Source organism: Amblyomma maculatum, chromosome 4 (genome assembly GCF_055883805.1).
Source record: "Amblyomma maculatum isolate TAMU_Amacu chromosome 4, ASM5588380v1, whole genome shotgun sequence".
In the NCBI taxonomy this organism is placed as follows: Eukaryota; Metazoa; Arthropoda; class Arachnida; order Ixodida; family Ixodidae; genus Amblyomma; species Amblyomma maculatum.
This window is the reverse complement of record NC_139347.1, coordinates 55,176,758-55,319,962: the sequence shown is the minus strand read 5'-3', so window position 1 is coordinate 55,319,962 and position 143,205 is coordinate 55,176,758. Positions and strand designations below refer to the sequence as shown.

At 46.4% G+C, this 143,205-nt stretch overlaps 5 protein-coding genes and 2 pseudogenes across 12 annotated transcripts in view; 6 read left to right on the top strand and 1 right to left on the bottom strand.

Moving 5' to 3' along the window:
* The window catches only part of LOC146191085 (mitochondrial 2-oxodicarboxylate carrier-like), a 5,405-nt gene extending 1,590 nt beyond the window's left edge, over positions 1 to 3,815 (top strand). The window contains exons 2-3 of the mRNA XM_084601562.1: positions 105 to 332; positions 3,426 to 3,815. Of these exons, the coding sequence (XP_084457688.1) occupies positions 105 to 332; positions 3,426 to 3,704 (507 nt within the window). The 3' untranslated portion in view covers positions 3,705 to 3,815. The remainder of the gene's footprint in view (positions 1 to 104; positions 333 to 3,425) is intronic.
* Positions 3,816 to 16,513: 12,698 nt separating this feature from the next.
* Positions 16,514 to 21,661, top strand: LOC146191083 (uncharacterized). 2 transcript variants are annotated; one of them, XR_014706601.1, is made up of 5 exons: positions 16,514 to 16,836; positions 17,222 to 17,329; positions 18,110 to 18,140; positions 18,246 to 18,332; positions 18,484 to 21,661. XR_014706601.1 is itself a non-coding variant. In XM_084601557.1 (5 exons), exons 1-5 carry the CDS (start codon positions 16,777 to 16,779, stop codon positions 18,490 to 18,492), a joined length of 300 nt encoding a protein of 99 aa, XP_084457683.1. In that variant the 5' UTR covers positions 16,519 to 16,776; the 3' UTR covers positions 18,493 to 21,661. The 2 variants fall into 2 exon arrangements, 1 of the variants encoding a protein (XP_084457683.1); XM_084601557.1 differs by having other exon boundaries at positions 16,519 to 16,836; positions 18,105 to 18,140.
* Positions 17,699 to 17,854, top strand: LOC146191084 (U2 spliceosomal RNA; annotated as a pseudogene).
* LOC146191082 (uncharacterized) lies at positions 20,018 to 22,742 on the bottom strand (annotated as a pseudogene).
* Positions 22,743 to 24,952: 2,210 nt separating this feature from the next.
* On the top strand, positions 24,953 to 32,447 carry LOC146191081 (mitochondrial 2-oxodicarboxylate carrier). 3 transcript variants are annotated; one of them, XM_084601561.1, is made up of 3 exons: positions 24,953 to 25,057; positions 26,214 to 26,291; positions 30,147 to 32,447. In XM_084601561.1, the coding sequence occupies exon 3, from the start codon at positions 30,168 to 30,170 to the stop codon at positions 31,089 to 31,091; it is 924 nt and encodes a 307-aa protein (XP_084457687.1). In that variant the 5' UTR covers positions 24,953 to 25,057; positions 26,214 to 26,291; positions 30,147 to 30,167; the 3' UTR covers positions 31,092 to 32,447. The 3 variants fall into 3 exon arrangements, with proteins under 3 accessions (XP_084457687.1, XP_084457686.1, XP_084457684.1); XM_084601560.1 differs by having other exon boundaries at positions 30,138 to 32,447; XM_084601558.1 differs by lacking the exon at positions 26,214 to 26,291 and having other exon boundaries at positions 30,138 to 32,447.
* Positions 32,448 to 46,403: 13,956 nt separating this feature from the next.
* Positions 46,404 to 70,704, top strand: LOC146191080 (uncharacterized). 5 transcript variants are annotated; one of them, XM_084601552.1, is made up of 9 exons: positions 46,408 to 46,527; positions 51,969 to 52,080; positions 53,550 to 53,872; positions 54,955 to 55,183; positions 56,888 to 56,984; positions 58,613 to 58,735; positions 60,872 to 61,055; positions 69,012 to 69,183; positions 70,141 to 70,702. In XM_084601552.1, the coding sequence occupies exons 2-9, from the start codon at positions 52,053 to 52,055 to the stop codon at positions 70,257 to 70,259; spliced, it is 1,275 nt and encodes a 424-aa protein (XP_084457678.1). In that variant the 5' UTR covers positions 46,408 to 46,527; positions 51,969 to 52,052; the 3' UTR covers positions 70,260 to 70,702. The 5 variants fall into 5 exon arrangements, with proteins under 5 accessions (XP_084457680.1, XP_084457682.1, XP_084457678.1 ...); XM_084601553.1 differs by lacking the exon at positions 46,408 to 46,527 and adding an exon at positions 47,527 to 47,911; XM_084601554.1 differs by lacking the exon at positions 51,969 to 52,080 and having other exon boundaries at positions 46,404 to 46,527.
* Positions 70,705 to 75,022: 4,318 nt separating this feature from the next.
* LOC146191079 (uncharacterized) lies at positions 75,023 to 141,216 on the top strand. The gene is made up of 8 exons (XM_084601551.1): positions 75,023 to 75,624; positions 120,052 to 120,365; positions 123,533 to 123,776; positions 125,944 to 126,040; positions 126,615 to 126,737; positions 130,604 to 130,784; positions 133,695 to 133,866; positions 140,252 to 141,216. Exons 1-8 carry the CDS (start codon positions 75,579 to 75,581, stop codon positions 140,383 to 140,385), a joined length of 1,311 nt encoding a protein of 436 aa, XP_084457677.1. The 5' UTR covers positions 75,023 to 75,578; the 3' UTR covers positions 140,386 to 141,216.
* Positions 141,217 to 143,205: the final 1,989 nt, after the last annotated feature.

Sequence of the window (143,205 nt, the reverse complement as noted above, 5' to 3'; positions counted from 1 at the left end):
TTCAAGCGAACACGCCTATTATTTTTAAGAATTAATCTTCAATACGTACGGAAGCGCTTCTTTTATGCCCTTTAGCTCAACAATTATGTCTCTTATGCTCACAGGTCCGATTACAGACCGACCGCACCCTGGTGACGGCTCAGCCCAGCGCTTACTCGCTGGCTCGCCAAATCTATCGCACTCAAGGCTTCGGCCGCAACGGGCTCAGCTTGGGACTGACCTCGAATCTTTTCCGGCATGGCGTCTTCGTGATGTTCTACTTCACTATATACGGAAAGCTTAAAGAAATCTCGCCGGAGTTCAAGAATCGACGCCAGCACGACCTCTACAAGGTAGGCACAATACTTGCCAGTGTAATTTTGGAAACAGCGAGCGCAACCACCATCGACGATGCAAGCAGTGTGCCTCTAATGAATATTAAGCCTATTACAAAGGACATTATTTTGGCACCAAGAACCCACGTTTTTCTGTTAACAACAGAGGGTTATGTTGACATCTCGGCGCTAAAAAGGGTGTTTTCAAAAAGTTTTTCGACAGTAAAATCCGACTGGTGGATCCTTATAGTGACTCTGTAACAAACTGCGATTTTATTGCACAGAAACTCGAGTTGCCGCTGGAACTTTTAAAATGCATAAATTGAGATTCTAAGTCCTTTCTGAGCTGTTTACCTAGAACGTTCTCCGAGGAGAACGTAGCGCTAAGCACTGCTCGGCGATTTGCTCCTCCTTCCCTTGCGCTCCTCTTAAGCGTAGATAATAATGTTCCCCAAAAAGGGGAGAATATTTGTGATACGGGAGTAATAAGTCATTAGCATCCACCAAAGCTCAGCTACGCGACTACAGAGCAAAGCTGCACTGATTTACATGAAACTTCGTACTTGAAATTAAAATCATTTTTTTTTTTTTTTTTTTTTTTTTTTTTTTTTTTTTACGAGGGAGCGGGTAAGTCCTGTAGGGCTCTCCAGGTTACCCCCTAGGACTTGCTTCATGCCTGGTACAGGGATAATTTAAACTGAAACGCGAAGATTTTAGTACAGCTGTAGAGCTTTGCTTTGCAACCGCTTTCACTCATTCACTTCCTCATTGATTCTAGGGCTTGCCTATGGCAGATTTTCTCTCTTCGTGATAACTTTGTATCCGCACTTTCAGAATTTTCTTATGTAACACCACGCGTCGAATATTCAGTACACAAGAACAATAAAATTGCCTCTATGCATTTAAAAGTCCACACTGCGTGTACCTATATAGCAATGGGAGATAGTTGCACCAAGTTTCCGAGTGACGTTTGAAGAACAAGGAAAAGCTGAGAAGGCGAATGAACAGATAACGTTCACTATAGGAAAACCTCGATAGGGTACTTCGGCAAGGAATTAAGGATTCCTGTCGCAGTTGCATCGAGCCTTTCGCGTAGTGTGTCTGACATTATTTTCCTTTCACTCCGGTTGAAAACTCTTTTTTCATCGCTGATGATGTCGGTGAGCCTTTCTTGTTTCATTTTCCGCCTGTATTTTTATATCGTCTTTCTTGAATAATGAAAGTGCATTAGCGCATGCAAAACCAAGGCTCACATGATAATCAGGCAGATATATAGCACAGTTCGATTTCTTTCATATGCATGAAGAAGGCCTCTCTGACGTCACTGCACACTGGAGGCTAACTAAGGAAATTTATCTAACTTATGCCATCTATGTTTTCGACGAAAATGGCTTTTTTTTTTTTTTTGTCAGCGAAGCAGGAAAAAAAGGGAGAGACTGTCTTGACCACGCAATGTGAAGTGCGCTACTTAGGCACTGACGACTGTGCACCGTATTTCGAGGTTTGCCTCTTCGCCTCTGCACAAGTACAGCCTGAACAACGAGCAGATAACTTTCCATGGTACGGAGACAAAGGCCTGTCTATTTCCCTTTCCACTGCCTAACCTCTGCAGCACTGCCAGAGTTGAGAGCGAGGGTACCCATAAGGGATGTAGGGTTTTAATATGTATGTATGTATGTATGTATGTATGTATGTATGTATGTATGTATGTATGTATGTATGTATGTATGTATGTATGTATGTATGTATGTATGTATGTATGTATGTATGTATGTATGTATGTATGTATGTATGTATGTATGTATGTATGTATGTATGTATGTATGTATGTATGTATGTATGTATGTATGTATGTATGTATGTATGTATGTATGTATGTATGTATGTATGTATGTATGTATGTGTTGAGGCATCCTCTTTGAAACGAGGTGCTGACAGGTGTCACCAGCACCTGTTTTGCTGGTTATGCATTATAGCGGGTGCAAATAATATATGCCCCCCCCCCCCTAGTGCTTGCCCATAATTTGATTTTTTTTTTTTTTTTTGCTGTAATGCAATATTATAAGGTAGTGGACAGAGACCAGGTTAAAAGAGCAATGTTGCCATATCGAAGGAGTATCGCATGAAAAAATATTGACTTTTATAACTGCTATCCTACTTGAAAAGGCCAACCCCAATTTGTCCTTAATTTCCCTCTCGGGAAACGAAGGACAAATTAGAGTTAGCTTGCATTTATACAAAACAAGGCCTCCGGCTACCAAAGAGATAGTAGTACCGGAAATGGAGCTTCTGTACGCCAAAGCAAAGACAAGAAGCGACATTAAGGGGTCACAAATCGATTTTGCAAGAGACGTGCGTGAAAAGTGTCTACCTGCAAGGCCCAGTCTTTTCAGACTGAGCCTTGCAGGTACACATTTTTCAAACCAACTTAAAAATCAGTGCTAATCAAACTGATTATTAGTTGGTCACTTGCAGACTTCCTTTAGTCAAATAAATGCCATCAGTGTTCACCGGCGACTGGTACCGCACTGTTCGAATCTCTACGATCGCTACTGCTCGGAGCCCTGCAATGCACACAAATTCAACACAAATGTCTGCTGGAGACGGGCGAAAGGTAACCCGGGATTTTCTCATAGTACGTGGCGCCTAAAGTTTCTTTTAAAACCGCCTCTTCTTTACAGCTGCTATAGAGCTCGGTTGTTCTTCATGTGGTCGCCTCCGAACGTTCGACTCAATTTGGCGAACTGACCTCTGCCAATGTGTAGCGACGTAGGTGGACATAATGACGGTTTCTTAGTCGCACCACCGTAGTGACAGGGCGGTCTGCATTACCTAACATCGGAAAGTCATCGTATTTAGGCGAAGAGTCCTGATACCACCCCGTTTGTATACTAGGGCGGATATTTTGTATCTTATTTGCCGCTGATCGCTCATCTTTGCACTTAGCTTTTCAAGTTCGATTGGTAGCAACTGTAATATCCCCCCCCCCCCCCACCTTCCACCCTACCTACTCTTCGACAATAAACTTACTGGACAGCTCTCTGTTTCGACACTTATTACCGAGCTTCAAGTGCCCACACCTTTTCTCATAAGGACAACGTTAACGCGCAGGTTGGCACTGGTCTCTTCAGCGGCTGCGTAGCCACGTGCTTCAACATCCCCTGGGACGTGGTCAAGAGCCGTATCCAGGGTCTGCAGCCCGTGCCGGGTGAGGCCAAGTACAAGACGTGCTGGCAGAGCTTCAAGTTGGTCGTGCGCGAAGAAGGCTTCTTTGCGCTTTACAAGGGTCTCGCACCAAAAATGCTGCGTCTCGGTACGGGGCATGGGCTCATCATCTTCCTCTACGAGCACATCGTCGAAATACTCGAAGCCATGGCGACCAGACTGTGAACAGCGACCAACAAATTCATCCCTTATTCGTTTACGACAATGGTCCTTTGCGCCCAGTAGCCGCAAGGGCACAGGCGCTCTTTAGATAAATAAACGTTTTTGAAAAACGTATGAGACATAACCGATTACCCTAACCAGCACTAGTTGTTCCGCAAGTCACTCGCGGGCTACACACATGCCCTCGGGGCACACGTTAGACCAGATAATTGCTCCCTTCATATCGTTAGGTTACATGTCGAAGAGCTCATACAAATGGGGCCGGAGAGACCACACACTGTTAGCAGAAAGAAGCCCTGGGTCCGTATACTCCGAGTGTGCGTCGTTATCGAAAGGGTCGCTATGTCACGTGACCTCGAGTCATCTGACTGATGGAAGCACCGGAAGCAGAAGTAGTATCCACTTCCGGTTCCGGCGTTTCCACTAATCAGATGACAAACACGGAATGTGATGGACCCTGGTTGAAGTAAATAACGTGTCCTCTAGCGCACTACCACGTGAGTGCCGTACATCTTTATAAACAGGGAGTTAAAAAATCTTTACTCGCCGAAATAGAGCGCAAGCATGGTCCCATGTTTGTGCGTGTTTGTTCTATATGCCCATCTCCAGATCCCTGCCAACGACGGAAACAAAGAGAAAGCTGTGCGGGAAGCCGGCGAACCTGCTCGGAGGAGTACGATACCACGTGACCAAACGACATTGCTTTTTTTTAAACGCAATAAAAGAGTTAAAGGTTTCATTTTCGAGAAAATCCGGCATTTGCGTCGTGAGGGGCAAATTACCAGCTTACCTGTGGCAGACGGTGGTTGGCAAGTGACATAGCCGGACATTAATTGGCCGGTGAGTTGTTTGATGTCACGAAACCGCATGACGAGATTGAGTTAGCAGAAGTTTCCAACTCGAACATCTCCTTTAAATTAGAAGTGTGAGATGGGAGTCGAATCCACCGAGACCCTCGAAGAACGAGCCAGACATGCTACTCCTACAGTGACTTGTTCGCACGGCTTGGCATAAGTGGGGCTTCATATCTGCTTCGGCTGTGGTTTCACATGACGTGTAATCTTACGAGTGTGTGATCCAGATTGTGAGGTACTAAGTTCTTCTCAATTTCTCGTTTTTACCGCATGCAGGTGTGGCGGCGGCCGCTGCAGGAATCGTTTGCTTGTCGTATGCTTTTTGCGAGCACGTTTTGTTGCCTATTACTACGCATGAAACAACGCGGCCTTACAACGTCTGTAAAGAGGTTGGAACAAAAACTGGATTTCACAGTGGTTTTCGTGATCATAGTAATAGTATAATGTTTCAGTTGTATGAAAAACAGCGCGGAATAATTTCAATATTAGGGTACCACGAAAATAATTCTGGCACAACGGTGTCTTTTTTGACCTTAGTGGCTTTAAAGTTTGAATTCCTATTTTGATCGAAGAAAAATGTAACCTCACAAGCTTTATCAAGAGCTCACGACGTTAGAATTTTGCTCCGTTGCCGCTCCGAATATATATAATGCACCACGCTGTAGTCGGCTGCAAAATACCACGCTAGCCGCGCAGCGAAAATATATAACGAAATTAGGGCTAAGAGGGAGGAATTGCGGAATGGTGTAGCGTACAAACGAAGGTAAAGAATCGTGGAACTGCGCTGACCGCTTCAGAGGAGCAGCTCAGCACTGCTTAAAGTTGTGCAAAACTGCGACACACCTCTGACTGCAAGAGCCTTGAAGCAGCAGCAGCGCTGGCGCAGTCAGCGAGTAGACGACAGTGATGTTACAGTGTACTAGAAGAAGCATGGAGCCCGCGATTGGGACTGCGTTTTGAGGCACTGAGCCCGCCTCTGGCGAACGATGTGGCTAGAATCGCCAATTCATGAAAGCGTTTTCATAGCGCTGCTGAGTCAGTCTGCAAGGAAAAGGGTAACTTGCGTTGCGCCATGTGTTTGGGAAGAACAGTTCTTTATTTTTGAAGCGAAAAGCTTCACTGAGGGTCAGAGCAGAGCTTTGCGTATGCCGTATGCGATATGCTGCGACCGGGTGACGTCACAGCCAAGGCCAGCTGCGCAGCCCCCTCGCCAAGCTCATGCCGGCGTTGCAGATGCCCATATAGGAACCCATGCATTTGGAGGTCATCGTAACTCTCAGTAACCATCACTTACTAGTTCCGGGGTGTTTCTAACACTAATCAGACATCAACTAGTACTCAGAAAGTGCAGGTAATGGTTAACTATTACTAACCAATAGTAATGGTTAGAGGTTTCGAGACAGGACGTCATCGGCCGTGACGTCATGATCGGGTGTGACGTCATCATGAAGTCACGTCCGGACATGCGCATTAACCGGAAGTGGTAATGACGTCACATCATGTCAAGACGTCATGACTGATGGTGACGTCACCATGAGATTCCCGCATATACGAAGCGGACCCCGCCGGGCGTTCCATCCGTGTCCGGGCGGCGCCTTTCATTTGGCGCTTCCTCGAACGCTGCACCACAGAGCATATATAGAAATAGACTGAAAAATATTTAAGTCATTCAATTAGGGTGACACACAAAAAAAAAATCGTAGAGTGGCCTGAGCTGTCACCCTAATTGAATGACTTAAATATTTTTCAGTCTATTTCTATATATGCTCTGTGGTGCAGCGTTCGAGGAAGCGCCAAATGAAAGGCGCCGCACGGACACGGATGGAACGCCCGGCGGGGTCCCCGGGACTCTCATGATGACGTCACCATCAGTCATGACGTTCTGACAGGATGTGACGTCATTACCACTTCCGGTTAATGCGCATGTCCGGGCGTGACGTCATGATGTCACACCCGATCATGACGTCACGGCCGATGACGTCCTGTCTCGAAACGTCTAACCATTACTATTGGTTAGTGATAGTTAACCATTACCTCACTTTCTTAGTACTGTTGATGTCTGATTAGTGTTAGAAACACCACGTAACATTATTATTATTATTAATTAGGGTGACGTCAAGGATGTGACGTCACCAATCTGCCGTCAGCTATGAGGACCAAGTGGTAACTAGTGCACTCCATGAGTGACTGCGCCTTTCTATAGAACGCCGGTGAGCTTAGACGCGCTCGACATGGAAGCCAAGGAGGAGGAGGAGGAGGAGGAAGAACATTTCCGCCGAATATGGCGCGGCAGCCACCTCCGGGTCCGCACGCAGGCGTCCGGGGAGGCAGTCTGTCGCACCGCGGCCGGAGGACACCCGGCCTCGTCTAGGAGAAGAGGTCTTCAGCCTCGGCCGCCAGGCAGACGGCGAATCGCTGCGTTTTTTCGTCGGAGCTTCTTAGCGTGGTCTCCCATTCATCGCTAGTTTTAATCGCGTTGCGCCTTGGGGCACGAACGCATCTCCATATTATGTGATCTAATGTTGCCACGTGGGCGCAAAATTTACAAATTTCGGTTTCTGCACCGTCCCACTTCCGCTCTTTGGCGCCCGTCCAACTCCTCCACAGGGGCGAAAAAAAATGTCGAGCTTGGAGTCTTCTCCAGTCGTAAGCTTCCTTTTTACTCAGAGATCTATCCGGTGGTGGATACATCCTCCGGTCTTTCTTCAGGTTGTCGGTTACATCCCTAAACGTACCAACGCATTATTTGCTTTTAGATGTTGTGGAGGCGTCCGCAGCACCCCGAGGTAGCGAGGAGCGGGCGAGCATGTGGGCAGCCTCGTTGCCGGCAAGACCGGCGTATACTGGTCCAGATTATGGTCACGCTTTCGGCGAGAGACGACTCGTTCAGAATTTTTGCAGCACAATTGCTGACTGTATACCCTTGCTAAAATTCCTAACCGCCGCTTTGCTATCGCTGATGACGCGTTTCACGCCTGGTCGTGCAATGGCAATTGCAATCTCCTCCGCCTCTACCGGCGGTAGATCTCGGTTTCTTTCGATTCCTATGGCGATCCCGGTGTCTAATAGGGCGGCCGAGGTTACGTCGCCTTCTTTCCCGATCGCTGCATCGGTGTAGACGAACGATCCCGGCGGGAGCTTGTCCAATTTGTTAGCGAGGTGCTTAGCAAACACACTCTCAATACTGGCATTGAGAGGGTGTTGGCTTAGCTCTGCTTTTCCTCCTCCCCTCGTCGTGTACGGGGTGCATGTTCTTCGGTATGGGCGAGACGTATAGATGCTTTCTGATTTCTAGATCTATGCTTTCTCTGACACTTTCACCTTCCCTGGGCGCTTGTAGGTTTACCCAGTCAAGGATTTCTCTACCCGCCGCCGTTCCTGCGAGTCGCTCTCTCTGGGACAGCCTGATCGCCGCAGCTAGCTCTTTCCACTCATTATGCAACCCCATTTTCTCTAGAATGCCGTTAGAAGTAGTTATGGGGAGTCCTAGAGCGCACTTCGTGCATCGTTTTGTTACTACCGCTGCGATTGATAATCATACCTAATATTCTAATTTCATCTACTTTCGGGACTTCGTTCCCGTTGACTTTAATTTTGATATCTGGAGTTATCTTCCCACTACTGCTGGTCATTACCAGGAGCTCCGATTTTTCTGGCGAACAGCATAGACCTACGTCCTCTGCGTGTTTGCAGATTATATCTGCTGCCTCTTGGAACCTGGATGTGATGTACGAGTCGTTCCCTTCGCACATCCAGACGGTCACATCGTCCGCTTAGATTCTTATTTTTAAGTCATCGATGGCCAAGCTTACGGGGTAGTTTCCTCATTACGATGTTAAAAAGGAAAAGTGAGAGCACAGCCCCCTGCGGAGTGCCTCTGTTACCCAGCGGGAACACCTCCGAATTTAAGGCTTGAAAGCTGATGATCGCCGTCCTGTCTCGCAGGAATGATCTAATGTAGTTGTAGGTTCTTTCGCCTGCTCTTAGCTCAGCGAGCCCGTCGAGAATGGCGTCGTAGCTGACGTTGTCGAAAGCTTTCTTAAGCTCTAAGCCAAGAATAGCTTTCGTATTTTTTTTTCCTGAAGTCTCTGACTACATCATTATGTAGTCTGAGCGTGGTATCTTGCGTACAGAGACCGGGCCTGAATCCGACCAATTCAGTCGGCCACGCATCATTCTCTACGGTGTATTTGGTTAGCCTCCTCTGAATGACTTTCTCAAGTAGTTGGCCTACGCAGGATGTTAGTGATATTGGGCGGAGGTTCTCCAAGCCCGGTGGTTTTCCCTGTTTGTGGATTAGGGTGATCTTAGCCCTCTTCCACTCTTGGGGTACTTGACCACTCTCCCACACCTGATTTAAATATCTGGTTAGGGCATTGATCGATTCGTCGTCCAGAATCGCGAGCATCTTGTTATTAACGAGGTCCGGCCCAAAGGCCGGGAAGCCAAGGGGAGTTTAGCTGCTGGCGAACGGCGCAGGACTGGAGAAATTAACTTCTTCTGATCCTGAGGTAGTCACTGCTTTCCGCTACGTATATCCAGGCATAGCAGAGCTAAGCCATCTTTCATTTTTTTGTTAGCCTCTACGTTTGAATGCCGGTAAAATACAGCTGCTATAAACTCTCCACTCAGGGATGCTGGTAAGCTGCTAGTCATAATCTGCGAGTACTTGCCAAAGTAGTACTTCTATTCCGATCGAATTCTCCCAGTTATTTCCCTTTCGCGGTAAGGATCTGCGGCTACCACCTGTCCTAAGAGACGCATTCCCTTATCCCTTAAAACGCCTTGCTACCTATTGTAAACTGCTGTTCTTTTCCGAGGCTGTTGAACATTACTTTTATTCCTCTGCATATTAATTTTGGGGCTACCATATTGGTTTGTCTGTCTGAAACATTAATCATTCTTTCCAATTCGTGATCTGATTTACGCAGCAATCCGCCTTTATCACAAGGCCTCTCTACGCATGCGCGCCTCTCCCCTGGTTGAAAACAAACCACCATCCCCAACTGCGCATGCACAGTTCTTGGCCTCCGCGATCGGCGCAGCCGTCTCAGAGGCCAAGTGTCTGCGATAGATGGCGTTAGCTGTCGAGGACACACACCGTCATTTAGCTGGCGCCAAGGACGTTTTCAACCAGTAGCAGACGAATTTTCAACCACTCCTAGAGGGCGCCACATTTTGTGAAAAAGGCGGATTAAGGCAATGTCATGAGCGAATCGCAGATTACTGAAGTATTCTGCATCAACTCTTACCCCTAACTGTCCCCATTCCAGGCCAAAAGTTTGTTTTTAAAGTTTTTTCTTCGCTGGCGTAAAGTAGTTAAAATTGCCTTAGATAACCAATGGGACGCATTTTAAAAATTAATAGCAAAAGACTGGACGCCTACCCAAAGGAGATCTGCAAAAATGTTGACTGTTATCGTGTTGTTATACATTATGGAAAAGAAATTCCATTCATTACTCTTTCCCAAACGATGTCGATAATTTTCGGGTTTGTCTGTTTGGTGTGTTTTGTTCTATAACATGCAGGATTATCTGGTTCCATGTATCCGTAGAGATTTTCTTTATAATCTCCACTGAACCATTGAACGCACGAGAAAAGATTACAGGACTTTATAATAAATTTTCTGCTCCGCACAATGTTAGCCCGGCCCCGATACTAAGTTTCGATCCTGAGTTTAGCGTAAGAGTTAAAAATAAGCCTTAGAGTCTTGCTTCGTACCCGTTCACACTTTGAAATGTGCCTTTGGATAATAATAATAATAATAATTGGTTCACAGGAAAGGAAAGGCGCAGTAACTGTCACACTTGCTCTGTGGACACCCGAACCGCGCCGTAAGGGAAGGGAGGAAGGTGGGAATTAAAGTGGAAAGAGAGAAAGGGGATCCGTAGTGGAGGGCTACGGAGGAATTTCGACCACCTGGGGATCTTTAACGTGCGCTGACATCGCACAGCACACGGACGCCACTTGGACGCCACTTCGTTTTGCCTTTGGATGCCCCATTCCAAAACATGACTAGTGCAAGAAGTGGAAGTGCAGCTATTTTCCAAGCGATTAGTTTCACTTTGCTGGCAAAAGGAGTTTTTATCGCAATAACCAAAGTTTCAGCATGGCCTCATGCAAACAATGTCAGCACAAGTTCTTCATTTTCTTTAGGTGTCTAATATCGTTTACTAGAGTTAATTGTAGATTATTTAAATACAGCAGGGGAATATAAAGAAAACTTTTTCTGCACTTCATGGACATCAAAAATATATTATACCATATTTTCTATGTGATACTAGCCACACCAGAGCCTAATTTCATTCAAGTAGTATACTTTTTTTGCGCAAACAATGGTGTCTCTACAGGGCTTGATGATTCATCTGTTGTTGATGTGAACGATTCTCCTGCTCAAAATATTCGACTATTCGTATTCAAACGCCGTACACTAAGTAATTTGTTATTGTCTACGTTTTTCGATGCCGTAATTTAACTTCTGAACTTGCCTGCATTTTCCGAAATTGGCGAAAAACTGCAGTCGTCTACGAGGCAACCAATATCTTGCACAGAGCGCGGCGGGCCTCGCAGTTCGCCAGATGGCGCTGTCAAGAATGTCAAGTTCACGCGACGGCCACCAGGGACACCTCTCTGGACTGTAACAGAGATGGGCAGCTAAAGTATTTAAATAAGTATACCTAAAAAGCGTTGACATCACAATGGAGAAATCAGTAAATTAACTAGGAAATTAACCAGTAAGTATGCTGGTCGCAAGGACGAAGAAATAAAGAGCGTTAAGCAACAGGTGAAAAACACAGAAGGTAAAATGGTAAAATTTGGATAAATGCTATGGAAAAGAAACAGTGTGGAGCTATGCCGAAAGTGGGAAATGCAGTTCAGGAAGGAAGTTTTCTTTGATAACTCAAGAGGCAGTGCCCTACTTTTTGAAGCCAGATTAGGGTACCTTAGAACTCGCAGCTACAAAAAGAAATTTAACCATGAAAATTACGCATGCGCAGTATGTGGTAAATCCACAGAAACAATGAACCATATTATACTCGAATGTAATGGTATCCATCCGGAAGTCGATGCAGGCGCAATCACTCTTCCTGAACCTCTGGGGTTTAGAGATATCAGTGGCCGGGTGAATGAACCTGCGGTGGATGCTAGCAAAAAACTATTGGAAGATTGGTGGCTTAAAGCAGAAAGGTGGCATAATATTGGTAATGTAGAAATAAAAAATTTAATATATAGGGGAACAAAAATGAGCATGATAGCAACTGCTACCACCCTCTTTCAAAGGGGACGTTCCTATATTCCATCCATCCAGGATTGTGAGCACGACTGGTCTCGAGGGAGAGCACGCGCTCTCTCTCTCGAATCCGGCCGTGGTTCTAGTTCTAGTAACGCTATAGTGTTCTAGAATCTTCTAGGGCACTATACCATGGATGACACTCATGTGACACTCCACTAGGTCTGTTCGATTCAGCTGCACTCTTTGCACCAGTTCCGTAAAGTTCTGCGGCGATGCCGCAAGCGTTCAGCACCAGTTCCAGCAGTTCAGGTGCAGCATCGTCACCAGCTACTTACAAACGAATGGTAGAGTGCAGGCCGGACCGTCTGCTCTTGGCGTCGCCAACAAGCTGCGACCGGCTGTGTGCAACATCGCGTCAGCGGACGCCAACGTTCCGGTTAACTTAATGAATTTTCAAATAGCACATGACAACGAAGTTTTGACATTATTCAGCCGCGACGCTTTTGGCCTGTGCTTTGTCATAAACGGCACTTGTCAACGAGAACACGATCGAGTTCGCCAAGGTATCGGCTACGCATACTCAAGAATTAGACACACGTATGCGGTGTGATGCATGCTGATATATTTCAATCATGACCATATGCGCTTCAATCGCCGGCTGCCGCAAAAGGCGCATATATATGCATTTGCACAAGACGTACTTAATGCGATGTGGTATACTTGAAAATCTTCATGTTTCTTTATTCATTCATGAATATGCGATGCATATATTTACAAAAGCCGACCGCATATGTGGTCGGCTATCTGGGAATTATATTGCCACTAACATCAACCGGCGCCAAAATGCTAAATAAGATCAATTTTCAAACAGCACATCGAAATGAAGCGAACCAGCCTCGATCGATGTATGTGTATGCGCACCATGCGGTAGCTGGCACGAAGCGCAAATAACAAACTTCGATCATGAAGTCAGCATGAACCATAACGCATGCACGTGCTTGCTTGCTTGGTAGACATGGTTTGAAGTACGCGTCGTCGTTTCTTTGGCAAACACGGGTACCGTTCTCGTTGACGAGTGGAATAAGGGTCGCTTCGCTATTTATCACAACACGCAAGCCATCGTCGCGCAAGCTGTCGTCTGCTTTCATGCGGCGGCTGCAGCTGCACCATTTCGGCACTGACCGCTGAGGAGGTGCACAGTTTTGCTGAACTTTTCGTGAACTCGACTTGCGCGACGTCTGCATTTTTTGAAACGAACGGCGTGGTGCAGAGGGCGCCATCTTGCATCGCTGAAATAGCTGAAACGAATTATAGTGCCTAGAATATACTGGCTAGTGTGCCGTGCGGAGGGCTCTCTCAATGGGAGGAGGTGGCCGCGCCGGCGATGCCATCCAACTTTGGCCGCCAGGGGCGCTGCTCATCGTAAAGGTGCCATCGACGCCGTCGGCCCCCGGCGCGCCCTTGAATTGCCGCAGCTGCGCTGGCCGAGCCATCAGTGGGTTCGAGCGTTTTGGACGCGTCTACGCTGTTCTTTTGTTTTAGTCGTTCTGTTTCTTGCATTCATATGAGATAATTAAATTTGCAACGACTAATGATGCTAAAAATAAAGCATCAGGGCAGGGAAAAGACATGTTTCGTGTCGCTCTGTCGGAGTGCTACCGTGCTACCGCTCGAATCAGGACTAGGTTTCTATGTTCGGTGTGCCATCGGACCCTGCGCAGCGTGCGTGGTGGAAGCGGCTGATTAAAATACAGGACCGCAAGTTGACTTCAACGTGTGTTGTCTGCCAGAAATATTTTGAGGAGAGCTACATCGAGAGAACGTTCAAAGTGACAGTAAACGGCATCGTCAACGAGGTCGCTAGAGATAGACCACGAATTAAGCCCGAAACCGTGCCAACGCTATTCGACCATTATCCGAACCATCTTCTGCCTAAGAAGACATCGAAAAGAAAGTTGAGGAACCTCTGTGACCAACCGGCCGCTAAACGACAAAAACGCAGTGCCGTAATGCCAGTGGTGCAGACGACAGCCATGCACGCACCGTCAAGGATGTTTGACAATGCTTCCAAGGAGCTGGCAGCAGAAGAGCCGAGCGAGAACTCATGCCCGCAGCAGCAGACGTGCAGCTTTGAGCCTCGGGATCCGTTTGACTCAATTTACATACCTGCAACTATTGGACCAAATTAACCGAAGCACCTGCTGGATCTGTAGCCTACGCGCGTTATCGAGCCTAAAAAAAAAAAAAAAAAAAAAAAAAAGAAAGATCTTTGTCACTTTTTACACAGAAAAAGTGATAACTTTTAGAAGCCTGAACGCAGTTCTGTGGACACTACAGTGTATATTCTCGGAAAAGAAAAAAACAAGCGCGTACAATACAACAATATCTAAAGCTGAAGATAGAGCTATATAGGTAGAGTGCACTGGAGGGCCTTTGTTCCGAATGTGGCCTGCAACCAGCTGATTCAGGAAGCACATATCATTCATGGGAATATATTTTGCAGAAAAAGTGTCGCTTGACCGTCAACTCTGAAGGGGTTAGCTGTGCTTAATGCAAATACCAGCGGAGGCTTACACAAGATGCGCAGAAAGAAGGAAAAAGCATGCAACTAGCCAAATAAATGCTGCAACATTTCTCGCGCTCTGAGAAGAGCTAAGAGAAAACTGGCATGGAGCGCAGAACAAGTGGCTCTATTGAAAGCGCAAAATGAGGAGCTAATAAGTGAGTCAGTGGTTAAAGCTTTTTTTTTTTTTTTTTTTTTTTTTTTAATCCCGCGCGTGACCTAGACAATCGTGACCGTACAACAACCGCTCAGCTGCTGAAACCGCGAAGCCGAAACTGGTGAAGAAAGTAAAATTAATTATAAATTACTTAGCGGTGGTAAGCGAGAAACCACGTGGAGAATTATACAGGAATATCTAGCGCATCATTAGCAAGTGACAAAAAAAAAATACCACCAAAAATTGGTATCAGACTACTTTAAAATTATTGCGGTGTCATATGTGCGGCCTTTCTCCAAAACCTTTAGCGGTGCATTTCTATATTTTTACTTGTTTATTGTTGCTGCGCCTTTTTGCTCAAATTTTACTATATTGTAGACTTTGTAAAAAAAAAAGAATCAGTGATACAATCACCACTTTTGTTTCTTGCCTTTCCTTCTGTTACAAAAGAAAGCACACCGCATAATAATCATTTATGTATGAAGCAACAATTAAGTGACTTCCTAATAAAACAAATGAATAAAGAGTAAGAACAAAAACTGAAGTCAGATTCAGACTGCTTGTGTTTATTGTCGCATGCGATCTTTGAAAACATGCGCGCGTGCAATATATGTTACGAAAAGGCAAGATCGCCCTTCTTTTCTGTAGCATATATGTGACGCTATAAAACGTCACTAACCTGATATATATCACCTTAGCAATAAGCATGACTGAATTGCAGAAACGTCGACGTAACCTATCCGAAAGCATGAGGCCCGTATACGTATTGACGTTCGTAGCACTTGACTGCGGCATCGCGATATACCATGGACCATAAAAGACCGAAGAGTAAATAAAATTCAAAGTTGGATTAATGAACAGTGTAAAATATTAAGGGTATTTTCTGATACCTGTGTCACACGGACAATAACAGTCGTCGTCGATCCGTTCCGGGTTAGATCGCGATTGAGAATATAGTTCCCATAATTCGGGACAACCACCTGGGCTGACTGAGCGCTCACTCAGAAGGAAGATGCATACGATACCTTACATCCGCAATCGCGATGCGTGGATCGCAATCGAGTGGCTCTAGATTAAATAAAATCGTCATCGGAATATTCCATAGCAATATATTGAATCCGGCCCGGACTCGATCGTTTAATCAAAGATTAACAAACTATGCAACCAACGTGTCAACTTTAGGTGGTTTTCTCAAATTTCTTCTCTCGCTGGATATCAGGAAGTCAATATGTGTTCTGCTTAAGACCTTATCCGGTTCAGCTGAATAAATAAAACAGATATATAGCAGACATGGACCAGACAGTATTTGTTAAACGCTTCCTCCAGCGCTATTTGAGCGTATGATTTTCTCCGCACAGTACTAGGACGGTATGAATGTCTTCCACCAAGACTGTTTTTAGACACAAAGTGCGCTTAAACCGTCAAGAGACAGGTTTCGCAGTGAAAAGCGCAGCGCGCTATCCGGACCTATATGCCGCCTATGCCGCCGAGGCCGCGAACGCGGAGCGATAACACCTTAGCTATTGGTAGCGTCGCCCCGCGGTGGCGGCGGGAAGGCATCACCGCGGCGGACACGCCAGCGCGCGCCCTCGGCACACTAGCCAGTATATTCTAGGCACTATAAACGAATGGTGAAGTGCAGCACCACGTGAACCAGTTCACGTAATGCAGGTGAAACGAACCGACCACCGTGAAGTACACTGCATAGAGTTAATACAAAGTCTTTGTAATACTATACCAATACAAAGTCTTTGTATTAACTCTATGGTACACTGCACAGAAAAATCGCTGGCGACTCTAGCGGCTTCTGTTTTTTCAGCGGCAAACACTCCGATCACTAAAATGCATTGGTACCCATCGAGAGTAGAACGCAGTATATAGTGCATTAAATTGCTATATTTTGCCAATACTAGAACTGAAACAATTATTATCGCCTTTGGCGCGAGTTTTCTGCGCACGTGCAAAGCCCTAGCGGCGACTGATAAACACACATTGAACGGCGCATGGCCTCTGAGATCTGGGAGTAATTTCGGAGGCCATGGACGGCGTCGACGGCGTTTCTTGTCGTGCATGGAGGCTGGCGACGCGGTGACCTAAACAGGCTTTGTTAAACTAGAGTTAAACGATGCCAACCACGTGTGCCGCGTACGGTTGCCACTCTCGGGGCGTGCCGGGATGTAAGACGCGGTTTTTTAGGTTTCCTTCGGCGAGCCGCGACAAGCAACGGCGTGAAGCTTGGATTAAGGCAACCAGGCGTCAAGACGTGAATGGTCGACCTTGGCAGCCGACAGCTTACTCTCGACTGTGTGAAAAACACTTCGTTACAGGTATGCATGCATCTAAAGGAAATGTGCACGATGAAAAGTATAGCTGCCGGAGTTTGCACCATAGCCGCAGTAGCATTTATTTGGTGCGAGTTTGTTGTTTGTGCGACGGGGCCTGACCACGATATTTTTGTCGTTCGTTTTCATTATATGCGAAGGGGCCGAGTAGCGCAGATATCACAGGCGACTATATGTGCTATACCGTAATATTTAGTATGTTTTATCGTGACTGGCGCCTTACTAGCAAGAAAAGAAAATACGGCGTTAGTTTTGATGCACCGCCGTTCGCGAGTCGAATGGTTGAGCCGGTCATGATTTTGCCTTGTAGTAACAGTGTTTTTGCCGCTTGGCGCTCTTTCATGACGGTCAGTATTTTTTAACCTTACAGGCTCGCCTTCGTTTTCTCCAAGGCACCCAGATTTTGTCCCTTCGGTGTTCGTTTACAACAGTGAGACAAAGAACGCCGCCAAAAAGGTGCTTGATGCCTCCACAGCAGGTAGGTCTTTTGCGGAAACGAAACGGTACTCGTGTAGTAAAAACAGGGAAGTAAGCGTTATGAGATCACCATAGTACGGCACCGCGTTCGGCGCAGATGTTTACTTTTTAAGCACACCCAGTGTATTGGAAGATTGGTTGGTTTGTGGGGTTTAACGTCCCAAAGCGACTCAGGCTATGAGAGACGCCGTAGTGGAGGACTCCGGTAATTTCGACCACCTGGGGTTCTTTAACGTGCACTGACATCGCACAGCACACGGGCGCCTTGCTTTTCGCCTCCATCGAAAAGCTGCCGCCGAGGCCGATCCCGCGTCCTTGGGAACAGTAGTCGAGCGCCGTAACCACTGCGCCACCCCGGCGGGGTCAGTGTATCGCTTCTCGGCCTTTTGGCTAAGATCAAAGTGTAGCAGTGTATTGGAAGAGTCGCGTACATTTGTATTCATTTATTTATTTTAATTTTAGATACTACAGGCTCGCATGCTACTTCTTGTACATGGAAATATATTAGGCCTGGTACATAATGCCGATATATTTCGCGCGTCGGTGAGCAGTTTGAGCATATGACACTGAGGGTTCTTGTCTTGGTTCTGAGTTATCCACTCATTTGTATATTTTTCGGTGGCACGATTGCAGATAGCACATCATCCAGACATAAACCAAAATACTTTTCATTATCAATTTTCAATTTTAGTATTTTAGCAGTGATTTTGCCAGCATGCTTTTCATTCGGGTGTTTCCTTTTATTGATTTAGTGGCTTCCACTCTATATTTTTCAGAGCAGAACGAAGAAACAAACAGCAAGTTTTCAAGAGGTGAGAGCAAGATTTTTACAAAGGCGGTGCGCAGAAATGTAGCACAGCATACTGGCTGTGGTACACTGCTAAAACAAAATGATAAGATTCTTATTATTTGTTAAGGTGGGCAAGATAGCATGGACAGCGACACGAGTACCGCCAGTTGCAGCACTAATACTGACCGGACTGGAATTGGCAGTTCAAACACAGGCAAGTACTCCGTGGTACATAGTGCATTCAAAACAAGGATGCTAAAAGAGACCTGAAATAAGGACTTTTTGGTTTGTTGAGTGAATTTATGGATGCACCATGGAACATCACTGTGCTCATGCTGTCTCTACATCTGTGTAAACTTCTGCAGATGCTGTAGGTGGGCCCGAAGAAAGTGAAGTTGCTGCTTCATTGCTGTTGCTTCACAATGCACCAGCAGCCAGCAAGGGGCAGAAAGAACCTCTCCACGCAAGTGAACTGAACACCCTACTGACCGAGATTGCCAGTTTGAAAAAAAAAAACCAGCAGTTGGAAGCCAAATGCAAAAGGCTGGAGTTTCGCAGTGTCTCAGTGGATACTGTGCACCCAGACTCTTTTAAATTTTATACAGGACTGCAGTGCAAGGCCCAGTTTGATGCATTATACAAACACATAGAGACAAATGCTAAGCAGATGGCTTTTTGGGATGAAAAGCAGCAGGCAAAAGGAAGGAAACTGTCAAAAAGAGAAGAGCTGTTTATGGTTCTTTACAGGCTTCGGACAGGTGTGTGTGCCGAAGAGATCGCAAGAATATTTGGAATATCACAATCAGCACTGAGTGACATTTTTCGCACATGGGTTAATTTTTTGGATAAAGAGTTGTATGCGCTGCTGAGATTTCCCAAATTAAATGAAGCGCAAAGGCACATGCTACGCTCATTTGCAGATTTTCCTAACACTAGGGGTTTGTTGGATTGTACTAAAGTTAAGAAGTCCTCGAGGCTGACTGCTCAGAGGCAAACTTCCGCCTTATAAGCACTATGATACTTTCAAAGTGCTTGTAGGTGCCACACCTGATGGTTATGTTTTCTTTCTTCCTGACTTGTGGAGTGGCCATGTCAGCGATACTGAAGTTCTTCAGCAAAGCCACTTGTTGGACCACCGAGACCCTGGTGATAGTGTTATGGTTGACAAGGGCTTCCGCTTGGATACCATTTTACCGTCAACAATCCCAGTGTACATACCCCCATTAAAAAAGGGAAGCTAGCTTCCAGCAACTAATGCCATTGCAACACGAAAACTTGCCGGGGCTAGAATTCTCATTGAGAGAGTAATACGGCGCATCAAAGAGTTTCACTTTTTAGACGAGCCAATTCCATTAACATGCTTGATATTGCCAGCAGCATATTTAGGACTTGTGCTCTACTGTCCAACTTTCAGATTCCTATAATTGCGCGTCAGTGAGCTCCAATTGGACATGGTTGGGAAACTTGGAAATTTTCATCAGCTGTTGCAACAGTAACCTCAGATGTTCAACCCAATTGGTCTAAATGAAACTGAACCTATGACACCTGTCATAGCCTATATGTCACTTTTGGATTTTAAACCCCACAATTTACATTTTCTTACATCAGACTTAAAAAGCTTGTCAAAGACCTGCAGCTAGTGCATGAGACCAAAACAAAAAAAGAGTAACTGGTTTGTTATGTATTAAGCTATTTAATTCAGGTGAAGAAAGAACTGTACATTAATGAACCAAAGAGAAGTTTCACCGGGTTTACACAGAACATCTGCAAATAAAATTAGAAGAAAGCTAACAGCACAAATTCGTACTTTCTTTGACATTATGCAGCTCATTTTCTTGCCCCATGTAAAGGAAGCCCCCCACTTTACTGTTCCTGTCAGGTTCTCTGGCACTATGCAGTTCATGTAAAAATTAGACCCGGCAAAATTTCCTGCTCCCACATGGCTTGTTGAAAAAAAATTTTCTTTGAGACTTGTACATCTGCGGCATTTGTCCATGCAACGAAATCACACGACTTTAGGCCTGTGACGCCCATCATGCCCTGAACCTGATAGTAATAAGCATGTTTTTTTTCCTTTTTAGCTCGACTGCACCATTAATTATTTGGTAGCAGAATTTCTTAGCAAGTGCTGCTTCTCTGACATCCTTGCCTTTGAAGGCAAATGGACATCTATCAGAAGAAGCACCAATGAGTGGTTATGGCAATGTACATGCAGCCCAGTGTACCCGACAGAAATTCTTCTGCCCCTGGAGGTCATAACCTCTTGTATGCATCCACTGCATCTTTTTCATGGTAGCTTCCATAACGCATTGCCTCTGTACACACTTGGCGAGGGTAAAGTATGTCTTTTACCACACCGTCAGGCTTATGGCACCGTAAAATCCTGTGGAACATTGATGTTGTCGGATGTCCAGTGCACTCCACATGCCACGCCTCACTTTCCGCTTGGCCTATAGTCGACTCCAGGATGGCAGCTCATGTCATCTATAGTAAGTGGTTGGATAGCTGCAAAAAAGATGTGCTAATAATGTAAAACCAACCAGCACATTCCATGCAAATGATGTTGAGGTATTACAGTTGGTCAAGGTACCATGTGAGGCTAACAGTGGCTGTTTGTAATGATTGGGTATCTATTTCTCAGCTGTGCAGTGGACCACTTGGTACCCCTTTAGCTTTTAATCTGTGTAAGGAAAAGACAACTGCTATTCTCGCCTCTCGAGACCTTTTGCTTCACTACATGGCTGGGAAGTAAACTCCATAGTTTAATTTTGGCAGTGATGCTACTTGTGGCACATGTGTGTTTGGATGTGCACATTCATTCATTTCCTTACCATCAAATGTTTTTTAAATGAGTGCTTGGCTTGAGGCGCTCAAGAGATCCTCGTTGTCTTGAATGTGCGGTGTGCTATTTATTATCTTCAAGGTTTTACGCACCTTCAGTTTGGTCTGTGACCTGAAATGAACTCCCCAGTGAGAAAACAGTGTTGAAAATGCAGTTCAAACCTGTTCACCAAAGCATATCACGAATAAAAAAAAAAAAAAAAATGCTGTGTGGGCACAGAAGATGATGGTCATTGATGTTTATATATAATCAACAGCCAAATTTTGTTTACCTTGAGCTGTCAGACATGTTACACTAAAGGCTGTGTTGTTGAATAAATTATTTTTGCTAGTGTAAATTCTCTAATTCCTGGGTTTTTTTCTTTGTGCTTGGACTGGTGATGTCCTCCACTATGTGTCACCCACATTTCTTACTTGGCAGATGCACTCAAGCACATAACTGGTGAATGCACAAAGGATTAGACGCTTCCTCACTTGAACAGGTTGGTGAATAATACAACAGTTGGTAATTCTAATGCGCTGGAGCACTGAAATTATATTTTTTTTTGTTTTCTTTATATATTTTTTTTTCCTGCATGCAACTTCGGGTAATGAATGCCCTTCTGCTTAGTTCTATACTGCCTGATTAGGTGTACATGAGCAGTTTTAAAACCTGTACCTATTTTTATACCAGATAATGTGCAAATAAAATATGTACGTTTTTTACAGTGTACTGTTGTTTTGTGTAGCACAGCGCAGGATGAGGCAGTTCGGTAAAGCTTCTTGCAGTGCATGTAAGAGGCCAGTGGGATCTGCTGGTTCTTTACCAGGGGTCGGATTGTAGCACAATTTCCTTCTCCCACTTTTACGGGAAGCAATATCTGAGAGTGACATTGATGGTTCTGTCTTTTTTGCTGAAATAAATGAATAATCATTAAAAATAATGAGTGAATAAGAAATTATTTCCATTAGTTAAAATTATTTCCATCCGCTTTCTGCAGTTTATAATCTGCATTGACAGTCCATATACGAATTTACTTTGCATTTCATAGAAACACAAGCACAGCTGATGGATTCTAGGGTATTCCCATTAAGGCTTTGTGATTTAGCCTTAGCCGTCTCTACGCGACAGCTTCTCTATTATTTAGGTAATATCTGGCGGGGAACAGTCTACGACCCAATTTATAATGGGCGATGATTTCCCCGTAATTGCAGACGCTCATCGTATGCCCAGTGTTCGAGGGGCTCGACTAGCTCGACGGCTACCCGGAAGTGGAGAGCTCGGGCTAGCTCGTGAGCCGCCTCGTGAGCGGGTGTCCAAATTAACTGAATTTTCCTATTCAGCGTTCTTTAGGTGGGAATTTTGGCTGCCTCCGGCGATATCCTCCCCTTTCCAAAATTTTGGATGGCAGTTTTGCTGTCGCCAATTATGAACTTGGCTTCCGTTCCTACGCATGCTAGCGCTATCGCAACTTCCTTGGCTGCCGCGGATACCGGTGCCCCTCGGCCGTCGACTACCGACTACCGAGGCTACCGCCGCACCTGTTCTGCCACTTGCCGTATCAACATAGACTACTTCTTTCGCTCCCTTGTTCTTGAACCGTCGCTCTAGAGCTTCGGCTCGTTTAACCCTTCTAGAGCCAGGGACAGCCACCCTTCCGTCACGAATGCCATGGGGAAAGACAAATGCTCTCCTCCGTCTTCTCTTTTCTCTCGCTTATGTATCCTCTCCGTTGTCATTTCGTCCGCTTGTCGGTAGATGCCGCTAGTCTCTCAGCTTCTTACATGCCCCATCTTTTCTCATCCTCCATCCACGTTGCTGAGTCTCACACTGGGAGTCTCTAATGACCAGTGCTACAAACCGAGGCCCCAGTGCTATGAAGAGGATTACGTTTCAAGGACTTTTTTTGCCTTATAAATGTATCTCCCGTGTTGTAAGGGGGCACCCAAGTGACACGCAGGCCCCACTATTTGTACATATGGCAATAAATGTTTCTACCACCACCACATTTTGCTACGTTTTGGGCATAAAATATGCAATTTTTGAGCGTACGTTTGGGATATATGCTGTCCTAGCCTCCTAGGAGAAAAATGCTTTTAGATCAGTCACCGCGATGCACCTCACTAGATCAACGATAGAAGTTCAGGGTGGCCTCAGAGGATAGTCCGCGATATGGATTTGAACCAGCGACGTATGAACCTTCGATTGCATGCCGTTAATTGTAGAGTATACATGTCCACCAGGGAGTGAGGCAGATGCTGCGCTTTCATTTCTTCAAATACCAGCTTAAACAAAAACTACAAATCGCGAAAGGAACAGGTGGTGCAAGGCGGCGCTATCGTGTCTACTCTTAAAACGAAGCTTCAGAGTCCACTTTTTTCTTTTTTTGCATTAACATTGTAGTGCCGGTTTTCAGTGAGCACAAATACATGTCATAAATCACTTATTTTCACAATTTATATGCAGCTCTGCGAAAGGTGTGGGAGATCTAGGCCAATCATAATGATGCGCACAATTATTGCGCAAGAATTGTGATGCGAGGTGGAAAATTGTATATCATTGATCTAAGAGCCGTTTAAGGTATTGAAGCACCCTAAGAGCCACCTGTGGGCGAGGCGAGGATACACTCTAGGAAAAGCGTATCTATATCTACATCTGGGCATGTTGCTACGCGACCACGTAAAGACGTCGACGTCCTTTTTGATTGATTGATAAACAATTATTAGGGAAAATTGGGGTTAGGGGTAGTGGGTTAGGAAAGAGCAGTAGTCGGCAGTCCTCTGTCCATGAGTGGCCTCAGCAACGGTATGGTGGCTAGCAGCGGCTCTGGCCCGCTGCACCAGCATGAGCTGATGCTGTGCGGCCGACGTCCTAGCCCTCAAAGGAAAGTTTCACAACTCAAAGCCAGTGCATGAATGCGCTGCATGAGGAGCCCAATGCGTGATGGCAGGTGAGGACACCGTGGCCCTCTCTCATGTACGATAGCACGATAGCGCACACACAACTGTGGACACCACAAGGCCACCACCACGGTGTAAGAAATATTACACCGTGGCCACTCGCTTTTCGATGGAGGCGAAAAGCAAAAGCGCCCGTGTGCTGTGCGATGTCAGTGCACGTTAAAGAACCCCAGGTGGTCGAAATTTCCGGAGTCCTCCACTACGGCGTCTCTCATAGCCTGAGTTGCTTTGGGACGTTAAACCCCACAAAACCAACCAACCAACCACCTAACATACAAAAACGAATCTAACGCACGAAGACGGATCGCGCCATCTGTGCGTCACATTAAGACTCGGTGGAGTTAATGACTTTATACAACACCAGATGGTGCTATATAAGCTGAAAGTTCTGGGTGAATGCGATTTCTAGCAAAGGTGCCGTTTTCCTGATGCCATTCAGTGATAAATGTTATCTGGGCAAGGCATAGACCTGCGTATAACTATTTGACCAGTGAAGTAGATAATGCATATGAACCGAGCCACGTACAATCCTTTGCTCACAGTTCCCGACGGTAATTGCGTAATCAAGCTTAAATGTCCGGAACGGTGACATAGAATGCCTGTAAATGGGCCTAAGCTCCGCTGCTGTGGCTCACATTCCTCGAAACGAACGAAGGTGCAAGACATGAATCAACAGACAAAAAAAAGAACAAATCGTCCATACGGCCGCCATGATCGTTTTTTTTTTTTTTTTCAATTTTTTTTTTTCATTTTTTCTCTCCTCGGCACGAAAGAAAACCAAAATAATATTTTGTTAAACTTCAGTACTAACATAAATTTCAGTCCAAAACAACGAGAACAAGTGGAAACATCAATATAAGGTATATATTCTGTTTGCATACCTTTTGCCCTTTCTTTTGATATATAACTCTGAATTTGATCTCGTTTTAGGGCTTTTACTAGAGTTTTTAACAAGTGGTCTTCCCGTCGTCTGCTCACATTCCGCTAGCAGACGACGGAAGCGCCTTGCTTCACTGCCGCGTAGCCGCGCAGCTCCCGTCAGAAAATAGTCACGTGACATCCGGAAAGGCTGCGAAGCGCGTCTCCCTCGCTCGCTGCCGTCCGTGTCTGCGGGCGCTGCCGTAACTGTAGCGGTGGGTTTGGCCGGCTGTTCACTCGGTGAGTGTTTGCTTTCTGCAATTACGAAACCCGATGCCGGTGCTTGCGAAAGCATGGTGCCTGCACCGGGCTTTCAACTTGTGGTCTGTGTACTTCCGAGACGTTAGAGACGTGACAACATCGGCGCGTGTCGCTGGATGCAAACAACGCAAGCGCTTTCCGGTTGACGCTTGCCGCAACGTTGGGCAGCAGGAGATCGTACCGTACCACACGTGTTTGTTATGGCGTTGAAAGCAGACAGGCAAGCGTCTATTTCGGGGCATATTGGCAGCGGAGGGCATGACCTTGACGCTGCGTGTGCTGACAGTCGGACCGATTTTGCAGTAGGTTGCAGTGCATCTGCCTAGATCTGTCGCGGCATTCCCAGAGCACCTTTTTCTACCGCCCTGGAGCTTCCAGCGTGCGCCAGCGTCACTCGCGATGACGAGGGTTGGAGCGTTGGAGCGCGCTGTTTACGACGGTGAAAAGTATACCTGCTCGTCTTGACGCTTGTGCCATTCGCGCGCGTCGCCTGCTAGCGTTTTAAAGCAGACCAACGTATTCAGTGCTTCAAAGCAGAGCACACTTGATAAATTTTGGCAATGCGCTTCTTTGCTTTGCTTGTTTGAAAAACGAACAATCGTGTGCTCTCTGAAGCAGTTACAAATCTACAAATTGGTAGCTCGTCACCGTCATATGTAGTCATGCAATATTTTACCTTGTAATGTCTTGTGCCTGCATGCGATAGATAGTTTAATCTTATTTTACTCAAATACTGTGCTGAAGCAACGTTACAACGTCCCTGTCTCCGCGATGAAAACTAAGTGCGGCAAGCGCAGTCTACCGTGGTCTGTAAATTCCCTCCTGATAGTGCTGCACGCGCCCATATATATGATCGCATTAATAGCGCGTCTTCCAAGATTTAGAGCAGTTTTTTCTTTCTTTCTTTTTTTTTTTTTTTTTTTTTTTTTTTAAGGACGGTGACTTAACCACGGTTACTGGAAACTTGCATGTTCAGTTGTGCATTGTTTCGAGCCCTTGGCCGCTCGTAAATCGCGCCAACGTGCTCTTGGCAAGTTATAAAGGAAACCATGCACTACTCGACAGCGATCACATATACGGCAAACGAAGCTGTCTGACTATAGCTCGTAAAGCATACCGAATTTTGAAAGCGCAGGTGATGACGAGGGAGGACTGAGCTGCACTACCGCCCTGCCCTGTCTTCTCCTGTCATCACAAGTGCTTGAAAAGTTCGGTAAGCGGTCCAATTCGTTTTGCTTCTATTGGTGTTTAATTAGAGCGCCAGTTACTTTGTTTTAGTGTCTACTCTTAAGACGAAGTTTCAGAGTCCACTTTTTCTTCTTCTTCTTTTTTTTTTTTTTCTTTTTGCATTAGCATTGTAGTGCTGGTTTTCAGTGAGCACAATACAGGTCATAAGGCCACGAGGAGTGCATTAGTCGAAGTCATCCGAACTCTAGTTGGATGACGAGGGGCTCTAGAACCGTTTTCCACGCCCCACACTGCATCATCCTTTGTGGCGTCTAGCGCATTGCTGATGATACATATACAAAAAAAAAAAAAAAAAAAAAAAAGCTTGGCGCACTCCCTCTTGTGTGTGTGTGGGGGGGGGGGGGGGAATATTTCTATTCTGATGGTACCCAGTCGCAGACTGTTGGTATATTCCAGTATATCAAAGTGCGTGCTTATTGAGTCCACTGTTGGGGAATCAGCAATAACTTCTCTGGTACACTAACGAGCGGCTCTGGCCAGAATATGCATATTACAAAGATAGCAGAAAGCCTGCGCCATGCAGCGTGTCGCGCCACTCGCCAGTAATAGTAACGGGGTCTTCGTGTTCTTGAAAGCTCTGGAGGATGGCAGAGCCGGGTTTTTTTTTTTTTTTTTTTTTTTTTTTCGCCAACGGTGCGGTTTCAGTTAGCCCCAAGAATGCGGTCGCCTTCAATGGAGGCGGTATGCTAAAAACTTCCAAGTAGTGGGGCACGGGGGGGCGGGGGCGGAAAGGGAGGGGGGGGGGGGGGGGGGGGGTTAACCATTGGCCCTACACCACGGCGCGCCTAATACAACTGCAACTTTGAAGCCGATGTCTGGTGGGTTCATGATACTCGGAATTTTCCGTCTCGCGATTCCGACGGACATTTCGACCGTGCGGATGCTCGAGGGTCACCCGTCGAGCGCGTGCCGCCTCTCGACCAGATGAGTGAATTTGCCCCGATAAGCGTTGATACGCTGAGCAGCCTGCTTGTTGAACCAGTTGACAGCGCAGTAATGACGCCTGTACGTCTTCCGATAAACGTCCCTCTGGCCGCTCTGTAGCCACTCGTGGAGATACGGCTCCGACGTCCACCACCTTCATTGTCGAGGCCGCGCCAGCGCAGAGCGAAGGGAACTTGTCTGTCGTAGCGCTGTAACGCGTATCTTGCGCTCTTGACCAGCCGTAGTGGGACAAATAAGAAGGTTTGTTAAGGACGCGCAGCGCTCTTCTCGATGCTGTCTTCGTTACCGATCGTATCTCGGGGCAGCATAGTACGCCCTCTGTCGAAACCTTTTGTGTACATACATGACTTACTGAAAAGGTGCCCAAGGTGGTCATCGATGACACGTGCACGACCGCATGTCTGTATAAATAAGATGTATTTTAGTGATGCATTTTACCTCTCGGTCGTGACACAGCACGCGATACGCACCGGCAGGCTCTCATCTCAATTTTTATTTTTTGTGTTAATTTTTACAGTTGATATACTTCTGTTGAAGTTTCTCTACGTACAAAGAGCGAATAAGAAAGAATAAGAAACTACGGGAATGCATGGGAGCGTTGCCCACGATAACTGATTTTTGTTCTTTCAATTAGCCTCATACTGCTTACTGTGCTACGTTCTAAAGCGATGTTTATTGCCTCATAAAAGGGGTGTGTATAATGATTAGTTACTGGACTCTTACTACTAGTAGTTTACAGTGCCATGTGGCAGGGCTCGTAAACACTGTCAAGGTTGCGTCAAAATTGGTGTTTAAAATCGGCTTCTGAAGCTGTAAATCTGTGCAAAGTAAAGGCGATCTCCCGTCCTCACTTCTTGACAAGTTGTGATCCTCAGGGAATCAATGATGGCTTTAGGATACAAGCTAGAAGCGAAACATGCAGCCTGGTTACTTTTTGCAAAAACGGTACTAATATGCGACCATGGATGCATAGTTCTCTGGCAGACCCCTTTCCCGTAATTGCCTGTAGAGCTCCATTGGCTCGTACGACGTCACAAACAAACCTTCACGGGGCGCCCGTTTTCCTATCTTTCGTATCAAAATTGTGACGTAACCGTTCTTTGTGCAGCGTTCAGGATGACTTCATACCATTTCGCTTCTCGCCAGTCCTTGGTCGCGGAGGTTCCAACCCCCGTTCCTCAGGCCTGCGTGTCAGGAGCGGGGAGTAGGGGGCCTCCTAACTCGGTGGAAGATAAAGTTTTAATCATCATCTTCCCGTTTAGCATCCATCTGTTAAGTCGGAGGCTAGTTTGCGATGGGGATTCCAACGACGGCATATGTACAGCCTTTGTCAAAAGTGTAGAGCCCAGGGGGTCTGCTTCTTAGCCGTGTAGTGGCGCTGATTTAGCACCAGGGGAGGTCCTACCCATTGGAGAGGGTAGGGCTATCTAGTACACTGTAGTAGGGCAAACAATATTTCTACCATCAAGAGATTCGGAACACTGGAAATGCATTACAAGCCACACGAAGTGGTTCAGAAGCAGACCCCCTAGGATGCCTGAATTATCTCACCACGTGACCTAGCGCTGCGGACGCCGTCAGAAGAGAAAGAGCGTAGAGGGCGCTACTGGTCACCTGGTAGCCTGCGCCACAGGGTGAAGCGTGGGAGTGGGCGTCGCGGCAGCGCATCGCGCGAGCTTTCACTTTCAGAAACGCAGGCGGTCACAGGTGTGCTTGCTGAATTCTTAAAGCACATGATAATTTAAATATTTTTCTGTGTATCGCTATGTGACTTCGATTAACATTCTTTAGTTGCGTTTTACTCTGTTTCATCCGCCGCGGTAGCCTAATTGTCAGGGCGCTCGGCTACATTGAGCTATAGAGTATGTGCTCAAATCCTGCCGCGGCGGCCCCAGTCGAAACGCTGACGTGTTATGCTATGCTATTTTACTTTAAAGATCCCCAAGTCGTCTAAATTAATCCGAAGCCCTCTAATGCTGCCGGTATCACAGCTTCAGTCAATTTGGGACATAAGACCCCACATACCGCGCATCACTCATGCTATCTCGCCTACCTCTTTTACCTCCGACTGGAGGTATATGTCGTCTCTTATTCAAAACGCATTTACGGGCTTGTTGGTGAAACATATTGTGAAGAACAGCGCAAACAAAGACAAACACACTAGATCTGTATTCGTCGCTCTTCTTGTCTAGTGTATGTGTGTCTGGAATCACGCTTTTCACAAGTCTCCTACCCGTTGCTCTTTCCACGTTTTTATAACCGCGGGAACAGACATTGCTCTGTCTATACGCTTCAGTTACTGCTGTTCTAGCCTATTCCTGCGTTTGCTGTGCGCGAAGTGCTGTAGTTGAAGGAATGTTTCAATCTCGAACGATAACCGCTACATTGTGCGTGTGACTGAGTGCAAACTCGTGAACACCGCGTTGTGATACCGGCTTAGCTTTGGCATAGCGGAGGTATGAGTGCGTAGGCTTGTGTCAGACTAGGTTATGTCATAACGCACGTGCAGTTGTACGGTGTTAAGCAAGAGGGGAGGGGAGCACCTTCATGGGCGCGCGTGCAGCTGGCACACGCTAGCCTGATGCGAATGTACGCCGATAGCCACCGTTATGCTTAAACTTTAACAAAGAAAGTTCGTGTAATAACGCGAACTCACTTCCAATTTCTGGAAGAGTCTCTTATAGGCCGTTTCGCGCACCTGTAAAGTGAACTACCTCGCCTTTTTGTTTCTCTTGTTAATTGACTCGCGCACGCGAGAACGCCAAGCAACGAATACGGAGTTTCTTGGCGCTTTGTTTCGGTGAGGGTTGGTATGAAATATAGCATGCATAGTTCCCGACATCTTTTTGTCCTGCCTTTCTCTCAGACTGTGCAGAAGGGTGGCCATAGCAGAACCATGTCGGAACGCTCCGGCATTCGCAAGTTGGCGCGGGAAGCAGCCATCCAGATCGCGTCTGGCGGCTCGGCGGGCTTCGTCGAGATCTGCCTGATGCACCCCCTGGACGTGGTCAAGACCCGGTTTCAGGTCCAGCACAACCAATTGCTCGCTGCCGCCGGCGAGCACCGTTACACCTCCATCGCCGACTGTTTCCGACGCATGGTACGTTCCGAGGGCTTCTTGGCCATCTACAAGGGCATCCTGCCGCCTATCCTGGCCGAAACGCCCAAGCGAGCCGTCAAGTTTTTCACCTTTGAGCAATACAAGAAACTGTTCGCTTTCGGCGGGCCGCAGACGGCGGTCACCCTCTCTTTGGCGGGGCTGTTCGCCGGCCTCACCGAAGCCGTGTTCGTGAACCCGTTCGAAGTGGTCAAGGTGCGTCTACAGACAGACAAGCAGGTCGTCACGAGGCAGCCGAGCACCTTCACCGTGGCCAGAAACATCTATCGTGAGGCAGGGTTTGGCCTTCGGGGCCTCAACTTGGGACTGACTTCGACCATGAGTCGCAACGGACTGTTCAACATGTTCTACTTTGGCTTCTACTTCTCAGTCAAAGACAAACTGCCAAAGACGGACAGCGAAGCGGCAACCTTCGCCATGCGATTGGCCACAGGGTTCGTGGCTGGCACGGGAGCGTCCATGATGAACATACCTTTCGACGTGGCCAAGAGCCGCATCCAGGGCCCGCAACCCGGACCACCGGGATCAATCAAGTACAGGACATGTCTGCAAAGCGTGCGCACCGTGTACGTCGAGGAGGGTTTTTTCGCGCTCTATAAAGGCCTCGTGCCCAAAGTTCTGCGGCTTGGCCCAGGCGGTGCCGTCATGTTAGTTGTGTACGAGCACATGCACGAGTTTCTCAGGCAGAAGTTCCCTGGCTGATCGCGCCACGGACGTAGTTCAGAGTTGCCAGAATTTAGTTTGCGGAGTGCTGTGATTTGTTTTCAGGAGCACCTGTGGTTCTTCACTGAAAGTCCTGGCTGCAGACTGTGCCCCACGTCCCTTACGCGGGCTTGTCTTGTAGTGAAGTGCCTGACCTCGAACACTGCAGATGTTTAACGGTTCGAAACGCTGACCACAGTACTCTGAGAACATTTTCTGGTGGTTCTACTTTGTCCTTATGCCCGCAACCTGTTCATGTTGTCTACGAGAATGAAGCGGACTTCTCGACGGAGGTATACATAAAGTAGCATTTCCTGTGCTACTTAGAACTCTTAAGATTCACTGTGGCTCTCATTTGTGTTGGTACTGCTGTGGGAATGTTGAGGTTGTAGAAATAGGGGTACTCACGTTGTGTTCATTTTTTTTTTTGTCTGTATGAAAGGGATACTTGCGGAAATAAGAAAACTGTTCAAGTTCATTTTACCATTGCGAATACGATATGTTGCCAAGCAAAAGCTGAAATAAAAGGCTCACAACATGATGGGCATTGTTACAGCAGCATGTAGCTATTGGCATATTTTTCTTTGAGTAACTATAGCCATACTGGACTGAAAAAAAAAAAAAAATCATTGCTGGTATTGAACCTATTTAGAACTGCAACAAACCACTCATCGAGAACGAGGTCATCAATCATGACGTGCCATCGATACTTATGCTAGTCGATTGCGGTTCTTCAAAAGGTTGTTGCTACAGTGCGAATTCTGAGGCAGTGGTTATCAGACACCATATGTGTCGGATATCAACGTATTTACACGTATGCTGAGCCATGCTAGACCACTGTTCCTTTCTCGTCTCTAGGAATTGCTTTGCTGAAGAAAATGAAAATAAGGAAAGAAGTGGCGAGGTGATACCTTGCAGCTAACAGCAGCAACATTTTCAGCTTGCCACTGTCTTTAACCGCTTGCAGGAAGTTGCTGGTAACTTAATTGTCATCCATAAAAATTTGTTGAGAAAATGTTATACGTAAAAAAACTTTCCAGTGATTTCGACTGTATCGCGAGAGGTTCAGTTGAAGCATTGCATTCGCTGCGCTTTCTCATATTCGAAACCTGTGCACGTGAATTTCCCCTGGAACCTGGTTTAAAATGTCTGCAACCATTTTTCTTTTCTTGAAGTTGATGTTATTTTGCTCGCTTTGTTGACATGGAATGCGGTTCAGTGCTTTCTTCAGTGATATCACTCGGCTGGTCGCCAAAGTCGAGGGCCCCTTCTTTTCTGCACTGTCGAGCTCCTGCGGGATACAATGCTTCCATGTTGTGTACGATATATGTCTTTAAAATTGATGTCTAACCTGTTCGTTTTCCTCGTGCCTCCACTTGACTTCGCGGCACGAGTGCCGTGGTTATACGGGGTACGCGCGTCACGGGAGCCTGAGAAAGTATTTAAGAGCAAAATGATACGGGACGGTCATGCATGGCATCAATCAGCCAGCCGTGGACCTTGCTGATTATTTGTGCCTCTGTCTCAGCCTGCAACTACACGTCGCACGTTCAAAACTAGGCTTACGGAGTTTACAATCTGCAAACAGCATGCGCAATAATCGAAGAATGTGCAGATCAGGCGGCAAGTGGAAGGATTGTCGTTTGCAAGACCCAGTAGAGATGTGCAGGCTATGATTGCAGTAATTCGCTGTGCTGCAACGGTATACTATGTAACAAGGCGCCTTGCGCGGTAGGTATCACTTTGAGTAGCCTTAACTGTTCCATGAGGAAATACATGCATATAGTGTGGCACAGTGGGAGGAAATCGGGTTCAAGTAAAGGTTGGTTTCGACACTAGTGTCCGTGGTGTCGCAGCAGCTGCCTACGCTTACGACAAACGCGCCCTGCACGTAGAAGAGTGCGCAAGCTTTGCCGCTATTCTCAACCTTTCGTTTGATGGCCTTAGATGCCTATGCGCCAACACAACACGTTTTTTTTTCCTATTGAAAGCTGCGTAACTCATGCGCTCCTCGGGAGGCAACGGTCGGGGCACGCACGGGGCGTCGAAAAAGAGCGATGATTCAATCTGGCCATAAGCCCATGGTGGGTGCGGAAGCAGTGTCGACCGCTCTGGGTTTTTATGGGCGAGTAATGGGTTAAGGAAGAAATTAATAGAGTTTCAGCAATCACGGTCGAGGTGCAGACGACTGAAGAATACCTAGCATTCGACCTACGCCTCCAACTTTTATGGGAGGCAAGACACCCGTGACCAAATTAGGAAAGAAGCAAATCCACAACTGAAAACTCTGAGCTAAAATAGAGATCCATAAAACGGCAGGATCCTGCGCCGTCTCTCTGGCCAAGCAAAACGAATTCTCTATGCGACGGACTCCTGGGAAAATTGGTTTGGCTTGTGTGGTTTAACGTCCCAAAGCCAATAGGGCTATGAGATGCCGAAGTGGAGGGCTGCAGAAACTTCGGCCACCTGGGATTCTTTAGCGTGCACTGACATCACACACCACACTGGCGCCTTCTTTTCGCCTCCATGGAAAATCGGCCGCTGCTACCGGGATTCGATCCCGCATTCTCGAATACAGTAGTCGAGCGCCCTAACAATTGCACCACCACGGCCGGTCCAGGTCAAGGCACGAACTAGGATGTGGCAGATATTCTGACAAGATACTTAAATCCGCCTGAAATGCAGATGGAATAAGTAGGATTCCCAAATTCAGAATTAGAAGCTGATGATGGGAATAAGAGGTGGGAACGAAAGTTATGGCAGTGAAGACAGCTCCTGGTTCAGATCAGATAACAGAACTCCTGTTAAGCCGAAGTGAAGCCGACATTGACTCGGTATAGCGGAACACTTCAATAAATGCCACATGGGCAACCGCTAAGCTACCAGACTTGCATAAGGCTGCAGAAGTACGGTATATCCTCAGGTCCAGCAAACCCCCAACAGCACAAAATCTGAGACTCACATCACTAACTTCGTGCTTGGACAAACTATTCGAGAAAGTAGTCAACACGAGCCTGACCGTGTACCTAGAGGACAACATCTTCCCTGAGACTTAGTTCGGCTTTAAACAGCGTCCGCAGAAGCAGGACGCCCTTCTGCAGAGTGATATTAGAAAAAGAACCAAAGCGCAAACTAGAACCATATTGGTCTATAACTAAAGGGAACTGTCGACAGCGTCCTTCCAGCCAGACAAGCCATGATCGGCATATATGGGATCAAGATGAACCCCACAACTTTAGGGCCAAGAAGGCACCTGTCTAGGAGCAGTGCTGTCCCCTCTGTAGTAGAAAAGCTATAGAAAGCTGCGGGTGCGGTGGACTGATATGAATAGGAGTTGCTCATTCCCAAGAACTCAAGACAGCCACATAGCCCAAGACGTAACACTATAGCCATGTTTTATTGAATGCGGCAGTAGCACATCACGGTAATGCGGTGCACCAGCGTTTACACGTAGCGCATTACCTCTGGCGTGATAGTGGCGATACATGGTGTCACGTATTCCAAGCGAAAGCACGATAGACAAAGGACGGCACGTACAGAAGCGCTGAACTTTCAATTTTTCTTTAAGAAAAAAAAAAAAAAATGACCGAATGTTTACGGTATTCTATCAGGGCATATGGCCATGCGAGGAAGATAGGCAGAATATCCATTGAATATGAAAACGTTGCATCAGGAGATAGGAATACAAAAATAACATGACAGTTACGCAAAAAACAAAGGTGCATAAGCATACGCAGTGAAACCTAGCAATAACGAAGTGACGCGGAAATATCATTGCTATAAGCAATAATTGTTATAACCGGGTTACGCCATAAAAAAAAAAAAAAAAAAATATGAGAAACTTCAGAAAATTTAATTAGTGCAAAATAGCTTACACTTTTCACTCACTTGCAGGCAAAAACCCGTAATCAGTCAATTTCGACTGTTTTGTGGCGGTCTTGTTGACACCTCTGTTCATGGCGTCCAACTGCTGCAAGTAGCCGAGTGAAAGATTTTTAGCAAAAACGAAGTCCTGCGAGGACTTACTCATTCTTGGGTATCCGTGTTTCATTTGGTTGACGCTGTCGCAGCGTTCTCGAGGTATTTTTTTTTTTCTTTTTTTTTTTCCTTCAGATTGGCATTGAGCAACTAGATTATTTCTTATAATCGATAATCTACTATGCCATCATTGACGTATGCTGTTTATCTTACTATAGGTCACATCGTAAAGCTGGCAGTTCCACTGTCGTCGGTTGTTATACCCGATATAGTTCAAAGCAGCGTTGCTTTAAGTGAGTTTAAAGCTTGCAATAATCTACAGGGGTGTTTCTGACAACACAGCAGAACGTACATAGTTGTTCTGCTTTTGTCTAATCTCTTACGTTTTTTTTTAGACCACCCAGAAAGATTAAATGGCACTTTTCAGCGACAGGTAAACACAGCCCAGTCTCTAATATGACAGCGCCCTTTGGCCAATTTTGAAAAGGCGGATACGGCCGAACGTCCGTTTTCCTTACGTCGCGCCGTCGAGCGGTGGCACGTTAGGCCGATGGATGGCGCCACGAGGTCTGCGGTGGATAGTTTCGGCGGACGGCGCGCATTCTGGCTCGTATTTCGTCATGTGCCATCAGGAATGCGTTTCGCCCGACACCAAACTAGAAAGACACTTGATGCATGCGCTGTTTCAGCGGCGCGCGCGCACGCACGCGCACACACACACACACACACACACACACACATATATATATATATATATATATATATATATATATATATATATATATATATATATATATATATATATATACCAGTATATTCTACGGAACTTCGCAGTGCCCTACTACATTCGTGTTATCCTCCGTTCTTGCGCCAAGGTCATCAGCGACGCTTGATCTAAAAGCACTTCATGCTTAATAATCTTAGAGAAAAATAAAAGGAACACGGTTCTTCGCAGCCGATCACATGCGATTAGGGTGACACCTCACCTCACGTTCATAGTCGTCGTTTTACCGATGACGTAAACTGGGAAATTTGGATACGCCCCTTCACTGATTGAGCCCAGGTAACGTGGGCGGGACGGGTCATATGGTGGGCCGCATGCAGTCGTGACCTATTTCATTTTTTTTTCTCTTGCTATTGCTAAGGAAGGAAGAGAGAGCACCGCTTTTACCGCCAACAGCATGGTTGTTGTTGTTGAAGCTAGCCTACAGAATTTTACCATCGTGGAGACGAGTAGTGAACTACCAACTGTTCGTGCGCGTTTTCTACTCCTGGTGGATTTATTCGAATGGTCCCTTTAATAAACACAACCACACACGTGTACAACCCCACTCCAACCCCATCAAATAAATTGCTAACTTCTGCAGCAAGCGTAAAATCGTGTGCTCCACGTTCATTACTATGCAACACGCAGTCGTGTACGAAACATAGCTTTGCTTGTAGTATGTGCCATGTGCACGGTATGAGTGCACGCTCGACATATGCGCACCACTCCCCGAGCATCCATTTCACTGATTGTCATTTTTGCGGTGGTCATAAGGCGCGTAATCAAGTGGCGCACAGGAGCGCAGGCGCGGAAGTGCCCAGACAGCTCCTGGGTTCCACTGTTTCGCGACTGAACTTATTACGCTCTCTCATTTAGGCGCAATTTGCAATAAACCGTCTCTAAGCGCTCAATAACGACCATAATACATTTCTGCACCTGTTCGAAACAGCACAAATATCACGCCTCTGACCCTGAAGCATAAAAAGAGCAAACAGACTGGAAACTCTCATCTAAAGCTGGGGTCAAATAATTACGGCTTAAACACTCGCTCCAAAGCTGAATACAACAAATATGAAATATTTGCTACCTATGCTAAGTTATATGGCCGAGTAGTGTTCCGTGACAGCCTCCATGTCCATTTGTCTCTCCACTACGGGATCCCTAATTGTTTTCTCCCTCGCTTCCTGTCTTCCATGGAAAGAAAAGACATACGGGAGGTCCTGACGTGACGCGACGTGACAATTTTTTAAACCGGAAGTGAATGCTCCGACACGGAAGACGCCTCGTCTCTTCTTATCACGCTCTTTCTCAGCGGGCTTGTGCAAGTGCGTTTGAGTGCCACTGGAGAGCAGACGGCGATCTTGCTTTGGGCTATAAGAAGCCGGCAGCTGGCAGCTGGCAGGCGATCCGTCAAAGCGAAGCTTCATCACCGGTCAGGAACAAAAGCTTTATGACGCCCAGTCGTTGCATACGCTCACCAGGTACGCAAGTATACCGAGCTATCAGCCAACGCACTCATCCGAAAGGTCGTAAGTTCTCGCAGCGGCCACAGGGCCCCATGGGGCCAGCTTCCTTCGCCTGCTGATACACGAAAAGCTGCGAAACAGATTCAGTCTTATAATAAAGAGATTTAGCACACCGTGATCCGCGATACGCTACCATGATCCGCCACCGCGCGTTTCTCTGCGCATGCTCAGATCACTTTGACGCCGATAGATGGCGCCACATACTGGATGTCGGCACATAGACCTGCCGCATTGCAACTAATCAGCTGGTGTGCCCCGTCCACGAGCGGTAGAGGGTCACGGTGGCGGATCGCGGATCACGGTAGGCTATATCTCTCTAATAACGTCGTTCCAGTACGTGAATTGTGATGGCGCTTCACAAATATACCATGCATGAAATAAATACCCTTGCCTTGTCACAGATGAACACTACTAAAATGAAAGTTAGCGCTTGATACGAGTGCGTTGCTTCTTGGTTTGGGAAGGTCACACTCAAGGTTAAGCCATGCACATCCTCAAGCCCCGAGTAGACCTTGTGAAATAGTGCATTCGCACTAAAAGTTTAATTATAGAAGGAACTGCTTACTCGGGTCTCTGATCATCTGTTCGCCGACGCAGGCCTGGCGTCTTTAATCCGCGCAAATGTTGATACATCAGACCACGCCATGATGGCGAGTGAGCTGGGTCCTTCTACTGTCTCGGCCGAAGAAGCGCACCATGTCCGGCTGGATGAGTTGGAACGGGAAAGAAGACGCCGCAAACGTGAACACGTTGCCTAATTTGTGTATATATCCTATAGCATAACAAAATCAAACTTAGAGAGAGAAAATAACAGAAGCTAGCAAACACCGACCTACAGATAAACCGAATTAAACCGTGCTTTCCTTTTTCTTTCTTTCTCCTTGTTTTTTGTACGTAGCGAAAGGTACACGGTAGGTTCTCAAGCCGTCAGCGTGGCGTCGTGGTACCGTGGAACCTTCCTTCTTCTTCTTCTTTTGCTTCCTCTTCTTTTTCTTCCTCTTCTTTTATTCCTTCTTCATCTTTTTCTTCTTATTATTTTTCTTTTCGCTGAAACAATCACAGCTTTCGCTCCATCACTAGGTTCAAGCCATGCTTAAACCCCCACAATATTTTTCTCAGTCACTTCACCTCTCCACAGTGGTAATATATTGTACTTCATAGAAGTATTGAAAACTATTGTTTCACAGAAAGGTTATTTCAAGAGTTATTTCAAGAAGCCGATACCGTTGTTACCGTAATTTATGTGACGCAAGCAAACGGCTCTTTGGACGCCCCTCCCGATTCGAAGAGCAAATTTTCTGTCTCATGCAACCTGGTCAGCTGGGAACTCGATAGTTCACAGTTGGCCGACATCCAGCAAGGCGACTACTTCCGTCATCAGCGAACCGCAGTTTTTAACAGCACTGGCAGGTGTCACGTACAAGCGCTTCTTTAATGTGTTTCGGGTGTCATTTTTTTTTTTTTTTCAAAACTTGGTCGTAACTGCCGGCACTCGCAGAAAGTTCTTATGCTCACTTGAGGAACGCTACTGGTTCGATTTCAATTATTTTTCGTCGTTCGATTCAATTGCGCATACGGTATTCACGGACGAATTATATAAGAGCAGAAGTTGGGGGCCCAGCGAAACTGCGACCTAGTAACTGCTATGATATGAAGTTAGGGGGAATTATTTCACTATATATACATCTGAAAACTATATCAATAGACTGTAATATGATGAGGAAAGACAGCTGGCTACTCGGCCAATCATGTTTAACGGCAGACCAGGGAAAAGGCGCTCCCTCGCGAAATCTACCGAGATGCGCTCACTGCTCCCTTTTACTGGCACAGGTATCGTCCAATGCCAGATCTCCTGGCTAGAGCTCGCCGGTAGTCTCAGCGCTGGGTCAGATTTCGCCGCTGTTGTGGAATCTTAATCTGGCAGCCAGAAACAACCTCTTAACCAGAGTAGGCGCATTATCCTCTCTTCAAAAGGTGGATCCACATCACATCCGCCATGCACCGACTGGGCTACCCACACTCGCACAATGTGCCTCAGCCATACAAGGAGCGCTCTGTTGTCTCCCTCACATGCGGAACGTCATACAAGGTCAGCGCACAAGACAATAGGCCACCCTTACCGCACTTCACAACACCGCACGTATTTATATTAAAACACGTTTCTCTTACAATTAGCACTAATCAATATATTTCACGAGGAAACAGCATTTGTGCCCTCAAAATCAGGCATCATTTAGAGCCATGCCATGCTCTATCCCAGCCTTCCCATATACACTATCCTATATTCAGTCTGTAAGCGCTGCTTCGTTTAAAGATGAGTTTGTATCAGTGTACTCTTATTTGGGCGCTCACAAAATCTGAACAATTCCATTTATACACGGTTTTCCTTGCGCACTTGCCAAAATCAAGCCCCATGTATGTAAACAACCTCCTTACCAGTGTAGCGAACCGTTAAAACACTGTAGCCCTCTTCATATCCTGACTAGTCGTTGTTTTCTTGCATCGGAACGCATACGTTTCGTTGTAACGGTGCAGAAATTGTGCGCGGAAGTGCATCACGGGCGCCGAGTTTCCCTTGAATTACGTACACACTTAAACGAATCGAGCTGAACACAAGGACACAAGTGAGCGTCCACTACACTTCTTGTCCTCGGGTTGCACCAGAGCAGTACCAGTACTTCAGCTATACACCCCTTCCCGAACAGGAAACGCGTGCATGTTCTCTGCTTCAAATGGCCCGGTGAGTATACTGTACAGTGTATAAGAAGTGCCTGGGTTTTGACTTGTTGGTTCATAGTTGTGATTGATTCTGGCGACGATGCGAAATAGGCAAGGACAAGAAAGGAACACGAAAACGGGAGGGCACCTGTTCTGTAGTTTTCATGTTTCGTCCTTGCCCCTTCCACACCGTCGTAAGAATCAAGTGGAGTATGCAGTATACTGCTACGACTGTTTCATTTTCCCCAGCACTGGTTGTAGTTTTGGATCGCGCATTTTGTTCTCTTTGGCACATTTTTTTCTTTATCAAGAAGACCTGATATTTGCGGCACAGCAGCGACAAGAAAACCAACCTTATCAGTGATTTACTGAAGAAACTTGGTATTAAAGAGCGAGTTCAGGCCTTCTCTTCACCTGTACGTTTGCATATCACGAGCTTGCGGCTACCTGTCGCAATGCTCAGATACTGTTGTGCTCAGTTGCAACTACCATCTAGACCGAGTTGATGTCGTCGCATGGGATGTCATAAAATGAGATGGAGAGGGTTTTCTTCAAGAGGCGAGAGTGCGTCATCCCTTGGGCGTTGGGTCGCGAAGTGTGCACAGCTTCCTTCATCGTATTTGCTCGTAGACTGGCTGATTGATTGATTGGTAGACTGCCTGCTCCTATGATGTGACGTCATCACTATTATTGTTTGATGACGGCTTCCCGGTATGCTATTCTGCACCATCCGCACTAAGCCGCGAGGTAGGACTATTTGCCGCACACTCCGATGAACACGGACCCAGACGAAGGTCGATTAAATAATGGTTGCTTCGCTTTGTTATACCTTACAGTCGTTATATATTTACTCCCTGCGACTTCGTGCATTGGGCACTGACTGTCCCTTCGCGAGATACCAATTAGTTTCGTGAGGTACGTTGAAATGCTGTTGTTTCGCGAGAAAAAGCATTCAGCATTACTTTATTCTTTTCCTACAGGGTGTATTATTTTACCTAATACTTGTTTTTCACAGAACTTCTACAACAGCTACAGAGCGCCGTTTTGAGGTTGTTTGGTTTGGTTTGTAGGGTTTAACGTCCCAAAGAGACTCAGGCTACGAGAGGCGCCGTAATGTAGGGCTCCAGAAATTTCGACCACTTTGGGTTCTTTAACGTGTCCTGAAATCGCACAGCACCCGGTCGCCTTACTCTTCATCTCCATCGAAAAGCGGCCGCCGCGGCCGGAATTCGATCCCGCATCCTTGGGCACAGAAGTCGAGTGCCCTAAACACTGCACCACAGCGGCAGGCGTTTCGAGGTTGTGTATACTTGCGAATATTAGGGAATATTTTGCCTATATGTCGCCTGATTATTTTTATGTTAAATTGAAAGTATCCCATCGAGTAATATGAATCACCTAGTAACCACGGCCTGGCCCTAACTGTTGCGTGCGATTACCCCGCAACCATAACAGTTCCTTCTGAACCTCTTCACCAGGGCGCCCTACTCATCAGGGCACTGCCTTATGTTGTGCATGCCCAGTGCTGCACAATATCTCCTGTTCGTCGACCCGATCGGACTGGCTGCTGAGGAGTGGGCACATGCTCGGCACGCTGATGTCCTTGTTCAAAGATGTCATGGTGACCACCAGGCAGACCCTGAAACGTCACATGCACGACGTGTTCCTCGTCTACCTGGCCATCATTGGCGTCGACGATGCTCAGGTTGGCCCCTTCTTTCCCTTTTCTCAAATTTCTTTAGGCTACAGGAATGGCCAAAGATTTGTTGTTGTATTTTTCTTTTTTAGCAGATCACATTCCCCGAGGACAGAACACGGAGACCACGGCGATACCAAGGCGCTGAACTTCAATTTTGTTATTACGGAAGCCTTCTGAATATGAAGCGTTGGAGTTCAGCGACTATGTGTCCTCGTGTTCTCTGTGTTTTCCTGTGTTGCGCCCTTGCGTACCATGCGCTGTAAAGAAATAATAATAAGGACGACACAATACCAACTACTAGTCTGACAGTTCGTCGTGTGGTTAAACAAGGCAGATGATATTGTCAGTCTGTAGTGTTATCACCTTCAACTTGCAGCAGACTTAAGTCCGTAAAGCGTCTGATGACATTTATCAACAAATGGTCATGCAGAATGTTTCTAGAGTTCGCAGTTTTATGAATTCACGGCACGTTTACTAATTTCTCTACCAGTCAACTACCCACTTTTTTGTTTTAGTTTATTGCGGACAAGTAGAGCAGCTTAAACAAGCCACACTTATTAATACGTAAGCGCTACTTCGCTCATGCGAGGCTCGTACAGAACATGTGTTCATAAAGTGTTCGCAAAGATTAAAAACTAAATATTATAGAGTATATGCCACAAGCATGACATCGATGGATAGCTCACGCCGAGTATAAATGCACTAGCATAGTTGTATATATCAATTAATGACAATTAATTGTTATTAAGTTTTCAATTTTACGTTACATCAGAGTTCTATATCGTTGGATAGCTTATATCGAGGATAATTGCATTAAACTAATTGTAGCTCTTAAGTATTACGGCTATTAGTTAACGTGATTAAAACGCAACCGTGATTAAAACGCAAACGGGAGGGGGGTTACCTTTAACTTGTAAAAACTACGTTTTTTGTGCGAACAGTCTCTCTTTAACTGAGAAAATCCATCAGAACATTCACACTTCGAAAAATTTTGTGCGTTTAGTTTATAGTTTAACAAAATTCTTACAACCTTCCGTGGCCGTTCTTTTTTTTTTTTTTTTTCTTCGGTCCACTGATGCGCTTTTCTGCCTTACAATTCTGTTGTTACCTTTATATTAGCGCGTCATGTAATATTGATACGGAGGTGGGAGCTCCACCAACCTTTTATTCTTCAAAAAAAAAAAAAAAAAACCACACACACACACACACACAAAGAAAAAGAAGGGCTTCAATAAGAAAACGATATCGTTTTCTCTCGCCACAGACTGCAGCATTCTGCGTATACTGCTATATATTAGTGTATCAGTCGTGTTACCGTGTGCGAAGCCTTGGTCGACGCTTTCACGGGCGCTAATTGAAGCCGACCTTGTATTTGCTTTGTTTTTATGAGTTAGAAAGGAGTTCATTATAAAGGCGTCGCCAACCGTCTTCCACATGTGTACTACAGATTATTTTTTTGAATATGACAAGAACTACAGAACTGTAAACCCGAATAATTAGCTAACTTTGCATTGATAACGCCACTAACTGCTCTGCTGTGCAGAGATACCGTGATCGGAGTTACATTTCGCGCGCCTGAAATCGGCGTGTCGCATCGGGAGGGCCAGTTGAAGCCGTCCAATTTTACTGCTCCTTCATGCAATGCATGTGATTCGTACGCACAGCAGCTTTCCAGATTGAGTAATACGTTCTACATTTCTTTAGCGCAATACACGCCGGCCGTATTTCTTTTTATGCTTAATGTGCAGCTGTATCGGGCATTGTTCTTTATTACGCTTCCTGTTTGGTCGAATAGGAAAAAAATCTCCTGCTCCAGCGCAGAATTATTATTAAAATCAAACGCACCAAGTAAATTATAACATTGAGATGAAAGGGACAGGTCAATTCTATTTCAAGAGTATTATGTTGTAAATTCTCGCACCGTGGAGCGGTGGATACCTGTCGAAGGACAGTAAGGGGCACGAGCCTCGTGCGATATTAGCCGACAGCGAAGAACCCAGGTAGTCGAAATTTGCAAAGCCCTCCACTGTGGCGTCACTCGTAACTTGAGTCGCGTTGGACACTAAACCCAGTAACCCCAACGGAACCGACTCGAGCTTCGCGAATGAACTTCTACATCGCAGTACGAGCAGCAGCTGGCCACGTTCCGCCAGCGAGAGACAGACGGACAGACTTATCTCCTGGGAGAACAACCGGGAGCTGTTTTGCCATGGACGCGGCGCCGCCGTTCGAGTCCGGCCGTGGCTGTGCAAACTTGACCAGGATCCCGATGAGCCATGGCTCTACAACGCCCTGGGCCCGCTTGCACAAAACAATCTTAAGACTGTCTTAGCTAAGTCCAGACTTAACTAGAGTCTAAAGAATAGGCCACTAGCATGGCCGCTTAAGACTGGAGTCAAGACTGGGCTTCAGTCCTGACTTGAATAAGTCGCTTGTATGATTACGACTCTAGTGCTGTCTTGGTTAAGACACAAGGACGCCAGGTGTCTAAGTAGAGAAATTAGGGAAATACAGGGATGCGCTGGCACTGTCCCTGCTGTAAGATGTACACATTCCGTCCATTTTGCGTTGTGCAAAATCCGTGCCACTGCTTTTTGCGGCTTAAGATTGTGTTACGAGGAAAAATGCCCCAAGTGGTTGCTGAGGCCGTTCTGAGAAGCCACTCTGGTGAACATGAACCCGAAGCGTTCGACGTTCGGAACACGAGCCGTCCTAAATAAGCTTGGTCTTTCTAAAGACACCATTTAAGTCTGGACTTAGCTCGGACTTTATCGTGCAAGCCGGCCCTGGTCAGGCAAGGTTTGTTGGTTCTTTCGTTCAATGAATTCGTCAGTTGATCTGCCGTCCTTCTGTTTTTATTGCGAAAGCAGTACTATGACAGCCGAAGCGAGACCTCGGGTGGCCGCAGCTACGTCGTGAAGAGGTGCCGTGAAGAGGCGTAACTACGGTCTCCTCATAACAAAAGTCAGCCTGCCATGACATTTGAATTCGAGTTACCCCTATATGCCACGGGCAGGAGCTAGGAGGGAGCTGCCAACTTTGGTCGCTCCTTTCATATGGGAGGGATATCAAAATCAGCCTGCCAGAACCCTTTGCATTCACGTTACCCCTAGGACACGAAGGCACGTCCATAAGGCTTGGTTGAAGCAAGACTTTATATGTGGGCTGGTAGCTTATGCTATCACGTCATACCCTTAAAGGCTGAGCTTAAGTATCCCCAATAATGTATAGCGCCCTACACTGATAGGGCGTGATAGGGAAATAATGCAGCAAGCAAAATAGGTCTAAAAGCACTTGCTGCTGGGCTAGTTGGCGCTTCGTCCCGTCACCTACCTTTGTGTCTTGTCTGCTTTTTGCGCCTTAAAACTATTTAATTATGAACCAAAATAAGCTTCCGCTTCCATCCAGATTTAACCGGAGCTAAACCACAGCTAAGTTTTGTCATTTGACGAAGCTTCATTTTGGTGGTTGATAGCATCACGTCAGTGGGAGACACACGGTAAGGTAACGGCCGAAGAAGGGGGCGCTGTGTCATCCGTAATAATGCTATGCTTGGCTAAGTGCGTTCCGCCAACACGCAAAAAAATTCAGAAGGCAACCCCACATGGCGCTGGCGAAGATCTTTACTCGCCCGTGCTGTGATTGGGATATCGCGGAAAAAAAAATTAGAAGAGTTCAACGCTGCTGAACCGAATATTGAGCGAAAGCAATAGCTGCGGGTGACCGAACATTCTTCTTCTTCTTCTTCTTCTTCTTCTTCTTCTTCTTCTTCTTCTTCTTCTTCTTCTTCTTCTTCTTCTTCTTCTTCTTCTTCTTCTTCTTCTTCTTCTTCTTCTTCTTCTTCTTCTTCTTCTTCGTTTTCTTCTTCTTCTTCTTCTTCTTCTTCTTCTTCTTCTTCTTCTTCTTCTTCTTCTTCTTCTTCTTCTTCTCCTCCTCCTCCTCCTCCTCCAGACCACACATAAAGCCCCGCTTTAACCGAATGTGCCTTAGTGGCCTAGAGGGGTAACGAAATGCCAAGGTCCTGGCAGGCTGATTCTAACATAAGCGTCCCATGTGAAACGAGAGACACAAACGAGAGACCCCCGCACCGTCGCCAAACGTTATAATAAATGCTTTTGGAGAAAGACCAGAACGTCAATACCTCAGTGCGGCGGCGGACGTCGTGAGCCGAACGTCTGAACTTCAGTTGCACAGTGGTTCCACTCCAGCTTCTTTCCGAGACGAGTGGCCGAAATCAGCGCATAATGAAGATGAGAAATGCACCTTGTCAATACTGTGTAATCGTATACGCTGTGCACTACACTTGGCCTATCCGCGCCTATAATGTTGTGCTTCGATCTGTCCCTAGAGGTTACTTAACAAAATATGTCCCAGCCGCATTCCTAACTCTGACGCTTAATCCCACCCTCTAAACATTTCCTTTAGTCACACATGTTAGGAATTCTCTTACGTAATCAACGCCTGTACAGCTGTCATCTGTACTGTGGCGCGCGCGCATCGGATGTTTTGACTGCAGTGTTATTCTACACTCTTCGCCAGCATTTGACGCAGGTGCGCATCCGGGGCGAGTCAGACCTCCTCCCTCTCCTTTCGGTTCCATCCTGACGCCGTTCTTCTTTGATGTTGTTTGTTTTTTCGGCGTGGTGTGATGTATGCAGCGTCTGCAGTGGTAACGATATGAGAACTGAGTGTGCTGTGCGTCGGCGAAGAGAGCGAGGCTTTATGGATTTGTGCAATTTTTCAGCACAGGTAAGTCTTACTGAAAGCTAAAAAAAGCGGACAGCAGTTACAATGCAGTTTTCTGAACGAAATGCGTGGAGAAAACGCATAAAATCGTGGAATTAACGATGTTATTTCTCACATTCCCCTGCCCTTACGGGTAGAGTTTAGTCAATGCAACAAAATAGAACACAGATGAAGCACGCGGGACCTTGATTGCTTTACTGCGGGAGAAATCGTAATGTCAAATATTGCTTTCCCTGACTGCATGGGTGCCTCGTCGCTCAGAAGACATGTTCAGGAAATTCGAAAAACCTTTTAGCCTAATCCTTTGCTGAATAAGATAGTTCGCTACCTTCATTTGGCGTGCCTCTCCTGACACGGGGCTACATGAAGGAATTCGCAGTAACTTTATATGGCCGGGCCCGTCTACTATTTTGAAAAACGAAAACGGCAGCAAAGACTATGTAGAGAAGGCATCCGTGCCGGTAGGCAGTTTTTACTTATCGTTTGCAGCCTTTTAAGATCCACCATTACTGTCAGAGCTCTGGCAAGCTTAACGCAACATTTATTTTTTTCAAATTCGAAATAACCAGCAGAGCACAAGTTGTCCTCATAGAAACATATTTCGCTTCAACATCGGAGCTTTAGCGAGTCGCGGTAGCATATTGTTTAAATTACATTTACTGATCGTTGTGACAACATGCAAGACATTTTATCTGGTTCAGAGCAGACTTACTATAGTGACTTGATTACATGACTTGATTACATGACTTGATTATCTGAATTTGTTACTCTTGTCTTTTTTCACCTTGTTTTACCTGCTGTTTCTATTTTCTGTTTTTATCTTGTTATTTTCTATATATTTTTATATTACTTTTATATTTATGTTCGTGTATGACTGCTGAACAACCCTGTACCCCCCCCCCCCTTATGTAATGTCCCGAACGGGACCTTTAAGGCTTAATAAATGATAAATGATGATGATAAAACTGTCAACTTTCATGACTGCAGTCGGCGTGCCGGAATGCAGCAGTGGAAGTGACGGCGACCGTAATTGTAACTCGTTATATATGCGAGGTGAAAGATCGAACAGTGCTCTGGAACGGGCTCCGCAGCTGCTGCAGCACCTAACAATTGCCTGCGAGGCGAAACTTGAGCTGCGCTGGAGAGGGGAGAGGTACGCGCATAGGCGCTTAGTGTGTCAAGTAATAGAACCGCTAGCTAGCGCTTTTGCGCTGCTGCCGGCAAATTAATAGAGCAGCTGTAAGCGACGGTGTCCGACTCTCCGAACGATCGTCGGCAAGACTGCCCATGTCCTTGCACTTGACATCGGAGCAGCGCATATGAGAAATCACTGCTGGCGTCTTCAGAGGAGCTTCTGAGCCGTAGGATGAGCCCCGGTTTTTCGCAGGTTGGTGTTTGCCTTTTTGTCCTTGTGACAATTATCTGTGGAATTCGAACTCGAATAAGGGAACGAAGTTTGTTCGAAATTGCGCAGTTCGAATTCTTTGATTCGAACTTCTTTGATTCGCCTGACGTTGACAGGACCAAAACATAAAATCGAATATCCGCAAAGTCAAATTAACGAGAATCGGCCGGAAACAAAATCTGCGCTCCGTTGTCGTCCGTATATTGCCCTACTCCGTTTCCGATAAGTGTCTTAGAAATGTCATCTGATGTGTACACCATCGTCTTACTTTTGCGATGTTCGTTTGGACCACCTTCAGCTAAGACCAAGGTCCTGTAAGTGTTTTAGGCATGGCTAGTTGGTTCATTATGACTTGAGCAGGGACACCGCGAAAAAAGTATTCGAGGCGAGCACGACCGCTTCGTCACGCCGGATGGCTCCTAGAAAACAACAAATTTTATTGCACTGACGACGGCTACTATTTGTAGAACCCTGGGAGCGCCTATGGCGGTCTGGGAGCCTTCTGCCCTCCCCTTCTTGCATGACCCGGTCGGTGAGCCTGAACTGATATGTTGGGTTAGCAGCTAACAGAGCGCCCTACCGGCAAGGGCGGAATTTGGTTCATTGCGTGCAGTATCGGGCGGGGCCACATATTATGGTGGAGTAGATCGGTGGTGGTAGTTTGGCAAATAATGCAGAGGGACGGGTGGGATGCATCCGGTTAGCTCCTAATAACAGCTTTTAATTGACGAGCTCGGTTCAGAAATGTAACCCGTAGCGTTACAACGATAGCTAATAAGGCAATTAAACCGGCTTGTATCGATGTATTGCCGCTTCGTAACAATAAAGGCGCTGGTTGGCCTGATATTGGAACTTTCGCAAGATAGAATAGGCAGAACGGAATGAAACCCAGGTCTCGCCACCACCGGCCAATTCCAGCTTAGGCCACGGCAACGTGGCCTGGGAAAAAAGAGGACAGACTGAGTGATGAGAACGGAAGAATAGCTCAGTGATTAAAGCGCGCTCTACACCCGGGAGTTATCTCTAATTTAATGTAAACGGCTAGGACACAAATCGTGCGCCCTCCCCTCTCCTCCCGATGGAAATGTTCATCATCATAATCATCATTAATAGCAAAACTACGACTTCTTCAGCACGGATTTTAGAGGCTACGGGCTGAGTTGCCATTAACTTCAAGACGGCAGTCATTGAGTCCTTCGTGCTCCTCTGTGCATAATTGTTTTAAAATGTATTTTCCATTTCTTCAATAAATTGACCGCGAAAACGAGAGTGAAGTTTGACATTAGACCGGTATGGAAGCTTTCACAGCATTTCGTAGAAGCTTGCACGCCTCGCGAAGAATAGCACTTTTACGACCGAATCCATGTTTTATATGGCCCCCAATAGCTAAGCTAAGTGCAAAACCACAGGTCGCCAGCGCCTCTGCATGATGATGATGATGATGATAGTGGTGGGTGAATAACTGCAGCGCTAAATCTTCCTCTCGGTAATTTAGAGAAACACTAATTGGCGCAGAATATTTTTCAAGTTTGGACTTTCCTAACAAAGTGCGCGTTATATATAGGTTCTTCGGTGGTATATGTCGCCCCGTAATATATATATATTTTTTCTATGCTCTCTGCCGCTTCAAGTCCATTATACCAACTCATCCACTTGACAATGTTGCAGTCGTATTGCAGTGAATACGATTTAGTGGATTTTGGATTTGAATTTGGAAACGCGGCTTTCCTTTGCATCGGCCGGTCGCATGGGGAAAGTAAAACTCCGTTACTGTCCTAGCCTTTTTTGTAGGGGCGCCCTATAGTCTGTCTAGTCTTCATAAAGATTTCCCTCCACAAAGTTAATCGACGCTTGGTTATCTCCACCACGCCAGCGGCCAGTTACGTCATACGTCCCTCCGATATCTGCCGTATCATTTGCAGCCAGCCTGCCATTTAATGATCGGAGCGGCCGGAAACCAACGGCTTGCCCAAATCCATTCCAACCGGGTGTTGTGGCGGGGGCAATACACGCGTCAGAACTACGTGTTCTGCACTCTCTTCTTTTTGGCGCGCCACACACGTCACGTCTGGTTCGATTGTCCTTCCGCCCGTTGCACTTTGTCACCAGAGCCTTGTCGTGGCGCCACCTCAAAAAACAGTGAACTTCCTATGAAATTTTCGTAAAATTGTTCCTGCTTGATCACTCTCTTCTGGACGAAATACGGGGTTTTTGGAATTTGGATTTCCGGCTTCCTCTTTGTAGCGGGTGGTCCCTACGAAAGATAAAAAACGCAATGACGACGACGACGACGACGATGATGCTGATGCTGATGCCTAGTGGTTAGAGCGCCCGTCTCGGCTGCGGGAGGTGGTTAGTTCGAAACCCACCGCCGGACACCCACCGGTAAAAATGCGTACAAGCGTCCCCCGGCCTGGCGCTCGGCTTTTCCAGGGGTGTGCGTTTGGGAGAAGCTCTGTAAACCCCGCTGCGCGCCCCTCCTCCGCAGTGGGCCCAAACCCAGTTTCGAACCTCGCAGCCTGCAAAGGTGGTTCTGTTTGTCTTGCAAAGGTACTTCCTTTGAGCCTCACCTGAAATGCTCCCTTAGAACCTCAGCTGCAGCAGTCCTAAAAAAAAAAAAAAAAAAAAAAGGGCCACATAATGGGCTGTTGCGCGCAAGGCGGACTTGGCGGAACGAATCACTGCCACATCGGCGCAACTATTTGGGCCGTGACCCCTTTTCCCAAGCATTTCACCCCAAAAGAGCCGAGCACTACGCCGGGGGAAAGCTTGTACCCATTTAAAAACCGGTGGGTAACCGGCGGCACCAGGGATCGAACCAGGTACCTCCCAAATGCGAGGCGGATGCTCTGATGCTGATGCTGATGCTCTACCACAAGGCCCACGATGCTGATGATGATGATGCTGATGCGGCCATTCCCCTTTGTATCGGGGGATCACAAAGTTCTGGATCAGTCCAGGAGAAACGGGTAGAAAAAATGGAGGAGCGAGAGAAAATGTATTTAAATACATGATGATGATGATGATGATGATGCGGATTTTTTTTATTCGGAACGGGCAGTCAGTTCGTGTATACAAGCGAGTATTATACACAGCACTGCAGGTTGATGGCTTTGTTCGGGTGGCAAGTGACTGGAGTTTCATGCGATCATATATTACGATGCGATGCCAGCTCGAATGGCTTCCCCGCCCCTGGACAATCCATTGTATAGGCATCACTCAATGCCTGCAGGTGACGTAAGGATCGTAAGAATAAAGAAACGAGGATGAAGAAGAAGCGAACCAGGTGTGTCGGTCGGCGAGACGTGCTTGCATGGCATGCGGCTTTGGCCAATCACTGCTCCTGCGACGCAGCGCACTAATGTGAAATTACGACCGTTTGGCGTGAAATTCTCTGTTCATCAGCATTAGACGGTGAGCGCAGAGCAGCCGTACCTTAGTCGGGGTCTTGTACACGAAAAAAAAAAAAAAAATACGGGAGAAGGAGAGAGGAGGGCATGTTCAAGAAAAATTAGCTCGTTTTTGTTGGCTACCGCAGGCGAACGCCTCGCAATGTTGCGTGGCTGAACGTTTTATTGCTTTGGGCTGTACAATGAACGCCTCCGTAACTCCGGTTCCACTGTCGCAATCGACTGACCATGGCCACATGTTATTCGCTACCTTCTTTCCGGCGGTTGTCGGGCAAATTTAATGTTTAACATTGTTAATGGCGAGGGCTTCCGAGCACTCTCAATGTTCGTTGAATTACGTATACCTTGAGCTTTCATGGCTATTTGTGACAGCATCAGTATCCTCAACAGTGCTAACTTCCTGTGGACACTGTGCGGTTATAGCGACAGGTAGATAACGGTTGTTTTAAAGATAGTTTAATAGATTACACCTGGGGATGGTTGTTTTAACTTGAATAACCGCAAAGCACGTCTCAACGCCCACACTAGCAGCGAATGCACCATGGTGCACGGTTCGTCACGACACGCATTTTCTTTTCTTTCTCGGAATGAATTTCAAGGTGCGTTATATGTGCTGTACACAACCACAGGGAAGCCGCAAGCGTTAAATCGCTGACGGCGCTGGCCGCTGTCAGCTGTGACCGAGATACGCGCGCGGCCTGAAAGGTGCCGGAATGTACCACGCCCGTGTTCTACATTCAGGTAAGCTGTCACGCTTCCTTTTCCTTCTACCGACCCCATAAAAATGAGATCCGGTAAAAACGTCCCCGGAAGAAACGTCCCCGGAAAAAATGTCCCTATTGGCGAAGTAAGAAAAAATGTCCCCGAACGGGGCTGAAGTCTTGCGCTATAGGACGTAGACTGCGCTTCCCCGTGGCGAGCTGCAATGATGAATGATGCATGTTAACTTTATTACAGCGGTTTCACCTGTCGGATTGGAATTGACCAACATCGAACTGATTCAGGCATTCATGACAAAAACAATTATGGCAGCGGTAAACCAGTGACAGCGCCTCATCATCACTTTGTTTGCGGGGAAAAGGGGAGCTGACCACCGGCTTTACCGGAGAAGCTTGGAGCGATGCTTTAATATGTACATGATGCACGACCGGTTAAGCCTCGTCCTGCTTATACCACCATCATCCTTATCACAATTCTACATCAGCATCAGAAGAACGGTTGAATCTTTCGCCAGAAGGTCTGGAAAATAATTTTAGTGAAGTCTTCTGCTTTGGGCGATTCCCCGAGAGTATACCGTACGCCGATCCGCTTGTACCTTTCTAAGTGGACGCTGGTTCCAAATGATGATTACATTTAACTCAAAGGCAAGAAAAAATGGCATAAAGGATTTTTTTTTTTTTTTTTTTTCCCATGTGAGTTCCGGAAGAAACCCTTTTCAGGGCCGGTTTCGGCCTTGGGGACGTTTTTTCTTAGTTGCCGCTTCTTCAGGGGACGTTTCTTCCGGAGCGTTTTTTCCGAGGACGTTTTTACCTACACCCCATAAAAATACTGAGCTACCTGCGTGATGTATGCTTCACACAGCACCCTTCAAGAAACAACAGTGCAACGAAAGCTGTATTTACAAAGGCAGTGTTTTTAAAATCAGTCAACTTATTCCGGATCGCGTACCAAGGTGAGGTGGGGAAGTAGAGTCCCGTTACACACAGGCGACGTACGCAGCTACTTTTATCGGTTTACGCGAAAGTCATTTCACCACTCTTTCGTCCGTTTACAACGCCGGCTGTATAAAGTTCAGCAAGGCTGTTTCTTATGCTAGTTGGTGGAGTTTGCTCATTTTGGTGAAGCTTGGAGCACAAAAAAGACAGGGTCGTGAGTCTTTCTCACGTCCCTGTCATTTTTTTTTTTTTTTGGGCTCTCTAGGCTTCCCCAGAATGGGCTTTATAAACTCCTGTCCGGTTATACCATGCCATGTCGTTCTGCAGTGGAGGCGACTTCCATCCGCATTATCACGCCTACCACCCTCTCTATGCTGTCAGTTAGGTTTGCTATATACGGCCGGACCACCGCCTTGTATGGAGGATGAGCGACCGTGCCCGTTCGGTTTAGTTTATAAACACTGCGACTAACGTCAGCATTTCGCCCCACTCAGTCTTTCGCTGAAACTCTGATTACTGACGTGCGTGCAGCGTGGTGCCTTTCATCTGATGCAGGCATCGCATTACCCAGGCTCCTCCAGAGCACACTGCTCGCTCCTCGACAGCCGCGACATAGCTTTAGGCGAATGCAGTCCCTGGTTGCACGGCCGCTCCATCTGGCTTTCCCGCTGTCACCACTCCGAGCCGTCTTCGCCGGATGCGACCTGAGATGGACAGCAGTGATCAACTTGGCGGCTCACTCGAGTCGCTATCACCGGAGGGCCACAATGTTGGCACGTGTGCGCCAATACTGTGCGAAAACGGCGCCACATCCTTCGGCGCCACTTCCTTACAAAGAGCGACAGGCCATCGTCACCACCTGTGGAGAGCTCTACCAGGTCAGTGGACACTGCTCACATTGTGCGTGCCCTTTGCATTTCTTTGTGGAAACCGGAAAGCACTATAAGCGGTGTGTTAGTCCTCGGAGTTTAACTGCACCACTACACAGCTACTACCAGAAGGACCAATGCAAACGTCTATCAGCGCAGTTAGTGTCCGCACTAACCGCGGTCGTTAGGAATAATTGCTTCAGTGAGTAACGCTTTACTTGCTTTGGTTCAGAGTACGTGCGCGTGTTGATGGTCCAACGCAGTGTACGTTTAATTGAAAATGCTCACAGGACGATTACGAGTCTGTAACCAGAATGCTTGAGGACTAACTGTGGTGGGTCAGCTAGCAACTCAATCGGAACTTTCCCGATGCTTTCCCGATGTGGCGCTCTGAAATGAACTTCTTTAGAAAGATCGCAGATGATCCTGTACGTAGATTTAGACCCGCTCATTTGAGCGTATATACGTACATGACGCTCCATGTGAGCGTGATAACATGAACCACATTTGCAAGCTGAGTTGTCGAAACTGACTAGTTTGTGGAGCCTCTTCTAAGGGTACGCCTCTAAATAGCCTGGTGTCGGGCTATTTGTTTGGCGGTGGGTTTCGAACTAGCCACAGCTGAGGCGGACGCCCCAGCCGCTGTGTCAGCTACACCGCATCCCACCCTCTTTCCATCTCACCGCTTTTAGTCTCCCTCTTTAGAGTCTAGAAAGACCAGGGAAGACAGGGTGACGTTTCAGAAGGTGTGATAACAAGAGTTCCTGCAGCTGTCGCAAGATTTGAAACGTTTGAAGGTTCCATGCACTGCCTTTGCAAAACATGCTGAGAGAGTCAAGCTCGCAATCAAAACCATCTTGGTGCACTGTGAAGAGTTGTGTATTCCGCTATTGTTTCCACAGCTCGGGAAAAGTACAGTAATTTCAATGTGCTATGTGCAATCGCCTTTTACTAGGTCTATGTGTATCACGCCATCGTTCTCGATACCGATAATTATAAATACATGGGAGATTTCTGTGATGATGCCTGTAATACTTAATTCTGGAACACTATTGGACACAGCGCCACTCGTTCCGATTTCGATGGTGCAGAAATGGCGTGCCGAGGGTCGTCATGGGTACAGTCGGGCACCGGAGACAGGCGCTCAAGTCCCTGTGGTGTACTTACACACGAGGACGGACCGCGCCGAACGTGGTGACCGCCATGAGCGCCCCCTGGCGCTTCTGCTAACGGGGGCTCCAGGACAGTACAGCGACTACAACCGCACCATATCTCACCTGGACCAGAACGGTGCCGACGTCCTGTGCTTCAACTGGCCTAGTAAGGGGCTTGTCTCCTCTTCCTCTTATGTTTACCGCACGAGGAGGAAGGGCGACGAAGAGGAACAATCTTCTCTTTATATTGCAGGGCGACTGACAGGACATTCGCGGGAAATACAATCATTTCTTTTATTGCCATTTGTTCCATTCAGTATTGTGGTTCCGCCTGTGGAGGAAGGTAATCCGTCCATCTCCTGTGGGTGTCAGGTAGCAAACACGGCGGCGCTCCGAGTGAGAAATCAGTCACGATGGTATATGACAGCCCAAGAGAGCTCCTGAAGACGTGCTATAATTAGAAAGGTATCCCTGCGTCTGTAGCTGTGCTTTCTTTTTCCTGACGTCAGCACGGCGAAGCACACTAGCTTGATAGGACATCATACCACCGGACTGTAGATGTTCATGTTTTTTTACAGACATAAAACAGAGCTATTCTGTCAAATCGATTAGAGCCACGGAAGCACCGGATTTTTTATATCACATGTTTTAACTGCGTGTAATCGCTGCCTTTTACCTGATACTTACCTGATACAAACTTTGTTGCTTTAAAGCCGCCGCGTCAAATAGCGGAGGTTTAACCATGGCCTCCACGATCAGTTCCCTGTGCAACGGCGTGCTTGATCGCGGAGGTCACTGGTTTAACCTAGTTTAACACTACTTGTTTCACCGTCTGGGAGCCGCCACGCCAAATGGCGGATGTTTAAGAGAGATTTAGCTTACTGTGATCCGCGATCCGCTACCATGATCCGCCACCGCGCGTTCCACTGCGCATGCCCAGATCCCCTTGACGCCGATAGATGGCGCCACATACCTGTTGTCGGTAAGGCTTGTCGGCACATAGACCTGCCGCGCCGGGACCAATCAGCTTGTGCGCCTCGCCTACGCGCGGTAGAGGGTCACGGTGGCGGATCGCGGATCATGGTAAGCTAAATCTAGTACTTAAGCCTAGTCATAACGCAAAAGCACCCACTGCGGTATGTAGCTCAGTAGCTAACATTGGGGTGCTGAACTCGACTACACGAGTTCGCAGCCAGCCGGTTTGAATTCGCTCCGGTGTTAATTTCTTTATAGTATGAAAGCACTGCAAGAGGTCATGGGCAGTTATTAGTGAGTCATAAGCTACATCACTAATTAGTTTGGCTGACGAAATTGAAAAACTCGATCGTTAGGGAGACTCGCGTGTTGGAGCCGGTATATACGACTGTATTTGAATTACCCGCGCGAGGTTGCGTGCATGGTTGTGACCTCACGAAAGAGCTTCGCCAATCAAAGCGACGGTACAAAGAAAATCGGACAGAATTCTTAGTCGGGGATGGTGAGCGTGTACGAGTGCTTTCGAAATTTTTAACAAGTTCGAAATTTTTAGCAACCTCATCTGGAAAAAAAAAATTGCTACTTGCTACGTGTCAAATGTCTGCACTGATTCTGAGGTGGGTTGCGCGCGCGTTTGGCATTCACGAGAGCTGGGACGCCATGCATGTAGTACCATGAATTACTATTAACTGAATTATTATTATTATTATTATTATTATTATTATTATTATTATTATTATTATTATTATTATTATTATTATTATTATTATTATTATTATTATTATTATTATTATTATTATTATTATTATTATTATTAACCATATTAACTGTTGTCGATTGTTGTCGACCGAAATTGAGGATGTCTTTCTTGCTTTGCATTGCTTTTATTTACCAGACTTCACGTTCAGCAGTCAGACTGGTTACTGGTGGCACAGCAGCGATGAGAAAACCAATCTGATGGTCGACTTCCTCAAGCAACTTGGCATCAAAAAGTGAGCACTCTTCCATCGTTCTCTTCGTTCATGACCGTCGTACGAGCGACATTGCAGCTTTATAACTGCAAAGCCAACTGCCTGTGATGTTCTTTTTTCGATTGAAGCTTGAATCAGAGACCATAGCGTGGGCCCTTCAGTTCCTGACTTGTCCATGTTAATTGATGGTGTCTAATATGGCAGGCATCGTTCTCCAAGACGCACAGAGTGCTCTAAAAATTTCGATGGCGCTGCAGTGCTCCTTAGAACAATCACTTAAGCTGCATTTTTTTTTTTGTTTACAGCGCCAGATGTTATTGTGAAAATGCATGGGTAAGCTTTTCGGAGCCATCATCTCGCCGGTGTTAGAAGCGTCCGTGAGGCAGCGCGTTGTATAGGGAGCTTGCACGAAACGCTGAGTGCACCATTTTCCTGTACAGTGCAGCAGTCAACCGTGGAGCGGGCTGCGCAAAGTGTCAAAGCGATGGTCTACTGCGCGGTAGTGGGCTGTAATAGCCGAACGCAGAAAAATTGAAGTGCGAGAGGTGAAGTCCGGACAAGACGACTGCGGGTTTTTCAAAATACCGAATGATACGCTTGCACGAATGCGACAAGACCGGGAGCGATCGGAACGTCGCAGACGAGAGTGGCTTGCACGCATCAACAGACGTGGCATTCACAGCAAGTCCGGAAAAATACCAAGTGTGTGCACTTGTTTTTATGCTAATGTATGACCCTTTAATCTCACCGTTGTCTCCCCCCGCCCCTTTATGTAATGTCCCTGATATGGATCTTTAAGGGAATATTAAATGATGATGATGATTTCGTGTCAGGATTGCAGTCATCGAAAATTTCAGACGGTCGACCTGCAACATGAACACGCGAAGCAAGATTGGTGAGCTCCTGCGGATATCCGCGCATCGATGTACAACATTCGTGGTACGCGTATAAGCCACTATCGTCTGCGACGTTCCGATCGGTGGTCTTGTTGTCGTATTCGTGCAAGCGTACCTTCGGATTTCGAAAAACTCGCCGTCGTCTTGTCCGAACTTCACCTTTAGCACTTTAGTCTGCGTTCGGCTGTTATATGCCCACGACCGCACAGTAGACCATCGCTTTGCGCACTATTTGCGAGGTCCGCTCCACGGTCGGCTGCTGCACTGTACAGGAAAATGGCGCTCTCAGCCTTTCGTGCAAGCTCCCTATAGTAAGAGAAAAGGAAAGGTTAAGAGGGTTGGTAACAGATCCCGACACGAACATGCCGCCGCACGGGCTGTGCCTTTCTGTGCGTAATCATATCGAATTCAGCTGGTGGCAGTTTCCGCATTAAACATTTGCGTAATAACCATTAAAGTTTACTCAACCACACCGTAGACAGAAACAATCGGTCCATCTTGTTCATTTCTTTTTTCTACCTATAGCTTTTTTTCTCCCTAAGCTCAATCCAGCAAGTTAATCGTATGATTTATATATGCGTGACCTACCCCTTTTGTGATCAGAGAAGACACTGAATGTCCCCGTTGAAAGAAGTGTCGCCTTTTCTATTCTTTTTCTTTAATGTGGCGCCGACAGCGTATACCGAATTACCTCTAACTTTCTTAGCGCGCATCAAAGGCGATGTCTCACGAGCGCACGCTGCTCCTCCGCAGAGTGGACATGCTGGTCGCCCACAGCACGGCATCCCCTCCGGCGGTGCAGCTGGCCGCGCAGCGCCCCGACATCGAGGTCAAGTCCCTGGCACTCTTCATGCCCATTACCAGCCGTGTCTTCAAGTAAGGGCTTTCGTGCAATTCGTGATAGAAATTCACAACGCCCAAAGCCGGCCACCGAGTGTAGGCCGGAAGCATGCGCCAATAGGCGCCACACACAATGGCCTACACAACACATTGCCTTGTAAAACGCGACGCATTGGGAAATCCACGGTCAACATTACACTATGCTTGCATACTGCTCGTTCTCTTTTACCACTGCCCGTATCACGCACAAAGTGCTTCCAGACATAAAACCAACCTTTCCCAATGTTTGAAACTATATTGCACTATAATCAAATTTCGTGCACTTTTACTCTTTCTTTTTTACAGCTCAGTGGCGGTAGCTATTGATTCCAACCTAAAGGATTTAGCTAGCGCCTCATTCAGGGATTGCACGGTAACCGAAGGGGAGGAGCTGGCCGTTGCATAAGCGGTGGTAGCCGGGTATCGAAGCAACACGTCCCTTACCGTTCTTAATGATTCAAGAGAAGCGTGCCGTAACTACATGAACGGCCGCATAGGTCGCGCCGCGCTCAGGCTCCTCCAGAGCGCGACCCCATCAAAAGTCACACACACCATCTACTGGGTGCCAGGACACACCGACATATCGGGGAACGAACGCGCCGACGAGGTAGCTCGAGGGTACACGAGCCGAGCTTCCTCCCAATCGGACGATCTACCCGAGCGAGTTGGCCCTACGGACTCAGACATTCTGAACTACTCTAAGGGGGTACGGATCCGCTATCCGCCCCCTCATCGGGATCTAAAACAACAAGAGGCAGTGTACTGGTGAAGACTGCAAACAGGAACATTACCAACCCTGCATATCCTTAGAAAGATTTACCCGTCGCAGTATCGGGACACCTGCCCATGGTGTAGTAGCAAACCTTCGTTATACCACATCACGTGGGAATGTAGAAATAACGATAGCTTTCGTAAAGACCCGAGTGCAGAACAGTGGGAAAGCCTTCTCTCCAGCGACGATCTGGGTTGCCAACTAGGTCTGATCCAGCACGCCCAGCGAGCAGCGAAGCTCAGCGGAGCCCTGGAATAGGGGCACCGACCCTGTAAGAAGAAGGAAGATGGATTTCTTCTGCTAATAACACAAGACGTTCCTAGAGAAATTAACGTATTTCCTATCCTATCCTACTCTTTCTTCTTTGTAAAAGTACACATGGCAAGACTGCGCCGCCGTTTAAGCTGAAGCTTTCGCCTGGTTTCCCTTAATGCTAATTAGATTTTGATAGAGGTATGTGAAATTGTACTGCCTTGGATATAAAAATGGGCGAAAGTTTTTTTTTTTCTTTTTTTTTTGTTTTTTTTTTTTGTCGTAGTCGATGTAAAATATTTATACTTATGCCAGGACGGTTAGTAAAGCTTTCAAGTTTGCGCGGCACCTTCCTGTCTAAACAGCTCATTACTTTGTGGGCGGTGTTGGCAAAATACGACACGAAAGAGAAACACGACGTAGTCGAAGTGCGAGCTTCAATTGTTAACTATCATCTATTTTCTCTTCTTTTTTTTGTCAACGTACCGCACAGTGCAAAACCTAGCGACAAATCTAAAAGTGTTGCCTTATTATGAAAGGTTTTTGCGACAATTTACCGCCCCATTTATGCAAACAAAAAACACCAGCTCTAATAGGGTAACAGGCCCTCCCGAGTCTGGCCACGCGTATGACTTTTATACGCAATAAAACGGTGGCTTTTCTGTGATAGTTTTGCCTGGTTTACTCATGCACCGCAGATTCCGTGTAGAGAGTGGCATAGTTGGCCATGTATTTCCCGCACTTGAACCACACGCAACTCTCCGGTTTCACGTAGCTCCGGAAGCAGTTTCCCTTGCTTGACAGAAGCAGAGCCGCACTACCGATTGCGAATTTAGTTATGCCGCCATAACTTCGGCAATGCCTCGAGTGCGACAGACGGGGATGTTGGAAACTTAATGTTGGTCAGAAAAACCATCTCACGCTTGACGATTGCGAAGAAAATTTCTACCTATGGCGGTTTGGAAAGTGCCGCAGTCGCGGGGGCTCACAGCTGTAAAAGAGTCGTTTCTATGTCATTCATGAGTGCTGAAGCGATTAGGATGCGCTGTTTGCAGACCGTGCGCAGAGGAGGTATAAATAAAGAACCGACCTCATTTTCATTCTCACAGGGGCGGCAAGAACCCTCTGCTCTTCAACCCCATCTTGGGGTGGGTGCTCAAGGCTAGAGGCGGGGAAGTCATCGCCAAGTATTTCATGCAGTCGGTAATGGCCCTCAGCAGGCACCCCACCAGAGGTCGCGCCTACGACGTCTTCTTCGCCTACCTCTCCGCCATCGGATACGAGCAAGCCGAGGTTTGTCGTTTTCACAGCTGACAGTCGGTATCAACCGCGTTCCTCGGATTGAGGTTGCGGATCTTTTAAAGCCTGACGACTAGGTTATAACAATAACCGCGGTTGGCACGCGTCTGTTGTGGGGTTTAAATAAGAGTTTAATACGCTTTCCCCTTCTCTTGCTCGCGGCTGACAGTGCAGACCGTTTTGCAACAAAGGAACCGCACAAACGGAATATGCTGCCCAAAAAGGGCACCTGTTGCTGTGCAGAACACTGTATATCATCAATAATAATATTAGGAATAATAATATGCTAATAATAATAATAATAATAATAATAATAATAATAATAATAATAATAATAATAATAATAATAATAATAATAATAATAATAATAATAATGTACTAATGAATAGACGACGTCCGACTCATCATCAGGGCTGCAAGAGAGTGTTGCCCATGGTGGCGTTGCCCATGCTTGAGTAGTTATTTTGTAAGGTAACGCGATAGCGTTCTCCAGATAACTCGGCGTTAGCGCTGTGAGCGATAAAATCACGAGCATGCCTCTGGAAGGTTATTGGCAGTTGATATGGCAGGACATTGATTGGTCAGCGGGTTGTGTGACGTCACGAGACCACGTGACATGAGTCGGCAGGCGCTGCCAACTCGGGCTTCTCTTTTTGAGATTAGAGGGTAGTTTGGGAATATAACACACCGCAACACTTGGATCCGGAGAGAGAGCAATGCCGCTTAGGCAGACAAGGCCTGGATAGTCCCTCCTTCCAACACGACTCACGCACTAAGAAGTGGTCGCCAATTCCGCTCTGGTCGTTACTGCTTGAGCGTCAGCGAAATTTACATTTTAATTCTTCTGCCTAAGATTATCCCATCGCAGAAGCTAAATTTAGTAGATCCGCTTCCACCTCGGCATGCGCAAGAACGCCACCGTGGCCCTAACGGGTACATGCCGCTGTTAAAAAAAAAAAAAAAAAAGACTGCAGCGCGCCCTTTCAACAGGCAACAAAATCGCAGCCGCTGGTTCACTCAGGCGTTCGTAAGTTTACGCTGACGATCATTTTTTTTTTTTTTTTCTAAAAACGATGTCCTGCCGGCACGCTCAGTACAGTGGAGTGGCTGAACGGCAACAAAAAATGTTAAACCAAGGCCGTGGTCTTATGAGGTGAATCACCTATAGGAGGCAGCAAAGTACGTTCTTCGTGGTGAACCAACGATGCAAAGTGGCGCTGACTTCCTGCAGACAGTGTGTTTTAGCCACTGTGCATAAAAGAACGTGCCAGTACATTCCAGAAAAAAAAAGCAAGAAAAGAATACACAAACCGAAAAAATTGGGCGAATGAGAAGGGTTCAACGCTGCTGAATCAAATATGGAGCGAAAGCATTAGCTGCGGGTGACTAAGCGTTCTTCTTCCTCTTCTTCTTCTTCGTCGTCGTCATGTTCTTCATCTTCACGTATGTTCAAGGTCATTCGTGGCCGCGGCCTTAGCATTCGCGATGAGCTGAAACCTGGCGTAATTATGCTTTCGCAACAAAAAACAACCACGAAGCACACATACACATTGACAATTGCGCGACATGAGCAGCAAGACGCTCGTAGTAAAAAGCATTTTTCTAATTAGAAATAGAGAAACGTGACCCTCCAACATGACCCTCTAACGCAAATGCATGAGCAGTTGCTCTCTCTCGAAATACAGCGATCAAGTTGTTTAATTTTAGACAAAGATCCTTTTACCCTGCTTTGTTTCAAGAATATCAAGCTACTGTTCTGACTAAACGGCTGCATGAAGTGGATGCTTCTGCATGAAATCACACACTTCATTGCCTTTGTCCTCAGCGCTGTTGTAAAGTTGGGTCGAACCAACTCCTCCGTATACATCTGCACTCACGATACCATACTAATCTATTCAGACCCTTAATGCAATATATAGAACCATGAAACTCTCATCTTTGAAAAACTAACCAACGATGTGGCACATATCTGATAAAATTCATCACTCACTGCAGCATTTTTATAGTACTCAAAAAGCGTGCATCCAAGGCTTTGTAACTCACTGATGCATGACAAGTATAGAAGTGCCATTAGAGGGCAAGTTTTTAGAGCCAATATAGGTTTTTACACTGCTGTTTAAACGGAAGCAATAAGTCACTTATTACAAACGATGAGCTTTGTCGTTACTGCTTCGGTGCACGTATTTTTTCAGCTATCCATATTGTAAAGAGCGTATAAAACTCAAGTGTGGAAACGAACAAAGACCGGCACCCGCGAACTATATCGTAAACAAACTTGGTGAGGGCTTAGCATTAGCGTAACTCTATATCCCAGTGCAGCACGCGGGAAGAATACCTAGCACGTCGAACAGGAGGGATGTTGTTGCACTTAGGCGCATGGTTGAGAAATATCCCACGGTGATTTCGAAGCCGAGAGTACGAAATACGGTATATTTTAAAGCCATGCGTGATGCAGTTCACATCTCTTTAGTTCGTCGATACACTTCCTTTCGATTATGTATTCCAGTCACGCGCACCGCGCCAACCGAGACCGGAAAGCAAAAGCCAGTGGGGAGCACAGGCTGTGTTTCTCTTCACGTTCAAGTTTTTATACCGCACAGATTCCACTTGCCTAGTAGTGACCTGCTTGTCCTCACGAGAGAAGTAGGAAGTACACCAGAACACAAACCATTCTTCGTTCATTCGCTATCAGCACGCAACGCACTGCATTCTTCCGTCGGCGTTATCTAGGCATGCCTAGTCGCTTCTTTGCTCGTCGTTAGGTAATACGAGGCGAAACATTTAGGCAGATGGTCCATAAAGAAGCAGTGGACACTCATCCGTCATGGACAACAGGAACAGTTTCGATGGACAAAGCTTTCCGGCATAAAAAGAAAAAGCATTGAAAAAGAGCATACGCGTGCGCACGACACGCCACAGACCACCGCAGAAAGATATCTGACAAGCTGGGCACGTCGTTCACTATTCGAGGCTCGATATTTCGCGACCATCCCTCTCTTGGAGCCGAACGACAGTCCAGGCCTTCCTTACCTAGGGGGTGGTGGTCAGATGGGCTGACCATAAGGCTTGGTTGCAGGGCTTTATCTCTACGTCGGGTGGTATTCCACGTGATATACTTACTAGTGACTACTAGGGGCTAAACGAATAGTAGTAAAATGCCTGTACGAAAGCAAGGATTCGCAAGGGAAGCTGGAAGACGGGAACGATTAACGGTGTCGCGTCATACCCTTAAAGGCGAAGATTAAGTGCGCCCCTGACTTTCGTGATGCGGGGGCGGCAGAGTAAGCGAGGCCGCGGGACTGCGGAAAGGCAGAGTTACATGAAGCGTCTTTTCAACGATGTTCGCGCTGAAAAAAAATTCTGCGGTGACTCGACGCTCTCCTATACACACAAAAGCGAAAATGCGGCGTGCGCCGCTATGTATCCGCCATCCCCGACGCGAAAGGGTATTTGATGAACTAATAGCGAACGCTATCGAAAGAGGTCGTCAGTGACAGCCGCGATGTTTACCTTTCTGTCAAAATCGCGGAAGTGTTCGTTTCGGCGCCTAGATACTAACTGTAGGACGCGTGCTAGAGGCCTACGATATAAGTATTTGCACGGTCGCGTTAATGAAGCGGTGCTCCCTGGGATGCTCCTTCAGCTTCAGTAGTGCTTTTATTAAACACATCTCGCTTCGGGGAAATAACAGCCATTACCCGCGATTAGGTCGTGTTTTCTCAAACAGTTGATGCTTGATAACGCGTTTATTTTCACGTCAGTCAAATTTCCATGCCCAGAGAGCTTCGTATAGCTCGTCGGCCAGGCTGACAGTAGCAGGTCCAAGAACAATAACCACAAAACCATGCTATGCGCTGCTATTGGTGCGCGTCAATAGCCGCTTCCAGTCTCACCACTCGCTACAGACTCTGACGAGATCTCATGACAAGGTAGCGTTGACAGTAGAGCCCAACTCGGGCTTCTCAATGGAGATCGGAGGGTTAGGGGAGTCGAACCTTCCGGGACCCTTGGGTCCTGCTACTCATATGCCACGCTGGCACGTTTATTGGGCTTGGTTGAAGCGGGGCTTTAATATCATTTAATGTAGCAGCTTACAACTGTATTCTAATGATTATATGGAAGATAACATATGCACATTTTAAGTAATGATAAGTCAGTGATTAGGCATATTATGTTAGTAATCAAGTGATCAGGTACATATATGCGAACGAGGAACCGCAATGGGAGCAGCAGACGGGAGCCGTTAATACTGTCGTGTCGTGCCCTTAATCGCACAGCTTTTGGTGCCCGCTTAATTTTTATCACTTTAAAATTGATCAATCATTGTAGGAGATTTCTCCGGGTGTGTCTTCGGCACTGATCAGCACAAAAAGAAGTATCCCAGCCTTACAAGTCGGCAGATAATGATAATCAAAACAAGTCTATAACGCAGAGCTCTGAAGAGACATGTCTCCGCTCATACGTTAGCTTTACATTTTATGTGCAAAATCTAGCTTAAAGAAGTGCGAGACCAAATTACATTGTAGCTCGCTACGCACATCAAATTTAACTTTCATTTATGCACCTTGTAGGGACAGGAGGATGAGGAACAAGTTATAACTTTTTTTTTTTTGCCAAAATAAAACATTACTTTATCAAATGCTCGATCGGGTCTTTACGCATATGACGTCAAGTATGGTTATCGAGTGTATTCCTGTAGATTGAATGGTATGTGTACCGAAGCTGTGTGTTGAGAATGAAGACATTGCAGTGGAGTAGTTCAAATTTTGATGACTAGGGCCTGTTTAACATGTCGACTCCTTAACGTAAACGCTTGGGGCCACGTCACCGAGTGTTCACGGCCTCAGCAAAATCTTTACGCTTGACGCAAAATATCTGCGGTCGACTCCTTAACGTAAACGCTTGGGGCCACGTCACCGAGTGTTCACGGTCTCAGCGAAATCTTTACGCTTAACACAAAGCGACAACGGCGCATGCGTGCCACAGCATGGAAACACCAGGGAGATGACGATGAAAAGTGGAAGTAATGCGATTAAACAAACTGGAGGATGGAGCACCGGCACGCCGGGCGTTTCAAGCAGGCGTTGTATCCGGCGTTGTATTGCGCAGTCCCGGCGACCGAAGTTCGAAAAACACGCCTGATCTTTGGGGCGCAATCACGTCAACAGCTTCTTTAAACGAAACGCGGCCAGGAACTTCAGCATTGCTGTTAAAAATCGCAGTATCATCAATGAGCGAACAGAAGACATGTGGAGTAGTGTGTGTGTCCCGCCTGCAGTATAGGCGAGGCCTGCAATGCTATGTATATAAAGGTCCAGCATATTCCCCGGGAGCTCCTCGCTGCCCATCACCGACAAGAGCAAATCCCTGATACGACTGACATATACACCGACGCATCGATTACAAGCGAATTCGCATCTATGGCCTGGGTATGCGATGACAACCCTTCCCTTTCAGGCGCTTATGCCTGCCATCTACCTCAAGGTACCCCTCTTCACGCTGAACTCCTCGCGAATTGGGGAGCCTTGTCAGGAGTGCCTTGCACCGGAACTGGGTCAATACGTATTCTTACTGATTCCTTTGAAACTTACAAGGAAATCGCTACTCCGGGTTCGCAAGATGCAACAGCTACGGCCATACAGCGCCTCCTTAAACGCCACTAACTCTCGACCAGAACTGTCGCTATTCACTGGACCCCAGGTCACTCGGACGAATCAGGGGGCAATGCGGCGGCACACGCCGCGGCTGCCTTGGCAGATGGGATGTCCACATTTACTTCCCCAACCACCTTGCTTCATCCTTATTCGACCTTGGGCGGGCAACTCACCCCTTCTCTTGCCTTTATGCACTATACTCGGACCAGTATTCGTAGCCTCAGTCAGCATCGCATGCAGGTGGCCACACCAGACCCACCTTTTACGAGAAGAACCCACCTCACCCGAAGTCAAGAAGTATTCTTGAATAAGCTCATCGCCCATGCGGCTTACACGTCACGTATTATGGCCCGCTGGCGTCAGTATACGGAGAAAATGATTACGTGCCCCCACTGTACGACTCTAACCTGAGGCGGCATATCTCATTTACTTTGGGATTGCCCTGCTTTTTCTACTGGACGCCCCGAGATCGAACCCTACCGCCTGAACTACCGTTCCCTTCTAGAAACTGATGCTAACACACAGATGATATTTGCCAAGTATGGCTCGCTTAGTGGCCTGGTTAGAGCAATGTGATTCGAGTGACGACCTAAACAATGAAGATTATGTCTACTCCCCTTTATCCCCATCCATGGCCATGAGCCTTCCCATTCAATAAAGGGCATTCAATCAATCAATCAATATGAAGCTACGCAGTTTTTACATTGGCTGCGTGCTCCATTTGCGTATATCCGAGCCTGCACATGTTGTTTAAAACCCCGCCGCGGTGGCTCAGTGGTTAGAGTGCTCGAACGCTGAACCAACGTCGGCTGAACCCAGAGACGCGAGGTCGAATCCCGGCCGCGGCGGCCGCTTTTCGATGGAGGTTAAAAGCAAGGCGCACATGTGCCATGCGTCTCAGTGCACGTTAAACAAACCTCAGGGAGTATTAATTTCCGGAGCCCTTCTTTTGGAACGTTAAATCCTCTAAACCAAACCAAACTAAACGTGTTTCCAGTGGTCCCTGTCATCGCTGTGAGCACTAAAATTATATCGAACCGGCTAAGCTCGCGAAGAGCGAACCACGAGATCAAACAAGAATATACCGTGTGTTGACTTGCGTGTTTGCTTTGCAGTCGGTTTACAAGAAAATGCATGGCGTGGTGTCAAAAAAATTGTACTGTGCCACTGAAGTGATTAAATGAAGACAAACCGTGAGAGCAAGCATCGGCTGTCGTCGGAACGAATGTTTGCCATCATGTCAGCTTCCCAGCAGTCGGGGGTTTTGCTCTCAAAATTCTTTCAGAAGCGTTTCCTAAACGTTTGCATTGCATATGACGGATTTTAATATGCTTTATATATCCCGTTCAAGCGCTGATAGCAACACTTGGAAAGGGGAAAAAATTGTATTTTTAGTTTTTTACATTGAGCGTGATACGAATCCAAGGAAAATAATCTGTCGCCTCCTCTAGGGTGGTCAGCTGGAGCGAGTAGGTAGCAATTTTTTTTTTTTTTTGCTTGGAAAACAGCGCAACTTTATTATTATGCATTAAGAAGGATGCAGTTTTAGATTTTTGCATGGCGCGTGATACGACTGCAAGGAAAAAAAATTGCCGCCTTCAGTAGGACAGTCAGCTAGTTAGGCAAGTTGATAGCAATTTATTTTTGGATGAAAAAGAGCGCAAAATGACCAAAGACATAGAAGGACGTCTGTGTGATTTAGCTTTTCGTCTGTCATTCGTACTTTTGCTCTGTTTCTCACTCAAAAATGAATTTCCGCCTTCCCCGATGATTAATTATACGAATCTGAATAGTGCACAGATGTACACATCGTGGCTCAAAGCCGCAGTAAAGGTCATCTTTTTGTGCTTGTTTTGAATAATTCCTCTAAAAAGAGCACGATATCAAGCAAATCAGCGCATTTTAGGTTCTTTAAATTGCTCCTACTTTCAAAACAAAAGTAAGTGAAAGCACGCCCCCATTGAAAGCATATACCAGAGGTAACGCAACAAATTTTCCAGAGTTCTTTTCGCAGGTCTTTCTTGCTATATTTCCACACTACAGCTTTTGTACATTTTAGCACATCATTATTCCGTCGACCTTTTGTGGATAATTAACCCTGTATACAAGAATAATAGTGTTTATCAGCTTTTTCAGGTTGTGTCCGCGTAGGTGGACGCAGCGCCTTGTACCCTGTTTCATCAACCAAATTAGGGTTACATTACTTACATTTAAAATACATTTGTATTCGCCTCACCGAATAAGCGTGCGATTGGCACGACGAGTGGGCGAATGTATTTCGCCGTGCTCCTCGCAGATTGACCAGCACCTGGCCACCCTGCGCCAGAGGACGCTGCCCACGCTGATCATGGTCAGCAATAACGACAGGCTCCTCTCCGTGGAGGACAACCATCGGCTCGTGCGCAAAATGGGCTGCGATCCGCGGAATGCCTGGCTCTACGACGAGCAAGGACAGCTCGTCAAGAAGGGTCAGTGTGTCGTCCAGGGCTAAGTTCCTTCTTCTTCTTTCTTTTTTTAATGCGAATATTTTATATGCCTCATCGGCCAGGAAACCCGTTGGCGTAGTCCAGGCAAAGCGGCGCCGAAAACATCCTGCCGTCACAGTCACATGACCTCGCTAGAGCATTTTGCCCGCTCCACAACGTTCATGTTAAATACGACGACACGTATCGAATGGAAGGGATCAAAACATGACACGCAATGCGAATCAAAGACGGCCGTATCTCTCAAATGAGGTAACTACACAAAACAATCGATTGGTCTTGAAGAAAACTTTCGGTTCACAGGCGGGATTACAAACCACGACCCTTGGGTTGCGAGCCAAGTAGGTTGCCGACTAGGCCTTGCAACGAGAGGCTAGCGGCACGGCATGTCAGCGAACCAAAGTGACGACTGTCGGACATTGCGTGTGTTGTGGAATAGTTTCCTCATTTTTTTGGGCGAGAAGTGTGTAATTTAAACGTATAAAAAACAAAAAACAAAAGAAAACCCAGCGTAATGCGCTAGGAGCAACAGATTGGACCGACCAAAAATATGGCCGATACAAAACCTCGCGTGCTTGAGCACCCTTTTACAGAACAACGAAGCAAGTAAAGGAGAAAAAAAAAAAAAACTGCAAAGGATAATAATGATATAGGGTCAGCAATTTTAAATGAATGACTTTCATTTCTTTTATTAATTTCTCGCGTTCATTACCTGGCAGGTAAAGAAAATTATCTTATGTATCTGATATTATGTATAGCCCTTGCAGAAAAGTATCGAGCGTAAGGCGCCTGCTTCTTGTCTACGTTTGTGTCCCAAGCGTTCCAAACCTTATAGAAGGTGAGAGCGATGTCGACATATTACTCGTGTGAAACTTTGGACTTCGAAACAAGCGCTCATCAGAAATTTTTGCTTCCTCTTATTTTTTTTTTTTTTCCTCACAGGAAATGCCGGTGTCGTGAAGGTGATAGAGCTGGAGAAAGGCTCTCACTACGGCTTCAACCGCTTCCCGGATATAGCCAACGACGCTCTCATGGAGCTGCTGAACAGCGTGTCGCGTTAGCCCAGCAGATTCGTCCGCTACCCGCGGTCAAGGACGCGCCTCAATGTCTGTTTTCATTTGTGTTTGCCGAAAGAATATATATCATGGCCATGACAGACGTAGGTCCGCCATGGTCCATGGTCATGACGGACGTATGTTGACGGGCGATTGGGTACGTGTCTTTCTCTTGGTATGCTTTCCGTATTCTGGCAAACGTGCAGGCAGTTCGTAATTTATTAACCTTACAAATCAGCTTTGCTTTACGCAGTTCGTTTCATTTTTTTTTTAGCAGGTCACAGAGTATTCCGTCTTTCTTTGTTTTTGTTTTTTTAATATTTGACGAAAAAGATCGAATCCAGCAGAGCCTGCCTTCTGTTCTTGCTGTCTGTGACTGTGCTTCAGATCTTTCCTGAAATGAGGATTAAAACCTGCTTGTATTAAAAAATACCTGTGTATACTAATTCTATGAAAAGAAGCATCACCTCAGGCTTCTACGTGAAACAAGCAAATGTGTTAAAATTTCATCCTGCATAAGGCAACCTGCTCCGTGCGTAATTTGCAGGAATGTTGGATTTCCAGAATCTTAGTCGCTGACCACAGGTCTAATAACAGTGTATTTTATTTTGGCTATGTTTGCGCAGTCTGCTGAGTGCAAGTGCTGACGGGCACTTTTATTAACCAGCAGCCAATACTTATGCGTTCTTGTTTAAGCGGCAACGTTTTCCTGGTCATGTTTTGGGCTAAATTCACCGACATTCCTCCATCAGAGAGCAACTAAGCTCCCTCTTAAAAGCCCAACTCCTACGTAGTCGTGCCACGACTCATCATACGGTGTCCCAAGCCTAACTTAGAGCTAACGCGCATGCGGGCCCCAACCAAAGCCGGATTCTTGGCTTGCCACGAGCCTTTGTATTGCGACAACACAGGCATTCCACAAGAAATGGGCGATGTGTGCAATGAAAAGTCTTGTCACAGCGTACAGAATTTTGCCGCTGCATGCTTGTTGCCTCTAGCATCAAGTTGTTACACGTGGTATAAGTATTTAAATACAAAAAAATTTCAAGGTCAGGGTGATTTCAGCTCTCAATTTCGTAACGGATTTCGCTCGCCTCAGCTTTTTTTTTTTTTTTTTCTTTCACGCTCTACAGACTTGGTTTACGCAATGACGGAAGGATCGCAGACATAGTGTAGCGACTTGTGCTAGTACGGCGCGGCTTGGAAATGCGCCAGAAACCACTTTGGGGCCGGAAAGCCTTGTCGAGCATCGTGGATAGTTTCCGCGGTGGAGGGTGTTTCACGCTGCTGTTTTCTCACTGGCTTGCGTACCGGTTATCAAGTACGCTATAGTGGTACTCCACCTTAGAACAATGTATGTTGGCTCACTTTCAACTCGCTTTCGCTGAGTATCTGTTGATGTATCTGCAAGCCCAACGCGAGCCTCCGCTCTGTATTTAATTCGCGTTGTCTATCGATAGTGTCAGCCTTCGCAGGCTCTTACGGGTGTAGCAAAACCTTGAGAATAAATGCGTGGCCATTGTGAGGAAATGTTAACAAATATAGCAGTCCAGTATAAAATGCAAACGGATGCGCTCGACTAAACTAAAATAAACGGATAAATTAGCTAAAGCCATGAGGTGAGACGATGGAAGCTAGTACTTTTTTTCTAGGCATGCTTGGTATATGATGATTCCCTACTGTGAAGGAAACCAGTCAGGTATACTCATACCTCCTTACAGAGCCAAGTAGCAAGTTCTTCTCTTTAACAGCTGGATGTAAGATTTAATGCTGTATTTAAAACAATATGATAAAATGATTCATGACTTTGCCTGTATACAGTGGCAATGTATTGATCGTTCATCGAAGGATATTGAAAAATAGCGAGAAGCTTATTAATCTTAAAGTGACTATCGAAGTATGCCATGCGGTGTTTAGAAACAATACAACCGAGCAACACGCAACGTGTATTTAATAGAGTAATTGGTCGAAAATCTCTGAAGACAGAAGAGAAGTTACTCATGCATTAGAATAATTTTGGCGTGTTTCTATGCAACTGGGAAAGAAGCAAACGATTAAATTTTGAACGTTTGAAAAAGAAGTGATATGACATACTTTTCTTGCTGACTCAATTAAAATAATTGCCCACGATTACGTTACTTCCTAATGCGAAATTTGAGCGCAGCTCATCAGCTTCTACACCTTTTCGATAAATTGAGGCAAAGATTTCGAAAAGAGGCGTATGCACAATTACAGACAACTTTTTTTTTAATTTTTCACACGCATTCCTTCAAGGAACACTCCACTAACAGTTCTTGGCTGTCATGAAAGAAGCTTTGTTGTCGGAGAAATGAAGAGAGCAATTGAGTTATCGGGAGGTTGCGGGAGGCAGCGCGTGGGTCTATAGGAACGTTGCACGACGAACAGATAGCAGCGAGTGACTGATGCCGCTGACTCCGCTAGCGAGTCAAGCGAGTGAGAACGGGATGCACGCACCGTGATCCGCTGATAGCGAGCCGGCGTTTCGGCAACCAGAGAAAACCCTCACCGCCACGCAGGAAGAGGGGGAGGGGGGAACCCCTCCTCCTCTTTCTGCATGGTAGCGACGGTATTCTACGCAGTCACGTTGTCTTGACTCGCTAGAGGCGTCAGTGCCCCCTCTTCCTGCGTGGCGGCAAGGGTGCTCTCCGGTTGCCGAAACGCCGGCTCGCTGTCAGCGAGCCCTGTCGAAAATCACTGAAGACAGAAGTTACTTATGCATTGGAATAATTTTGGCGTGTTTCTATATGCAACCTCTTCTGTCTTCAGTGATTTTCGACAGGGGGGGGGGGGGGCGACCGAGTCCGATGCTGCGCTGCCGTAGGGGTACTCGTTGGCCGCGTTACTTTGAAGATAGAGGCCCCTTTATCCCCATCCATGGCCATGAGCCTTCCCATTCAATAAAGGACATTCAATCAATCAATCACCACCACCGGCCGTCGGGATCGAACCCGGTACTCCGGCACAGTAGTCGGGCGTCTTACCACTGCTCAGAGTTGGCTTAAAGGGAAGAAAAGGCGCATTATCTGTCAATTCTCAACGGGCAACTTAGCCGAGCAGTGAGGAAAGGAGCAAGGTGGGAGTGAAAAAGAAAAAAAGAGGTGCCGTAGTGGAGGGCTCCGCCTCATCGAAGGTTAGTGGTCCACGGTGCCCCCTAGATTTTTTTAACGCGTAAGAATTTTATGGCTATATAGGCGGGGTTCTCATAGGCGTGATTTTGGAGCTGTAAAAAAATAGTTGGTATTGGTATATCGAAAAAAAATGGCACCGCTCATGTTTAAGTCGCGTAATGACAGAGTCCGGTGTGATGGAGACGGGAGAACAGTAAGGGTGGTCCGAGTTGGACGGGCCCACATCAAAGCTATCTTTAAACACGAAGTACAACGTTATACAACGAGATGGCGCTGCACGCTTAAAAGCAAATAAAAACATATAAAACAAATGGTAAGGTCACGTGGTTCGCACGGTAAAATCTCCGTTAAGAGTCTCCCGCTCGTTCTGCCGACGTCACTTAGCAGCGTCCAATCAGTGGGCGCACACAGCAAGCCCCAATAACGTCACGTGGGAGGTTTGCGCGGGGAGAACGGGCCGCCCTAACTGGTTTCAAGCGGTCGCCAGAAGCACCATTTAAAAATTATTTGTACATCATCGGCTCCTCGCAGGGTATTTAAATTTGGCTCGAGTACTCACAAAGGCCTCGTCTATGGATTTCTTTCACTAGAGTATTGGAGAAAGTATCGTTTGAGAGGCCATTTAAGTTTCACAAATATACAATTGATTCATTTAACAGACCCTTCAGTTCATCAGGCACAATAAGATCCGAAAAGTGGAATATGCAGAAGTTCTTAGCGGAACAAATTCACCTTGTATTGGGCACCTAAGTGAAACCTCACTAAAAACGTTTACTGTACGAGAGCTGCTCCCTAATCCCAGAGAGCAAAGCTAATTGTGCAAGCAGAGGGAAAGAAGCAAGAATGAAGGCAAGGCGCAACTATCGCTTCTGTCGTGCATTTACTTGTTTCTGGTGTGCCAGTTAAAGTTAAAGTTAAATTGGTTCACAGGAAGGGAAAGGCGCAGTAACTGTCACACTTGCTCTGTGGACACCCGAACCGCGCCGTAAGGGAAGGGAGGAAGGTGGGAATGAAAGTGGAAAGAGAGAAAGAGGAGCCGTAGTGGAGGGCTACGGAGTAATTTCGACCACCTGGGGATCTTTAACGTGCGCTGACATCGCACAGCACACGGACGCCACTTAGTCCGTGTGAGTTGCATTTCGAAAATTTGTAACGCGTACATGAAGGGGGGGGGGGGGGGCGGGGGGGTATGAAGCGCGTAAACATATTATCTTGAAAGCGAGCCATTGAAACTTTTTCTGAGGAACTCCAACATGAAGTGGATTTTCACGTCAGCATTCGTTCCGCGAGCGAGCATTGAAACCTGATTCGCGAAAAGTATGAAAGGCAATAAGTCGTGGCGCTGGTGACAGCAATTAAAATAGTGAACGGCGTCGGTCTTCGGATAACCGGACGTGCTTTCCTTCCAGCGTAGTCGTCCCTAGCCTTTAAAATATTACGTTTTCAAAAAGCGCGCGGTATTTGTTTACTAGCGTCCTCTTGTGACAACTTTAGCAACTAATTTTTACACACAAGGCCTCAGTGATTGATAGCGAGTCTCGGAGGTCACGCGGTAGAAAGCAGGGCAACGGGCGTCGGGGCGTTGTCGTCTGCTGCCGCCTAAAGCCCCTTGATACTGCCGCCGCTGCCGCCGGCCGAGAGCCGCGAGAGCGTGCGCCGCATTTGTCGTTCTCGGGAGTGCCTTTTTCTCGGTCGAGCTTTCTGCATCGCCGGAGCAGCGCCGCTGCCGTCGCCGCTTCCCTCTTCACGCGAGCGCGGCCGTGAGCCGAGTTTTCGTTCCTCGTCACAGCAGTAGAGTTCTCATGGTGCTCTGACCGTGCTGGCAGAGGCAGCAGCACCAAGAGCAGCATCAGGAACACCGTGTGGTTTTTGTGATGTGTGACTGATGTGCTTGAGCGCGTGTGTTGTGGGAGCGGAGGGTTCGGGCGCGTGAGCCGTGCGGCGTGCTCTCCAGCACGGACACCGCTGACGCCGAAAAGACTTGTCACCCAACGGTCTGACCCCACCGGGAGGCAGGAAAAGATCGAAGAAGCTGCCGTACAACAATATACCTTGAGGACACGGTGAGTTCGTCGCCGGTCAGTGCGGTTTGCCGAGGTGGGAGAGTATCGTCCACTGCGCCTACACGCTCGAAGCCCTGTCGAGCATCATCGTGCTGGGCGTCCTCGCAACTTCGATGACACGGATGGCGGGAATTTCAAGGTTTTGCCCATTTGCCTACGGTGAGTGGGGCAGTTAAATTTCCGGAAGCGCGTGTTTTAACGGGGATATCGCGGTATGCTAGATACAAGGTTTTTTTTTTTTTGTTTGTTTTTTTTTTCTCTCGTGACTGAAGTGGTCGCACCACATAAGATCACGTGTTGTGCGAAACAAGTTCGCAAAGAAAACGTGTTCGGGTTACAGAATGTTATCGGCGTTGTAAAGTCACTGAGTGGGTGCTTTTCCGTGCCGGCCTCTACAACAGCGTGGAATTTTTGACGTTGTAAAGAGCACTTCAGGATTTGTGGTTAAACGCTGACGGCTATAAGTGCAACGACCGCATTGTTATCGCCCATTTGTAAAAGAGCCTTTCCCCCCTCTCTCTTTTCTTCCGCTTACCAGAGCGCCGTAAGCTATTAACTTCATTTGCGTTTAATTCGCTCTTAGGCTACGCGGAGTTCAAAGTCCGCTAAATGTTACTGTGAGTGCGTATTAAAGAATTGAAAGAGGGCTACGGCGAAAAAAAAAATGTGAAAATAAAAAAAATACTCGCTTACGAAACTGTACGATAAAATACCACCAAGATCGATGCGGAACTCGCCCGTTCCTTACGCTTTAAACTATTCTTCTACGAAGTTTTCTTCCACATACTGCTTACTGAAGAAATATCCATAGCTTTAACTAAATGCTCCCACCGCTCCCAATATTGCCGGAGCAAAAATATACATGCACCACCGGCGGGGAGAGAGATGATGTTCGATCTTTTATTGGCTTCCGCTTATTGCCGATTAGATCGTAGATAAACCCAGCCTTCTGAAGAACTTTAACCTGCGGTTTCATACTGGCCTTCAATGTTAATCTGCATGTGGAAGCACGGGCTGCGTGGTTTATCGCAATAATTTTGGATTTAATCGTCCGGGCCGACAATTCCGTCCTTCTGTGAAGCGGCACGAACCTACCACTTTAGTCCACCGTGTGGGGTTGGCAGCGTGCGCAAGCATGCTCATGAACCTACTCGTCGTGTTTGAGGGGAATGTCCCTGCCTCGCATCATAGTGGGAACCTTCGTCCGAGTCCAAATGACGACCGAGGAGCATGGCTGTTCGTTTCCTCATCACGCCAGCTGCGCTGCCGTAAAGAATGGCACCACGGAAATGATCGATTACCTGATGCTGTGTGGATGCATCCATTTTTTTTTTTTTTTGTAATGCATTAATCGCTTAATTCAACCTGGAGCCGAAATTCTTTGTCAGCTTTGCAACGCTCACTGGTTTCTTTTTAACGGGGGAGATGACATTGAGGGGAGGTGAGAATGGGTGGAGGGGGCCTTGCAGTTTGTAGGGGGCAAAAACAGCCGAAGAATGAGAACAAGGAAAGGAAGCTCTACTCCCTTTTCCCTAATTTTTCCCCCCGATTTCATCACAGCGAAATGCTTATTTATCACTATTCGATCTCAAAACCTTGCCGTCATTTGACTCAAACTCGCAACGTCCTTGCCGAAAAGGATTGTCTGCCGCAGTTTCGAAGTAAATCGCGGTGTACCGTATAGTGTTTGGGATACGCGCGTTTGTCACCGGAGGTGGCGACACATTGTATTTCCTTTATTTTTTTTTCTAGCTCATCTTCGCTTGCGGTGTGCGGTACCCTGTACTGATACACGCCAACTTCTGTTTGCCCTCAGTGTGTGTGTGTGTCTTTTATGGCCACTGCTGCTACCACGCGGCATCTCTGCTTGCCCGCTTCGCGAAGCAAAGGTTTCTGCGTGGAAAAACGGAAGTGTTGTAAAAACAGTTTCGGGCAGGCGTGATTCCTCTCGCTGTTTATTGTGTTTTTTTTCTTTATTTATTTAACCTATTCGCCAGAATAGGGTATACTAACGGCAGAAACCGCAGCATGAGACTGGGTACTTCCACCTGTTAGGGATTGGCGTTTGTTTGTTTTTATAGGGGCGAGGCTTGACTGCGTGTGTATGGGTTGTCGAGCGAAAAGCTTTAGGCTGCTGTAGACAACTCCATATTAGCCGTATGATAACAGTAACCTAGAACAGCGATTTCGTTTTGTGACGATTTCTTTTTTTTTTTTTTTTTTTTTTGTCGCTCGTACTTTCTCATGCCGTAAAGCGAGCAAGTCCCAGTGAGCGGTTACACGAAAAAAAAAAAAGAAAAAAAACATTCCGCCGCATTCAGGAACAAACGCGGTATGGTTAGATACTATGTCTCTTTCTATATTTCGATCGGAACGACTGGAAAGGATACGCCCCCACTTTTGTTGAAGAGAATGATAAAATGCTTCGCTGTTCAGATAGAGGCGACTGCATTTCAGTGGTGTTTCAGCTCGATTAGTCGGCCCGTTTCAGTGCAGAGTCCTTATCTTAAAGATAAGACATCTTTGTACGTTGCTTTGAGATACACAGAATTGGCCCTCGATTGCCTCTTCACCGCGAATTTGGTGGTCTAATATTGGCAAGCCATTGACGAGCGCGAAGTGAAACCAACAAACAGTATCGCGCCTTTTTATTCCTAATATCTGTTCCGCCCCAAACATCTTCCTTTTGTTTCTCGGTTATTTCGATGCCGAGAAGTGACTATATTCTTAACGAGAAGCGCTATGACAATTAAGCTTATAGAGGGGTCAGGGAATAAACGTAGGTTGATATTTTAGACCGAGGAGAGAAAATAGGTATGATATAAGCATGTCACTGATGATTTGATTTATTGGGTGTAACCACCCAACTCGACTCAGGCTATGATAGACGACGTAGTGGAGGACTCCGGAAATTTCGACCACCTGGGGTTCTTTAACGTACACTGACATCGCGCAGTACAAGGGCGCCTTGCTTTTCGCCTCCATCGAAAAGTGGTCGGGATTCGATCCCACGTCCTTGGGCACAGTAGTCGAGCGCCCTAACCACTGCACCACCGCATGTTGCAGAGGGCAGAAAACCAATGCTCCCTTCCAGGAGGTGGCCGGATGAGATTGTGAAGATCGGCCGCAGTTTACGCTGTACTGGGTCAGCGGGAGAGTGCATGTCCTGCAGTGTCCCTAGTTGAGCTGATGAAGATGATGGTGGTGGTTACTGTTACCAACACAGGAGGTCCCAGTGTAGTCAACATGGTCACGCGATTTTCATAGCCAATTTAATTCACTTAAGACAAGAGGTGAGTTAGTACTTGTTTTGGTTCAGAGTATTAAGAGTCGGGGCCCGTTTTAAGCTTTTTCTGTGGCATTGAAGGGCAACTGGTGGCCTGCTCGGATTACTTGCTTGGGGCACAATTATAAAACGAAGTTCCTCCATTTTAAAATATGGTTGTGAAGAAAGCAAAGTTTTTACCAATCTGCTCCGGTTATTTATTTCATCTCTGCGCACAATTATGAGACGAAATTCATAAATTTGCAAACATAATTGAAAGAGAGGTAGAGAGAGAGTAATGTTTTGTAAATGCAAAAACGTCTCGCATAGCATTCTGTTGACTATGTTGTTGGTGTTTGTGGCAAATGTTCGAAATGCAAGTATTGATGGTGGTGTTATTGATCTGTTTGAAACAGCCTCAAGCGCGGTGACATAGGCTCAGAAGACCAGCACACCACTAGTCGCCTCATCATCATTATCACTATTTTCCTCATCGTTGTCTCTAAGTAAGCTTATTTCGAAATTCGAGCAAAGAGAAAAAGAGGTAGGGGTGAGAGGTAAGATAGATGTGCCGTTTTTTCTGCTGAGACTGCGTCGTGCCAGTTGATGTAGTGAAGTTCATTTGGCCGAGAAATATTGTGTACTGATTCGATTTGTCACTCACTGAGGACCGCAGCACTGATTTGTCAATCAGGGACTGTGATAAAGCCGTGGGTTGTATAAGAGCTTTGTTTTCAACATGTGTTCATTTTAGTTCCTGCGAAGCGGCGCATCAACTGGTCCTATATTCGGCAGCATTGATTGCTTCGTCTGCACAGTGATTCTTTTTAGCTGAAAGTGTCTGCGCCACACGTGGGGCGGGCAGGTGGCCGAAGAGGCCGTTGACTCCTTAAAATAATTTATTTATTTTTTTGACAAACGTCAACAGCGGCACCACCCCATACTCTTGCTTTTTAAATTATACTGAGATTATGGGCGCTATTCGCTAGCACATCTGCCTTCATTTTTTCTTTTATGAATTGACTTATGAACCCGAGGTCGCGGGATTGAATCCCGGCCGCGGTGACCGCTTTTCGATGGAGGCGAAAAACAAAGTGCCCGTGTGCTGTGTGATATAAGTGAATGTTAAATAACCCCAGGTAATCGAAATTCCGGAGCCCTCCACTACGCCGTCTTTCATAGCCTGAGTCGCTTTAGGACGCTAAACCCCTTAAACCAAATAAAAACCAAATAAACTAAAGCCTTTTCATGAATTCGCCTCACAAATTCGAACGTATCTGTTGTCTGCTGGTCTAGCGCGAAGCGTTGTTTCAGACCGTCCGCCAAACCGTGATTACGGTCGAAAGCCGAATCTAATCACTGTACGTACGTAAATGTCCCTACCTAAATTCTAATTCAGATTAACAATAAGTTAACAAATTAACAACAACAAATCATTTGAGAATAAAGTGATTTTATCTTCCTGGTTAACTGTTTGCAGTTCGCGCCGGACGTCATATCATCGGAATTTCGATGCGTTGTCTTTGTGAAGGATCCCCAGACTCATGGTGGACAGACAGAACACGGGTCGTCACGCAAGCGCCGTACGCATAATCTGTTCAGTAGTCTGAAAAAGTGGGTGGAAACATCTGCTTCCGTGTAACTACAGCACCCCGTCAAGGTCTCGTAAGAACAAGGTGCGGCCTTTACACAGTATTCTGATCTCCATTAGGAGGGTAGAGATTCAAAACTTCTTTATGGTTTTAAAATATTTTTTTTTTTCAGATCTTTTCGCTTCGAAATTTTGTAAAAAATTAAATAAAGATGAAGCACATGCTTTCAGAATATGGAATTACTCGTTAAAGAGCACGAACATCAATAACGACTTTGACTTTATCAGATCATATTCAAGCAAACTTAGGCCATTATTAATATATGCAATGCATGTGATGAGCGCTAATTAATTGCAACAGTGCTATGGTATGTTGCTGCTGCTGCCCGGAACTAACGCCACTACCATATCTCTTCCGAACGTTTAATTATGTGATGTTGCGCAACTCACCAGCGACATACACACCGCAGGGTGATGATTCTCGTTTGTTTTTACTTATCAATAAAATAATGGCTTTGGCGAAGCAACGATCAATTAATTAGTGCCTCGACACGAATATATGGTCCATCCGTCGGTAAAGTTTCTGAGACTAATCATTTTTCATCGCCTCCTCTACATGATGGTTTACATGCTTTCACTTCTGGTTTGATTTGGTTTGTGGGGTTTAACGTCCCAAAACGACTCAGGCTATGAGAGACGCCATAGAGGAGGGCTCCGGAAATTTCCACCACCTGGGGTTCTTTAACGTGCACTGACATCGCACAGCACACAGGCACCTTGCTTTTCGCCTCCGCCGAAAAGTGGCCGCCGAGGCCGGGATTCGATCCAGCATCCTTGGGAGCCCTCCACTGCGCCGTCTTTCATAGCCTGAGCTGCTTTGGGACGTTAAACCCCATCACCAAACCAAACATGCAACAGCCAATGCCCCCCGCAAGAAGCCTTGCATTCGAATAAAGCCGCTTATGTGGGCCAAAGTTTTTGGATTTTGTGCCACGTTCATCGCGTGGAAGCACGCTCCGATTTCAGCACGCATTTTGTTCGACTTCAGCCATGAGGGCGAAGCATTAAATTAGGCTTTTGCTCAGCATGGCGCATCCGTGTGGCCTGCCTTAATTCCGACAACTTTCTCGCAGCACAGACGTATTAAAGGCACTGTATTAACAGGCGATGACATATGCGCTCGACTATGTCATCGCGGCCGCGCTTCGATGCAAGCGAGACGTTGGGCATATTTACTTTGGGATTGCCCTGCTTTTTCTACTGGACGCCCCGAGATCGAACCCTACCGCCTGAACTACCGTTCCCCTCTAGAAACTGATGCTAACACACAGATGATATTTGCCAAGTATGGCTCGCTTAGTGGCCTGGTTAGAGCAATGTGATTCGAGTGACGACCTAAACAATGAAGATTATGTCTACTCCCCTTTATCCCCATCCATGACCATGAGCCTTCCCATTCAATAAAGGACATTCAATCAATCAATTAATCCGTCTGGCGTTGGATGAGCGTGCATGTTGAAGAACGCCTTGTATTAGAAATCGTCGGAGCCCTCCTCTATCGCGTCCCTCACAGCTTATATAGCTCTGGGATGTTAAAGACCATACAAAAAAAAAAAAAAAAAAAGCTCATAACAGGCGATGACAGTTGCTCTCTATTTTGTCGAGGCCATGCTGAAGTGACTTGTGAAGCAAAACATTAACTTAAACTGAAAGCAAGCGGTCATATAAAGCCTTTGAAATTGGATTGGATTTTTTTTTCACTTCTTCCTCCGCAGAAACAGCGTAAAAAAAAAAAAAAATTCTATATTTTTTTTATTGTTTGTTACTCTTACAACTCTAGGCTGGATGCCGGTTTCCGAGACTAGCGCTAGTCACGCCACCAGAAGCTGGACCGCGGTCGTCCTGGAAGTGTATTTCAAATGAAAGAGTCGCAACTTTTGGCCTTTATATCAGTGTTTAGCTTTGTTATCGTGGAATATCTGCTGTTACATCAAAATAACAATCAAGCTGAATAAATGTGAGCATAACTTGGAGAACCGTGTAATTACCGAGAAAGTGAGAAAGACAGGTAAGAAGATTTCACCCAACTTTCTTGTATGGTTCTAGTCTCTCGAGATGTAAAAGAGCACCGGCGAAAGGGCAGGAAGGCTAAATTCATCTCAAAGCCCAATTTTCGAGTAACAAGCGAACGGCGAGCGATGGCGCAAAGCCAGCCATCCGCACCCAAGTTACAAAAAGATATGTTTCGGAAACGTTGCCCGATAATAATCACGTTTGTACAGGTGCGCCTCCAAAAGCGCGCGGAATTCTCGGGCTAGTTATCAGGGGTATCGCGCAAGGGACACACTTTTCAGCATTCAGACGAGGCACTTTGGTAGATTACGAAACATTAGTTGATAGCCGCGCTTGCACAACAGTATTATACCATTTGCAGGCGATCAAATGAGCCAACACTGCCAGCACATCCACCAAGTACATATAGGAGGTATCCACTGACGCGCTGGGAGCGGTGAATTGTGGGTAATTGTGGCGTAGTCGGCCATATTTGTGTCCAACGAAAGAACAGGAAATCAAGTGTTGTCGTGCGGTCTCATAAGCAGTGACATGTAGTAGTATGTTGTTATTATTATGTATCAAAAAGGGAGGAAAAGAGGTTTACCAGCCCCTGTATCTGCTATCTGATATCTGAGGCACCTGAATTGGGGCGGCGAAAATAAAGGGACAGTGAGGAAGCGGTAGAGGAAATCGGAGAGTTGAGCGACAGGGAAAAAGGACAGGTAGGTCCAGTGACATTCGCAGCAATGGTTCATGGCGCTGTCATGGACTGTAATAACCGCACACAGAGCAAGTAATGGAAGTTGCAGAGCTGGCGGCGCAAAGGACCTCGACAATATTATGCTCATGAGTCATGAATGAGTGCGGTCGAACAAAAAGACTCTCGTGATGCGACGTCACGTATGGCTGGCACGGCTCAACCGCTTGCGTGGGCCGCGTTGGAATCTTCCGGATGTGCCCTGGCAGCCAGCTGTTTCCACTATCTGTGCACGACTGTTCTTCACGCACTCACAAGCCGCATTCCATGTAAAAGAGCAGCGGTAAAGTGACAACACACTTCGCCGTTTCCAGCCATACACATGCAGTGCGCCGCCAACACCTGTCCGTCTTGTTTTGCGGCAATCAAAGCCATAAATAGAGGGCTCGACAAACTCTGAGGGTGATTGACCTGTTTGGGCAGTAAAGTTAATTACCAATGGTTTTAACTGATTCATAAATAGTGCGCGTCTTTTTCTCCCTGCTGCTCAAATTTCGCACTGAACAAAAAAAAATTACATTTGGCGGGGAGTACTTTTTTACAAATTTGTTTGGTGTACTCGATTTATTAGATCAGGAGAAGTTAAATGTTCGCAGTCTGTGTCGGCGGCAAAGCAAAGCAGGTCGCTGCCCCAGCAATGGCACCTGTTGCGCCATATTGTGTTGTTTACAGGAACAAGACTATACAGATACGGCGAAAGAACATGGTCGGGAAGGGTCATTTTGCGAAATGCTTGAAGAGCTTTATCGACTTATTTATCAATATTAGCAAGCGAAACTTAGTTTGTACAAAACTACACTGCATTTAAAGCACTTTGTGTATCGCACAAAACCATTTTGACCTCGCAACGCAACTAGGTGACGTCACTGGCGCCATCGCAGTGGCTTGCTTTGTTATGTTGCCACCGCAGACGTTGCAAACATCCGACTTCTGATATAGTGAGGCTAGTACCCCAAGCACCTTTGGTATAAAGAAAAAAATGAATCCAAGGATTCAGCGGTATAGTTTGGAGAAGCATCCTACGGCAGGCATGTTATTATTACGCAACGCACGTGTTCGTCTGCTTTAGCCACAACCCAACCGCTGGTAATGTAGTTGTATCCTTTGCGTGAACTGTACGATTTGAGTGGGTTTATTGTGACGAAGCTCGTCCGGAGCACAAGGAAGTCACTAACGTCGCAATGTCGGCGCTTACCGTGCTGTCGCGCACATATACTGCAAACGGGTCGGTGCCGCACTGTTCCATTTTTTTTTAATGTTTTTGATGTACCGGTTTCTGTCCGCATCGCGCGGACTTTGCAGATAATTGGAACTCACTCATGATGTCGATTTACGTTTCATTGCATCAGTGCTTGCATGAAGTAGAGTGACAGAGAAAATGGGCGCACACGAGTAGCTGAGCCGCTGACCGCACTGGTCAGAACAGGACGCAAATATGGCGTCGGCTATGCACTGACGTCAGCTTTGACGTCAATACCCTATAGCCGCGTCCCTGCTTCGGCTGAATCGGAACACAATTCAATTCAACGGTCGTCTGCTGGAGGTTTCAACCTACCCATTGAGCGCGGGAGGCGTTCTTCACATCTGTGAAGCCAGGCATTGGCTGCGCTAACGCAACGGTACGACGCAGAGTAGACACGACTCCCTGCATGTCGCCTGCAGCGGCGTCATGCGTTGTCTGCTGCCGTCCCATTAAGGTGCACAATGCCAATTTTTCTGAAACTGCTTTCCCGGAGACTTTGCTGGTATCATCACGCAACTGACGGCGCAAAAAGAGGGAGTTCCGGTGAATAAAGACGATAAGGACGAATCGACAGACTGCAAAGGGGGGGGGGGGGGGGGGGGGGAGTTGGGAGGGGGGGGGGGTGAAAAATGAAAACTATAAACGGAAAAAATCGTGTACTGATGGCCCATTTCCTGTACTGTGAAAGGCTGGCTGCAGGGATAAGGCCGCTTATTTCCGGTTACTTCACCTTCGGATGCCCGATGCGGCATCCAGCCCCCTAATAGAAACCAGTGGATATCCTCGAGCAAGAAAGTCGCCCATATTTAAAACAGTCGTGCGCTGTCGCTTCTTTCCGCGTCGTTGCAGAAACATAGCCATAAATCACTAGGGAACAAGGGCGTATGTGTCAAGCGACCTTGTCTGCGGCTTTCCGCTTCGCCGCGCCACATCGTTTCGCATACTCCTCTCTCTGCCGTACTCTCTGGTGCCATCTTGCTCCTTCTCAATTTCTTGTTGATGGGTCTACCTTCTCTATTTCCCTTCTCCTCTTGCTTTCTTGTCTTTCCTTTTTACGTTTCTTTTCTTTTTTTTTCAATTTTGTTTTTGTTTTCCAGAGTTAGAAATGGGGGGCTGCAAATGGGAAAAGGCCGCTGTACTTCTTTTCTCAAACGACAAACTTCCGCACGACTCCGAGGGACCGATCGGTTGACAGAGCGTTTTGTATTGAGGCATGTTGTTTCAACTCGGCTTGCATAGGAAGGAAGTTGCAAACGTGTTCGCATGACCTAGACAGCAATCTCAACTCTTTCCTTCCTCGAACGTCCCCGACTGGTCTGCAGATGCGCGACAAGAAAGTGTCTGTTAAATTCCTTTAGCGACGATTATAGTTTAAGTTAATGTTGAATGTGGGCACTGCGAAAAGAAATAGGCCTTCAATTCTGGCGGTAAAAGATGTCGCTTTTGTTGTCTGTCCTCGACGTTCAGTAGGATATATATATATATATATATATATATATATATATATATATATATATATATATATATATATATATATATATATATATATATATATATATATATATATGTATATATATATGTATATGTATATATATATGAAGGAAAGAAGCCAACAGTCGGCGAGGCCAAGGAAAGCGTTGGGGATGGTAATTTGTCTTTTTTTTTTTTTTTAATGTTTACTTGGATAATCACAGAAATTAGTAATGTAATCTGTTAGGGGAAAGATAATTAGAAACAAAGTAGAAGAAAAAACAACGTGCCGATGGTGGGATCCGAACCCACGACCTCCGAATAACGCGTCCGGTGCTCTTCCAACTGAGCTACATCGGCCGCTGTCCCCCCTGCTACTTTCTTGGGTATTTATGTTGTCTGTATACGAACCTTGAGAGTGTTCACCAGCGCCACCCTCAGCCATAGCGGCGGACGTGGGACGTCCTTTGTTACCGCCAGCGTCACGTAGAACGTGATCAAGAGCGAGGGCGAAAGCTGTGCTAGAACCCTCTTACGCTACCTATGGCTTCAAGACTGCCAGAACCGAGACCCCCGTAAGCTACAAGCAGATCAATCAAGGGGAAATGAGGGTGCTCGTTATAATACATGAAGGAAAGAAGCCAACAGTCGGCGAGGCCAAGGAAAGCATTGGGGATGGTAATTTGTCTTTTTTTTTTTTTTAATGTTTACTTGGATAATCACAGAAATTAGTAATGTAATCTGTTAGGGGAAAGATAATTAGAAACAAAGTAGAAGAAAAAACAACGTGCCGATGGTGGGATCCGAACCCACGACCTCCGAATAACGCGTCCGGTGCTCTTCCAACTGAGCTACATCGACCGCTGTCCCCCCTGCTACTTTCTTGGGTATTTATGTTGTCTGTATACGAACCTTGAGAGTGTTCACCAGCGCCACCCTCAGCCATAGCGGCGGACGTGGGACGTCCTTTGTTACCGCCAGCGTCACGTAGAACGTGATCAAGAGCGAGGGCGAAAGCTGTGCTAGAACCCTCTTACGCTACCTATGGCTTCAAGACTGCCAGAACCGAGACCCCCGTAAGCTACAAGCAGATCAATCAAGGGGAAATGAGGGTGCTCGTTATAATACATGAAGGAAAGAAGCCAACAGTCGGCGAGGCCAAGGAAAGCGTTGGGGATGGTAATTTGTCTTTTTTTTTTTTTTTTAATGTTTACTTGGATAATCACAGAAATTAGTAATGTAATCTGTTAGGGGAAAGATAATTAGAAACAAAGTAGAAGAAAAAACAACGTGCCGATGGTGGGATCCGAACCCACGACCTATATGTATATATATATATATATATATATATATATGTGTGTGTGTGTGTGTGTGTGTGTGTGTTGGTTGGTTGGTTGGTTGGTTGGTTGGTTGGTTGTTACAGCCCCGAAGAGCTGGATGCAAAACTGCTGCTTAAGTCCACTCTCACCGGTTGCAGCACCGCCGCGGTGGTGCAGTGGTTAGGGCGCTCGACTGCTGTGCCCAAGGATGCGTGATCGAATCCCGGCTGCGGCGGCCATTTTTCGACGGAGGCGAAAAGCAAGGCGCCCGTGTGCTGTGCACTGTCAGTGCACGTTAAAGAACCACAGGTGGTCGAAATTTCCGGAGTCCTCCCCTACGGCTTCTCTCATAGCCTGAGTCGCTTTGGGACGTTAAACCTCATAAACCACAAAACCACCACCGGTTGCGCATAGCGACTAGCGTGATTATACCGAATCTGACTTCTATATGGACTGGTACTATATATGCACACCTGCATACTTATATGCACGGTGGCTCAGAGGTTGTGGCTTCTACACCCGAGGTGGCGGTATCGAATCCCAGCCGGCAGCGGCTGATGAAGGAGAAATGCAGTGTCATGCGATGTCAGTGCTGATGACTACGGGTGATCGAAATTTGTTCGGGGAGCTCCACTATGCCAACCTATTATTTTTCTGCCCGTGCAGTTCCGCCTCTGTGACGCTCTACAGAGTACTTGCACTCCGTCCCTGGCAGCCGGACTCTCCTGAAGATAAATTGCAAGAAAAAGAGAACAAATGAGCCCAGCGCTGAAATATTCTGTCCGAGTGGTCTAAGCTAATGAAGAGCCGTCCGCCTGCGTGCGTGAAGAAGATTGCACATCAGATGGCTTTTGTAATAGCGCAGAAAGGAGCCGTCAATTTTCTGCTTCCGCCTGTATCTTGCGCCATCGCGGACCGAGTGCTTCTCCTGCGGGGATGAACGCTTTTCCTGCTTAGGCGACGCCGTGTTTCGTAGCCTTGTTTTGAGCCCATCCAGCGGGTGTCACTGGTTGCTTGTTTGTTTACGTCTCCTCAAGTGGCGGTAACAGTCCAGCAGGAAAGACGTCCGACGCCGGTAAATTCGTCTGCTTGGGCGGAACGAAACTCGTCTGCCCCTTCTTTTCCCCGTCCGCTTCTGTGAGAAAGACGAGTTGCTTGACGTCTGTATGTACAAGTAGCCGTGAATAGAAGTTTTTCGATCGAACTGATCGGGAACGATCGAACTGATCGGGAACCTGCTCGTTCCGCTGAGAATGAATGAGAACGGTTTTGAGGGCTTACCGAAATTGTGTGCGTGCAGGCCTATTTTCTACTTTAAATTCATCGCGGTTGTCATCCCTGCAAAACCAACTTTATGGATCGACGAAAGCGGGGAGGCCCTCTGTAACAATGCATAACATCGTCGGACCAGTCCTGGAGGTTGCGACTCGGACCACTGCCTAGTTGAATGACATTTGCCTCTTCATACCAGGTTGCATGCGTCGACGGGGTCGGATGCGCACCAGTTTTGGGGAAGATCACTCGTGGCGTCACTGCAGTTTGGGTGTCGGCCCATTTGCGTGTCAGCTGCAGGGACGCTGAATTCCAAGGGAAGGAAAGTGTAGCAAGGGGCGACAGAAAGTTAGGTGGGCGGATGAGGTTAAGAAGTTCGCAGGGGTCAAGTGGATGCAGCCAGCACAGAACCGTGTTAATTGGAGAAATATTGGAGAGGCCTTCGCACTGCAGTGGGTATAGTCCGGATGATGATGATGATGATGATGATGCAGGGACGCGGGTATATTACGGGGCACGAAATACGTGTATCGACGAGACGAGCTGCAAAATGTATAGCGTAACTAAATTCGAAGGGTATTAAGCTCAGACTTAAAGCGCTAAGTTTAGAGTACCAATTCGATTAGTTTGCGGAAGACGGCGGATCGAAATGTTTGAGCTTAGCTACCCCTTTGGTTGCTGTATCCTGAGGCGCCATTTTTGTTGTACAGTCAACGGACATCACACCGATAATAGTTCATTATAGCTGTTGAACCGAACTGAATCTACAACTTGAGCATTGAATGCGGCTTTGATTAAGCGCTGATAGTATATTCCTCCGCAAGTTTCGCTGGCACACGGCTCGTAAAAGTAGCTGCTCGAAATGTTCTCACGAGTTGCAGAGGTTCGTTTTTTTTTCTTCTCTTTTCTCTCATGGCTGTATCGTGGCGAGACGACGAACAGATATCGTCGGGGATCGACTCGTCAGATCGCTATATAAATAGCCGCGAAACTGACGCTGATCAGTTTCAGGCGGTAATCGAAATGGAAAGGAGGCTCAACTTGTCGTAGGGCGGTGCTCTGAATGCGAAAGAGCGATACCGCTTACCTCAACTTTCATCCACCAAAACGCATGCGCATGGTGATTAGTGGTCTCGGTAAGCAATAGCGCTAGGCGGTGTGTGCTATGAGGACATTAGAGAGATTTAGCACACCGCGATCCGCTACCGTGATCCGCCACAGCGCGTTCCACTGCGCATTCCCAGATCACTTTGATGCCGATAGATGGCGCCTCATACTGGATGTCGGTAAAGCCCCGGGCTTTAGATGTCGGCACATAGATCTGCCGCATTGCAACCAATCAGCTTTTGTGCCCCGCCCACGCACGGTAGCGGGTCACAGTGGCGGATCGCGGATCACGGTAAGCTAAATCTCTCTATTAGAGAGATTTAGCACACCGTGATTCGCGATCCGCTACCGTGATCCGCCACCGCGCGTTTCACTGCGCATGCCCAGATCACTTTGATGCCAATAGATGGCGCCAAATACTGGATGTCGGCTCATAGACCTGCCGCATTGCAACCAATCAGCTTGTGTGCCCCGCCCACGAGTGGTAGAGGGTCACGGTGGCGGATCGCGGATCACGGTAGGCTAAATCTCTCTATTTTGCCTATCAGTATTCACCTTCCGTTACCATGATCCACCTACGCGGGAACCCAGCTATATGGATGCGCAGTATCAGGTGCGTGTCCTGCAGACCTACTTTACCTGCGCTCTGCAGGCGAGAGTTAGATAGAGGAACGCGGATTGTGGTATGAGTCTGTGCAGGGGATTGCGTCAACAGCCCCGAAGATTCTTTCCTTCAGCAACTCATCCCTCACGCTTGCCATTTATTTATTCAATATACCTTACAGGCTCCTAAGGCGGAGCATTGGGTAAGGGGGGCACATGAACAGTGAAACACAAAATTAATTACTTACAGGCAACGGCAAGATACAAGATTATACAAAAGCAAAATACATCAAGGTCATGAAAAAGAATGAAAAACACGAATAACACCCAATGACATGTTCTATTTATTTCCTATACAACTTTTCCAGCGCTTTTCGAAACAGCGCCCGGTCAACTTCAGAAGCGATTGTGTCGGGAAGACTATTCCACATTGAAATGGCTCGTGGGAGTGCAGATGAATTGAACGCCAGCGTTTTGCCAGAAATGCGTCGAAAGCTGAGATTATTATGTAGCCGCGATGATGTGCGCAATGGAGCTTCAAGGGGAAAGGGGCATGGTCTCGGGCTATGAACATATTTCTGAAAGAGGCATAAAAGGGCGAGTTGTCGACGAAGTTCTAATGGCTGAAGCGAAATGTCCTGTTTAATTACTGTAATGCTGGAGTATGGTTTGTAATTGCCTGAAATGAAGCGAGCGGCTCTATTCTGCACAGATTCTAGCTGGCAAGTTAAATATTTTTGATACGGTGACCAAACAGCTGAAGCAAACTCTAGCTGCGGACGGACGAAAGTTAAGTAAGAGAGGCTACGTACGGTGGGCGGAGACTTGTGCAAATTACGGCGGAAATACCCTAGCGTCTTTGATGCTTTGCTACGAATGGTGGAAATGTGCAAGGACCACGATAGGTTGGGCGTGAAATGAATACCTAGGTATTTGTAAGATGAGGCTTGGGATACAACAGAGTCATTTAATAAATAATTAAGTTTGGATACGGTCTTCTTGCGGGTGAACGTCATAACCTTGCACTTATTAACGTTAAGAGTCATTTGCCAGGTCTGGCACCAGTTAGAAATTGTGTTAAGATCAGCCTGAAGAGCTAGATGATCGTCAGTGTTGTTAATCGTGCGATAGATAATACAATCATCCGCAAAGAGCCTGAGTTGAGAAGAAATATTACTAGGCAAATCATTAATATATATCAAAAAAAGTAAAGGGCCGAGAACGCTGCCTTGCGGGACACCGGAAGTTACATCGGATAGGGGCGAGGAAAAGCCATTAACCACAGTAAACTGCTGACGCAGCGTTAAAAAGTTACGGAGCCAAGATAGCGTATGGTCATCGAGTCTAAGAGCGACTAGTTTTTCTATTAGGCGACAATGGGCTACTTTATCGAAGGCTTTCGAAAAATCCAGAAAAAAACAATCTGTTTGCTGGTTGTTATTCATATTAAAGTGTATATCAGTAGAAAATTCCAATAACTGTGATTCGCAAGAGTACCCCTTCCTAAATCCATGCTGATTAGCGAAGAAAAAGTGATTAGATTCCAGGTGACGGTAAACATGGGATGCAATTATATGTTCGAGTAATTTGCAGGAAATGCACGTGAGTGAAATCGGTCGGTAGTTGTCCGGTAAATGTTTGTTTCCAGACTTAAACACGGGGATTACCTTAGAGATTTTCCAATCCAAAGGTAGCTGACCAACGGATAATGATTGGCGAAAAATATGACATAAAATGAGGCTGGAAGCATTAACGGTGTTCTTTAAAAATTTTGAGTTGATGTTATCGATGCCAGAAGATGTGGATACTTTAAGATTGTTAATGATACATGCGATTCCTTCTGCAGTAACGTCGATTGGTGCCATGAATGGGTAATCAAGTTCGGCTACCATGGGCACATTGGAATAGTCTTCTCGAAGGCTTTCGAAAAATCCAGAAAAAAAAACAATCTGTTTGCTGGTTATTATTCATATTAAAGTGTATATCAGTAGAAAATTCCAATAACTGTGATTTGATGACGATTATCATTATTTTTTTATAGGAGCATGTGCCACCTTTACGTCATACTTCCGTAAGACACGGACAGTATATTCACTGTTTCTGGGAGCATGTATGCGGCGCAAAACCACGCGTCTTGAGCGGATGCAGGCCATCTGTGTGTCCGCGACGTGACAGCCGTCGTTCCGCTGTTTTCGCGAAGTGCCTGGGACATCCGCAGCAGGTTTCTAGCTCACTTTTTACCCCTTATACTGTCAAAGCCACGTGCTCAGTCCGTGTTCATGAGGCTGTTTTCACCCCTCGCGGTGACTCATTGGTTACGGCGCTCGACAGTTTATCCTCAGGACGCGGGTTAAATCCCGACACAGACGGCTGTGTTTTGATGCCAGTCGAAAAGCAAGGCGCCCGCATACTGCGCGATGTCAGTACACGGCAAATAACACCAGGTGGTCGAAATTGCCGGATTTCCCTCACTACGCAGTCCCTCATAGCTGATGTCACGTTGATAGCCCTGTAAACCAAACCAAACCAAAGCTACAACTGTTGGGCAGTACGCTAAACGCTTCCTATGTCTAACCGTCGGCCATCGTTAAGTGAAAAGTTCTGCGTGGGTGATAGATCTGGAAAGCTTGACATGTTGCTTGACGGTTGCTGTGAGTGAGACTCATAATAGTCTTTGTTCGTACTGGCTGTCGTGACATCTGCTGCGTAGCGCACTTGCTTCGAATAGGCGCGTAGAAGACATCAGAAAATGGGGTACGAGACATTTTACCGGCAGCTTCCTTCTCATTTCAAAGCGGTGCTGAATCAGCACATAAGACTCTCAGGCTAAATGTCACACAAGCTAGAGCAAGCGAAAATGTCGCATATGTCGATTAATATACTCGGTCATCTCTTTCTTGCCTCGCTCTTCTGCGTACGGGAGCGGCGTACAGAAATGCGCTATACCGTGAGGCCGATCGTGTACCTTTCATATCTAGCGGTGTCCGAGTGAAAATATTCTAAAAAAAAAAAAAAAGAACTGAACCATATTAAGATGAAAAAATTAGGAGAACACTTAATTTTCGCCGTTAAGGGTATGATGCGATATCGTTTCACACACACACGCACGCATCCGCACTCCCGCGCGCTCACCCGCACATGCACCCGCACACACACATATACGCGCACACACGCACACTGGCGCTGTTTTTTCACTTTATTAACTTTGCAATTGTTTTCTAATTTTTATTTTTTGAACGCCGATACTTATCAGCAAGCATTGTCTTTCCATTCTATGCAGTTTGACACGTTTGAACCCTCCCTTTACCATATTTTTTTTTCATTTTTTCATTAATGCATCATTTATTGAAATAATTGCAATGATCTCATTAACTCGTAATTGCCTATCACATGCCAATCAATTATCACTTACTAGAACGACAAATTACCATGATAAGCCCCCGATTATTTCCGACTCGCATGTCGACGCCGCTGACGGCTTTTCGACAGAACGAGCTGTATAAGCTATCAGTTGAAATAAAAAAAAGTGTCCAGCTTTTTAGCATTCAACTGCAGAGACTGCGGATGAGCAACATAGCTTTCGAATGGCTCGTTGACAAGGGTGTTAAAGTCGTCATTGAAGCCCACAAGTTCGTCGAGCGGGCACATTATCAGTCTTCCCATCGTTATTCCAGATAACGGACTGTAGAGACAATTATTACGACTAGCAAACTGACAACGGTGCGTTGTAGCCTGTTCGCCCAACGCACAGTGTCCTGGCTAATTTCTTAGCTCTTCTTTCATGCATTTTTTTTTTTTAGTTTATCGTGCTCACAAGAGGAATTGAAGGGGCTGCATGGTTACTACTGGGGCTGTATGTGCATGCTCTGTCCTCCAAAGCTTGGGACGCGTCAGTGTCACAGGGAATGCAAAGGCGTATATACACCTGTACTCAAAAGGACGGATAAACAAAGTATGCAAAATCGTGCATACAGACATACAAGCGGAATGCATACCCATGCATTCGGCCTCTGTTTGTACGCTCTTATATGGCCCACATTGGGATTTAATAATACATACCATATATACCCGTGCCGTGTTTTAAAAATGGTTACCTCTAAGGATTGAAACCCGGGCATGAAATTGTGGAGTCTGCTCGTCTTTGTGACCTATAGTTAGCAGCAGGTATATCCTTACATAGCGCTACGCGGGCTGTCTCTCTATTCCACCCCCACCCCCCTCCTCCTCCCGCCTTCTCTCTCTCTCTCAGCAATATCTGTCACATTTCACTGTTGGAATGCTGGGAAGATGTGGTTTCGTATTAAGCTTAGCCAGTATTCTTTCTCGCCTGAAATAAACGACAAAGATAGTATGATCTAAATTTCATAGTCATATTACCAAGCGTTCATTCACGCTTCAATAAAAAGTAAACAAAAAAAACACAACTTGGCTGCAAAAAATTTGATCTGCAAATGGTGGAAAGCGTCGGCGTGGCGGTTTCTAGATATTCCCACCGCATCGCGCCGCAGCTCAGCTTCTGCCGCTGAATCCGCGGTTTCGGCTCAATTTGTATGGCTGAGTCAAATACGAAACCATATGCACACCTTCCCGGCATTCTCGCGGTGAATGAAGTGTTCCTTCAAAGGAACCCGCACATAATGCTGTGGCTCCTGGTTTCCAGCTATGTCATTTTGGCTCGTAAGCACTGGCGGCCAGCACGCTGGTAGAAGCCGTCCTCTCGCTCTCCACTCCACTGAGAACTCCTTGCCAGTAGGAGCGTATAGGCAATTTCGAGAAACTAAGTTCTGAGAAACCTGAACAACTGACCGGTGGCAACCGTGACAAAATTGCAAACCGAAACAGACGAGAGCACTGTCGAAAGGCACCTGCGGCTCTGTCTACTCGCAGCGTTCGCTCCTCGCGTCATTTCCTTCGGCAGCTGCGTCCACTGTAAAGGCTTTCTTTGTTCAATCTCTTGTTCTCTGCACGCGAGAACAGGTGCGGAATTGTCTGTCGTTCGCAGCACGCGTTGCCACTGACCGAGTTTAGAAGCTCGTCGCCGGGCATTCCTTCTTGTTTCCAAAGAAGCTTTTGAAGTTTACTAAGGCAATAGTTTGTGCTTGGAAGCATTCCTGCTGAGGGCGTGCGAACATTCGAAAATTTTGGATAGATAATCGAACAGAATCTTTATTTGGGAAATTCAGAACCGAATCGGATATTTTAAAAAGTTTTCAAATATTTTTCGAGTAATTCGCACGAGATTGAGCTAAGGCCTGCGGTAGTATTTGTTTTTATCGAAGAATGTTCGAAAAGCAGGACCCACACCAACGCTGCGAACCACTCTGCAGCGATCAGATTGCGCGGGATGAAAGGTTTTATTTATTTATTTATTTATTTATTTATTTATTTATTTATTTATTTATTTATTTATTTATTTATTTATTTGTTTGTTTGTTTGTTTGTTTGTTTGTTTGTTTGTTTGTTTGTTTGTTTGTTTGTTTGTTTGTTTGTTTGTTTGTTTGTTTGTTTGTTTGTTTGTTTGTTTGTTTGTTTGTTTGTACATACTGCAGCTCCATCTGGAGCTATAGCAGGAGTGGGGTGGAGGTGTGCATATTTTAAGAAATGACAAAAGGAAAAGAAAAAATGTAAGGTAATCATACAGTACAATATCAACAAACAGTCAAGCAAACAATCAAACAAACGCAGAAACAAACTAATCATTGAATTCAGGTTATAAAGACAGTGATTAACAGTGGCTGGTTGCCCTAACAAATTCAAGAAATGGGAGGGAACGGTGTGATCCAGGTATTCTGTTCCATGCCTCGATCGTACGAGAGAAGAAACTATGTTTAAATGTATCGCTTCTGGCAAAATAGGTGCTAAGGTTTAGTTCATGATAATTTCTTGTGGATGTGCGATGCGCTGGATTAATATAACTGGTAGACGACAGCCGATAATGACCTTGTACGATGCAGTAAAGAAATTTCAAGGATTCAACTTGCCGGCGACTTGATTACGTTGTGCAGCTACGCTGTTCATTCGGTATAGCAGCATTCGTAGTGCTCATACATGGCCTCCAAGGAAGCCGGACGACGCGGCTAGGTTTATGCAAGTTTAGCAGCCTTGCCTTTGATGCCTCATCTCGGAGGCCATGCAGGCGCCCATCTAATGACCTGAGGTGTGGCCCTGGTTTGATCTCTTTCGTCATGAATAAGAGAATGTAAATTTCCTACATGTATAGCCTGACATACTGCATTCCTGTTGCAGTCCTTTAGTGGAAATTAATGTCGTGCCTTCTAACAGTTATTGCTTTAACTCCAAAAGTTAGCACGGTACTGCTGCTATCGTTTCTCACGATATTGGTCGCATTGTACACTGTTATACACGTATTGATTGGAGTGATGTAAGTTACCGATGTGTAGCAAACATTTGATATTGAAGTTTTTTGTGCAGTCACACCGAGTGCTAAGAACTGACATCGAAAACCAGAGGGCGCTTTCTTTATTTTTTAATTTAAGCAGCAGTGCGATACCGTAGGATCTATTTTAATAACTTTTGTAAACATCTTTAAACTTTCTATGCGTCGCAAAATTTTGTTCTTTTTTCATTGTTAACGGCGCCATGCGCTCACAACCAGAAATTGAGACTGTCATAGAAAACCAGTGGGCAGCGTTATTGGAACTTGATAGCAACAAACTCTAAGCCTGCCGAGGAATGGTCTGAGGAGTAAAAAAGCATCGACCTTGAAAACGTGTATAGTCGACCGCAACACAGAACGATCGCCCTTTGACGAGATAATTCAAAAAGCCGCACAGATGGCGAAAACAGCTGCTGTCGTCACGGTCGGGGATCTCAGCGCACATAGCTGCGTAGGCCTAAATTAAGGAGACCGAAAAGGTCCTTAATATGACAACGACGATTTCCGATATCGCGCTGATGGTACTCACGGACCCGCAGCATCACATGAAAATATGGGCAACATGCAACGTCCCCAGCGACACTTGCTCTGACCTTTCCTTAGACAAGAATGCTAAACACTGCGAATGCGTGCAATACGCAGAAAACACTCAGCATCGATCATTGCCTACTCCTCATTAGTCTCGCCTCTGACGAACACCGCACAGGCCGGGGGCTAACAAGCACCACGCATTGGACGCAGTTCCCTGCCTCGGAGACCTGCACAATCACCTAAAAAAAAAAAAAAAATGAAAACTACAAAATATGGGCCGGAGCGCTCATCAACACCAGACACGCACAATAAAATTGGCTGAAGCTCAGCTCGGCTAAGCCCGGTTATGCACGTGAAAGCTTTGTTATGCTTGATTGCGCTGTGTTGCTAAGCCAGGTTAAACTCGTATATAGACAGCCGCATATTTTACATCGTTTATTCCCGGTTTGATATTACGGTGGCAAGCTGAATACTTAGCGTCTGGTGTTAAAGAACCCCAGGGGGTCGAAAGTTTCGTAGCCCGGCATTACGGCATCTTTCATATCCTGAATCACGTTGGGGCGTTATATACCCCATAAACTAAGCTAAAATGCCTGATCGATCCTCCTAAATCCCGAGAAGAGCAGCAACATAACCACAGAAAGGCCCTGCACGACTCCAAGCCGGCAGACGAGCAGTTAATTGACACCGTTTCCGACGCCTACATTTGCACTACTCAGTACCCTGACCACCCTACAGAATACAGAGACAATGACCACCCAGGTGTCGACCGCGACTTCAACATCGGCGAGATTCAAGCTACACTTATGACAATGCTCCGTAACACTGCTCCAGGACGATGCATGGTCACAACAGGCCTCCTACTAACTTAAGAAGCCAAATCCTCGAGAGCCTCACGCAGTATATCAACAAGTACTGATGTGCCGGAACACTACCGCAAAATTGGAAGACAGCAGGCGTGAGCTTGGTTACCAAATCTTGGGGGGAAGTCGACATCGCTAACCTCTGCCTGACATCCCTCACGTCGTGCTCGTGCTAGCCCATGAACAATGCCCTCCTGCAACTGACACGAAACGTTGCATGTCTGGCGCTCGACAGGGGACATTCGATAATAACAGGTGCTCCAAAACCTTGAACTTCAAAAGCACGGGCTGCAGGGTCCTACCTTTAACTATAAAAGAAAAATTTTGGCTGAGATTCAACCGCTCAACCCTGCTAAACATAGTTAGGCAAAAGTGTCGTTTTGCTTGGTTTTTGCTTTGGCTCAGTTTAGGTCAGGCATAGTTTCGAAGCGATTAAATCGACGCGGCTATGGAGTCGAGACGCCATCAACAAGAGGGAGCACGTGATGCTGTATCTGCCGTCAAAAATCAGAGGTCAAGATCAAAGGTCACTTGATCATATGTGGTACATGCATTGTTAAGCATATAGCCACAGTGTGAACTTTGGCTCGTTGAAGGTCAAGCGGACGCCCGGGTTGACCTTGGATAATGCATGACGTAGTTAAGCTATCGCTTCAAAAACATTCCTGCAGAATCGCCAGGTACACATCAGAGTTGGCGATACAGGATCCATCTGCATCCACATGGGAACTATAAGGGTCACGCCATAAGGGGTGCTACTCTCCTCGCTTCTTTTTAACCTGGTACTATTGTACCTGCCGCTCCAATTCAAAGTCACAGTAGGCATACGCCATGCCATGTATGCAGGTGATATCACTAATTGGACAAAAACAAAAAAGGCAACATAAGACAAATTGAGGATGCTCTCCAGGTAGCCGCCAGTACGGCGCAGAACTACGTCAACGACTGCGGCCTAACCTGTCCTGCCAAGTCAGAGATCCACAACAAACCCATTCCCGAAGCAGACATCACTTGCATCGTAGGCTTGTACCTTAAGCAACAAAGTGGTCAACCATACTTCACATGACCTATAAGCGGGCGCTAGGCCAACTTCTCACGGCGCCTGCTGAGGTAGACGCGGTTAGGGATGCCTCTTCTTCGTCTGTGTCTCGTTCGAGCAGTTCTTTCTTTACATACGGACTCTTTAAACTGGACTTCAACAACACCGCTGACGAATTCAGAGAGGATCACGTTCTAATGCAAACTTTCCGTCTCTCTGGTCATGTACTTCGAGAGCTCGGTTAGCTCGGTTGGCATTAGCCTACTCAGCGCCACGCAATAGCATCAGGACATACGTTGCGAATGGACGGGCGTGCTCGCATACCCTGCAACATGCATCCCTAATACCATCAGGAACGACATAAGGCAGGAGCCAGTACAATGGGCAATAACTGCTTCAAGGGCTAAAGAGACTTTTGTGGATTCTGCGCGTCCCTTCGATGGCGTCACAACAGTATAGCCATCACGAAATGGGCTTGTCACGAAAAGCAAGCTATGCCCAATGTGGCCGGATTGGGAAGCGGCCCTGTCCAGCTCCGACCTGACGGCACAAAGGTCCTTCCTTGGTTGAGAGAGCTCGGGTAGCTCTTCCAGCCAACGGAGTACCGGACAGAGGACCGGTCCAACCCCGTCCAAACCTCTAAATCCATATTCCTTAAACAAATGTTTCTACTACTACCACTACTACTACCACCTGCGCATACATTGTTATAGGGCAGTTTATACGTTGAAAAAAAAAAAGAAAAGATTTATTCCAGAAATCTTTTTAAAATCTGCCCAAAATGTCAGCGTAAGACACGCGACAAGTAGCAGAATTAGTGTCACGTTCACCTGCAGTTTGTTGGAGGTAACTAATTAGAAGGTTTTATTAGCAAATGAATCGCGGAGAGCGGCGGCTATTGTCATGATGGCGGTTCGCCTAAATTCGCTTGAGGATCTGTCGCGAAGGCCTTGCACCAAGCAGAGGCGCCGCTTACCATCTAATTGTTTAATTGCGTGACGTATATTGCCCAATGTCAGACGCAGCTATGGAGAACCTCGTGCACAACGATGTAGTGCTGCCTATCTCGTCGTCTTTGGTCCACCGCTCACTGTCTGAGCGCTGTCTAGCGATGTGATCACAGCGATAAGCAGTTAGGTAGTTCGATCCAGTTTGCATCCCTGGTGCGGCTTAAATACTGGGGCCAAGTCAGTGAACGCGCGTGATGCTAGTTTCTGAAGTCTGCCGCCGTTTCTGTACAGGTAACACGGAAATGCCACTTTTGGAACATTTTTTTTTTTTTTTTTAATGCAGAGGGATATTTCGCGGCACCTCTATTTTGCTCGCGGACTGTACAGCTCGGTAACAATGGAGTGATCGGCTCTCTTATACAGCTTACGTGCTGTATGCATGGGTGCACGTATGGCGTATAGCACAGTGTGCATGGACGCGTAGGCCATGTGAGGTCAGGTTACATCCCTGTTGTGAGCCTAGGAGTCGAACATGAACTGGTGTTGCCGCTGCATTTGTTTCCCGCACCATTTTTGACTGGAACCACCTACCCAAAAACATTGCGGCCATCATGCGCTTGCCGAATTTGCGGACAATTTTCGCAGTCGTTGTGTTAAAAACTTGCCGAACATAATATTTGTAACCCACCCCTTATGTAATACCCCTCATTGTGTCCTTAAAGTAAATAAATTAAATAAAATGATCACAATGTTGTAGTAGCCTCCTAAGAACATTGCTTCGATATATCATGCGCTGAAATATGTGGCACGTTCCGTACGGCTACAAATAATAAATCGGGAAGGGCGCTGTTATCTGTTCCCAAAACGCTGTAAGAATAATGTTCAATACAGCGGTGAGCTCAAATTGTGTTGCCATGCTCAGGGCGTCTCGGCAAGAATAGCATCCAGCTGTTCACGGTTGTTTCCGCATTAGTTCTTTCCTTTCGGCCTCCAAGCCGACAACATACCGGAAGGAGTGTTTGCTTAGCACTTGCCCAATTCACTGTTTTTCTTTGGAATAGATAAGCGATACCGGTAGAACGCTCGACGCCGTCGCATGCCGCGAGTGCTTTGCACCCGCGCCAGCTGGCATAATAGTAACGGAGAGAGGTCGCTGTCCCGTTGGCGAACCTCGCGTACCTTGTCGACAAGAGGCCGCGGCACGAATTCGCGTGCCGCGTTGCGTGACGGGGACAGAAGGTTGGCGATGCGCTACGCGGCCACTGCGGCAACGCCAGCTCTTCGAAGAGTGCTCCTGCTTTCCCTTTTTTTTTCAGTCGGCTTCGCTTAACTGGAACCGTTGTTTTATAAATAAGTAGCAGTACACTGTACATGTTTGCAAAAAGTTTTGGTAAAGGGTATCGCTTTATTTAAAGCTTTATCATCACGAGGATATGCCACCTGTTTGACTTCGTTCTCTGAAACGGAAGCATTTCTTTATAGCTGGTAGTTCTCGAATGATGTAGATTAAATGCAGTGTATTGGAAACAGACGTTCTCCCGTCGACATCGCCTCTACCGTGGTAGTTCTGAACGTTTAGTTTCCTTTGTTTTCTTTTTGTTTTATAGTTAATTTTCTTCCCTTTGCATTCTTTCTCTCATTTGTAACCTTCCTTCTTCTCATATTTCTTCCCTCTTATGTGTGCTCTCTATATATGCTCTTATATACACATCATGTATAGGGTAGAAAGTTTGCTTATCAAGGCCCCATACAGAACGGGGTACAACGGCATAGATGACTATTGAAACGCGCGCATAACTTATTGGCGCTAGTTTGGAGCTGACCCTTTTGTTGCTGAGCCTGTAAATGCGATCGGTAAGTCGTCTCTGTGAATATGAAACAAAATTTTGTTTGCTTCGCGGTCCTCTATATTTAAAGGAGGTCGTGTAGAGGCTGGAAGTGGGTGAGTTGGTAGTGGTTGGCTCTTCTGAAAGTGGAAGGTGCGCGGTGATTGAAGGATCTAGAGAATGCCGTCAGGACTAAAGTGGTAGCTGGCAGTATGAGTCTGGAAGGTTGAAGCTTCACGTTGGCGACGCCGCCATTTTCGCCACTAGCTATCGAAGAGATATGTACACGGCACTTGTCATACTTGCGCTGCAGGGGCGGACTTAAAGATCAACCCCGGTGGTTTTTCCATCATTCTGTGTTTTTGGTTGAATTAAAATCTTCGGCACGTCCTGACTCGAACACAAAATCCGGTTTTCGAAATTCCAATTAGAAGTATTTTTAAAAAGAAAGAACAGCAAATCGAAACCGAAACTGCTTTCACTGCCAGAAATGACGTCCCAGGTGACGAAATGGTGACGTCACACTCAGTATTAGAGAAACACTCGTACGTGCGTTGGATGGTGAAAATAAAGCATGGAAAACATAAAGCATTGCATAAAATGTCTGAGGTAGTTCAATATAAGCCTCAAAATTTCATAATCATGCGGGAAGTCGACAGTAACGCCGGTATACTGTTTGTGACGTCAGAAACTCAGTGTTGCCGGTAGAAACAGTCTCAATTTAGGCCATGAAAACAGCATATTTTAAAGTCGTGTTGCGCACGAACGGATTATCGTACGGCGCCCAAATTTTGAAATATGCGTCAGGACGGAGAGGAGAATCTACAGTAAAATTTTTATTAGAATATTCGAATGTCAAAAAAACCCCGGAGTTTCGAGCGCAAGAGCTTTCTGTATCGTTCTGTGCTTTTGTTTTATTTGCATGATACTGCAGACCTTTTTGGTTCAGGCAGGATAAGAAAGATCAGAGGGAAAAATAAAGGATGCTTTTACATGGCATGCTCAGATATCACTTAATACAAACAACATTCAAGCATGAATTGGGAGAGGTATAAGCCATTGTGATTAGATCGCTTCCAAAAATATTGCAAAATACAGCTGGTTGATAACTTTCTTAATGGTCAAAAGTATCGTCAATGGTATTTTAGAAATTTTCAGAAATAAAAACCACCTCTGGCAGTGAATTCCAATCACTGGTTGATCCTGAAAAAAAAAAAAAATAAGAAGAAAAAAGAAATTTTTGGATGTTGCTTGTGGCAAAATGAGGAGTTAAGCTAAAGTCACATCGAAGTGACTGGCGGAAGTGTTTTAATGTCCGTATCCGACGAAAGATAGCAACATTAGAATTTGCATACCCGCCAATTCACGGAAACCTCGGAATCTTGGCAACACTTTGTTACACCTTCCTTAACCAGAAAAACAAAACACGCACTAAGGGACTGGCGGAAGTATTTTGTGGGGCGAGTTTTTATTTCATGAAGTGCACTGTATGACCATGGTGTGATTTAGTACATGCGGCACGCTTCATGCTTGTATCTAATTTCGATTTCAGTATATAAAGTCCATCGAGTGCGGTTCTTTGGTCAAGCACGTGGGTTCCTGAAAAATCCATTCATCTGGTTATTTTTGCCTGCTAAATTTTTGTCCTGGTGCCGCTTTGTCAGGAGCTTTTCCTTTTTTTTTTTCTTTTTCTATGACTCTTTTCTTTTTCTTTTTTTTTTCAGGGGCATTTTTTTCACACCTTTGACGGCTTAAGTGGTGCGGGCTCAGCTCCTTAAAAAAATGTAGGGAGTTCGAACCTCTTTTCTCCTTGTGCATTTGTTTCATTTATTTTTTCTTCGTAGCGCCTCTCTGTGGCTTTAGACGACCAATAGATGTTTAGACGTGGGGCATCAAATGCACGCGCATTAAATCAATCTCGTATTAATTCCACTGGCACTCTGCCACATTCCAGTCACCTTGGATAACTTGCATTCATTCATTTTTTGTTCTGTTCAGTTTTGCTTTACACCGTCCCCCCCCCCCCCCCCCCCCCCTTACAAAAAAAAATGCAGTAGGCAGCCAAAAAACTGATTTACACGTTTCGGCGACTCTCTGGAGAAATATTGGTCTTCAGAAGTGAATAGGACTGGGCGCGTTGGTTAGACATCGTAAATCAAAGAGCATAGCGCAGGAAAAAAAAAAAAAAAAAAAAGCGGGGACGACGACAAGACAGGACAAGCTTGCCCTGTCTTGTCGTCGTCCCCGTTTTTTGTTCCTGCGCTATGCTCTTTGAAATATTAATGTACTGCAACTGCGGACCCTTTCAAAAGAAGGAACCTAACTGCATAATCTGTGCGTTAAGGCGACGTCCACATCAATTAAGTCAGTAATTTAGCGCAGAAATAAACTACAATTGACAAAGAAAGACACATAAGTCGATTTATGTGTCTTTCTTTGTCCATTGTAGTTTATTTTCACCCTAAATTCATGACCTAATAGATCACCAACTAGACCAGCAGCATGCCCTTCTCAACGTCCACATCACTATACTGTCCCCCAGCGAGTTCTTATACCATGCCTCACAGGCTGCTATCGTGCGGTCATTACAGAAGCTTATATATTCGCCTTCGGGGAATTCTTTTTTTTTTTCTTGTTCTCCTTATCAAGCACTGGTGCTTTGTTGGCAGGAGTGACTTGCTGCGAAAGCTATGTGGGCACATCCCAGGCTCAACTGATATGTCTCCCATCTATACTCTGTTGCCGTTTCACAGATAAGGGCCCTGATGAGAGGGCCGTGGGCATCTGACCTTAGATGCGAGTTCTGCCCGTCTCTGCGCGTCGCCGGCGTGGCCCGTGTCGCGGCCTCGCGACATCGCTTGTCGACGGGTTCTTATCTGGCTGACGTGCTCAGCCGTTGTCGCAACCCCTTTCGTTTTTGCCGCGCTGATAAGGACCGCTCTGGGGCCGGCTTGCGGCTGGGGCAGTGATCTGATAAAGACCTTAAGGACGCTAATGCACAATATTGCATGATTACTTCATTCATTTTTTTTTTTAATATACCCTGTGGTGTCGCGGAAATTTAGGGAAATGGGAGCAGTTAGGTATAAGAGTAGATGAAGAATACCTCAGTAATCTGCGATTTGCTGATGACATTGCCTTGCTATGTAACTCAGGGGATGAACTGCTAAGAATGATTGATGACCTAAACAGGAAAAGTAATAAAGTAGGCTTGAAAATTAATATGCAGAAGACTAAGGTAATGATCAATAGCCTAGGGAAGAAACAACAGTGTACGTTAGGTAGCGAAGCACTGGAAGTAGTAGGCGAATATATCTATTTAGGACAGGTAGTAACAGCAGATCCGGACTATGAAAGGGAAATAACAAGGAGAATGAGACTGGGATGGAGCGTCAAGCACTCCCAGATTATGACTAGCAGCTTACCGGTATCGCTCAAGAGCAAAGTATACTACAGTTGCATCTTACCTGTATTACCCATGGGGCTGAAACGTGGAAGCTAACAAAGAGGGTTCTACTTAAGTTGAGAACAACGCAGATGGCTATGGAAATAAAAATGGTAGGGATAACGTTAAGAGACAGGAAACGGGCAGAATGGGTCAGAGGAATAACTCAAGTCACTGACATTCTAATGGAAATCAAGAAGAAGAAATTGGCATGGGCAGGACATTTAGCGCGATGAAGGGGTAACCGGTGGTCGCTTAGGGCAACAAACTGGATTCCAAGGGAAGGAAAGCGCAGCAGGGGGCGGCAGAAAGTTAGGTGGGCGGATGAGGTTAAGAAGTTCGCAGGGGTCAAGTGGATGCAGCTCGCACAGGACCGGGTGAATTGGACGAATATGGGAGAGGCCTTCTCCCTGCAGGGAGTATAGTTAGGCTAATGATGATGATGAATAGGCGTTCAACTGAACAATGCCGTTCATGATCTGTCCCAACCGTTTGCAATATGATGGCGCTCGCAGTTTTCAGAATAGCTCCCCCACTCCACATTTTTTTTTTTTTCTCCGGATAGTTGCACACATTGTGATATTCCTTTCTTTCAAAATAATTGCTGCTCGCTGGGATTGAGCATAGGATTGGGCATCGTACAGGCTTATCGGGCATTTTTGACTATCAGTACAAATTCGAGATACGTGTCAGCTTGTCAGTTCGACCTGCAATAACGAGAGTACATTGTAGTCGAGTTCTCACAGATTTTTATCTCTGAGCAACGTGCCTAATTTCTGGTGCAACTTGGTATTGCCGCTGATTTGTACTTGAAGGGACAGTGAGAACAAACTGAAGCTTGCCTTTATCGATAGGGTTCAGTTTTTGGTATTACAGCGGTCTAACATCTGTAAAACTTGTCTCGACTGAAATAATCGACTGAAATATCAGATACGTTCAACAAGCACTTCAAATCGGTCTTCACATGGGACGACTCTTGCGCATATTTTTGTTTCTATAAGCGCACAACCCTGCCCGCCATTCAAGATGCAAAAATAATTGAACCGGTTGTTTTTCAACTTCAATTTTTATCCTGAACGAAATGACTACGTATCTTCATTTATTTCAATAAATTTTGCTTACTCACTCACTAAATTTCTCCCTAGTAAATTTAGACGAGATTACGTCTCCTGGACCATAGCATATCTTGGTGCCTTCATTAGGTCGCGAACATGACGGTTCGTAAAGGTTTGTTTGTTTGTTTTGTGAGGTTTAACGTCCCAAAGGTTCGTAAAGGAAAAACCATTTCGAAACACGTTAAATGACGGAAGGCATGGCCGCTCCTTCCATAGAGACTCTAGAAATTCGTTATGAAGTGACATGCGCTCTGACATGCCAAATATTCTTCAGATGTCGTCTGTCATGCGACAAACCCAGTTTGTACGAACACAAGTCTGCAAAATATCTTGCTTCCGAAGATCAGCCATGTCATGCAGCTGTTGCACTCTGCAAAGAAGAAGTACTAATGCCAAGAATTTTTTGCGGGTTTTGTGTTGCACTCTCAATCGGAGCCTATACTATAGTATAGTCAAAGACCATTTGTCTTGCTCTGGAGCCTGGTGGAATTGGTCTTCAGCACTTGCTTGTCTATCAGCTTGTTTAAACGTTCGTCTTTTTGTTTAAACGGAAAACCATCGTTTTTTTGAAGCTGTGCTAATAGACGATTAGTGCCCCTTAGCATATTCTGTTCGCGCCCACTGGTCATAGAAATAAGGGGACTGTGTGAGGTTTTCTTAAAAGAGACAGTCGACGTCACTCGAAAGCTCTTTTCCAAAATTATCGAATACGTGTCTGCGGCGCTGTTAAACACAGCAGAAAAATTTAAAGTTTTCCATACGGTAGTCCCATTTTCTCAATACCATACGGCGTCTACAAACCCTGATTCTAGGAACAGTATATATAGTATTGTACCTCTACTCTGTTCTATGTATACGACGACTGCCGCGTTGCCATATCGTCTAGGTGGAGTACTATGACAATAATAATGAGCATTAACCGATATACGTGGTATCTGTCATTGACACTAACAATCGTTTTTACTTGTAGGTGTGTTGCCGTTGGAGGCACCGCTTCAAATGTGGCAGCATCTGCGGTTGTAATCTTTTGAAGCATTTTAAAGGCTCACCAAGCAAAATCAGTCGAAAAAACTACAGAACTGTGTCAAAAATACGACAAAATATCCTGTAGTTCTGTCGTAACCATCAGATTTTTCTGTAGTTCTGTAGTTTTTCTGTAGTATATTTCTGTTCTATGTAGTTCTGTAGCATTTTTCTGTTGTAACTACAGAAACTTCTAATGTTACTACAGAATGTTCTGTTGTCACAACAGGTTTCCCGTCAAAAACCGCACAGAAATTCTGTCGTAACATCACAAAATTTTCTGTAGTTCTTTCCGACTGGGATATTACACGCTAAAAGTAGCTGTATTTTGCTGAAAGAGTGAAAATCGGTCTGCTTAAGTTGATAACAGCAAAAAGAATTCTTCGATGCTATGGCATAGTCATTAAACGTAGTATATTCACTTCAGACGCTCCAGGCGGCTACCATGTTAGCCGCAAGGATATATAGGACACAGCATGAAGCTACCATCCGCTCGGTTCTGACTTTCTTTTCCAATTCAAATTATACATACCTGCTTAACTGGCGATTTCTACCCTCGTTACTGCCATCAAGTAATAAGTTGTACAAGAGTGTACTAATATTTTTGCACTCAAGTCCCCTACATTAAACTGTCCATTTAAGTAATTCACTACCACATTCCATTTCCTCACCATACGTTTTTCTTAGAGTAGTGCCTACACATTCTATCCAGAAGACAGATAACAAAATTATTATTTACGTTATTTCGTTACTTCTTGTATCATTGAATAGCAGTTTTACCTCCGCTTATAGATAGTAGTGTATTGAAGGGGGGTGCAATAAGGTATATGTACAATTACTTCCAGTACTTTACTTCCGTGATGGGAGCAACGGATGTGCGTTCAATCTGGCCACAAAGCTTTCTTTTTTAATCACCACACGTCAGTCTTACCTGTCAAGGCGAGGCTTCGTGCTCAATGGACATATGTGTGTCACGGTCAGTCAACTGCCACCTGTGTCAGCAGCCATGAAGCTATTGATAATTGCTTTGTATTTTGTCGTGATATCATGTTTACTGGAATTTACCGCATGCCTCTATTTCCAACCATCAAATGAACATGCGCTTTTGGCGGCTGTCCATAGAAGGATAAGGTAACACTTTGTTTAAACTCCCTATTAATGTATCTCTCCCAAAGTACTTTTTAAAAATTTGCACAACTGCTCTGGCCTTGAACGCGTGCAGGCGGCCCGATGTTGGAAAAGCTTTTGACCATGCCTTGTTGATCTTACTTCCCAGCTTACCTCGAGCGCAAGGTTCAAGACTGCGTTAGGCACATTCAAGTGCGGCAGATTATCCGATTGATTGCGTCGGCGTGACAGTATTTTCCGTGTTAGCGGGTAAGGAGATGGCCGAGAGTGGGCGCCTTTTCCTAATCCGCTTGCCGCTGCTTGCACCGCTAGAGCTTGGTAAAAACTTTTGGCGCGGTGCTCCATCATGACGCCTGTCACATGTCACACAAACCGCTTATAAGGGGGGCTTATTGTAGTACAAGCCTCTAGCGCTGTCGAATGTTTTTAATCTACCAGACAGGTAGGAGCGCATTCATGCATGGCACTGCGTGACTCTTGTCGTGGGTTTAACCGCTGAACAGCAAGTCCGTGAGCTTTCGACGTGCATCAAGAGTCTGCATCAGGAGTCTGGAGACGTACTTGGTTGATGAGGCTTCGCGCTGTCCGTGAATTGTCTTGAAGCATCTATAGTTTACCTGTTGGAGTTACCCGAGACGCCACATTTGGAGCTTTTGCAAGCGCTGTGTAGCAATAATTGATAGTACGAGGTGCTAACACCTTTCCGTCGTACTTTTCCGTGCCCTCTTTTTATAGTAAGCGTTAACGTTTCTTTTGTCCATCCATTGATTTCGCATACACCGACGTAGTTAATGCACCTTTGCAGTGGTATTGACGACATGGGTTTTTAAAATCAATTGTTGGAGCTACCTCGACATGCATGTCGATGCGTGCTCGATTACGTGACGTGTCCTGTGTTGGTCATTTCCACTGTTTCGAGGCATACTAACCATCTAAGTGATTTATAAACCGTGGGAAACGGGAATCCGGTTTGTTGGGCGTTACCGGGAAACCGCGACGATGCAGTCCCTTGCGGGTTCGTGGTCCTTTTCTGCTTCTGCACGGGAGGTTCCCAATCGCTGATCTCCACAGTTCAGTGTTGGAAATGGGTGTTCGAATTATCGTAAAGAGAAATACTGGTAACCTTCGAGTTCTACCGCTCGGTGCAACCGTGACCGTTCTGGTCTCTGCAAACTGACAATGAAGCAGCCCTTTAGAGTAGCTGTAGTCTTTGTTAGTATTTGAATATCTAATGTTGCCACGATAGTTATACTTGCTCAGGGAGCAACCGTTGAGAACTCTTTTGGGAACTAACTGCAAAGGGACATCTGCCACGTACAGCCCCCCCCCCCCCCCCCCCCCCCCACACACACACACACATGCGGACTATGTCGTTAGGAGGCGCATCAGTTAGTCCCATTTTTTGCTTAGAATGCGGGTTTCTGGAGTAATGCTTGCTTCTCAACAGAGCTGCGCTTCGTGTCAGGCACAGGCTTCGTATCTATATTAGGAGAACCATGTGAAAGATGTGCCAGGGTTACATCGGTGGTGAAGCGAGGCGATGTATACCACACGGAAGGAAACATGTCTACGACGTCGTTACTGCGTGTCTCAAAGTCTGAAAAGTGACACTAATTTGGGCGTAAAACTCGAATAGTCCGGGCTTTGTTACTTCAGGCGATTTTTTGGGTAGGGTCAAAATAAGGATGAAGCCTTTCCCGTCTCTTTGTGCGCGAGATTTCAATGGAAATACAGAGTAGGCAGAGAGCGAGGGCGTCAGCCCTCTTAGGTCTCCCCCTTTACCCGGCTGTAATTTTTTCTGCGGGGTAAGCGCAACTTGTTTCGTGTGATCTGGCGCTGTTGCGCCTATGTTGGCGCCCGTCGTTTCCTGGTCGATGAGCTCGCCTTGGAGACCGCCTGACCACGCCTGTATTGATCCAATGCATTGTTGCTGTGCGCTCTTTCTTCCGGGGTCGGACTTGTCCGTCTAGCTCGGCTCTCATGTCGCTGTGTACGTAAGGTGCCGGTTACAAAGGTTCCCTGCGAGCGGCTAGCTCTGCAGTATATAGTGCCGGATGGGCTTCTAAGGCCATATATCAGATTTTATACCAGGACTAGGGAAACGTTTCTCATGACTCTAAAAGAAAAGAAAAAGATCTGCAAGCTTCACACTGCAAATTCAGAGTGCGTTAAATGTTTACTTCAGTGCACAAAGAAAAGCAGAAAAAAGGGTAGCAGTATAACGCTGTTACATACTAGCTTGCTAATTGGCTGGGGAAACGATCGGCGGCACAGTTCAAGGGATCATGCGAAAGAGACAGGCGTCGGAACGAAACACCAAAGTTTTCTTACCTAAGAGGAGTAAGCATGCATCCGCAAACTTGGCATATAAGCCGTGTACGAATTGAAGCGGGGCCGAAATAGGGATGACTAGTATGCGCGGCTGACAGTTCAGACCGCCGACCACACCGAATTCCGTCACGGGCGCTACATGAGTGCACGGAGACCACGGCGGGCCAGGCTCTTAAACAACACGTGCTGAAACTGAGGCTTTTATTGCTCCTGCAAGAATGTTACGCCGTCTAGCAAAGAACAAGGAAGGAATGAAGCGCTCGTGGTGTTCTTTTCTGCCCTTGTGTCCGTCTTTTGCAGCGCTAGAGAAAGGGATCAAGATCGTCCGGCCTGGGTTACGAACGAGTGTTCTCCGATGCTAGGGCAGGTGACATGCTCAGAGGCTGGACGGGACGTGCACACGGGATATGCTCCCACGATATTTACCCAGCTGACAAAGAACGAATCTCGCGCCGAAACATCTGCGAAACTCCCCGGGGCCGAAGAGGAAGAGCCCTCAACCTTGGTTTTCCCAGCGTCCTAAGCATCTGTAGCGATATTGTGCTTCTTAAACTCACTTTTTAGTGTTGCTGCGTTCAGTCATATATACTGTCTAATCATACCAGGGTTGTTATCTGCATTCAAGACAAGTTTAACTGACTGAGAGGGGTGACGAAATTAAATGCGAATAAAAAATAAAACGTTTGAGATCACTGCGGTGCCTGCATCGGGGGAATGCATTCTTTGTGGAAGAAAGAAGCAGAGACCCGGAAGAGGCTTTCTGTTTGTGACGTCACACTATGACTTAACACCCCGGGAATGTTGGGCGCGCGTGACTCCCTTTGGATGTCAACATTTCCACCTTGGCTATTTCGACATCTGATCTGACTTAATTGGATCTAATTAACTGATATCACTAATTGATAATTAATGTCGTGAGTTAGAATTCATGCCTAAAACATAAAATTGCTGTAACTTTTTTTCTGAGCGAAATCAATTCCTTTGAACAGTCTTCCCGTCACGTGGAATTTAACCTAGTTTTGTGTTGGGGTGAAGGGGGGCGTAAAATTTCCCGATCGATGTCATATGACTTTGATGCCATGACCCTGTCTACCGGTAAGTATTTCTCGCTCACGGTCAACGCCGTGATTTGAAAGTCCGTGATGTTGACATCAGCCGCGTGAACCGAGAACTGGCTCACTTCAAGGTTAACGCCACGACCACGCCATGAGTGAAGAATTGAACGAAAGTGAAAGTGAAAGAAGATGAATCGGGGTGTCATATAGTCAAGAAGAGATGTTTTACGTATATAAACAGTGGTGGCACGTGGTTTGTTTCCTCGCTTCATGTTGTGCCGTACATAATTCTCAACCCTCTTTATTTCTTTAGTATCCTCGCGTTTCTTTGTCTGAGAATAAAGGCAATCTGCGACGGTCTAGTTGTCTCGACCGCTTTCTGCGCTGGATGAACTGCTTGTCGCTACTTGAGTCAGCCATGAACTGGCAGGCTGTTGGCATGGGAACAGGCTTGCGACAAGGTGCGTGAACGAATACGCGCACTTTGCGATTTCAGCTTTGTACTCCGTGAAACAATGAGACAAGCATGTTGCAACGAGTTCTCGGCGGGAGCAGCGAACCCAGTGGAGGACGACGCAAAAGGGCAAGGTCGGAGCGTCGGCCCCTCAGAAACATAAGCTCCGCGCTGCGACATCTACAAACGCCGTGCTCTTTTGTACGGGCAATGAGGAAAGACCGCGCGCCTAGTCTGTGCGCATTCTCACGCTTATGCAGGGTTAAGTGTATATCACGATTTTTTTTGTTTCTGTTGTCTGTCTTCTATGCACGGTTAATGACTATCTCGCAGACTTGGTTTAACAGCGCGAGCAACACGGACAAGTATAAGGTAGAAGTGAGCCGTTTTGTCTCACTTCTAACCTGCTTGTCTGTGTTGTTCGCGCTGTTAAACCAAGTCTCATTTGTACGCAAATCAACTCGCCTAGTTTTCTGCCCTCGCAGACTTCTTACTCTGTCGGAAAGAAACGCGAGGTGCGTAATATGGAGAGCTCTGGGATGTATTGAGGATTTGGAGCTCGCGTTAGCTTTCAGAAAGGAAGTGCGTCATCGAGGTGGCCTCAGGCTGGTCCTCGGTGCGGTGGATGCAGTACACCTGTGCGTGGCCGCTCTCATGGTTGCGCATGCCTTCGGACTCCTTTGGAGGGGCCGACCTGCAGCGCGGCCGCAGAACCGGTTCGCCGCCATGGCGCGCTCTGCGTCGTGTGTGCTCGGGGCCGTGACCTTGTCAATCAGACCCCCTCTTTCAGTTTGAGTTCATCTCCTGGACCCACGCGAACGAGGATGAGCGCGCATTTTCGGCTCTTCCCAAGCGGGCGAAGATGGATGGCCCTGGTTGGAGCTGCATTCAGAACGTGACTTTAGGAAGTCTTCCCTTGACTTGTATAAAACTTTCCATTGGGTGCACGTAGTTATCAGAACAGCTGCGTTTTTTAATGCAGGGAACAGATTCGGGGAGTTCGTGCCAGTGCTTCCAGTGTGCTTGCGCCAAGTGCACGCACCCGAGTCTAGCGAACGATATAACAAACCCCGGGAGGCGCTGATTGTAAACGTCTATACATCGCCAAGAGTTGCGCCGTGTGACTGTGCCCCACCCACAAGCACCGCCCGCTTGCTCGGGATCGAATAATGCTATTGTGCGGTCGCTTACGCTGGTTAAAACAGTGATTCCATCTTCTTGCATCGCGTTGATTATCACGGTAAAGGATCTTATCGGCGCATCGGCAGCTACGGCGTCTCTCATAGTCTGAGTAGATTTGGGATGTTAAACCCCACAAAACAAACAAAGAAAAAGAACCTAGCTGCGTGCGCCTCCCGTATGCGATGCGGATGTTAAAACCACTAGGCCACCGCTGTGGTGTATATTTCATTGTATACGTCGTATTGACGTTTTCTTTCGTCCTTGGCTCGTAGCGCAGTTTTTTTTTTTCTTTGTCGCATTGAACTTTATTGTATAAGAGCAGGGGATTTCGGGGCTTGTCAGGATATGTACGAAAAGCTTACTGAAACATTTGAAAGCATAGGAGAAGTATTTTAGGGGTTGATGCTTTTTGTGCTAGCTGATAGAGCACTGATTGCTACGTGCAGACGTTATGGGTTTGAATCGCTCCGGTCTTGTGGTCGTCTTTTCTGCAAGTTTTTGTGAAATTGCCATTTATATAAACAGCTTGTGATTATGGAAATTGTTTATTTACTTCAGTAACAAGTTTTCGAGAGAAGCCTTTAGTCCAGAGCCCGTCATCGGTTGCCATAACCCTAGCCAGGTCTACCAGGCGGCGCTGGTCAATCAGGTTCGAACTGGATAGCTCGCCTTTCCATTGGGCGCTTGGTGCTGCAAATGAATTACTTTAAACCCGATGGCAACCACTGTATACCAAGTTGCGGCACATCGATAGGCACTGAGGTGGGTTCTAATAATACCAATACATTTATTGGCCTTCTCGAAATCGAATACCCAGGAAGCTTGCCTCCTGAGCCTCTTTTCTGTCGGAGGTTTATAAATAACACATTTCCTATACGATGTCATCGAGAAGACGAGTATATAAGGTTATTTGTAAACTTTCATAGCGCTCAAGGCAATATGTATTTTGCTCATACATACACTGCCGCTGCGATTAGCTTTTTGGATATTACAATCCAGATCTGGCAATACTAGCTTGTCACTTCGGTGATTAGGAAGACCGCGGGCAGCAATCAGTGCTTCTATTTTAAAAATAGCAACCTAATACATTGCAAGAACGGGGTACCGAGCAATCAGGTTTGAAGATATAAGCTCATATTCTGCCCCGAGGAAGACATTTGCTCTTAACTGCGAGACACTCCGCAAGCATTCGGTGCTACAGCTATACGCGAAGGCCATTATCAACGATCCAATGAAAAAAATTAATTTGGAGGACGCTTAAGACGCGATAGCGTGCGCACCCATGCCTCGCATGCTGCTACTCTGAAGCTACTTTCATGACACCCAATACTATGCCTATTATTAAATGACGTTGACATTTCAGCTCGGCATATTCAGGCCTTCGATGGAGGCGAAAAGCAAGGCGCCCGTGTGCTGTGCGATGTCAGTGCACGTTAAAGAACCCCAGGTGGTCGAAATTTCCGGAGTCCTCCACTACGGCGTCTCTCATATCCTGAGTTGCTTTGGGACGTTAAACCCCACAAACCAAACCAACCATATTCAGGCCTGCGTTTACGATCGTTGTCAGCTAGCTGACGTTCAAGCTCGGCTTCGTCCGCACATTTAAGGCGATTCCCTCGGCAGGGACTTTTCGATGAAGGCGAAAAGCTAGGCGCCCGTGTGCTGTGCGATGTCAGTGCACATTAAAGAGCCGCAGGTGGTTCAAATTTCCGGAGCCCTCCACGGCGTCTCTCATAGGTCACTTTGGGTCGTTAAACCCCATAAACCCAAGCCAAGCTAGGCGCACAGCATTTTTTCGGGTGTTTTTTCTTTTTCTTTTTTTTTTTTAACTCGTCATTGAAGTAAGCGCGCAGTTTGATGATGATGCACTAAAACGCTCAGGCGCCATCTTCCTTGGAAAAGACATATCAGGTTTGGAGTTCCGGTTGGCCTCAGCATGGCGGCGCCACACTAATGTTTTCTTCGGCAAGATTTTGACTCGTCCTTCGAAGTTCCCTCTCAAACCATGGTACACCGTGCGACGGGTTTTCAGAGCAATGAGCCGAAAAAGGCTGCAGAACATGACTGTTGACAAGCCTTAAATCGCAACAAGCCCAAGCAGCGTAGTTATCAAGCTGATCTTATACTGACCTACTCGACATCACCATCAAATGTTGATGCTATCCTCTTAAACAATCGCTCTCAAACTGGGTTCAGCGGAAAGTGGGTGCCTTTTTGAATCACAGCGCCAAAGCTAATCGCGTTTTAAAAATGATAACGATTGATATTACTATTATTTATGACCCTCTACAAACCCCTGATTGCAGCCATAGACACATCTGCACCAACGCTGGCACATTGTGCCGCAGAAAACGTCTTGATATTAAAGCGTGCTCTTAAAAATTAGTGGCCGGTTTCCTTGGAACACTTGGTATATCTCGTCGCACTCGACACGCACTAAGCGCTACGCAGCGAAAGAATAGTCACGCTCAGCCTGGGTGAGCAAAGCTAAAGAAGGACAAAACTGGCTATAGCGCACCTGATTCGCATTTAGCCTTTTTACATATACACAGCTTTCTTTGTGTGACGTCCTCGTGAAGACAAGCCAGCTGAGCGATGACTGCAGCTCCAGAATTTCCGCGGAATGACTAATATACCAAGCTGACAGTGGGAAAGGCACCATGCCCATAGACCTGGAAGCGATGTTTGCGGTCATAAGCGGAAGGAAACGACCGGTACACATGTTTTTTTTAAACGCAGAGGAATGACTGATTTTATTTCAGATTCCGTACGCGCGCTACCGCGGAGGCTGGTGCCTAGGTCGGCTTTTGCGGTAAGGAAAGGAGCCCGTGTAGCGTGTATTTGTTTCCCTTTCTCAGTTGTGAATATTTACGCCCACACTGTTATGAAGGACGCCGTGGTGGAGAGTCTGTTCAGTTTCGGTCACTCTGCTTTTTTGTAACTTGGTCGAAGTTGCAGTACGCGGATTTGTTAGCATTTCACCTCTATTGAAATGCGGACGCCGCGGCCGGCAACGAATTCGCGGCCTTGATCTCGGTACGGAGTCACCGCTGCGGCTTCGGCTTCCTAAGAGCGGGGTCACAAGTTAGCTTTTCACGCGACGTTGAGGCGGAAGGAAAATGATACGTGTCCTCCTTCTGCTGCGGTCGGTACTGCTTCGCACCATAGTCCTATAGATACTTCGCCGTCCCGCTCAGCCGCCGTTGAATTAAACAAAATATTAAAAGCTTGCGCGAGTTCTTCACTGAAGGTTGTGTTGGGACTTCAAAAACAGTCTCAAAATTCGCTGACCTGAACCGAAACTTTTCCGGCCTGTCTTCTTCTATTTTTCCAAGCAAGGACGTTGCTGACGCTTCGCGGAAAGATGTTCATATCTATTGAAAGATGGGTGGACTTTTTTGCGCTGTTTTTAGTGATCTTTTTAACCTGAACCGCTGGATCGACCTTACCGGCCGGAAGGTATACATGCAAGAAGCTATATATTGCTCCTTTATTCAAAACTGTTTTTCTGCATGAATTGTGCTCACAGTCAGTGTGATTGTTAGAATTATAGGCGACGGCGGACCACCTCTCCCGTTCCCTCTCACACACGTTAGGTTCCGTACCTCACCAACCCAGGTGGTTGCAAATTGTCCGAAGCCCTCCATCACCTCGCTCCGACCTATCAAGCCAAATCTCTTTCTTTTTAATTCAGAAGCGTGGATGTGAAGCCTCTTTGGAGCTATTGGAGCAACCACGAAAAAAAAAAAAAAACTTTTGAGATCACTGCGGCAGCCGTAACACCCCATGGTAGTTGGGTACCACGTGACTTCCCTTGGACGTGGATATTATCCCCTTGGCTATTTCGATGCCTGATTGATTAGTTGGCTCTAATTAATTAAATAATTACTTCGCATGCGCCGAATGTTTTCCCAGCGAGATTTTTTTCATCTAGTGCAACTATTCGATCGTTTTCTAATTAACTCGTTTCGTTCGAACGTAATCCTGCCGACAAACTTCTGGTGGCACGTGACCTTGAAAACATACCCACCTAATGCTTACGCATTAAAAAAAAAGAAAAAAAAAACACCGCCAGTGGGTTTCCAACCCAAGCCAAGGCAGAGGTCAGCCTTTCTCTCCACTGCATTAAACCACTGCGTCATCAGGATTCTTTGTCTTTACTTTTATTTCACAAAGACGGTGGCGTATTGGAAGCGTAGTGTGAAAGGATGACAACTTGGCACACGGAGAGAGAGATAGAGAAAGGAAACTTTTACGAAAGACAATAATTTGCAGAAGCTATATTTAGGGCTCCGCTGACGGCCGCTGATGTTTAGCTAAACGCGTCTTAAATAGTTCTACATGAATATGTGTACTTTTATATAGCGTAGCTTAACCACCTCCTTTTTTCCCCCTCTGTTTTCGTACACCGTGCCCATCTTCAAATCCAATATTTTGTGCCAATGCCACAGTTGACTCGAACGATACGAATTCTTGTTCTCGTATTTGCGCAAAATTTTTAAATTATTTTTTTTCGACAAAACAAAAAAACCAACGATGTTCTTTCACATCGCTCACATTTTTATGGAGCTGGAATGCAGTAACAGCTTGGTGTCGTCAAAGATTTTCCGGAGCCCTCCACTGAAACGGGCGCCGTAGCCCGCGTGTAACTTTAGGACGTTCGACGCCATGCACCATAGACAGCAGTACGCGTAAAATTTATGTCGGCATACTCATGAGTGCGTTTATTCCTGCTCACGTCTGTGGAACGATGTGCATGGTACTAACAGAAAAGAAATTTCTGAACAGAGCTTTTTCCACTGTGAATGAAGTCGCGAGCGCACTCTCACTGAAGTGTTACCGCACTGTCAGTTAATGACGAAAGTCCCTGTGTCTGCCTCATGGCGAAACGCACCTTTTTGCACCGCACGATTTACGGGGCTGGGGTTGGGTTGCAGCACTTACACTAGATCGAGACAACGGCTCTTGGGAGATATCTAGGTGGCGTTGTCTGTGCGATTTTATGTATTCTTGTCTGTCTCTCCCTCTTCACTATTGCCTCATTCGCCGAAGCGGTCGAGAGAAATCACGTGGCCTTGCGTCTTCATAGACTACTAGACCAGTCAGCGCTCAGCAATGAGGTCGCGTGACCTGATAGCTGAGTCAAATTGGTTGGCATCAAAAGACCACATGGCGTGCTCTTAACCTGTCTACCAATCAGGAAATTTCATAGAAGAGCTGGCAGGTACTCTGGCAGGTTAGTTTGCGGGCGACATGGCCGGGATCTGACTTGTCAGCGGGGTGTGTGACGTCACGAGATCACGTAACACTTCCAAGCTGGCAGGTGATCTAGCATTCGAGAGGGTTTTGACGTACCCGTGACGTCATCGCACCTTCGTGGGCTGGTTAGTCGGCGGAGTTTGTGAAGTTATTGGACTAGGTGGCCTAGTCAACCTCGCAACTACTGAGGAAATTCCATGGTCGCTTTCGCCGGTGCACCGGTATGTGGCAGGTGACACGGCCGAGCATTAATCAGTCAGGAAGGTGTGTGACGTCACGATATGGCGTGGCATGGCAGGTGCTGTGGCAAGCCACCACATTATTGAAAGGCCACTAGACATATTTAAAGTCGCACGAAAGAAGGCCGCCAGTCATTACATCGTGTATAATCGCCGGTCTAATGGCGGCTCTCAGTCGGCCACGTACCATGTTGGGCAGAAGTCGGCCATCGCCCAAGGGCCAAGCTCGCACACCCGATATGCAATATGAAGGGTACCGCGAGGGACGCGAAAAAAAGCATAAATTATAAATTACGCCGACGATATTAGAGAAATAAGTAAACTATTATCACTCACTGTTCAGCTTAATCCATTGAATGACACGCAGGCTAGCCTTAAGTCTGTAGGTTTTGTTGCTTAGACAAACATGCGCGGAAAGAAATAGGCAGTTTATCTTATCAAGAGGACTGAATAGGTTACTAGCTTTTGGTAATTAATGTTTGTCTCAGTAATCCCAAGCATATTTTGGGGAACACATCACATGTGGTCTAGTTGAAGGAAGTATTAAATTTTCATGCTTATAAACCAGCAGAAATAAGCCGCACCGGCGGTGCTCGCGCTGCTGCGAGCGCATTTATGCTAGTGGCATTTTTGTGACGCTTGTTGGGGCGGTCAATTGAGGCAGCCAGCGAATCCAATTCACTTTGAACAATTCTAGTGGCTGTCAGTGACGACAGGAGTGTCTTGAAGGTGGTCGGATGGAGATCCTCGCAAGATGATGTCGCGACCGTGCTCGAAAGAAGGGGGGACACGTTTGTAGGATTCGGCGACTTTTCACTTATTCAAATCCACGGCACTTATATATAATGGTGCCAGCAGAAATGCAATCTTTACAGACGAGCTGTTTGGTGTGGACCACCTCGTCGTATTCACTCATGGCGGCATCCTTGCAAAGAACCAAGTTGTCCCGTGTATAAGCCAAATAAATTTCTGTAACATAATTTTCCCCTTCACGTCATCTTCAAAGGTTGAAATTTTTGCAATGTTGCACTGACGACAACCGTGTCCTTCTGCCGGCTGTTTTACAGGATGCCGCTGCATGGCCTCCCGTGCCCGTCCGCTCGCTTCGGCCGCGGTGACGATACCGGCGCGCCGCTGGCTGTGTCTTCAGCAGCCGCAGCACCACGAGCGCCCACAGCCTCGATGGGCTTCCGCCCTGTGGCGCGCCCGCTGGCCGGGCGTTGGTGGCTCGCTCCGCTGGGCGCACACCACGAGCTCACTGCGGGACGATCACGATGCCGGTGGAGGTGGAGGCCCGGGGCCAGCGGTGGCGCTGCAGTCCGACAAGTGGCCCTACCGCGACCGCAACATCACAGTGACCACGTGCGCCGATCTTTATAAAGTACGAGCAGGGTAGTCATCAAATACATCCTGCTGATATTATGATGGCGTGGTACCGTTGAGCGTGCATTGTCTACATAGTTCTTTGCGCAACTGATAGCAAAATCACAGAGTTCGAGTCGCGGCGCTAGAAATATGTGCACTTATAGGTTACTTTCTCTCGTGTAATGAACAGACCCTGTATCAAATAAACAAGCCACTACCTATAGCATTTTTTCGAACGGTGGTAATGCTCACCTTGTATCACCAGTGTTGTATATCTTAAGGGGAAATATCCTCCTCACACTTCTTGAGCCTAGGAATTATTGAGATCTACAAGAGCCCGATTACGTAAGCCAAAAGAAGACGCCGTGGCCCGCGTATTAAGGTGGATTACGGAGAATTAGTTGTAGTCACGTATATGCACTGCAATGGCTATCGCCGCGAGATCAACCTAGAGGTCGCGCCGCCGTCTCTCCAATAGTGTGGATCGGCATCAGGTGACGTCCGCAGAAACGTACGCGATGCCGCTTTGGTTCGAAATTTGCGGTGAGTTTGCTAGCGATGAAAACGCAATGGATGGATGATTTACTCTTTACATAGCTGAAAATTTCAGACGGTGAAGAAGCGCATGTTGTAAGTAAATTTGCTTTGTTGAAGTCATTTTGCACACGTTTTGCATTGCACCGCTCTCGTGGGCTTGATATTTTGCTTGCGTCGCACTTGTCTGAATAGTTGTTTTTTTATTCACTTTTTCACGATTGTGCGCCTGTAAGATAGATATATGGTGTTATAGAAATTTGATGTCACTTCCAGCGAGTACATTTCACCTCTTTAAGTATCACTGTGGTGACATGGTGCTGCACTTTCTTGTTGCGCTTTGAGGAAAAATGCCAAGAATGTCATTACCGGTTACCCTTCCTGACATTGCGTCGACACGCGCTGCCACTTTGGTGCGGCCTTCCTATTGTTTCTTACTTCCCATAAATGCATTTTGGTAAGTAGCAAACGCCACACGATTGCAGGAATGCCTTCCACTACGAGAAAGATATCAGAACTATACATGAAGTTCTACATAGATAACTTAGAAACCGTAAATTACGTCGGTAGTGCTGTAGCAAAAGGATGGGCAAACATATCAAGACTCCCTCTGTGGGCACTTGCTTTCAATACTGAGTGTTACGCAGTCTCTGACTCTCTGTTGCTCTAGGAAAAAAAAAAAAAGAAGATAAATGTTAACATCGTTAACGGCATCATCTAAACTGGTTCTCTATAGTAAGCGTATTCGCGGCACTTACACAATTACGCAATTATTAGATGACGTATAAAACCACGGCCAGTCTTGAGGCAGAGCGCGCTTTTCTTCTTCTCCTTCGAGTCCGGCCGTGACAAAACATGAGAAGAGCAACAACACAAAGGCGTAGCATAAACGTTTTTCTAAGTTCCGAGTCACGTCAGAAGCGGTGGTAATGAGTATGACAGACTCGAAGTGACTCATGCTTGAGTCAGCAATCAATTAAGAAAGTAAAAATTCCTGAAGACGGTCATGACAGTCTTTAATGCGAAATAATTACATGGGCAATTCTCTAGCTACGTTTTTTTTTTTTTTTTTTTTAAGAAAACGGGAGGGAACGGGAGGGGAGAAGGCGATAGTGTGAAGCCAGAGAGAGATCGTCGTTTGCTGATGCTGGCCTCGATGAGGCTCGCACTCAGCCAAGCTGGCAGGTTTGGGTGTCCGATGAACGCGAGGCGCATCTTGGCTCTTCTTTCTTTCTTCTGAGAAATTCTCTTTGGCGCTTTTCTCGGTTAAACTGGCAACGCCACCAACGGCGATGCCGCTCCACCACCAAGCGCTCTGAAATGCACAACAGAGACCGCGTCATATTAGTACAAACTAAGCGGAAATATGAATGGCAGATTAAGTTGAACGAAGAATTAAATAAAAGGGCGCCCATAGAAGAGAGACATGGAAGAGTTGAAGTCATTCCGCATAGAGCAAATCTTAGTAGTTTTGTTTCGCCGTCGCATTGAACACATTCACCTTAAACACAGCTTTATACTTGCAAAACAAAAGAAACAAACAAACATATGCGAACTATACGGAGAAATGATTACCATAAATCACGTTTTATGTTCATTCACGAGGCTCGAGAAACTAAGGAGGGAAACTTCGCCACATTTTTTATTTGAATGCAATTTTTGTTTAACTCAGTTCGCAATAAGAAAATCAACTTGTGAACTTTTATTTTTTTACGCCTCTAAAAGGAGCAAAGGTGCTTATAAAATATTAATATTTTAAATATATTTAGCCTATTTCCCGCTAAAAGCTTCGCCGCGGTAGCTCAGTGGTTAGGACGCTTGTCTACTGATCCAGGAGGCCGGAGCTCGATCTTGACCGCGGCGGCCGCATTTCGAAGGAGGTGAAACGCAAGGCGCCCGTGTGCCGCGCGATGTCAGGGCAAGTTAAAGAACCCAAGTTGTCGAAATTACCCGGTGCTTCTACTACGGCGTCCCCTATAGCCTGAGTCGCTTTACGATGTGAGACCCCGTAAACCAACCAAATGAAACAAGGAACCATTTCTCGCAAATTTGTAAAGTTCAGCACTGCGTTTTGCGCATTATACAGCCGCTTATACGGCATATAGCACAACACCGATCTCGTGTTACTTCTTCATTCGTGGCTGTCAAGGGATTGCAGAGAAGCGCTGCCTTGGAGATCGGGTATATGTGAGAAATAAAGAGTGGTCGTCATTCTCTATCTCACTATATCGCCAAGTGAACTTCTGAACAGCATCGCGGAATCTTCAGTTACCCGGTAGTGTCGTCCTTACAGATTTATAGTGTTTGCAGGTTCATTATGATAAAGCACCGGCACAAGAACTTAAACACGTTTTATTTACTTTATGCCCGGCGTCTGCTTTTTCGCTTGTTTGCCATGCCTTTTTGCCTTCGTCAAACCTTTAGCGCACTTCCAGGCAAGGACGGAGAAGGAAGACAAGAGACACATGGAGCGCTACATATTTATGTAGTGACTCATTGTACTACAAATATAGTTCGCTAACATAAATTTTTTCCATCCTCGTCTGGGTGTGCGCTAGAAGTTTGATGTCATGTCTTGACAACGAGGCCAAACTACCACTTTAGACAACTATATTTGTTTTCTTAATGACCTGCTCTTCCTCCTCCTAGTCCTGGCGGGGCACGCGGCGCGGCTACTCGCGCGCGCCTGCCAGCGGACTTCCGGTTCCGGTGTCTTTCGTGCACACGGGCTTGGACCGTACAGAGCGCGCTGGCCCCACGCCGACCCCTGCACCAAGCCGCAGGCCCGTGGTCGTGATCCTTACAGGCGCGCCGGGAAGCTACAAGGACTTCGTACACCTCATCCCCTTCCTGGACCGAAACGGCGTCGATGTCGTCGCCCCCGCGTGGCCTGGTGCGTGATTTATTCACTTATTTATTTGAGATAGACAAGCCTCAACGACAGGGTTGCAGATGAAATCTGGCGAAAACGATAAAACATGCGCGCAGCTAAACGCCCGAAAACAATTTCTTTTAGAACCACGGAAGCTGGCTAGCACAATTTTTTTGCATTTTTGGGAGGCGGAAAGCAAGGCGCCCGTGTGCTGTGCGATTTCAGTGCACGTTAAAGAACCCCAGGAGGTCGATATTTCCGGAGCCCTCCACTACGACTTCTCTCATAGCCTGAGTGCTTTGGGACATTAAACCCTATAAACCCAACTTTTTATTTATTTGAGACGCCTCGCATATGTATCTGGTTCCTTGACGGGCGCGTTTAAATGGACACTGAAGCGGAATAATACGAGGTGTGCTGTTGGAAGATTAGTGTCCTGTATATTGTTCTTCAAGCTCATTCGAGCTTTTTTTTTTTTTCTAGTGTCCTTTGCTTTTCTTTTCGGCGAAAGAACGAGTTTTAAATGTAAGAAATGTTTAACTTTTAGTGAAGACTAAGTTTTGATCGAAAAAAAAAAACACATTACAACGAAAAGCATAGCGATCTTAAAGGATTCCGGTAACTGCATTCGGTCAGGTGAATTCTTCGACAATCGCGATCGGCTCGCTGTTTTTACCTGAAACAATATTTCAGTGAAAACAGCACAAATGTCGCCCACTTCATCTGCCGCCAGTTAGAACCATGACGTCATATGTGCGCTTCTATGTCGTCCTTGTCCTTTTTTTTTTTTTTTTTTTTTGCGCTGTTTTCTAACAGCGGATATCAACTAGCCCAAACCAAGATTCTCTTGCCGCGGGAAATCGCCGTCACAGAATATGCCGTTAGCACACATTGCGAAAAGTGAGGCCGGTATTTTTAGTGGCATATACGTAACATTATGATCAGAGATATATTGCGTTTCATGGCGTCACAGTACGTTCGGGGCCAACTACTTAAAAAAAAAAAAAAAACATAATTATGACCAAATAGCTGCTCGTGTCCGTTAGTTTACCCTTTTGTGTGTTTTCCAAATAAAATATGTTTGAGCCACGGAGGACATGCCGGCCTGTGCAGTGAGCAGCTAAATCGGCTTCTGTGGTCAGTCTTCAGTGTATTTTTTTTTCTTAAACGCGTATTGTCCCAATTTGGCTTTTGTATCCACGACAGGTGGGCAGCTGAATGACCCAGAAAGAGAAAGTTATTCGTTTACAAATGAAATAATTAAAAAGAACTCATGTAAGTCATTGCACATAAAGAAGTGTATGGCAGCTCGTATTATCTGGCCCTTCGTTTTTGGAAATTCTCGGTGCCATAGCAGTTCACATGTCCTGTATGCTGCAGATGCTTGTATTAATTTCTTGGTTCCGGGTGTATATATGTTTCAACCCGAATATTCTTCTCAGTTAATTTCAGTTCCGAGCTGTTCACTCATTAAATTGCCTTAGACGTTCATTTTCAAACATTCAAGGTCTGCTAACCTGAAGTTCCTTCGGTGCTTTCTTTTATGCCTATCAAACTAAGCGCAGTAACCTGTGTGTTTAGCAACTTTCGGCACCCGCCATGTTGTGCCAAAATTAGCTTTCCATCGCTATTGCTCGATTTGAATAATGGCGTTTTTTTTTTGTTTTTTTTTTTTCCGGGAATAAAGCGTGACTTCTTAAGTGCTGCCTAGCTGCTAAAGTTATCGGAGACGAACGCGGATCTCTAACCCAGCAAGTTAAAAAAATGTAAAGTCGGGCAACGCTTCAGGAGTTTGTTGATATAGTTAGCGGCAGGAGTGATTTCAGATTCGGTAAAAAAATAAGCACAAATTAGCCATCTACATCGACGGTCTCTGTCAATAAAGCGGCTTTGCGGCGACGGACATGGTTCAGCACGGAGTTCAAGGCTTCTCTGTTAAAAGTTGGAAGAGTAACAACATTACGTAAAGTTAAAGGATTGCGGGGTCTCCACCGACAGGTAGTAGCGTCCTTGTTTCCATTTGTTGCTCTTTCATGCACATGCATGGTTCCTTTGGCCCGCCTCAAGGTTGGATTTTAATGAGCATGATCGGAGTTTTTTTAACTCCTATGACGGCTTGTCTTTGTGCTGTATAATTACGCCTCATTTATGACTACACTCGGTTGCTAATACTGCCTTTTTTCCGCAGACCTGGCCTTCAGCCGGCAGTCGATGTGCTGGTGGCATTCGAGCGCGGAGAAGACCAACCTTGCCCTCGATTTCCTGAGGGCCGTCAACGTCACGGAGTGAGTATACGCTGCCCCTTCGCTTGCCGCTTCCATTCGGCGCAAGGTAGTAACGATCACCGGCAGCATCTGCTATCGTTGAAAAATAGAAGATTAATGCAACTGACGGGGCAGGGTATGCCTTAACGTAAGTATTCCCACGGACGGGGTATCCGCTGCCGTTCGGGGGTTCAGACCTTGCGAACGGATGGTATGTCAACTGATGATGATGTCAGGTTTCATTATTCAATGCTCAAGGTTGTCCCTGTACTGCGACCGCATGTGAAAAACGACATTAGGCAAAGCTTTCTTTGCCTTGATACTAATTGATACAAATTGGAACACCATTCGGGTTCCATCCATGTTACCGCGAAGGGTTCATATTGCGCTGCCAGGCCACCGATGATGACGTAGAAGTGAGTTGACCTGCTCTGCATGTAACGCCTTGTTTCTCCTCACTTTGTCGCATATAGACTTCGCGAGATCCCCACTTGTATGATATAGCCACCAAAAACAGTACGGCTTGTCGAATTTCGTTGCTGTCCACTTCATCTGCAACGTGATGTAACGTAACCGTGACCAATGTGATGGCCAGGGCGGACATGCTGGTGGCACACAGCAGCGGCGCCTACCCAGCCATGCGCCTCATCTGCCGGGAGGACGGTCTCAAGGTCAAGAGCCTGGCTCTGCTAGCGCCCGCAGGGTACAGCCAAATCAAGTGAGATTCCTCTTCACGCTCTTCTTCCGTGCTCTGATCATACAACTGTGGACGGAAGTCGGCTTTAGAGCCTTCTAATTATTTGCTAAGAGCTCCGTAACTTTGGTCGCAATCGTTTGGGCTGGATTCCTCACAATCTGCCATACTTTCACCCAGGCTGTGTTTAAAGGAAAGTAATCCGCGAGATTTTTTGCGGCAAAGTGCATGTTTGTTTTTGTTTTTTCTTTTTTTTTGTTTTTTTGTTTTTTTTTTTTTGACAGCGAAACAAGTTCCCGAAATTGATTGTATACAAAGCTTCACCTGTAAGACGCCACTCCTACACTGACGCCTTATATCATCCGTTGCTGTTTCTATAGTTCCGCCATAACGCTCCGGAAAAGTGCCAGTAATCCGCCGTCTTGTATACACTGACGAAATTGCATAGGCGCCAATGTTTTCTAGCACAGCCGCGATGTTCTCATTGAGACAGGCTTTCCCAGTATCCGTTGTCCTTTTCTGTGTACAACTGTACGTACTGAAGCAAGGAAGCTTACCGTCTTCTGCTTGAAAGTCAAAAGCTCTCGATAAGTGAACCGGCGCCGATATGCGACGCGACGGCAGTATACTGCCACTCGCAAGTTGTGAGCGCTAGCGGAATTGCTTATTTGTTTACCTGTTTATACAAGTGAGCGGAACGCAAGGCCGACGGCTTGATCGTTCCACTGCGGGCGCATTGCCCGCGAAAACAAGTTTCACTCTCTGAAGGCCGCCGCCCTGAATGTGCTAAGGCGACAGCACGAACGGCCTTCTGAGGTAACTGTCCTTTTGGAACCCTGGCGTCTGTGAATCACTTTCTCCCAATTCCTCTCCATCGATTACCCCACGCTGAAGAGATACGGATGCGGTAAGGGCGAAATGAAGCTGCCTCTGTTCGTTTCACTTTATACGCAGGAGGAGGGGAACAAATTCATTTTACGTTTATTATCAGACATAGGCGCGCGCTTCTCTTGCGTCCTGTTGCAGGCCTGTCTGTATAGTCATATATAGCTTCGGCTGTTGGCCCAACAGCTGTTTGCTCATATTCTGCAGAGTTTCATGATGAAATAAAAATGCCAAATGTCGAATGAACAAGACCAGTTGCAGCAGGCGGAGCGATTGCATGGGACAGCAGCCCTGGAAAAGATGAACTTGAGTCTAAAGCAGGCGCGTGGGCCTAAATGACAATGATAACAGCTGTGCTAGCAGGCCAGCCGCGCTCGAACTTGTTAAAATTATAATGCAGCAGTACATGCAGTCTGCGGTAACTACTGTCGGTTGCACCGGTTATCCTTGCGCAACGTAATGGAAGAAAGTTTTCCTAAAATCGCATTTTTTATGTTTACCCCGCCGTGGTGGAGCAGTGGTAAGACGCCCGACCACTGTGCCGGAGTTCCCGGGTTCGAATCCGACCACGGCGGCTGCCTTTCGATGGAGGCGAAACGAATTGGCGTCCGTGTGGCGTACGTTAAAGATCCCCAGGTGGTCGAAATTATTCCGTAGTCCTCCACTACGGCTCCCCTTTCTCTCTTTCCACTTTCATCTCCCACCTTCCTCCCTTCCCTTACGGCGCGGTTCAGGTGTCCACAAAGCAAGTGTGACTGATACGGCGCCTTTCCCTTCCTGTGAACCAATTAATAATTTTATGTTCCGCGAGTTCATAACTCAGACGATGCGCCGGAAGCCAGTATATGTCCCACTTATATGTGACCAAGTTTCTGGAAGGTACTGGATGTCCTATTTCAATGAAACTAAGGCCGACCGAGAGTCTAGTACGTTTTTACATTTTTTTCTTTTTTCGTATCAAACGTTACGGTTACAACGCTCGACTATACATAACCTAAGGACGCGGGATCAAAGCACCCGTGTAGTGTGTGATGTCAGTGCATGTTAAGGAACCCCCGGAGAGTCGAAATTTCCGGAGCCCTCCACTACGGCGTCTCTCATAGCACGCTAAACCCCGTATACTATATCAAAACTTATTTGTTCTGCTCCAGCTGGCATCTTTTTTTCTGTTGTTTTTTTTTCTTTTGCATATGTGATAATGTATGTGCAGGACTTTAAATAATGTACGATGCGGTAACATGCTGGCATGACAGTTTGTAGGCGTTAGTTTTTCCAAGCATAAAAATAAGCAGTTCTAATGCTATGGTGCTTATTAATAAAACGTAACAAACCTTGCCTCTTTTAGCTCTGCAACAAAGATGAATACACAGTAATAATTTGTTGACGTGACTAGTATTCCATCACTCAGGCGTCAACAGAGGCTTTAAGAGATTCACTATGGCTGGCAGGAAGGATGAACAGCACACTGAAGTTGGAATTGTATTTGTGCCGCGCACTGATCGAGTAATGCTTACAATTGTTCAAAAACGTTTCTTGGCTTTAAGAGTACCAAAAAGGCAGCACTATAGTAACTGGGTGCTGAACTCCAACACAACCTGAATGTCAATTTAAATTTCATAACTAACGCATCGATTTTAACTGTGACAACGCAAAAAGACTTGTTGCAACACAACCATACGATGGGCATATCTTTGGTAATATTTTGCCGCGCCAATATCAGAAAAAAAAAAGGGGGGGGGCTAGCGAATCGCGGCTACCGCATATATAGGCGTGGCAGTGGATATACCGCAGCCCTGCAGTACTAAAATAAACGGCCGCACACCGGCACGCCAGTGGGCAGAAAATAACCGCGCCCGAGAATGGCTCGAAAATCATCAAATGTTGATTTCGTTTAGTGTTTATTGGTCAACTGAATAATACATTGCGCCGCCGATGATACACCACTATTACCAACTGTTGTTTCTAAAGTTACATTGTAATATAGTTAACCCCGCCGAGGTGGCGCAGTGGTTGCGACGCTCGACTATACTGTGCCCAAGTATGCGGGGTCGAATCCCGGCCTCGGCGGCCGCTTTTCTATGGAGGCGAAAGTCAAGGCGCCCGTGTGCTGTGCGTTGTCAGTGCACGTTAAAGAACCCCAGATGGTCGAAATTTCCGGAGCCTCCACTACAGCTTCCCTCATAGCCTGAGATGTAATATATTTAGTCTGTTCTTGGCTCAAGTTGTAGACCGTCAGCAAAGTGTGGTTCTTGCATTTGAGACTGAAAACCGATAACGTCGCAGGCACTCGACATGTTCGGCGAACGGCTCGCGCATTCGCAGAGCTATACTTTGCGGTCGTGTAGTCACGTCACTCATGATTTCATAAGCACGATTTACCTGTGGCAATAACACTGTTTAATGTCTCGGATAGGATGTTCTGTCTCTGTGCTGCATTTAATTTTACGCATATCTTGCGCTAGATACCACAAGAGAGCTAAATCCATAAAAATTGAAGGACACTTATAGGGTCCACCTTTTAGGGTATGACGCGATAGCGCAGGCCGGCTACCAGCCCACATTTAAAGCCCCTCTTCAACCAAGCCGTAATAAGGTACATGCGTGGCCTATATGAGTAACCTGAATGCAAAAGTCCTGGCATGCTAATCCTGACATCTGTCTCCTATAGGAAAAGAGAGGTCCGATCAACGTTGGCAGCTCCTGCCAGACGTAACTTAGGCAACCCAGTGCGCGGCTGCAATAGCTGCCAGCACCATGCTCGTGATCTTTCGTACACAAAGCCAACGCCAAATTTTCGTTAAACGGTGTCTTAACGCTACCGTATTAATTACGCCCGAGTCACGGAACCTTATACACAGGATGTTCTCGAGCTAACTTGAAGTTTTTGTTGACTAGCACAGGGACGCGAATCTATTATTCAGTTATTGTGTTAGGGTGTTTAATGTTAAGCTAGTTTCCAAACTTTGCTGAGGTTGCCCCTCTGGGTCCATGTGGTCGCATTACAGTGTGATGAAGCCGGACTGGTTCCCGAAATTCCTGAGCCGAATGTACCAGCAGCCACTGACCCAGCGCCTGGTGAACGCCCTGGCGCTGGCATTTCTGGTGGCCACCCGCCATCCGCTGCGTCGGGACATCGACAACGTGTTGCTCGCCATGAAGGCCATGCTGTACGCCGACAAGGCTCAGGTATATAGTCGCTGCGCGAATAACACACTGCACACACGCACGTGGATACGTGCGCAGTCTTGAAATATACAACTCAGTCCGCATATGTTTTTAGTGGCGAAGTTGTCCGTCCTTTTGTCCACTTCGAGGAGGACGAGGGATCTGGCTATAGAGATCAGGAAGAAAGGGTCGGAGGCAACGGTTGACCTATTGGCTTGGGCGGTTATAGCAAGGATTATGCCACTAGAAGAACCCGGATGTTAGCTGCCATGAAAGGAGGACTTTATGACATAGGTATAGAGGAATTCGGAGGCTGCGCTAACAGCGTGTCTGAACAGACACACAGGATAACTGTCGCTGCTGTCAGCGATATTTCGAAAGAATTTCCCTCGAGAGTATCGCTGCAGTTCTTCTGGGCAATTAAGGGTTCACTTGAGCTTGGTTGGCTTTGCGAAAACAAAACAGACGCATGACTGAAAAATACTTCACTGACACACCGAAGCTAATGTTCAAATATTCGCGCTGCGCGCTTGTCGCCGTCCTTGGGTGTTTTCACTTTTAAATATTGTATACCAAGCTTCAACAACGGCAGTTCATTTGCTTTTTCCGACACAGAACTCCAAGCGTTAATTTTGTGCATGCATGATAAATATGGTAGTGGTTTAACCATAACTAAGCGCAATTTTAAGTGCAAAAGCTAAATGTTTTCGCACTAAATAGGCTAGCTAAATCTATTAGGCTTAGCTTAGCCTAACACGCTCAATTAGACTCATGAAGGCGTAATTTCTTCAGATGTCTTTTCCTATAACCTCTGCTTCAGAGAGGTTTACTTAATGGTAATTAAACCCTGTTCCCTTTGACCGTGACTTGAGTCATACTAGTCGGGATCAGTAATAGCAATTCATACATAGTTTAAGAGTGTATTGCAAAACTAGGGTTGGTTGTTGTCATAGGAACGTACTGACGGAATCAGTATAAATCGGCGAAATCCAGTATGCTAGAATATAGAAATGCTTTCGCACTAGAAAAATAGCACTCTCCGTCGCCCTGAGTTCGTATAGGGATGGGTACGCGTCGCCTCCCGAGCTCCGGCGACTTCGCTTACCGTCTTTTTCACTATACACAGTGGCTGGCCCAACGTTCGTGTTATAGGGGTGCATGCTGTAGCCAAGGCAGGCTTGCGTGTTCCTATACCATGTCCTTATGCAGAAAAAAGCGTCGAACGCTTTTTAACTTGACTGCCTTATCTACAGAGTGTCCGTTCCCATGCACGATGCCAGCGTAAACATACCTGTTAGAGTTGCTGTACGGTGTCATATGGTGATGCGACAACTGGCCCCTCGTGATACATGGTACGATCTCAACTGTGCAATCTCTGCATTCATTTCCAGATGCGGAATTTCTGCATTCATTTTTTAGTGATACTTTAAAATTAATTGTACATGCACGCGTCTTTCCTCGTCGAGAAAATATAGGGGGGTTAATCTGAGTCTTGCCCTAAACAGGCAGTTATTGAGCAAAAAAAAATAGCAAAGCCTGGAGGGGCACTTGATCGGCAACTCCCGTTTCCAGCCATTTCATCGCAGCGCAACTGGTAACGGCCTTTGTTCTTTGTCAGTGCAGTTTTTTGGCGTGTATAGTGCCTGCTGCACCTATATATTACTGATTTTCTGTGTTTTTCGTTGTTATTCAGCTCACGTGGCCGTAAAAGCGTGCATTGAGTAGGTACGTCTTACTTTAATGGCCCTCAAATCACATTCCCGCGTTAGGGTTAACGTCTTGAGTATGGTTCCTCCAGTCGTGCTGGTATTAGTGGTGATGAAGAAGGCGCTCGTGCAGAAGGCCCGACAGTCTCATACCACTCGCCTATTAAGGTTCTTGCTTCATGCGTTGCGTGTATAGAATGCGGGAGCAGACACTGTAACCAGAGAACGTCATTGGCACTGCCACCTAAAGCAACAACAAATAAATAAATAAATAAAAATAAAATCTCTCCACCGGGAATAGTACAATTATTCCACCGATGTCCAGCCGAGCGCGCAGACCACTATTCCACGCCGGGCTCGTGAGAAACAGGTCGCAATTCTCTCTTTGTCTAGCGCTAGCATATTGGATTTAGATATGTGCCTTCTTCCTTGTAACGGGTGGTCCTTGACGAAAAGAATGATAGTGGTGATGACAATGACGCTGCAATTAGTGATAATCATGGAAGTAGCAATGACGCTACAATAAGTTGATAATGGTTATAGGGATGATAATGATAGTAATGATGCGTGATAGTGAGGATGCAGTTAGTGGAAAGAGTCCTGTAAAGTAGTTTTCGCCATTTCTTTAAAGGTCAACTCCGGTGGTTTTTCCATCATTCTGTGTTTTTGGTTGAATTACATTCCTCGGCACGTCCTGACTCGAACACAAAAAATCGTTTTTCGAAATTCCAATTAGAAGTATTTTTAAAGAGAAAAAACAGCAAATCGAAACCGAAACTGCTTTTACGGCCAGAAACGACGTCCCAGGTGACGAAATGGTGACGTCACACTCAGTATTAGAGAAACGCTCGTACGTGCGTTGGATGGTGAAAATAAAGTATGGAAATCATGAAGCATTGCATAAAATGTCTGAGGTAGTCCAATATAAGCCTCACAATTTCATAATCATGCGGGAAGTGGACAGTAATGCCGGTATACTGTTTGTGACGTCAGAAACTCAGTGTTGCCGGCAGAAATAGTCTCAACTTAAGCCATGAAAACAGCATATTTTAAAGTCGTGTTGCGCGCGAACGGATTATCGTACGGCGCCCAAATTTTGTAGAATGCGTCAGGACGGAGAGGAGAATCTACAGTAAAAATTTTATTAGAATATTCGAATGTCAAAAAAACCCCGGAGTTGCCCTTTATGCGCAGTCCCGTAATTTTTGTGCCCTGGGGGTCGCAGTTCAAGAAGGACGCCGAGGCGGTGGCCGCGAGCAAGCTGCCCACCCTGGTTGCGATCAGCGACAATGACAAGTTGATCGACCTGCCCGTCAGCTTGGAGACAGTTGGCATCCTCGGCGGATCCCCCGAGAGCACCTGGTACTACGACCACGAGAAGCGGCTCAAGAAGCGGGGTACGTATACACGCTGACGTCACGGGATCCACTAGTGGAGCTGCAGCATGACAGCGGCAGTAGTATATGGCTTTCAAAACTATGTTCGATTTATTCTCCTCGAATAGCTGCAGCGTAGACGGCGGAAATCGTAGCTTTCAAATCGTGTTCATTTTATTGTTCTTTAAAACTGTACCTTCCAGTTTGATAAGTCAAGCATGTACACAATAAATGGTATATCCTTTGGTAATAAAAGAAAGAAAAGAGGTATTTGCGACCATCGGCGTGTTCCGGAGCATCTTTTCAGTGGCATTCACGCCTGAAGATTGACAAAAAATGAAAATAAAGCTATATTAAAGAGCTGTCACTCCGGTAATACACCCGGGAAAGGAAGAGGAAGTTAGGGACTGCTCGATAAATCTGCGTGTTTAGACAGTTTTATCCAAAGTGTGTATACACAGCAACAGGAACCTATAGAGTTCTGGAGTATGATAACTATGCCTTGTCAAGCGATGAGAATTATGCATTTGGACGAAAGTGATGTACAGGATATCCTGTATGCCCGTAATTATCTTTGTAAAACATAAGCCACGAGCATTTCCCTCTCTAAAATGTGTCATCATGCCGCTTAATTCTCTGACGTGGAGTGCATGCGCCGTGACAGAATATTTCTTTTTGAAAAGCGATCTCTAGCGCCCTAGCTTTGTCAAAATAGGGACTCAAATATGTTGGTAGAAAATCCATTGCCACAAATTGAGAGAGAACAGCCTCACAACAGTCACATCTCGAGAACGGATGGAGGAAGGTTTAAAATGAAAGGAAACCTTAGGAAACAAGATGGTGGCAAATGCTGCACGTAATAACGGTATGTGCAAAGTTATGCTGCCGCAGTCATTTTGTCTGGGAGTGACGAGAGCATTCCTCCAGCCACATGTAATAAAAACTCGCGGCTTAGGCATCATATGTGGGGGTGGTGGTAGAAAGCATTTATTACAAAAGGAGAGGTTGCTTGGAGAGCCACCCCTAGTGGGCCGCTCCCCTTACAATACTAGGTGGAGTCCCTTATTCCAGGACTCCATTGGTCTGGGTCGCCACGCGAGCTCTCTGGACCAGCGCTTGTTGTGCCGCTAGATCCAGGCAGCCGAGCAGGGCCGCCTCCCAGTCCTCTCGGGTAGGGGAAGCGGTTATGGTAAAAAGAGAATTTAGCTGGCATGCCCAGACCATGTGAAAGGTGTCAGCCACCTACCTCTCTAGTTAAGAAAAAATTAAGTGTCATATGTGGAGTCTTGGTCAAAAATATTCAGGGTGCCTTCAATGCGATAGAAGCAGCTACGTTCCGGGTTCTGCCACCGTGCACTGCCCTTCGTTTGCGCCATGTATAGAGGACGGGGGTAACGTATACCTTTTACTCCAGCGTGTCTCTTCATAACAGTGGCCGTAAAAACCTGGTGCAGCCTTCGTTCTTTCTGCAGCATGCTTCTTGTACAGCAGCCACAATGCGTGCGCAGGTGCTGTGGCCACGGTCAAGTTGCATGCAGATAGATAAATGAGCGAGAGAGAGAGAGTAATTTAATTCGAATAAAGGTGGAATTCCCGAGCAGCCGTGAAGCTTCGTGCAACACGCTGCAGCTACGGAAATGGCCTACGTGCCTGTCCTTCTCATAATCCTGGCAGATATTCAGTGCTGTGCATATAAGCTTTCGACTTTTCATTGTGTTCTGCTTGTGCGAAAGTTTGGTTCGGTTCATTGAATTTATGTCCTTAAACGACTGGAGCTATGAGGGACGCCGTAGTGGAGAGTTCCGGCAATTTCAACCACCTGTGGTTCTTTAACGTGCAATCATACAATATAAAATATATTCGTGGCTATTTTCGGTGCATCGTTGCAGAGTATCAAGTTGCTTCAAACCGCTACCAAAAAACATGCTCCCTGGCCGACATGACGCGCGCTTTCAAAGGCGGATGAGCGGCTCTTACTCCGCCTCTATCTATACCAACACACTGCTGTGCCCGGCAGCTCTAAGACACTTCGACCCTGCTTTCTCTGGCAGCTGCCCGCGCTGTGGGGTGGTGTCTTCGGACATCTACCACATGGTGTGGGCCTGCCCCTCAAATCCGGCTATCCCCCCTCACCCCAACCCAACCCGGGAGGACTGGGAGGCGACCCTGCTCGGCTGCTCCGACCTGAAGGCCCAACGGGCCTTAGTCGGGCGAGCCCGAGCGGCGGCAGACGCCACTGGGGTCCCGAACTAGGGACCTCCACCTAGTGTTTGTGAGGGTTGGCCCCTTCAGGGTCAGCTCACGCATAACCTCCTGTATTTGTCCTATATAAATGTTTTCTACCACCACCACCGTCAGCACAAAGCCCGAGCACTCGAGGACATCTATCGTACAGACGAACACGCAACATACGCGGCAAGGCAAGATGCAACAACCTATGTGGCCTGTGCTACCAAGTTGCAATCTAACCTTATCTCCGCCGCCACGGTGCGCGCTTCCTCACCCACCGCAGCGGAAGAAACAGCGATAGCGCTGGCCATCGCTGACCCGCGTACGCGTACAGCCATGAGTGACTCAAAAGGAGCTATATTCAAAATTTCTCGGCAGGCTACATCTGCCTTCCTGCCGCACGCTTCCTGCACGGCTGCACTCCCGACCACAAAATTAACCTAATCTGGGTACCCGCCCGCACGGGCAACTCTGGAAGTGATGGGGCCGACAAACTTGCCCGAGCATCACCTCTCATTTCGAATCTGCAAAAGAAAGTTCTAAAGCTATCCACTCCATCCTCCTATGTTATATGCTATTCTCAAGATTACCGCGATCAAACAACATGCACTATCAGTCAGAGAACACAAACTGCAAATCAATTTGCAATTGCCGATTAGCCTGTGTAAATCAGTACGAGCGCGAAACGACATATTCGCGGGGTTCCCCCGATAAACAGTCGTTTAGTTTATTTAGCTACAGCACGCATTGCACCAAAATTTATAAATAAAAAAAAACACGAAGGTTTTTTTTTGCCACACTCAATGCCGTGAGGTTCACTGATGACGCGGCCTGACCCCAACAGAAGGCGTCAAAACGTGGTTTCGGAATTCTAGGCGTCAAAGCTTGTTTACGGAAGTGCACATTTACATCAAGCGCAGCCATTTCGTCGTTTCCGGTGCCTTAATTTTTCATGGTGCTCAAATAAGTCAATGTAGCCTGCTGCTGTGAAATGCAGCGTTTCACCACTCGAGCATTTGAGAAAAGACGAAATCGATCGTGCGAGTCAGTCCCACTGAAAATTTAGAACGACTCGCCCGTAGCACGTATAAATGTTGCACGCAAGGTGCCGCACCTTTCAGATGTCGGTAATGTTGCAGCATGTCAACACATTGGCCCGTACGATGCAAGGTGGAAGAAACACCGTGGACCAAATAGGTATTTTACATTTACAACGGCTGGTGCAGCTCGCAAGCTGCGATCCGCTTGTCTCTAGCCCATAGCTGCACAGGGCGACGATTTAGGAATTGGGCCCACCCAGTCCCATCGGGCTTAAATGGCTGGCCGTTATAATCCGCTCGATTCGACAAAGTATCGGGACAAGCGCTGACTCTGTGTCCTGTGTCTTTCTTCTGTACCTTAATCTTTTAACGCGATAGCGTTTTAAAGGCCTCGTTCGCCAGAAAATCTGGCGTCGGCGTTGTCGCTGTCGGTGTTGTGATCGAAAAATCGCCAGCATATGGGGCTGGCAATCGATAGCGGGAAGCTGACATGACCGTACACTTTCTGGACGTATGGTTGCCTGGCGTTACGCATGGCTGGAGCTGCCAACTCAGGCTTCTCCTTTCATACGGGATAGTGCTATCGGGATCAGCCTGTCAGAAACCTTGGATTGTGAGTCAGACACTTTCCCCTATAGGCTGCGCAGTCATGTTCATACGGCTTGGTTACAGCGGGGCTTTATATCGCGTCATACCCTTAAAGGTGGAGCTTAAATGTCCCCCCATGCTTTTTTTTTTCTTTCCTTTTTTTTGTGTGTGCGCAGATTTTTCTTCCAGCGTGTATTTGTACCAACTCGCCCAAATACAAAGCACCGGGAATGTCACACGACAACCTAGAAATCGAAGTACAGCTAGCACAGCACCAAGTAGAATTGTAGCCGCGAACTTGCATAGGATGATCATCTTAATTTATCAGAACAAAATAAGCTGAGAAGAAGTAGCGGAGAGATATCAAAGCGGGGCGGCTGCGCCGATTCCCACATTTCCGTTGAATTAATGGTTGTCCATTGAAATGGTAGTCTTGACTGTGTAATGGCGTTGCACAGTGCTTTTGAGCGGATTGGCAGCCAGGGAGAGGGGAAAAAAACGAGAGCCATGCGGCGGCCGCTTCTAAATTCAGTTGGAAGAAGGAAGGGGGGGGGGGGGGATGAAATGGATCAAGCCTTACGTAACTATTTCATTCCAGAGTCAAACATGCATGTATCCCTAAGCCATCTCCTAGGCATGTATACGGCTTGGTTAGGTGGCGCTTCATGTCTACGTTGGCCGCTCTTTCGCATGGAATGTAGCTTATGGCTGTAAAGTGTGTGTGTGATATCATAAAGGCACAAATTAAGGTATTAGTGATGAAGAGAGTAGCAAAATGCATGTACACGAACGAAGATAAGCAAGACATAGCCGCTGACAGGAGATGCTATCTCTTAAGTGCGGGCTTAGGTGTTCCCTCCACCCACCCACCTCTTCCCCAATTTTTTTCTTTGCGTTTTTAGTTTCGGCAAAAGAAGTGTGTATTTTAGTTTCTGACGTATTTGCGTAGTATAGGCGTGTTAGGGTCAGTGGTAGTATCTCGTGTAAAACTCTTGTGTACGGCCAATTCTCTAAAATGGTTCCTTCGAAACTTTTCTCGTTATTTCCAGCGGCCAGCGCTGTAAAGGGTAGTTGTGAAGTAAATAATTACTCCTTCTTACATCAAGCTGAGATCGCCTATAGCGATTCCGATTTTGAAAAGGCGTTTAACGTAATCTGTTTCACGCCTTAGCGCATGCTTCCGGTGCCATTATTTGTATACTTAATCCTATAGCTCTCTAAGTGCACTCTGTGCTGAGCAAAGCTACGCAACGCAATGCTTTTATTTTCGCTTACACAAAGTGCGCTACATATATGTATCAATAGTGCCGTGTTATTGTGTTGCACAGACTGACATTTTTTTTTTTCTTTTTCGGTGAGGTGCCATAGAGAGGTTGATTAAAATAATGCGCGGATGAAGTCGTAGAGGGCCGCTCTCACACGACGGACCAAATCGCGAAGCGCTCTCGCGATTCGGTGTGACGTGACCCTATACGTCAGTGATTTCCGCTTCTCCGCCTCAGTCCGCGAACAGCGATTCGCGATAAGACCACCAGACTTTTTCACACTTCAGATCCTTCACGGACGACACTTTTTTTATTATTACTCTCGATAATAGCTTTAAAGCTATACTCCCGGTGCCCAAGCATGCACAACATAACATATATTACACTAAAACGATAGAGGAAGCGAGAAACAGGCTTTTACACAATATACAATACACATTTCAAATGAACGCGCTGGATATTTCATGCCGTTTGATCTTTAAGTCATGACCGTCGCAAAAAGCGGTCAAATCCAAATCAGAGCCCATTTGCGCTCTTTTTCATGAAAGAAAATCTGCGATGACACGCCAACACAGAGTTTCACTCTCCCATCATTCTGATTCAGGGGTGAATGGTGGATGGCATCTCGTCATCTGAGTGATGGTAGTTCTCGTTTTTCGTTGCGTTGCTCTTTTCGAAAAAAGAAAAAAAAAAAAAACAGAAACATATATTTTCCTATCAAGTTTACCCTGGATGAGCTGCGAACTTTCATGCTCATTAATATTTTAATGGCTTGCATTCGTGAGCCTAACCTTATCAATTTTTAATGATTGCCCGTTGTTCGATGCATGGCGCATGCCTCCATGTACTGGAAAAGAGGATCTTATATAAAGGGAAGTTAAAGACGCGAGGACGAAGCTAGAGGCAGGAACGTGAGCCTTCGTGTGGAAGGCTTGCCACAATGGCAACAGCGGTAAAGAGCAGAGAGATCAAAGGATGTTAATCTCGGCCGTGGTGAAGTGAGCCACGAGCCGGGATTGAAGTAACGTGTGCGCTTTCGTTGCTCCCTTTATTTGCACCATTTCAAGCTGCACTATCTTGGCCCACTATAAAGGTGAGGCAGGTCAAGAACACTTTTCTTTAATATCAATCCTTAATGTCATTTGCAAACTCTTCCTTTCACGCAGAAGTGCCAGACGGCCTGTAAAGTCTAAACATTTAAATAGGCTTTGCCAGCTAACTACATAAACGGGTCACTTCTTTTGTACTCATCGTCTGTTTCTTCCTTTACCTCTCGTGACACAGGAAACGGAAACGGACCCGTGAAAACCCTGCGGTTCGAGAAAGGCACTCATTACCTCTTCACACGCTGCGCTGACGTCATCAACCAGGAAATTCTGGAATTATTGAAGACCACCACCAAGCCGACCAAGCTATGACTCTTGGCTAGGCGAACATCTTGTGGTTTCGTTTTGGGACCATTCACTCAGGATGCCTGAGGCATCGTCGGAAGATGTGATTCATCGTGTCGTTGACTTTTCAGCAGCGTGTCGCTGTTATATCTCGCTTCTGCACCTTTAAAGGGGCTCCGGCCCGATGTTCCGGACAGCTGTCACTATGCTTATTCCGCGAACATTGGGAGTGATTTTCACCGAATCATGTGCGCCTTCTACCCCTGGGCGACAAATCACGAACGTTCAATGGCAATTATGTTCTTTTTCCACAGCGACAAAGCCTGTAGTGCACAAAATTGGCTCACGCCATGATGCTTAGCACAGTTGTTTGAGAGTTGCAGTGATTATAATGTGCGTTATTAGACCGCATATAGTTTAAATAATAAAAGCATGGTTTTTATTTTTATTTACAATAGTTTTTCTATGATGGCAATCTTCGCGCTTTGCAATAAATTATGTGTGCCCTGCGCCACTGATAGCGTGGAACAGGCGTCACTTGTGTGTTGGCTTTGTTTAGTGTATTGTTGCGAGCTTCCTTTGGGCTTTGTGGAGGGCATGTTAATGCATGTCACAGACTTATAAAATGTTGCGTCGTTATTTGGACAGACCCCATGTGCCTCGAAGCCAGGGCCAAAGCGGTGGAGGGGTCGTGGCAGGAATGAGCCCAATGTGCAAGCGAAAATGTGCAATAAAATTCGCCACCAAGCACAAAAATGTATTATCACTTTTAAGACATAGTAAAGCTACAGTGTATTTTGAAACATTGTGCCGAATATCTATTGATAGAGCCTCTTCTGTGCCACGAGAGGATTTGTGTGTCGCGTGTCGCAATATAAAAAGAAAGTGCAGTTGATAGCAAAGTTCACAAGCAAATTGAGGCCTTCCTGCAAGTGTGCGCGTGTGTGTGCGCGCGTGTGTGTATCGATGTGCGCGTGTGGGTGTGGGTGTACGTGCGTGCATGTGAGTGCGTGCGCTGAGGAAATTATACGATCTGTGCAAGCTATTCATGACTGCAGTATCTCAGCAGATCAGATGTAATCGTAATGACTCAGTGGTTCAGAGGTGGCCTAGCGCACAAGATGAGCTTCCTAAGGCGGAAAATCGCGATCTCAAACTAATTGTCACGTCCCATGATGCACTCCCTAGTCTTCGACGCCATAGATAGTAAGTGAATCTAAATTCAAAAAATTGAGAATTGCTTAACAAACTTTTAAGTCTACAAATTGGCTAGGGGAATATAAAGTAAAATAATAGTTTTATTTGTCTGCATTTTGTGAAGAACATAGCCGTGTTCAAGTTATGAGCATTGTTTCTGGCGTTTAGCCTGTGGCGCATTATGGGCATGTACACCATCAGGAGAAACTATCACTCCCACTTGTGCGTCCTGCGATCCTCAGTATTCCTGCTCACGACACCCCTGCCGAGATATATCGGCCCCTGCATGCAACCTATCCAGCCTCTCAACAACCTGCATTAATTTAGATTATAGCCGCTAAGGTTGTAACTTCAGCACCATTTACAGTTAATGGCGAGGCTAATTTCACTGAAAACGGAACCCTTACGAGCTAGAAAAGAGCTAATACATGGAAGAACGCCGCAGTATCGGATATTTGCAAGAGTGCAATGCAATGCCATGGGAGCTCTTGTACCGAGCAGAACAGAAAACGAAGGGTTACACGCCAATATTAAAGCAGACTTTGCACCACATCGCTACTACTATTATGTCGTATAAGGAGGACGAAAAGAAAATCTACGAAGACAGAAAATAAAAACCACGACACTCGATGTCGCCGCCAGTTTCGCTAGTTTTAAGCGAAGTAGAAGGGAAAAATAAAAATCCAGCTTTAGGTTCGAGTCACCTGGCAACGAAAGCGCCTCGGACATCCGAAATAAAAAAATAAATAAACATCAACGGAGTCACAAAAGTCCTCAATCGAAACGCTCTCCTATACCGGTCTTTAGAGAGAACGAAAACCTCGCGCAGCTATCATCAATCTCCCTTTAAATTCAATACGACAAGGTAGCGCCCTTTTGGTCACTCGCACAACTCAGCGACGCTACAAGTTTGTAGGAAAGCCGATGATCCAACGACGGAACAGGGTGTCCCTCTACAGTTCGCGAGGTCCGAGCAGCGAACAATACTGAACATGGCGGCGTTCATCACCACACATATTCAAAGGATATGCTCCTTTCATCCGTCCACCTAAACCGCGCGGTAGCATAGGCGTGAAAGCGCCTCGCCTGGCGCCGATCGCTTTTATACTTCACACATTCCAGGTCATGTCACCACGTTCAGTGATTTGACAACATCGAGCAACGACGCCCCACGCTGCTGTCCCTCTGGGAATTTGCACGTGAGGCAGTCATTGACTCCGAAATGTGACCTCCCTGAACCTACTACCCCTTTGGCGCGTAGCGGCATTCCTCTTTCCTATCTATTTATTCCTCGAACCTCCTTGTAAATTACTCTTCGCGAGCGTCCCGAGTCGCGGTTAAAACTGATTGGCAGATATAAAACAGTTTTCTCGTTTTGATTGTCATTCGTTTTTGATGTCAAACGCATGTCATTACCTCAGTAATTATATTTTCTGAAAAGTTTGTGCAGTCGCTCATATATGCGACCGTGCCTTGCGCATGCGGTCAGGACTTCGAAGCCAACTAAAACGCCACGCTGTCCTTTCAGTTCATCATGTGGGATCATTGGACCAATGCTTCTATAAGAGAGGGAAATATTAAGCGCAAAGCGAGGAGGACGATGGCAAGATTAAGAAATGACTATCTGTTCAATCGTGTTGGAGCTGAAAT

What these genes read in the sequence shown, in the direction of transcription:
- LOC146191080 (XM_084601552.1), top strand. Translation starts at nt 52,053, where the DNA reads ATGTACCACGCCCGTGTTCTACATTCAG. An exon ending in TCGGATACGAGCAAGCCGAG is followed by an intron (nt 61,056 to 69,011) that starts GTTTGTCGTTTT and finishes TGCTCCTCGCAG; the next exon opens with ATTGACCAGCACCTGGCCAC. An exon ending in AGGACAGCTCGTCAAGAAGG is followed by an intron (nt 69,184 to 70,140) that starts GTCAGTGTGTCG and finishes TTTTCCTCACAG; the next exon opens with GAAATGCCGGTGTCGTGAAG.
- LOC146191081 (XM_084601558.1), top strand. Translation starts at nt 30,168, where the DNA reads ATGTCGGAACGCTCCGGCATTCGCAAGTTGGCGCGGGAAGCAGCCATC.
- LOC146191083 (XM_084601557.1), top strand. Translation starts at nt 16,777, where the DNA reads ATGGTCGACCTTGGCAGCCGACAGCTTACTCTCGACTGTGTGAAAAAC. An exon ending in TGAAAAACACTTCGTTACAG is followed by an intron (nt 16,837 to 17,221) that starts GTATGCATGCAT and finishes TTAACCTTACAG; the next exon opens with GCTCGCCTTCGTTTTCTCCA. An exon ending in AAACAGCAAGTTTTCAAGAG is followed by an intron (nt 18,141 to 18,245) that starts GTGAGAGCAAGA and finishes TTATTTGTTAAG; the next exon opens with GTGGGCAAGATAGCATGGAC.
- LOC146191079 (XM_084601551.1), top strand. Translation starts at nt 75,579, where the DNA reads ATGACACGGATGGCGGGAATTTCAAGGTTTTGCCCATTTGCCTACG. An exon ending in GTTTTGCCCATTTGCCTACG is followed by an intron (nt 75,625 to 120,051) that starts GTGAGTGGGGCA and finishes GCTGTTTTACAG; the next exon opens with GATGCCGCTGCATGGCCTCC. An exon ending in GCAGGGTACAGCCAAATCAA is followed by an intron (nt 126,738 to 130,603) that starts GTGAGATTCCTC and finishes GTCGCATTACAG; the next exon opens with TGTGATGAAGCCGGACTGGT.